General features: G+C 36.8%; 7 protein-coding genes, 2 long non-coding RNA genes and 16 other non-coding genes across 29 annotated transcripts; 4 read left to right on the plus strand and 21 right to left on the minus strand.

The window, feature by feature from the left end:
- Positions 1 to 3,302: 3,302 nt before the first annotated feature.
- On the plus strand, positions 3,303 to 6,888 carry LOC124182742 (carbohydrate sulfotransferase 5-like). The gene is made up of 6 exons (XM_046570367.1): positions 3,303 to 3,541; positions 4,656 to 4,792; positions 4,916 to 5,151; positions 5,563 to 5,761; positions 5,837 to 6,016; positions 6,342 to 6,888. The coding sequence occupies exons 1-6, from the start codon at positions 3,371 to 3,373 to the stop codon at positions 6,661 to 6,663; spliced, it is 1,245 nt and encodes a 414-aa protein (XP_046426323.1). The 5' UTR covers positions 3,303 to 3,370; the 3' UTR covers positions 6,664 to 6,888.
- Positions 6,889 to 11,159: 4,271 nt separating this feature from the next.
- On the minus strand, positions 11,160 to 12,186 carry LOC124181992 (putative uncharacterized protein DDB_G0290521). Its single transcript, XM_046568768.1, has 2 exons — positions 12,081 to 12,186; positions 11,160 to 11,581 (listed from the first exon to the last, which is right to left on the minus strand). Exons 1-2 carry the CDS (start codon positions 12,184 to 12,186, stop codon positions 11,160 to 11,162), a joined length of 528 nt encoding a protein of 175 aa, XP_046424724.1.
- Positions 12,187 to 27,212: 15,026 nt separating this feature from the next.
- On the minus strand, positions 27,213 to 28,157 carry LOC124181965. The gene is made up of 3 exons (XR_006870670.1): positions 28,082 to 28,157; positions 27,513 to 27,914; positions 27,213 to 27,272 (listed from the first exon to the last, which is right to left on the minus strand). It is a non-coding gene; the product is annotated as an uncharacterized LOC124181965 (long non-coding RNA).
- Positions 28,158 to 29,167: 1,010 nt separating this feature from the next.
- LOC124181963 (snRNA-activating protein complex subunit 3) lies at positions 29,168 to 35,926 on the plus strand. 3 transcript variants are annotated; one of them, XM_046568736.1, is made up of 6 exons: positions 29,168 to 29,530; positions 30,984 to 31,182; positions 31,298 to 31,525; positions 31,797 to 32,038; positions 32,749 to 33,048; positions 34,962 to 35,926. In XM_046568736.1, the coding sequence occupies exons 1-5, from the start codon at positions 29,328 to 29,330 to the stop codon at positions 33,002 to 33,004; spliced, it is 1,128 nt and encodes a 375-aa protein (XP_046424692.1). In that variant the 5' UTR covers positions 29,168 to 29,327; the 3' UTR covers positions 33,005 to 33,048; positions 34,962 to 35,926. The 3 variants fall into 3 exon arrangements, with proteins under 3 accessions (XP_046424692.1, XP_046424691.1, XP_046424690.1); XM_046568735.1 differs by having other exon boundaries at positions 29,169 to 29,530; positions 31,298 to 31,570; positions 34,857 to 35,926; XM_046568734.1 differs by having other exon boundaries at positions 29,171 to 29,530; positions 31,298 to 31,570.
- LOC124181959 (protein O-mannosyl-transferase TMTC4) lies at positions 33,341 to 38,553 on the minus strand. 2 transcript variants are annotated; one of them, XM_046568728.1, is made up of 12 exons: positions 38,282 to 38,553; positions 37,889 to 38,114; positions 37,271 to 37,454; positions 36,773 to 36,952; positions 36,239 to 36,499; positions 35,956 to 36,155; positions 34,829 to 35,215; positions 34,536 to 34,643; positions 34,319 to 34,460; positions 33,905 to 34,019; positions 33,605 to 33,787; positions 33,341 to 33,517 (listed from the first exon to the last, which is right to left on the minus strand). In XM_046568728.1, the coding sequence occupies exons 1-12, from the start codon at positions 38,316 to 38,318 to the stop codon at positions 33,396 to 33,398; spliced, it is 2,145 nt and encodes a 714-aa protein (XP_046424684.1). In that variant the 5' UTR covers positions 38,319 to 38,553; the 3' UTR covers positions 33,341 to 33,395. The 2 variants fall into 2 exon arrangements, with proteins under 2 accessions (XP_046424684.1, XP_046424685.1); XM_046568729.1 differs by lacking the exon at positions 33,341 to 33,517 and having other exon boundaries at positions 33,649 to 33,787; positions 33,886 to 34,019.
- A 79-nt stretch (positions 38,554 to 38,632) lies between these two features.
- Positions 38,633 to 42,528, plus strand: LOC124181962 (jerky protein homolog-like). The gene is made up of 4 exons (XM_046568732.1): positions 38,633 to 38,712; positions 40,222 to 40,550; positions 40,865 to 41,956; positions 42,044 to 42,528. The coding sequence occupies exons 2-4, from the start codon at positions 40,232 to 40,234 to the stop codon at positions 42,211 to 42,213; spliced, it is 1,581 nt and encodes a 526-aa protein (XP_046424688.1). The 5' UTR covers positions 38,633 to 38,712; positions 40,222 to 40,231; the 3' UTR covers positions 42,214 to 42,528.
- Positions 41,663 to 46,015, minus strand: LOC124181964 (isoaspartyl peptidase/L-asparaginase-like). Its single transcript, XM_046568737.1, has 3 exons — positions 45,276 to 46,015; positions 42,857 to 43,536; positions 41,663 to 41,724 (listed from the first exon to the last, which is right to left on the minus strand). Exons 1-2 carry the CDS (start codon positions 45,537 to 45,539, stop codon positions 42,859 to 42,861), a joined length of 942 nt encoding a protein of 313 aa, XP_046424693.1. The 5' UTR covers positions 45,540 to 46,015; the 3' UTR covers positions 41,663 to 41,724; positions 42,857 to 42,858.
- LOC124181966 lies at positions 45,996 to 46,530 on the plus strand. Its single transcript, XR_006870671.1, has 2 exons — positions 45,996 to 46,114; positions 46,339 to 46,530. It is a non-coding gene; the product is annotated as an uncharacterized LOC124181966 (long non-coding RNA).
- Positions 46,531 to 46,788: 258 nt separating this feature from the next.
- LOC124181961 (LDL receptor repeat-containing protein egg-2) lies at positions 46,789 to 101,201 on the minus strand. Of its 2 annotated transcripts, none has more exons than XM_046568731.1 (9): positions 100,858 to 101,201; positions 67,847 to 68,740; positions 58,382 to 58,625; positions 55,343 to 55,606; positions 54,032 to 54,209; positions 52,551 to 52,678; positions 50,676 to 50,795; positions 49,869 to 50,016; positions 46,789 to 47,114 (listed from the first exon to the last, which is right to left on the minus strand). In XM_046568731.1, exons 2-9 carry the CDS (start codon positions 68,738 to 68,740, stop codon positions 47,015 to 47,017), a joined length of 2,076 nt encoding a protein of 691 aa, XP_046424687.1. In that variant the 5' UTR covers positions 100,858 to 101,201; the 3' UTR covers positions 46,789 to 47,014. The 2 variants fall into 2 exon arrangements, with proteins under 2 accessions (XP_046424687.1, XP_046424686.1); XM_046568730.1 differs by lacking the exon at positions 100,858 to 101,201 and adding an exon at positions 73,110 to 73,410.
- Positions 64,285 to 64,446, minus strand: LOC124184100. The gene has a single exon (XR_006871128.1). It is a non-coding gene; the product is annotated as a U1 spliceosomal RNA (small nuclear RNA).
- Trnaa-ugc lies at positions 88,036 to 88,107 on the minus strand. The gene has a single exon. It is a non-coding gene; the product is annotated as a tRNA-Ala (tRNA).
- Trnaa-cgc lies at positions 88,191 to 88,262 on the minus strand. Its single transcript has one exon. It is a non-coding gene; the product is annotated as a tRNA-Ala (tRNA).
- Positions 88,346 to 88,417, minus strand: Trnaa-cgc. The gene has a single exon. It is a non-coding gene; the product is annotated as a tRNA-Ala (tRNA).
- On the minus strand, positions 88,501 to 88,572 carry Trnaa-ugc. Its single transcript has one exon. It is a non-coding gene; the product is annotated as a tRNA-Ala (tRNA).
- Positions 88,656 to 88,727, minus strand: Trnaa-ugc. Its single transcript has one exon. It is a non-coding gene; the product is annotated as a tRNA-Ala (tRNA).
- Trnaa-cgc lies at positions 88,811 to 88,882 on the minus strand. The gene has a single exon. It is a non-coding gene; the product is annotated as a tRNA-Ala (tRNA).
- Trnaa-ugc lies at positions 88,968 to 89,039 on the minus strand. Its single transcript has one exon. It is a non-coding gene; the product is annotated as a tRNA-Ala (tRNA).
- Positions 89,123 to 89,194, minus strand: Trnaa-ugc. Its single transcript has one exon. It is a non-coding gene; the product is annotated as a tRNA-Ala (tRNA).
- On the minus strand, positions 89,278 to 89,349 carry Trnaa-ugc. Its single transcript has one exon. It is a non-coding gene; the product is annotated as a tRNA-Ala (tRNA).
- Trnaa-ugc lies at positions 89,433 to 89,504 on the minus strand. Its single transcript has one exon. It is a non-coding gene; the product is annotated as a tRNA-Ala (tRNA).
- Trnaa-ugc lies at positions 89,588 to 89,659 on the minus strand. Its single transcript has one exon. It is a non-coding gene; the product is annotated as a tRNA-Ala (tRNA).
- On the minus strand, positions 89,743 to 89,814 carry Trnaa-cgc. The gene has a single exon. It is a non-coding gene; the product is annotated as a tRNA-Ala (tRNA).
- Positions 89,900 to 89,971, minus strand: Trnaa-ugc. Its single transcript has one exon. It is a non-coding gene; the product is annotated as a tRNA-Ala (tRNA).
- On the minus strand, positions 90,055 to 90,126 carry Trnaa-ugc. Its single transcript has one exon. It is a non-coding gene; the product is annotated as a tRNA-Ala (tRNA).
- On the minus strand, positions 90,210 to 90,281 carry Trnaa-ugc. The gene has a single exon. It is a non-coding gene; the product is annotated as a tRNA-Ala (tRNA).
- Positions 101,202 to 109,900: the final 8,699 nt, after the last annotated feature.

A 109,900-nucleotide genomic window follows, 5' to 3' on the forward strand; every position in this document is an offset into this window, starting at 1 on the left:
TATGTTTAATACTTTTATCGATTTGCAAATATACATGTCATTTTGCAAATTCATTATAATTGTAATATCGTAATGACGACTGTGAACTTTAAATACTATATCAAGCTACAAAGTTACCGAACAATAAATTCTTGAGCTATTGAAAGAATAACCATTTCACAATGATTTTCTGGTAAATGTGACGAAATAAAATTTCTCTCAGTGTCGCTGACGAGAAATGAAAATCGGTTTCATGCAGATGAGAAATTACGAACATTTCCAGCAGCAGCCATCTTGAGTTTGTATTTAAACTTGATCTATCATACGAACATCTTGAATGAAATTAATTTTACTTATTCAGCATCGAATATTTTTGCTTAAATAGAAGTTTTGTATAAAAGGTGTAATGAATTATTCTCAAAACACTTTCTCAATTTCATTTAATCGTTTAGTTAAATTATCCATACCTGTAATCAAATAGTAGACACGGTAATTTCACTGCAATAGAAGATTTCTTCATCATTTTGAAAAACAATTCAAGATATGAAATGACTAGCTCGGAAATTTTTTTTTTATCTCGATCCTTGTAATCTTACAGGTATGGAAAACGTGATTTATTAGCTATTTTTCTTTTCAACTTTTCAGTGAAACTAACTGTTGCATCTGATTTTGTATTTTTGTATCTGATTTACGTTTGTGCATACAATTATTGCTGAAAAATACCAAAACTGACGAGGGAATTGATCGTTGAAGAGACGGAGGACTATTCATTCCCAGATAGAAAATATAACATTATTGCCGGGTGAGAAGATTGTTTTTTTCTTCTTTTTTTTTTACACGTTTCTCACGATTTTCACTCGATACATTCTGCGTTAAAGGAAAAGTTTTCGGACGCTGCTACAGCGAACAAGATATTGAATTTATGGAGAAGGTGTATCGACTTGCAGTAAACTGAAAGATTTGGTGATCGAAAAAACGGGATACCAATTAGAACTATAATCGTAGAAATTCTCAACGCGCATCCGGCAAATTATTACAACTATGAACCGCTGATCGCTTTCGATGTCGCTAGAATTTAAGATCCTCCCTTGGCTATGGAAAATTAAATGACTCCTCTATGGATTTGGGAATGTATGCCCCGAAAGCCTATGATTGAATTTCATTGGGGTTCGTTTGATTCGAAAGTACGTGGATCAATTATCACTAACATCTTTTCTTCGTCGAAAACAATTCATAGAAATCATTATTCTTGACAAGATTCCGATACGTGAAGACACGACATTGACGTCACTTATCAATTCATTTGGCACGCGAATTGCCGTGAGATCGGAGACCAACTCAAGAATCAGGATATGATAAATTAGTTAGGTAACGTAATATCTCAATCACTTACGCAGTCAATACAATTTACGTACACATTATCAACAGAACAACGTCATGATTAACCATGGCAATCCCGAATTTTAGGTGCATACCTGAGCTATGCCAGAAAGAAACTGTGGGCTTTTACTTTTTAATCCGTATTTGTGGAAGCAGTGCAAAGCTCACGAAAAGATCTGCTTTAACCAAGAATTCCACAGCTCGTTGCGCAAGCTTTTCCCATTTCAATTGACGAAACTCGTACGATTCAGGACACAAATTGCACAGAAGCTTCTTGCCGATGAAAAGTTGGTATATTATGACTGATATATCATGCAAGTTCATTCAGAGTTTGAGATCCTTTACTTTTTGACGATTATTGTTTTTTTTCACATTAGCTGTACGGATGGTTCTATTAGTAAGAATTTCAGTCGAGAAAACATCGCGACTTCTGTCCGCCAAATTCGGATTTTTTCGAGCCAGCTTTGACACGTGTCGATTTGGTCTCAGATTACAAAGTTGCTGTGGAACCGCTGAAGAAATACCCAAACAGATTCAAGCATGCTGTTGTCTGACATCGCGATTGAAAACTGTTTGCACTTTCGTGACATTTTTATTCACAATTTTCCAAGATGTCTGCCGAGAATCTTTAAGACAGAGCAATCAGTTTTGGATGAGAAACTGAATGCGTTAACTTTTAAAATGACGGAACAATAATTGATTTCCGTTTAATTCATATACTTATCAAGTATATCCCAGACTTGGAGTTAATTTAGTTTCTTGAACTCCAAATTCTGCTGTATCGGTCGATGTGTATCAAGAAAGAGACGAAATTCTAATACTCACCGTTTATGGTAACAATGAAACAATCGATTGACAGATATTGTAAGTATTCATAATCAAGTCGTCAATATTTAATTCAAAAGAATTATATTTCAGCCGTCGAAACGAAACCAGATTTGGAACAATTATCTTCAATATTGAATGATAAAAATGCTAACGCTATTCACGTATTCACGTCAATTCGAGTCGTTTTAGTTTTTAAACAGAAACATGTATTGATAAAAATTGAATTGTGCAAAACGTGTTGAATTTTATCACAGCCGTATATTTAAATTTTTACAATCTAATCGAATCATACGTTGTACAAATTTCATAGAATTATAACGAGTTACATTTGTGACTATGAAATAAAAGAAGCAAGAAAAAAAATTAATATCGACGTATACAGATTAAAAATAATACAAGACGATCGTGATTCGGATTGATTTTCGTTTATCACACGCAACTGGTTTTCTTGTAAAGTTTCGTACCGACGCGACGGTTCCGTTTCAGCATGTTTATATTTTTCCGATCACTGCAATCAGAGGAAATGAGTGTTTCAAAAGCGCGTGCAGATACGGTCGGCAGCAGCGAGTCGCAGCCCCGCGTCGAACGAACACTGACATGGTCCCCTCCACCTGTAAAGATTCGAAACATCGTTATGATTGAATGCTTTGCCTCAGCGTACAATAATAGTAGTTAGACGTGATCAAAAGTATCGGTTGATATTGTCAACTTAGTGTGGTTGGAAACTATAAATATTAGTTTTCATCAAATTTTACTAATTCATAATCAATTCACAGTCAAATTTAATTGTGCACTGTATTTTCAAGAAGTTAATATAAACTTTTTCGCGCTACATATTGTATAAAATTTGTTCGGTGAAACTTGACTCCCTGTGCAATTTCATGAAAAAAAAAACCTGATTATGTGACGAAGTGTTTGATTCCGAAGAGAAAGAAACTCATTGTAAAAGAAAATAAAAGATTTCTAAACGGAGTACACAATACTTCATGTAATTCATTGAACGGATAGTTACAAGAAAAAAACACATGATTAGGGTACATATTAAATGATCGAATGATCAGAAATTCCGAGCTTCTGTGTCTCGCGTTTTTCCAACGATTCAATTTTCTTTTTTACACCGTGTAATAATATAGTCACCAAAAACAAAACTTTCAAAATCGACGTGTTGAGAATTTCGACAAGTATGACCGGTGTTGAACTGAGCCACTGGATAATGTCGAAGAAAACAAACTTTTGCGGCTTGTTGGTAATGGGATGTTTCTTCTCGGTGTTTTTATTCTTCGATGGGAAATACGGCAACCCTTCAATGTACGAAATGCAACCGTCTGCAGCCCTTCTCGAGTCAAAGAAAAATGTAAGTTAGGTCAGAAATCCTGACTGCGAATTAATTAGGTATAAGCTTTCTTGTTATCAAACACCAGTCGATCAGATACGTAAAGTATAACGACAAAATTTTATTATCCGGAAGTATTGATATGTTTACCAATTGATATGAGAATCAAACTGTCGAATCAGATTATATCTTAGAGCAATTGGTCGCTCGATAAGATATTTTGTAATTAACATGTACAGGTCTATACACATACATACGTATATATACAACAATTACATAAGCCAGAGTAATACAGAAATTAGTAACCATCTAATGCTACCAAATTATAAACAATTTTTCACTGATCTTGTCTGTACTTGAATTCCTGAATGTTCGTTTTTCCCCCAAAAAGTAAATGTCAGTGGAAAATAAATATAGCGTTTTTTCTTGTTTCAACTATTTCCAAACAGTTGATAATATTGAATTGATAAATCTTATTATTACGTTATTCTATGTACTGGCACCGTATCGATTAGTTAACCAAAAGGTTTTCCTCATAATCGTATAAATTTTACTTATTATTGATTAAATCCTTTTTAACGTTTTCGACAGTACTGCTGATCGGTTGGACTTGACAAAATAAATTATTCATTTCCGTGTACCCAGTGATCACCTGTTTAAATATCGTGTCGTTAAAATAAATCATTCGCCAGAGTTATGAAAGCTTCCATTGAAGTGAAAATGATAAATATTTGAGATTCAATAAAAGTGGACGTAAAATAGATGGTGATTATTTTTCAATCATTTCAATTTCAAATTGTTGTTGGGTGCTTTTGACTTTAAAAAAATGATTCTGTTGATTTACTTTCTTTTAGGCGGCGAAAACAGCAAAAACAATTATCATTATCATTGTTGTAAATTTGATCATTCAAAAATTGATCATTTTCATTTAATATTGAATATTATACTGATGTTACTGATGTACTGATTTCAATAAGTTGAAATTAATTACAAGCAGAAGTAGGGTATTATTATTAGAAAAAAAAATACCCCTGTATAAGAATATGGTATCTTCCGAATTGATTGTTTTGATTTCAGCCTTTCCGTGAGCATTTATTCTTATATTTATTCCAAGTGCCGCACATTATTATTTCAGAATACCACAGCTGATAAGAAACAACCTGATTCTGAGTCAAAGGATATCGAAAAAATCCTTAATATGCAGAGAGAATTGATCATAAAAGATATGCAGGGCTACGAATATCCCAATGGAAAATATAATATCAGTGCCAGGTGAGGAAGTTGTTTTCAACGACTGAATGTTTTCATATTTTTCACACGCTGCACTCTGTCATCCAAGAGCTTCCAAACCTTCCCAAGATTTTTAATTTGTAGAAAAGTAATATTACGTTGCAGCAAACTTGAGGATTTGGTGATGGAAAATAACGGAACACCGATCAGAAGTATAATTGTAACAACGTGGCGAAGCGGAAGCACATTTTTCGGCGATATTCTCAACGCACATCCGGCAGACTTTTATCACTTCGAGCCGCTGCTGGCTTTCGATGAAATTAAAATTCGCGGTCCTCCGTTAGCCGAAAAGGCTTTGAAATTGACCAAGGATCTGCTCAACTGTGAATATGGAGATCTAGGTAATTTTTATTTTAATGTTACATTCTTCAATATTCTTAGTATTTCTGAATCAGTACAGTATTTCTGAATGGGGCTATTGCGCCCATTTTTGTTGGAATTTTCTTTTTTCGTCATGCAGATCCAAAATAATTTATATAGTAATTCTAGAAGGCTAAGCAAACTTTCATTCTCAACTGCCTGATGACTGATTACTGCTTCGAGTCCTCGTAACAACTTAATTTCAATTCTCCGCTTGACGGCGAAAAGTTTGAAATCTCGTGACGCGTTTCAAGCAATTGGCCCCCCCTGTCTTGCCGACAAAAATATCGTCGCGGTATGATTTCTTCGACCAATAGGGATCAATTGTCTTGCGTATGCGCCGTATGTTTCTTATTCGCATGGGGAATGTTCGTTCCGATTCTGTATTTCAGATGAATATATTGAATACGGAAAAACGCATTCTTTGGTTTTTCATCACAACACGCATTTGTGGAAACAATGCCAAGCTCACAAAGGCCTGTGCTATAACCACAAATTCCTCAGCGCAATGTGTAAGCTCTTTCCATTCCAATCGATGAAATTTGTACGACTCAGGTTACAAGTTGCACAGGAACTTCTCGCGGAAGAAAAGTTCGTATATGGTTATTGGCAACCACGGTCTGACATTCTTCACTTCAATTTGTGCTGAACACGGCCGTTTTTCAGATTAGCCGTACGGATTGTGCTGTTGGTAAGAGATCCTCGCGGGATTTTTCAATCGAGAAGACATCACTACTGGTGTCAACCACATCCTGACTGTTCCGATCCAGCTTTGACGTGCGCGGATCTGATCTCAGATTACAAAGTTGCTGTTGAACTGCTGAAGAAATACCCAACTAGATTCAAGTATGCTGTTTTCTTGCATTGCAAAGATTTTTTTGTAAACGCAGAATGGTAACTGTACAAAAACATGTTTCAGTCCCCACATGCATCTAATGTAATACTATCGTATTGGAGTATCGAAACACGGCGTTGAACAAGCTTGCAATAACCGCTCACCAATTGATACTCATCGAATCTCATAAACGGACACCAAAATTTCCACATGATTGACGAAACTGCGAATCTTCTTATCATTCTTTCGATATTTCGTGAAATTATACTGCGATGACTTGTCTCTAGCTGTGTTCTATAAGTGAGTTTGGTGATAAAGTAACGTTATGTTTCGCAGGGTGATACGATACGAAGATCTTTCCCTGGATCCGTACAAACACGTTGAAGAACTTTATAAATTTTACGGACTCGATCTTCATCCGAGCACAAAGCAGTTTCTCGATTCTCATACGAAGGTCAAAAAGGGTAACACCATGAGTACTTTTCGAAATTCAGCAGCAACTCCGTTTCATTGGAAAACGGAATTAACGTTTGAGGAAGTGGAGGAAGTTCAGCAATCCTGCGCGACTGCAATGAAATACTGGGGTTACGTTCCGGCAATGAACGCTACTCATCAGAAGGAATTCAACCCCGTGAAAGAATATTTGCTCAAATTATGAAAGATTCGGTGAAATATATAGGGCTGTGATATTCGTTGCTCTTTGTACTCTATAATCGTGACAGACTGTTGCATCTCAGAGACTGACAAAATGAAATGGTTTCTTGTACTGTATCGAGGTTTCACCTCGTCGCATACACGGAGCATCTTTTTTGTATGACACGAAAAAAATTATTTGTGAAAATTACAACATTACAACACGCAACGAAGATTCTTTGTTCAATAACACGAACTATGCGTGTGAATGAGAACCAATTTTAGAAAACAAACCCAGTGCAGACAAAGCGGTGGTTTTTGCAAATTAGTTACTCACGTTAACTCAACCGTAACCACATTTTAGTTCACTACAACGGTGCCATAATTAAATTACTTACGAAAAGGAAAAGGTTGTTCACGTTTTCTACTGAGGAATCTTTTTAGATATTAAGCATTTATTTAGAAATCCCACGGTTTAAGTGCATATTTTCCAATCAAATCCAAGCCAAAAAAAAAATTGAGAATAAAATTTCGAATAGTCACATGGAAATAACAATAGCATATTAAAAATTGATAGTTTACTGTGGTAGATTCAATTATTCTATTGCAATTAGTACATCACTTACTCTTATACTGCAGTATACCGGAGTCTTCTTACACATTCAATATATCTATTCGCTCATCATCGAAAATTTAAGATGATCATGAACAATGTATAAACTCTACGCGTCAACACTTTCACTTCATTATATTATAACAACGGGGCAATCAAGAATGAAATAGCACCTAAACAAATATACGGGTTCGTGAGCAGAAATAAAGTGATCAAACAGGCACGAAATGATGATACAGGAAAATTCGTGTATATCACGTGAGCATATTTGATACGTTATTCCATGCGTGTTTCCCGTATTAAAGTATCCGTTGCTATGACGATCGAGTCTTTTGATGTCTTTTCCACATTCCAGAGGGACCAATTACTGGAAAAAAAGTCCTACAAAACGATTCTGAGGTGGAATTATTTCAATATCAAAGAGGAAATTCAACTATTTTTGAAAATCGGCTAAATTTCGACTACGAAAATCGAAAAAAGCAAGGTGTGTTTCAACCCCTTTGTATTTTTTCAGTCGACATTCAGCCGATTTAAAAAAATAGTTGAATTGTTTATCTGCGGCACTATGTGTGAACTTTGGGAGACATGCGTATCATCATCGGTCTATATAGAAATACTGTAAGATTGAGATATTATGGGCAGCAGAAAGTAGCACCAGCAGCAGCAATTCACTGAAAGTTGCTAACTTTGTTGCGACTTTCATCTCAAATTTTTGCTGCGTGAAGTCCGTGAACTATGTATTCATCCGAAAAGCAAAGCAGCAAACCTGAGACACTTTGCTGTGTCAAATCACTAGACGGATGTTAGTAACATCTAGTAAGTTACTAAGCTGCTGCTGCTTTTTTCTGCCTATGAAATCCCAGCTTAACGACGCGACGTAGAGATCAATGGATCTAGGCGTTACAAAGTAAAACAAACCGCCTCGTGAGCTTATGATGTGAATTAACATGCAGCGAAATTAAAAGTTTGGGAATAATGTTCGTGTTTATACATCAAATGCAAACCAAAATGCATGAAAAAAAGCTTCAGATCCCCAGAAACGCAGATATCCCATCAAAAAGAGTATAGAACCAACAGCAGAGAAAACAGGATGGAAATCTATCATTTTTTGGCTGAAACTCTTGATCCGTTGCTCGCAGCGTATTCGGACTACGCGGAATTGATTCCTTTCGCAAAATGACGTCAATATGGTGCATGTAGATATTGATTTCAGCATTGTTCAAAACCGTCGACATTTTCAGAAAAAAATCCATAGCATTTGCCTTGCTTTTTACTTCATCTCGGGGCAAACGCTTTTTGCCTTTAACTCGATTCAAATGACCTTTTTCAAACAAATTGAACACCGAGAATCGCCAAAACGGGATACCAAAGATCGTAGCACCAACAGCTCACAAAATACGAAGAAAATACAAAGGAATCAATTAATTCATTGATTTACTTCACTTTAGGTTACATCAGATAGTAACAATGCAATATCGTTTCCTGCATAGGGCCATTGCACTTGCACGCAGACCGGAGCTTAAACTCTACTTACAAACTAGAATAGAAAATACCTCGCATGACAGTTTTCATATTCTGTCTAGGATTATGTACATTGCACTTCTTCTTCCTCATATAATTATTAAATTTTTTATGTGACATTATATTCAATACTATATGGGCACTTGTTAAAGTACTAGACACTGACACGAGAACACTTAGTTTGTTATCCAGCTTTACTCTCTGAAAAGTTGGTGCAATTTTCTTTCTTTTCGACGGTTACTTTTGATCCTCAGCAAGCAATCGTGAGCCCTCTCAAGCAAGCAGATATGCATACGCAGGTAAAGTATTAACATCACAAGCAATCCATCAGTCAATTCCTGTTTTCAAGCGACCTCATCGACTCGGATGTTCTTCTGATACCAGAAGAAGTTTTCCGCTAAAATTTCACTAATTCGCTTAATACTAAATCAATGTAGCATATATGAAAGCGATCACATGTCTTCTTGAGCAAGTAGGCATGCCTTGAGACACACAGCATTGACATCACAAGCAGTCAATCAGTCAGTCCCTGTTCTTGGTCGCCCTACTAGGCTGAGATGCTCTCGTGATATAAGGACTAATTTTGCGCTAGAATTTCTCCGATTCGCCGAATTCTTAATGGTAGTTGCATATGAGCAAGCTATCACATGCCCTCTAGACCAAGCAGACATGCCTTGAGACACAGCATCGACAGCACAAGCAGCCAGCTCTACGCATAAAAGACATGAAAAAGAGCGTAGGACCTGCAGTCGAGGAAATATGTAGATAACAATCAGAGATTTATTCAATAATTTATTCAGATTCAGTTGGGGTTGGCGCGTGAAGCGCGCAGGGGCGAAGCCCCTAGTCGTACATAATATTGAAGTTCGAAACCAAAGTTTGGATGTTCGGATGTTCGGATGTTCAGAAAGTGACGTCACCCAAAATTTTTTTTCTCTTGACGACATTGATCTATAGTAATCGTCGACGACGAAAATCAGCTAGCCGAATTCCTCAGTCTGGAAACAACCGCGCAGAGGAGAAGACGTACGAGAATCGCGTTACGCAGATTTCGAGTACCGGGTTTTCTACCTCCTGGATCTTGCGCTCCAGATACGATACCTGGTGAAACTCGACTTCCAGGACAAGCGCTCCATAGTTTCTGCGCTCAAGGTCCACTACTTGGTGAAACTCGACTTCCAGGACAAGCGCTCCATGATTCTTGCGCTCCCGGTCGGCTACCCGGTGAAACTCAACTTCCAGGACAAGCGCTCCATGGTTCTTACGCTCCAGGTCCACTACCTGGTGAAACTCGACTTCCAGGACGAGCGCTCCGTAGTTTTTGCACTCAAGGTCCACTATCTGGTGGAACTTTACTTCCAAGACCAGCGCTTCGTGATTCCTGCGGAGGAGGTACGCGACCTGGTAAAACTCAACTTCCAAGACAAGCGCTCCGTAGTTTCTACACTCAAGGTCTACTACCTGGTGAAACTCGACTTCCAGGACAAGCGGTCCGCAGTTCCTGTGCTCCAGGTCCGCTACCTGGTGAAACTCGACTTCCGGTACAAGCGCTCCATGGTTCCTGCGCTCCAGGTCCACTACCTGGTGAAACTCCTGATAGGTAGGAGGAGGACAAGTAAGACGAGGAAAACAAGGTGGACGAGGAGGACAAGGATTTGTGCACGGTGAGTGAAACATTTTTATAATATTTAATGGCGATTGTAATCATATTTATTCCAAAATCCTTTAAACTTGTCATGTTTACAATGAATTATTTCAATTCATTTTTCGCGCAAGCAGAAATTCAGCAGCTATAAACGTGCTAATGAAATTCATTATATTATTAATTGATTAATCGATTATATTAATCCTTACACAATATTTTTGATGTGTCCTTGTACTGAAAATATTTATTACTATTCAAGGTGTAACCGGAGGTGGGTATTGGTGGTTGTTGGAGGTGGTTGAAGGTGGACGAGGAGGAGGACGAGGAGGACGAGGATTTGTGCTCGGTAAGTGAAAAATTTTTATGATATTTAATGGCGATTGTAATTATATTTATTCCAAAATTCTTTAAACTTGTCACGTTTATGATGAATTATTTCAATCCATTTTTCGCGCAAGCCTGAATTCAGTAGCTCTCAGTGCGCTAATAAAATTTCTATAATTTTCTCATAATCTTCTTGCTAAAATGTGTCACTTACAAAATTATATAAATCCTTACACAATATTTTTGATGTGTTCTAAACCTGAGCATATCGATTAGTATTCGAGTTATAATCCCAGGTGGTTAGCAGTGGTCGTTGGAGGTGGTTGGTGGTGGTTGAAGGTGATCGAGGTGAACGAGGAAGAGGCCTAAGAAAAGAAGGACGAGAATGACGAGGATTTGTGCACTGTGAGTTTAAAATTTACATAATATTTAATAGAATAGGAGTAGTAGGATCAGGAGGAGGATCGGAAGTAGGAGTGGGAGTAGGATTAGGAGTAGGAACAGAAGTAGAAGTGGAAGTAGGATCAGATGTAGGAGTGGGAGTGGGATCAGGAGTAGGATCACGAGTAGGATCAGAAGTAGGATCAGGAGAAGGATCACGAGTAGGATCAGGAGTAGAATCAGAAGTCGGACTGGTAGTAGGATCGGGAGTAGGATCAGGAGTAGGATTAGGAGTAGGATCAGGGATGGGTGTAGAAATAGGAGTAGAAGTAGGAGTAGGATCAGGCGTAGGATCAGGGGAAGGATCACGAGTAGGATAAGGAGTAGGATCAGAAGTAGGAGTGGTACTAGGATCAGGAGTAGGAACACGAGTAGGATCAGGGTCAGGACCAGGGATGGCTGTAGAAATAGGAATAGAAGCAGAAGTAGTGGAAATCGTCGGAGTTGGAGTAGGAGAAGGAGTAGGAGTAGAATTAGGAGTAGGATCAGGAATAGGAGTAGGATCAAGAGCAGAAGTAGGAGTAGAATCAGGAGTAGGAGTAGGAGTAGAAGTAGTAGTGTCACGAGCGCCGCATATTTACACCAAATATCATAAATCATGTCAGTTATTAATATCTTTAGAGACAAGGAAGCACAGCTCAAATATATTAGTTAATCTATATAAAATATTCATTATAAAACAGTTCGTGGCATAACCGAGCGCAACGGCGTGGTTGACGGACAGCAACGTCAGCGTCTCCGTGGCCGCCAGATCACGGGTGTAATCAACACCGGGATGAGGCGGTCGCGAGATCACGCGCTTCGAGGATGACCGTCGCGAGGCGAGCCACGCTCCAAGGGGTGTCGGACGAGCGAGCGAAGTCAGTCCCCGTTAGAGACAGCTAAGAACGACATCTACGGAACCCGGGCTTCTTCAGAGCTGCTGTGTGAAGAGTATCGGACTTAGAATCACCGACGATTAGAGCGAGAACACCTCTAATTCTACAAGCGGTATTCCAAAGCATCTCGCGTCGCGGCGTCAGTTTTTGAAGCTAGTAATAAGTGTTGAACCTCGAGCCACGAACTCCTTAGAGAAGTGTAGTGATAAGCGTATGTGAGTGTTACTATTGAGTATAATCGTGTGAGAGCGTGAGCCATTCAGATTGTAACCACCGAAAAGTGAGTAGTTGAATGAGTGGAAACAACTAGATTAAGAACATATTGTAAGCTTTCTTGTCTGGAATTTTCTCTTGCTTTTCCTTCATTTTGAGGTTTATCATAAAGGTTTCTAAAACCATAAATATCAAATCCTCCAATCCTATTCCCGGGAACGCCCTGTAGAGGACGATCACCGCCCGACCCACCAAAAAAATATAAACCTCTACGAACACCTAGAGGGTTAAGTCGTTGCATGCGAGACCGCTCCGCACGTGACAGTAGAAGGAGACTACCCTACCCTACCCTACTCAACACCTACCCTACCCCCTACCCTACCCTCCCCTGCCGCTATCATACCCTACCATACCCTTCCCGCCCCTACCCGCCACCTATACTTCTACTCCTACTCCTACTCCTACTCCTGATCCTACTTCTACTACGATCTTACTCCAACGCCTGATCCTACTCCTATTCCTACTCTCACTCTTGAACCTACTCCTGATCCTACTTCTATTCCTACTCCTACTGCTGATCCCACTTTTATTCCTACTCCTGATTCTGAATATCAATGTTATGGAATATATAGACTGCGTGTCGAATTGAATCCCATATCGAAACGAACAATTCATTTATTGTCATGTTATAGCCGATTATAGTAGATAATCTAGGATGTTTCCTAGAAAATTATAAAATTTATAGTATGCATCACGTATTAATCATGAATGAATCATATATATCAATGTCGTACATGGACCACGTATACATTTATACTTTTTGGTCTCTGCATCTTTATTACACGTGATCTATTTTTATTCATGATCTATGTATACGTCCTTCTCTCGGGTACCTAACTTTCATTGAATCACTGTTTTGCTACGCATTTTAGAAGATATTTATTTTCATTATTGATTTCTTGTACCGCCGACAAGTCGGTAAGTACACTCAGGCCAAGTACTGGCTTGAGCTTATCATGGCAAGGACTGTGTTACTCAAAAGTTGAATGCAGCTAGCATCGTGTCGTAATCAGGAACTCTCTGATGTCCTGTAATAAGTTCTCAACTCTACCATATTCAATGATGAGGCTAACCCCTTTGTATTCTCAGTGGATATTTTCGCAATTTTAAAAAGTGTGGGAATAAATTGATTCATGCACTATTCCGACGTAATTTGCGGAAGGAATCGATGAGGCACAGTCCCAATACGCTGCGATCAACGCATATAAAGTTACAGCCAAAAAAAGAGATCCTGTATTTTCGACATTTTTCAGCAGGTGTATTTTTCTCCTCAATTTCTCCTTCGTTGATCCCACGCTCTTTTCACTGCGTTTTCTGAGTTCTTTGGGGTCCAAATGGTCGGAAAAGCGTCATACGAATCAATTCTGAGACGAAAAACTTTTTGGTAAGAAAAAAAGGTAGGTTTGTATTTTTGGCGAAAATTTTTGCGATTTCGAAAAGTGCTGGAATCAATTCTTCCAGGCGCTATTCCGACGTAATTTTGCGAGAGAAATTGATTGGGCGCAGTCTCAATACGCTGCGATCAACGCATCGAAAGTTACAGCCAAAAAACAAAAACCTGAATTTTCGACATTTTTCAGCAGGTGTATTTTTCTCCTCAATTTCTCTTATGTTGATCTCACGCTCCTTTTGCTGCGTTTTCTGAGTTCCTTGGATTCCAAATGGTCGGAAATGCGTCAAACGAATTAATTCTGAGACGAAAACTTTTTTGGTAAAAAAAAAAGGAAGGTTAACCCCCTTTGTATTTTTGGCGAAAATTTTCGCGATTCTGAAAAGTGCTGGAATCAATTATTTCAAGCACTATTCCGACGTAATTTTGCGAGAGAAATCGATTGGGCGCAGTCTCAATACGCTGCGATCAACGCATCAAAAGTTACAGCCAAAAAACGAAAACCTGAATTTTCGACATTTTTCAACAGGAGTATTTTTCTCCTCAATTTCTCTCCTGTTGATCTCACGCTCTTTTTGCTGCGTTTTCTGAGTTCCTTGGATTCCAAATGGTCGGAAATGCGTCAAACGAATCAATTCTGAGACGAAAACTTTTTTGGTAAAAAAAAAAGGAAGGTTAACCCCTTTGTATTTTTGGCGAAAATTTTTGCGATTCTCAAAAGTGCTGGAATCAATTCTTTCAAGCACTATTCCGACGTAATTTTGCGAGAGAAATCGATTGGGCGCAGTCTCAATACGCTGCGATCAACGCATCAAAAGTTACAGCCAAAAAACGAAAACCTGAATTTTCGACATTTTTCAGCAGGTTTATTTTTTTTTTCAATTTCTCTCCTGTTGATCTCACGCTCTTTTTGCTGCATTTTCTGAGTTCCTTGGGGTTCAAATGGTCGGCAAAGCGTCATACGAATCAATTCTGTGACGAAAAATTTTATGGTAAACAAAAAAGGAAGGTTAACCCCTTTGTATTTTTGGCGAAAATTTTTGCGATTCTCAAAAGTGCTGGAATCAATTCTTTCAAGCACTATTCCGACGTAATTTTGCGAGAGAAATCGATTGGGCGCAGTCTCAATACGCTGCGATCAACGCATCAAAAGTTACAGCCAAAAAACGAAAACCTGAATTTTCGACATTTTTCAGCAGGTTTATTTTTTTTTTCAATTTCTCTCCTGTTGATCTCACGCTCTTTTTGCTGCATTTTCTGAGTTCCTTGGGGTTCAAATGGTCGGCAAAGCGTCATACGAATCAATTCTGTGACGAAAAATTTTATGGTAAACAAAAAAGGAAGGTTAACCCCTTTGTATTTTTGGCGAAAATTTTTGCGATTCTCAAAAGTGCTGGAATCAATTCTTTCAAGCACTATTCCGACGTAATTTTGCGAGAGAAATCGATTGGGCGCAGTCCCAATACGCTGCGATCAACGCATCGAAATTTACAGCCAAAAAACAAAAACCTGAATTTTCGACATTTTTCAGCAGGTGTATTTTTCACCTCAATTCCTCTTCTGTTGATCTCACGCTCCTTTTGCTGCGTTTTCTGAGTTCCTGGGATTCCAAATGGTCGGAAACGCGTCAAACGAATTAATTCTGAGACGAAAACTTTTTTGGTAAAAAAAAAAGGAAGGTTAACCCCTTTGTATTTTTGGCGAAAATTTTTGCGATTCTCAAAAGTGCTGGAATCAATTCTTTCAAGCACTATTCCGACGTAATTTTGCGAGAGAAATCGATTGGGCGCAGTCTCAATACGCTGCGATCAACGCATCTGAAGTTACAGCCAAAAAACTAGAACCTTTGTTTTCAACATTTTTCAGCAGGTGCTTTTCCGCTCGCCGTTTCTCCCCTGTTGGTCCTACGTTTTTTTTGCTGCGTTTTCTGAGTTCCTGAGGGTCCAATTAGTCAGGTAAGGGTCATTCAAATCGAATCTGAGACCAAAAACTTTCGGCTCCAAAAATGGAGAAAAAGTAAGGCTGACCCCTTTGAATTTTTGGCGAAAATTTTCGCGATTTTAAATAGTGCTGGAATGAATTCCTTCATGCACTATTCCGACGTAATTTTGCGAGAGAAATCGATCGGGCGCAGTCCCAACACGCTGCGATCGACGCATCGAAAGTTACAGCCAAAAGACAAAACCTATGATTATATGAATCCTTACGTAATGTTTTTGATGTGTTCTCATACTGAAAATATTTATCGCTATTCCAGGTACAACCCGAGGTGGTTATCGGTGGTTGTTCGAGGTGGTTGGCGATTGTTGGAGGTGGTCGGAGGTGGACGAGGAGGAGGACGAACTGAACTGAGTCTCAAAGCCCTGTTGACATAAAAGCAGCTATTCGACAGAAATTATAGTTTATAGTTTACACAGCCCATTGCATGATATTTCGTTATAAATACATATGTTTCAATGTATTTAGGAATAATTTATCAAATATACAGAGGTCATGTGCAAATAATAAATGAATTGTTTCGACCGCAGTTTGATGTATTCATTAGAGCTTTGATAATAAATTTAAGCTTTGTTACTTCTTTTATTTTATTATGGATAATCAAAAACATTTCCGACTATTCGTGCTGTAGAAGCATGGGGATTCAACCAAATGTAGCAAAAGATTAGAAACAGTGTATGTAGAGTACGGGTATTTTTCTAATAATGCAAATAGAATAGAATACCACGCCTTGCGAATTAGCTTTCCAGACAGGGATGAATGATGAATTTTAAGGACTGCATTATCGTTGTTGAATACTCTATGGCTCATGGGAAAAGAAAATCTGTAACGATAAAATTGATGCACCGGATCATCGTCGATTTTAACTTTTGAAATGTCCTACCATTTTCGAACACCTCCTACCTCCTCCTGCCACCTCCGACCATCAATGGCCACTTTCGACCACCCCCTATCACCTTCTGCCAGCGCCGACCACCTCCTACCATTTCCGAACACCTCCAACCATCCTATTTACCTATATTACTAGATTAGCTATGATATGCAAAGAGAAGAATTATTCATTTCGAAATGGGATTCTATTCGACGCACGCTCGATGTATTCCATAACATCAGTATTCATAATTATTTCAACAACTTTTCATTTGCTCTCTCGATCTTAAATTTTCATAGGCATAGAATCGAAACGCTGTTTTAGCTGGTCGCAAGTGAAGCATCTGCGTTGGGTGGAGGAGCGGAATTGTTTTTCGAAAAGTATTCTGATGGAAAAAAATTCAGAGTAACTGCAATACATAACGGATGCGCTAATTCTGAACGAGATGAAACGGATGCTTCGTATATGAGACAGTATTTAACACTGCGTAGTGATTTAAAGACCTAGAAACATAATAGGGAGAGAAGGAACGACGCTTCTCAACACTTCGAGTGTATTTTAACACACATTTGAAAGATACGAGCGAAATTTTTCATCATCCAACTGTCGCAGAACGGCAGCGTTATTAGTCAACGGCTGACCATCGAAGGGCCTGGCCGCTTGAGTCTGGAATCGGCAGGAGAGATGAAGTGTGTATTTCTCGTATGAAACGTGAAAACTAAAAGCATTATACATCATATCATATCATCATACACCGTACACCATACATCATACATCGTACATCATACATCATACATCATCATACCTAGTATTACAGTTCGAAACCAAAGTTTGAATTTTCGGATGTTCGGAAAGTGACGTCACCAATCTAAAATCGGCTAGCCAAGTTCCTCAGTCGGGTAACAACCGCGCAGTAGAGCGGACCGTTGAGAGTCGCGCTCCGCAAATTTCGAGTACCGGGTTCTCAACCTCTCGGATCCAGCGCTTCGGGTCCGCTACGTATTTCGAGTACCGGGTTCTCAACCTCCCAGATCTCGCGCTTCGGGTCCGCTACGCGGTGAAACTCGACTTCCAGGATAAGCGCTCCGTGGTTCCTGGTTCACGTTTACAATAAATTATTTCAATTCGTTTTTCGCGCAACCCCAAATTCGGTAGCTGTCAGTCCGCTAATAAAATTTCTCGACTTCCAGGATAAGCGCTCCGTGGTTCCTCGTTCATGTTTACAATAAATTATTTCAATTCGTTTTTCGCGCAACCCCAAATTCGGTAGCTGTCAGTCCGCTAATAAAATTTCTCGACTTCCAGGATAAGCGCTCCGTGGTTCCTGGTTCACGTTTACAATAAATTATTTCAATTCGTTTTTCGCGCAACCCCAAATTCGGTAGCTGTCAGTCCGCTAATAAAATTTCTCGACTTCCAGGATAAGCGCTCCGTGGTTCCTCGTTCATGTTTACAATAAATTATTTCAATTCGTTTTTCGCGCAACCCCAAATTCGGTAGCTGTCAGTCCGCTAATAAAATTTCTCGACTTCCAGGATAAGCGCTCCGTGGTTCCTGGTTCACGTTTACAATAAATTATTTCAATTCGTTTTTCGCGCAACCCCAAATTCGGTAGCTGTCAGTCCGCTAATAAAATTTCTCGACTTCCAGGATAAGCGCTCCGTGGTTCCTCGTTCATGTTTACAATAAATTATTTCAATTCGTTTTTCGCGCAACCCCAAATTCGGTAGCTGTCAGTCCGCTAATAAAATTTCTATAACTTTATAATCTTCTCATAATCTTTTTGGTAAAATATGTCGATAAAAAAATTATATCAAACCTTACACATTATTTTTGATATGTTCTCACGCTGAAAATATTTATTAGTATTCGAGGTATAACTCGAGGTGGTTGGCGGTTTTCGTTGGAGGTAGTTAGGGGTGGATGCGGGTAATCTCGGTGATTCAGGAGGAGGGGGACGAGGATTTGTGCTCGGTGAGTAAAACACTTTCATAATATTTCACGGCAATTGTAATTATATTTCATCTGAAATATTACAAACTTGTCACGTTTACAATAAATTATTTCAATTCGTTTTTCGCGCAACCCCAAATTCGGTAGCTGTCAGTCCGCTAATAAAATTTCTCGACTTCCAGGATAAGCGCTCCGTGGTTCCTCGTTCATGTTTACAATAAATTATTTCAATTCGTTTTTCGCGCAACCCCAAATTCGGTAGCTGTCAGTCCGCTAATAAAATTTCTCGACTTCCAGGATAAGCGCTCCGTGGTTCCTGGTTCACGTTTACAATAAATTATTTCAATTCGTTTTTCGCGCAACCCCAAATTCGGTAGCTGTCAGTCCGCTAATAAAATTTCTCGACTTCCAGGATAAGCGCTCCGTGGTTCCTCGTTCATGTTTACAATAAATTATTTCAATTCGTTTTTCGCGCAACCCCAAATTCGGTAGCTGTCAGTCCGCTAATAAAATTTCTATAACTTTATAATCTTCTCATAATCTTTTTGGTAAAATATGTCGATAAAAAAATTATATCAAACCTTACACATTATTTTTGATATGTTCTCACGCTGAAAATATTTATTAGTATTCGAGGTATAACTCGAGGTGGTTGGCGGTTTTCGTTGGAGGTAGTTAGGGGTGGATGCGGGTAATCTCGGTGATTCAGGAGGAGGGGGACGAGGATTTGTGCTCGGTGAGTAAAACACTTTCATAATATTTCACGGCAATTGTAATTATATTTCATCTGAAATATTACAAACTTGTCACGTTTACAATAAATTATTTCAATTCGTTTTTCGTGCAAGCACATATTCAGTAGCTACGAATAATCTCATACAATTTATTATATTATTAATTAATTATTTAATCAATTACTCAATTATATTAATCCTTACACAATATTTTCAATGTGTTCTTATACTGAAAATATTTATTACTATTCAAGGTATAACCTGAGGTGGTTGAAGGTGGTCGGAGGTGGACGAGAAGGAGGACGAGGAGGACGAGGATTTGTGCTGGGTGAGTAAAACACTTTTATAATATTTGATGGCAATTGTAATTATATTTCATCTGAAATATTACAAACTTGTCACGTTTACAATAAATTATTTCAATTCATTTTTCGTGCAAGCACATATTCAGTAGCTATGAATAATCTTATACAATTTATTATATTATCAATTAATTAATTAATATTCTTATAATATTTGATGGCAATTGTAATCATATTTCATCTGAAATATTACAAATTTGTCACGTTTACAATAAATTATTTCAATTCATTTTTCGTGCAAGCACATATTCACTAGCTATGAATAATCTTGTACAATTTATCATATTATTAATTAATTGATTAATTACATTAATCCTTACACAATATTTTTGATGTGTTCCTATACTAAAAATATTCATTACTATTCCAGGTATCACCCGAGGTGGTCGGAGGTGGACGAGGAGGAGGACGAGCTGGACGAGGAGGAGGACCAGGCGGACGAGGAGGAGGCGGGGTGGGTCGTGGGAGAGGACCTCTCCTCTCCTCAGAGGAGGGGAGGGGGAGGGGCAGGGAAGGGGGAGAGGTGGGCGGGGAGGGGGAAGGGCCGGGAAGGGAAGGGGCGGGGAGGGGAGGGTGGCGGGAGGGGAGGGGGGAGGGCGGGCGGGTGGGTGGGAGGGAGGGAGGGAGGGAGGGAGGGAGGGAGGGCGGGAGGGCGGGAGGGAGAGAGTGGAGGACGGATGTCGATGCGAGCCCGTTAGAGTTAATGGAGCAGTACACACCCCCCCCCTCCCGCGCCCACCCTCCCTCCCTCCCGCCCGCCCTCCCTCCCCCCCTCCCCTCCCGCCGCCCACCCAGCCCTCCCCTTCCCTTCCCTTCCCTTCCCGTCCCGTCCCGTCCCTTCCCCCTCCCCGCCCACCTCTCCCCCTTCCCTGCCCCTCCCCCTCCCCTCCTCTGAGGAGAGGAGAGGTCCTCTCCCACGACCCACCCCGCCTCCTCCTCGTCCGCCTGGTCCTCCTCCTCGTCCAGCTCGTCCTCCTCCTCGTCCACCTCCGACCACCTCGGGTGATACCTGGAATAGTAATGAATATTTTTAGTATAGGAACACATCAAAAATATTGTGTAAGGATTAATGTAATTAATCAATTAATTAATAATATGATAAATTGTACAAGATTATTCATAGCTAGTGAATATGTGCTTGCACGAAAAATGAATTGAAATAATTTATTGTAAACGTGACAAATTTGTAATATTTCAGATGAAATATGATTACAATTGCCATCAAATATTATAAGAATATTAATTAATTAATTGATAATATAATAAATTGTATAAGATTATTCATAGCTACTGAATATGTGCTTGCACGAAAAATGAATTGAAATAATTTATTGTAAACGTGACAAGTTTGTAATATTTCGGATGAAATATAATTACAATTGCCATCAAATATTATAAAAGTGTTTTACTCACCCAGCACAAATCCTCGTCCTCCTCGTCCTCCTTCTCGTCCACCTCCGACCACCTTCAACCACCTCAGGTTATACCTTGAATAGTAATAAATATTTTCAGTATAAGAACACATTGAAAATATTGTGTAAGGATTAATATAATTGAGTAATTGATTAAATAATTAATTAATAATATAATAAATTGTATGAGATTATTCGTAGCTACTGAATATGTGCTTGCACGAAAAACGAATTGAAATAATTTATTGTAAACATGAACGAGGAACCACGGAGCGCTTATCCTGGAAGTCGAGAAATTTTATTAGCGGACTGACAGCTACCGAATTTGGGGTTGCGCGAAAAACGAATTGAAATAATTAATTGTAAACATGAACCAGGAACCACGGAGCGCTTATCCTGGAAGTCGAGAAATTTTATTAGCGGACTGACAGCTACCGAATTTGGGGTTGCGCGAAAAACGAATTGAAATAATTTATTGTAAACATGAACGAGGAACCACGGAGCGCTTATCCTGGAAGTCGAGAAATTTTATTAGCGGACTGACAGCTACCGAATTTGGGGTTGCGCGAAAAACGAATTGAAATAATTTATTGTAAACATGAACGAGGAACCACGGAGCGCTTATCCTGGAAGTCGAGAAATTTTATTAGCGGACTGACAGCTACCGAATTTGGGGTTGCGCGAAAAACGAATTGAAATAATTTATTGTAAACATGAACGAGGAACCACGGAGCGCTTATCCTGGAAGTCGAGAAATTTTATTAGCGGACTGACAGCTACCGAATTTGGGGTTGCGCGAAAAACGAATTGAAATAATTTATTGTAAACATGAACGAGGAACCACGGAGCGCTTATCCTGGAAGTCGAGAAATTTTATTAGCGGACTGACAGCTACCGAATTTGGGGTTGCGCGAAAAACGAATTGAAATAATTAATTGTAAACATGAACGAGGAACCACGGAGCGCTTATCCTGGAAGTCGAGAAATTTTATTAGCGGACTGACAGCTACCGAATTTGGGGTTGCGCGAAAAACGAATTGAAATAATTTATTGTAAACATGAACGAGGAACCACGGAGCGCTTATCCTGGAAGTCGAGAAATTTTATTAGCGGACTGACAGCTACCGAATTTGGGGTTGCGCGAAAAACGAATTGAAATAATTTATTGTAAACGTGAACCAGGAACCACGGAGCGCTTATCCTGGAAGTCGAGAAATTTTATTAGCGGACTGACAGCTACCGAATTTGGGGTTGCGCGAAAAACGAATTGAAATAATTTATTGTAAACGTGAACCAGGAACCACGGAGCGCTTATCCTGGAAGTCGAGAAATTTTATTAGCGGACTGACAGCTACCGAATTTGGGGTTGCGCGAAAAACGAATTGAAATAATTTATTGTAAACATGAACGAGGAACCACGGAGCGCTTATCCTGGAAGTCGAGAAATTTTATTAGCGGACTGACAGCTACCGAATTTGGGGTTGCGCGAAAAACGAATTGAAATAATTAATTGTAAACATGAACCAGGAACCACGGAGCGCTTATCCTGGAAGTCGAGAAATTTTATTAGCGGACTGACAGCTACCGAATTTGGGGTTGCGCGAAAAACGAATTGAAATAATTTATCGTAAACATGAACGAGGAACCACGGAGCGCTTATCCTGGAAGTCGAGAAATTTTATTAGCGGACTGACAGCTACCGAATTTGGGGTTGCGCGAAAAACGAATTGAAATAATTTATTGTAAACATGAACGAGGAACCACGGAGCGCTTATCCTGGAAGTCGAGAAATTTTATTAGCGGACTGACAGCTACCGAATTTGGGGTTGCGCGAAAAACGAATTGAAATAATTTATTGTAAACGTGAACCAGGAACCACGGAGCGCTTATCCTGGAAGTCGAGAAATTTTATTAGCGGACTGACAGCTACCGAATTTGGGGTTGCGCGAAAAACGAATTGAAATAATTTATTGTAAACATGAACGAGGAACCACGGAGCGCTTATCCTGGAAGTCGAGAAATTTTATTAGCGGACTGACAGCTACCGAATTTGGGGTTGCGCGAAAAACGAATTGAAATAATTTATTGTAAACGTGAACCAGGAACCACGGAGCGCTTATCCTGGAAGTCGAGTTTCACCGCGTAGCGGACCCGAAGCGCGAGATCTGGGAGGTTGAGAACCCGGTACTCGAAATACGTAGCGGACCCGAAGCGCTGGATCCGAGAGGTTGAGAACCCGGTACTCGAAATTTGCGGAGCGCGACTCTCAACGGTCCGCTCTACTGCGCGGTTGTTACCCGACTGAGGAACTTGGCTAGCCGATTTTAGATTGGTGACGTCACTTTCCGAACATCCGAAAATTCAAACTTTGGTTTCGAACTGTAATACTAGGTATGATGATGTATGATGTATGATGTACGATGTATGATGTATGGTGTACGGTGTATGATGATATGATATGATGTATAATGCTTTTAGTTTTCACGTTTCATACGAGAAATACACACTTCATCTCTCCTGCCGATTCCAGACTCAAGCGGCCAGGCCCTTCGATGGTCAGCCGTTGACTAATAACGCTGCCGTTCTGCGACAGTTGGATGATGAAAAATTTCGCTCGTATCTTTCAAATGTGTGTTAAAATACACTCGAAGTGTTGAGAAGCGTCGTTCCTTCTCTCCCTATTATGTTTCTAGGTCTTTAAATCACTACGCAGTGTTAAATACTGTCTCATATACGAAGCATCCGTTTCATCTCGTTCAGAATTAGCGCATCCGTTATGTATTGCAGTTACTCTGAATTTTTTTCCATCAGAATACTTTTCGAAAAACAATTCCGCTCCTCCACCCAACGCAGATGCTTCACTTGCGACCAGCTAAAACAGCGTTTCGATTCTATGCCTATGAAAATTTAAGATCGAGAGAGCAAATGAAAAGTTGTTGAAATAATTATGAATACTGATGTTATGGAATACATCGAGCGTGCGTCGAATAGAATCCCATTTCGAAATGAATAATTCTTCTCTTTGCATATCATAGCTAATCTAGTAATATAGGTAAATAGGATGGTTGGAGGTGTTCGGAAATGGTAGGAGGTGGTCGGCGCTGGCAGAAGGTGATAGGGGGTGGTCGAAAGTGGCCATTGATGGTCGGAGGTGGCAGGAGGAGGTAGGAGGTGTTCGAAAATGGTAGGACATTTCAAAAGTTAAAGTCGACGATGATCCGGTGCATCAATTTTATCGTTACAGATTTTCTTTTCCCATGAGCCATAGAGTATTCAACAACGATAATGCAGTCCTTAAAATTCATCATTCATCCCTGTCTGGAAAGCTAATTCGCAAGGCGTGGTATTCTATTCTATTTGCATTATTAGAAAAATACCCGTACTCTACATACACTGTTTCTAATCTTTTGCTACATTTGGTTGAATCCCCATGCTTCTACAGCACGAATAGTCGGAAATGTTTTTGATTATCCATAATAAAATAAAAGAAGTAACAAAGCTTAAATTTATTATCAAAGCTCTAATGAATACATCAAACTGCGGTCGAAACAATTCATTTATTATTTGCACATGACCTCTGTATATTTGATAAATTATTCCTAAATACATTGAAACATATGTATTTATAACGAAATATCATGCAATGCGCTGTGTAAACTATAAACTATAATTTCTGTCGAATAGCTGCTTTTATGTCAACAGGGCTTTGAGACTCAGTCAAGTTGGATCTCGATTTTTGCCATCGTATGTAGGACATTGGGTTACAAGAACAAATGCGAATCACGAAGAACTCTGTATTAAAGATAAGGATATTTTAGTTCAAGTATATCTATACACAGAAATCCGTATGAGAATATACTAAAACCTCTGTGTTTATTGTAAAAATCTAGTTTCAAACATGTGCATATATGTATATACACATGCATAAGTATATATATACATATATACACATACATGTACATAAATAATTGCCAAGAAATTAGAAACACTCGCAACTTGTCGCAAATAGAGTAAAACGTAAGGTTAATAATATACAAATTACACAAGCGCACTATAAAACATGGCAAGGGTAATCCTAGTACAGTGATTGTATAAACTGAAGAAATATACATTTACATATATATAATATAAATTAATAGTCTGGAAAAGAGTATTTAGAGAGCTTATCTAATTCCGATCTTGTCACAATAGATCATTAACATAATCATTATACGGTTAAAGCTGTATTAGCTACAGTCACTATTGGAGATAATATTTTTTATCCATTTTTATAGTTATTTAATTTCTTGTACAACAATTTTTGAAATTTCACCGCAAAATGCCCAACGAGTTCTCGTAGTGCAAATACGAGTCCAATCACCTTACAGATGGCATCACATTGATTTTTGCCTTCTCGCGTCGAGTTATAAATACAGAGAAATCTCAATGAGAGCTCATTTCTACAAGATTTATTGTAGTGCTGTATTCGTAGCTGTACCTGTTATTCTATATTATAAACTGTTCTATATTTTCAACATACAGCACAACAATGGCTGAAAGCACAATGGCAAGAAGAGAGGAGCAATTTGCATCTTAATAAATCTTTTCTTCTTTATACGTAGCACAGCGATGTCACGTCGGAGGATATGTACTAGTGGATCACTAGGTGGGGCACAGAACTGAAACATAATTATGTTGAAAATCTTTAACATCTCATACAGAAAGTTGGTACGTTGCCAGACCTTATATACCAACAATGAATATTCATGGAGGCTATATTCATAAATACTTACAAAAGTAAGCTAATATTAATAATAATAATACTCAGCCATTAAAGTTTCGCTGAGCGCTCCGACCAAGGATTCCATTTCACCGAGAAGCTCTGTTAATTGGCCAGTTGACAGCGGACGCAGTTCTGAAATCAATTGTCAACATGAAATTCCAACTTCAATCAAGACCGTGCAAACATAGATGTTTTGATACAAGTGAAGACAAGGTGATATTAGTATACAAGTTAAAAATTCTTGATCTTATTACTTTCTTCGTAGAATGGTGATCCTAGAACCCCCTTACTTCTTTCCAAAGTTTCATCCACATTCAGAAGAGATCCTTCGGAGTTAGCAGACCGTTCCATTGACGGACTTTCCTGCAATGCGGAATATTAAAAATTAGTTATATCTTGCAATTACAACGTTAAAGAAAAATGATTAAGATATAAGCGCCAGTTAAGAAAGTTCCTGACTAAAATTACTCTGAGTAAATAATATGATTTAAAAAGAGCAGAAAGAGGCGGCAGGGTGTGGTAGGAGGTGAACGGAGATGGTTGGCGGTGTTTGGTGGGGGCAGGAGGGGGTAGGAAGTGTTTGGCGGTGGTTGGAAGTGAGCGGTGGTGGTCGGGGAAGTCGAGAACGACGAGGACAACGAGGCGGCAGAGGAAGAAGAGGACAGGGACGAGGTGGACGAAGAGGACGAAGGTGGTCGGAGATGGGAGGAGGTGGTTGACTACTTCTGATACTAATTCTTCTCCTGATCCTACACCTACTCTTGATTCTTCTCCTATTTGTACTTCTACTGCTACTCCTACTCCTACTCCTGATCCCACTTCTCATCCTACTCCTACTCCTACTACCACTCCTGATCCTATTCCTGATCCTACTCCTACTCCTCCTTCTGATCCTACTCCTATTCCTACTCCTGATCCTACTCCTGATCCTGATCCTACTTCATCGAATATTCTAAAAATGTTGAACTCACCGAGCACAAATCCTTGTCTTCCTTGTCCACCTTGTTCTCCTAGTCTTCCTCGTCCATCTCCGACCACCGCCTACCACCTCCAACAACCACCGATAACCACCTCAGGTTATTCCTGGAATAGTGATAAATATTTTCAGTATAAGAACACGTCAAAAATATTGTGTAAGGATGAGTATAATAGATCAATTAATCAATAATATAATACATTTTATTATCGCATTTATAGCAACTGAATTTGTGCTTGCACGAGAAGTGAATCTAAATAATTTATTGTAAACGCGACAAGTTTGAAAAATTTCAGATGAAATATAATTACAATTGCCATTAAATATTGTAAAAATGATAAACTCACTGAGCACAAATCCTCGTCCTCCTGGTTCACCTTGTTCTCCTCATCTTCCTCGTCCTTCTCCTCGTCCACCTCCGACCACCTCCAACCACCGCCAACCACCTCCCATAACCACCGACAATCACCTCGGTTTATACCTTGAATGGTAATAAATATTTTCAGTATAAGAACACATCAAAAATATTATGTAAGGATGAGTATAGTTAATTAATTAATTAATAATATAATACATTTTATCAGCGCATTGATAGCTACTGAATTTGGACTTGCGCGAAAAATGAATTGAAATAATTCATTGAAAATATGAAAGGTTTGACAAATTTTATATAAAATGTAATTACAATTGCCATTAAATATTATAAAAATGTTTTACTCACCGTGCAGAAATCGTCGTTTTCCTAGTCCACCTTGATCTCCTCGTTTTCGTCGTTCTTCTCCTCCTTATCCACCTCTTGTCCCTGAAGTCGAGTGTCACCTGGTAGCGGACCTGGAGCGCAGCAACCACGGAGCATTTGTCCTAGAAGTCGAGTTTCGCCAGGTAGCGGATCTGGAGCGCCAAAGCTACGGAGCGCTCGTCTTAGAAGTCGAGTTTCGCCAGGTAGCGGACCTGGAGCGCCGAAACTACGGAGCGCTCGTCCTGGAACTCCAGGTGCACGAGGAAGCGGACCCGGAGCGCAGGATCCAGGAGGTAGAGAACCCGGCACTCAAAATCTGCAGAGCGCGATTTTCATACGCCCGCTCTACTGCGCGGTTGTTTCCAGACTGAGGAATTCGGCTAGCTGATTACCAGAAAAAAAAACTTTGGATGACGTCACTTTCTGAACATCCGAACATCCAAACTGTGGTTTCGAACATTAATACAATACATGATGTATGATGTACGATGTATGATATGAGAAGACGTATAATGATTTTAGTTTTCATATCACAGACAAGAAATACGCACGTTATTTTTCTAGCTGATTTAAGCGGCTAGGCCGTTCGATCAGCCTTTGACTCAAGATATATTCTTCAGTTAACGGGTCAGCTAATAACGCTGCCGTTCTGCGACAGTTAGATGATAACAATTTTTGCTCATACCTTTCAAATGTGTGTCAAAATACACTCGAAGTTTCAAGAAGCTTTGTTCTTTCTCTTCCTATCAAAAAAAAAGAATCGCCGACAATCACCTTTTTAGGTTTGCCAAATCAGGACACTGCATTAAATACTGTCTCAAATACGGAGCATCCGTTTCATCTTGATCAAAATTAGCGCATCCGTGATGTATCACAGTTACTCTGAATTTTTCTCCAAACGAACACATTTCGAAAAACAATTCTGCTTATCTACCCAACGTAGATACTTCACTTGCGACTAACTGAAATAGCGTTTCGATTCTATGCCTACGAAAATTCAAGATCGAGAGAGCAAATGAGAAGTTTTCGGAATAGTTATGAATAATAATGTTTTAGAATACATAGAGCAGCAGGGTGTCGAGGAGGGCGAAGAAGGACGAAGGTGTTCGGTGGTGGTCGGAGGTGGTTGGAGGTGTTCGGAAATGATAGGAGGTGGTCGGCTCTGGTAGGAGGTGGTAGGAGGTAGTAGAAGGTGGTCGGCGATGGCGGTAGGAGTCGGCAGGGGGTGGTAGGAGGTGTTTGTCGGTGGCAGGAGGTGGCTGGAAGGTTTGGAGGCGGCTGGAGGGGTAAGGAAGCGTTTGGTGGTGGTTGAAAATGATCGGTGGCGGTCAAGCAGGATGAGGACGACGTGGGATACGACGGCGGCGCGGCGGAGGCGGACGTGGACTAGGTGGACAAGGACGATGGTGGTTCGCGGCGCTCCGAGGTTATTACGGCGGTTGGCGGTGGACGCGGTTACGCGTCTTCTTACGGGGATGATTGAGCTGATCGACATTTCTAAGTAGCAGTCGACAAGTAGTCTTACGTACTAACTTTGTACTGACTCAATCTCAAGCTTCCATACCAACACTACTTTCGCTGCTACGAATGTTGGTGCGAGCCCGTTAGGTAGAGTCGATAGTGCAGAACCCTCCTACGTTCCCAGGCCCACTGGGCCCACTTGCCCGCCGTAAACTAGTCACAAAAATTTACCGAGGGATATCCGTCTTTATATTCTTCAGTCAACGGTAGTTATCAATCCTTTCGAAATAATAAGGAGAAAAATAATCAGCAAACAGCAACAGTGAGTTTTAAATAATGGATGAGGTTTACGGATTCTACAACAAGACCAGTTCTGAGACGCTGGACTTGGCAAAATACTTCAAAGAATACAACGATCTAACTAATCTCAAAAGTTTGGCAGAACTAAGGTCAAACAGAAATGAAAAAGCTGGGATTCTCGAAATAATGCAGATGGATGTAAACGATGAAGACTTCGCAGTTTTATCCGAATATTGCAGGTAATCAAATGCAATTTGAATGGTTAGAATCCTTAAATGTAACTTGCCCTAATCTTGTTCAAAATTTACTGCCAACACTAATCCACTGAAATTTCATAGAGTTCAGTGCACTAATCTAACCCAATGTAAGATCTAACTTGATTCTAACTTATCCCGATTCGAAAATTAACCCAATTCTAACCTAACGTGATACAACATCTTACTCCTATCTAACCTGAACTAATATTAAATTTAACTTCAGAGCAATTTAGTTTCCTAGATTAATCAAGAAATGATTGAATAGCTTGAATAAAATTGCAATGAAATTTTTCGATAGTAAACATCATTTAGTGACAACAATATTGTTTACATTGTCTCTGCTGTTGTACTGTAGAAAAAATTATAAATATTCAAGTTTCTGAGACGTGTGAAAACCTAATTGAATTATATTAAATTATCAAATAGTTCAAGTATTCATTACAAATTAAAATGCAATTCAACTAAATGAAACATGAATCCCGAGTCAAACTCATTTGTTTCTCAACTTTTTCACCTTTTAAAAAACTTCTCTAGAACAAATTGAACATGACCTGAAACTCTTGTCAATTTAAATATCTGCAGAGAATCAATAAAAGCTTTTTGGCAAGTTTTAACTTTACCAGTATTGCACATAAAAATTATACTCTATCCGGTGAGAGCTCATCATAGCCATGTGCAGGTTTGGGCGGAATGGGAGATAGCGGAGCTCGCTACTTAGTATCGTACCTATAATTTCGCATGTTTATGTCCTGCACCAAAGATCTATGCTCTATAACAATGATCTCATTGCACTTGAAATTTCACAAGTCCGAACTCAGTCGCTACTTTGTAACGACTGGCCCTCGACGGTTTGAAATAAACCATTCGGTTTGGAATTAATCATTGGGTTCGAGTAGCAGGGTTACCCTTGTCGGCTGTAGTCGCGTTTGGCCAGCTGAGACCGGTTCGGTAACCTGGAGTGGGTAAAATGAGCAGCGCATTGGGTGGGATCTGATCAAACTGGCTTTGAATTTGGCTTTGTAAGTGTGTTGATCTGTTACCGGACAGAGTATACAAGACTTGCGTACAGACTGAAATTTTGCATTACAATTTTCGAATTGATGTCTTAAGAACTCTAGATGTTCTGACAAGTTGAATACATGAAAATAATCACCTCGATCAACTTCAGAGCTATTGAACAGTTCTCTCACCTTCACACAATATTGTATTAAAAGCTTACTGTATGACCAATTTATTCCAAACACTCCTGAGAGCGTTTAAACGCTTGCTATAAGAAAATAAATTTTTCTATCAAGTCTTCCCGATAAACAGCATGATTTCTAAATTCTTAGAAATTGCATTTCGCACAACATTTTGTCAGTTTTAGATGAGAAGAGAATGTAAAATCGTAAGCTTTCGAATATGTGACCAAGATTTGAGCATGAATTTTTTGCAGCATTGAAAATTTGACAATACCTGGTGAAAGTTTTGAGAAATACGATGACACAAGGTTGGGCAATCGCAAAGGGACGTATGAAGTGAAAGAGATACCGAAAGATGTTAATCTCGAAACACTGACGAAACTCAAAGAGAGAATAGGATTGCCTCAGCGACCATTTGTCCACAATTTAAAATATAGAAGCGAGATATGCATAGTGAGTCAATCGATATCCTTTTATCGAAAATTCAAAATTCTTTTACTATAACTTAGAAAATGTTAAGTTTCTTGTTTGCTTTAAAATGCTCTTCTTGTAATACAATTATTTACAGGAACCAGAAAAGGTCGAGACATTCAAATGCAACTCTTTAATGGAGCCGGGAAACGAGATGCTTGTCTTTGTGCGAATTTATGCACCTTTCGTGCATCAGCATCGACTGAGCAGTGTCTATGTGTCCAAAATATTCACCACTCACATTGTAGCTATCCTTGGATCGCAAACGTTGGCTGAACTCAGGGACATCATATCGTGCACATCGGATTTATCCATAGCTAAAGAAGTTAGTGCTAACCCAGATGCTGGAGCAAGACAGCCACAGGCTAAAGTGAGCAGTTATTGCTTAACTATGAATCAAAACTTGGGAGATAAGAAAAAACGATTTGAGAAAATTATTTTACAATTAGCATCTTCAAAATGCATAATCTGGTATTTTTGATCCAATTCGAATGTTCCTTGTTCTCATTATATCCAACATAGACATCTTCAATGTAACATTCTCAAATCGATCGTTTTCTATCCATCGTACAATATTTTTGTACCTTTATTTCCAGGAAGTTTATAAATCCGGATTTTTCTACATCGAAAGCACATTTTACAACGATTTTCGTGACCCAAGTAACATGGACAACAGCGAAGTGATCAGAGAATGGGCGAAGAAACGGAATTTGGGACCGTTCAAAACTGCATCAATGGAAAGCGTCACCATCAATTCACTCTCTGTGAAATTTGGCTACCCTTGGGTCTACCAGCATCAAGGAACCTGTGAGCATTTGCTTGTGTTTTCTGACGCCAGGTGAATTGGAAATTGCAATTTTCATTAGCTCTGTGAATTCACTTTGATGTGGTTGAGAAAAAGAAGTATCGTCTACTTTTTTCTATGGCATTCGATGAATAGCACATCAATTTATTTTTGAAGATAATACTTGTTATTAACTTTATTACGAGATGATTGTAAATTAAATATTTATCAAATTATTGCATTAGTAAGGTGAGATCTGTTTATGATGTAAGAATGAAAAAAAAAATTACACATCAATGCTGCACTTCAAATCACTTCAATATTGTTAAAAATCTAGTAAATTCGTTCGATTTCACTTTACGATGGCTCGTTTTATTCAGAAGATTATTATTTTATACAAGTGACGAAAGTACTGTTTTTTTTTTTCATCTTGTAGGTATTGTTAAATATTGAATTATACGTTGATCAACAAATTGCAATATTTGAATCAACCGTTCAAAAAAAGAAAATCCAATCTGTTTCAGTGAATTTGAAGAAAATAATTTTCTGAATGAAAACAAGCCATCATGAAGTGAATTTGAACAAATTTACTACACTATTATCACTTTTAAAATATTGATTTTGGGCTTTCAGTTTTCCTCAATCACATTTAGTTACGCAAGTTCTGGTTTCTCCATTATTGCAAAGTTCTTTTCAAACAGCTTCGTTCTTTGAAACGTTCTCATCGAAAATCAATCTTTTCATTCCATTTTTGATATCCTTAGGCTGATCGGCCCATCGGACAATTTGACCATATCCAGCTACCCAAGGATCCACAGAATGCGAGCGAGTTCGACGAAGTATTGCATGGTCTGCGGAGTGTTCGCAGCATCCTGGATAACGACGCACAACGACAGGCTGCCGCACGATCCTTGTTACTTTTGCACAACTTGTTTTCACTCCTTCAATTACATCGACGGTAAAAAGATTGAAAATTTCTTGGCTTATCCTGTGCCTTTCGGCGAGGTTGCTCAGGACTGAAGAGAAATCCAGCTACCATGTTCTCGAAGTATATAACTATTTGGGTAAGCTTACATTCATTCATTTTTGCTCGAGGCAATCTTTGAGACAAAAAGCGAAGTTGAAGATCGTGAAATTTATATAACTAAGGATTTTTTAAAAAAAAATCAGTATTTCGAAACTATCATTAATCTGGAATTTATGAAACAGTGATATAGTGAGTCGTTCTCACAGTTTGGTAACTTGACTCCGTCAAATTAATTAAAAAATCTTTTAACAATCATTTCCATTTGACGTTTAGTTAGTAATTTCAGCCTTGTCAAAAATTGAGTTTTTAAATCAACACAACAACCTAAATCGCGTAAATTTGCTTTTATTTACGTCTAATACATCGTTTCAATAAATAAAAAAATCATCCGATTCTTAGCTTCTTCAAGTTATCTCTTGCGCTTTGCAAATTGGGATTTATTCCTAAGGCTTTTTTGTACATTCTTTCCGCTTTCCGGTGCTTGTTCCATCGGTGGTAAAGGACACCTGATTGAAAATTGAATCAGGCCTCATTATCTTTCTGTTTTTGGTAATTTTTCTGTTGTATTTATTTATTCCGCACAAATCACTCACCCAAATTTGTGTAGAAGTTTGGATTTGACGAATCCCGCGAAATTGCGTGATTAAATTGCTTCTCTGCTTCCTCGAACTTGCCCGCCTTACCAAGTATGTTACCGATATTGAAATATATCGAAGCCTCTTCTGGCAGATACTTCAACGCTTTATTACCAACTGATAACGCTTTATCTCCATATCCTGAGTAAGTAGAATATTGAAAGAAAATGTAATTTGTGACAAATATTTATACACAATATAATTCTGATTTTTTTTATCCATATCTCTTTTCTCTATACTTTTGTGTTCAATTCTTGCCTAAATCGTCCAGCAATAAAATCATGTTCGTCCATGCCCGTTTATGATTTGGTTTTTGTCTAGTCGCATTTTCCCAGGCCATCAAGGCCTTGTCATATTGTCTTTGTTCCAAATACTGAAAACAAACAATCATTTATCCAGATGATACATTGGATAACTTCATTGATTCGAGCGGTAATCAAATTAGTCCAATTTAAACAGAATTTTAAGTACAACTTTCGGCTAAATAAAATTATATATTTCGAATAATCGAAAACTGTTCAAATACTCCTGGGAAAAAAAAAATTGATTATGAATAGAGAAACAATCGTGTGTATAATAAAAGTGCGTAAATAATTTTCTTGAAATTTCGGTCACTCAAAGCTTTGAAGAGAAAAGGAAAAGAAGTTTGAACAATTGCTAAAACATTCTTACCAAGACCCCAAGATTGTAATAGCAATCTGGGTATTTCGATCTGTGAGAAAGAGCAGTTAAATAACTTTTCTCCGATTCCTCAGGTTTTTTTAACGCTGCCAATACGATTCCGTAATTCATCCAAGCCGCCGCGAAATCCGATCTGAAATTTATAATCAGTCAAAGACGTTAATTCCGTCGAAAGATTTCACTTCTGTTCTTTTTTTTTTTTTCTTACTGTATTTCTACGGCTCTCCTGAGTAGTTTTTCCGCTTCATAATATCTCTGTCGATCCTTGAGCAAATTACCCAAATTATTCATAGCTTGAGCATATTCAGGATGAAGTCTGAAAAACAAAAATTGCGCTGTCACGTAATCGGTTTAAGAGTTTTACAAAAAACTGGAATCATTGTAAGTATTCTTAAATGGGTCAAGACCCCGGGTTTAAAACAGTTTGAAGATCTTTGCTTTAAAATTTTTGAATTGCTCCTGTCTTTCGAATAGAATACTTCATAACAAATCGAATCACACCTTAGAGCCTCATTGTACTCAATTTCTGCATGAGCCGAATCGCCCTTGTCCGCGGCATTCTTGGCGACATTGTAGTGAACCTTTGCATTTAACGGACAGACGTTCAGAGCTGATCGGAATAACGTTTTTTCAGTTTTCCACTCGGCGCTTCTGATCCAGGAACGTGCAAAGAAGACTGCCAGCAGAACGAAATACAGCGACAAAAGTGTTCTGCTACAGCCATTGCATTGCTCTATCAGACGCTGAAAACCGATCGCAAATAGCAGGCAGAAACCTGCCGAAGGTATGTACAGCGTCCTTTCCGCAAGAACGAAACCCACCTTGAAAAACAAGTTTGTCGCTGGGAGGAACGGGATCATCAGTAAAGCTAGTCCCATTATAGTGGGGCTGAAAAACAAGAAGAGGATTGATCCTGTGAACTCTGACGTTGGGAGATAAATTTGTTTGTAATTGTTTACGCATTGCGAAGGATAGATTATTAAAAATCAGTGTTAATTAGTTTTTGGAGACAAATTTGCAATCAGTTCCTTTGTCATTCGCAGGTTATTTTGTCCTGAAAACGAATGAACCTTCATAATTGAGATGTGACAAATTGTTTTTAAGATATTTTAAACTATATTAGAAAGTCAACGTCTTTGAATCGGATATTCCGTAATTGTAATATGATGGTTTGATTCTGAAAGTCAATTTGATTTTGACTGTGTTGTTGAATTACATTGTATATTGTTTTTAAAAATGGCATTTTTTCGTGTCAAAAATAGAGTCTAAGCCTGCGTGATTATTCAACTAATCACCAAACGAACTGGTTTAAAAATACAATAAATCGGTTTATCGGAGAATTTAATTAACCGCAAGGTCGATTATCCAATCAAATGAAAAAACTCAATTAAAAGAGTCGATTAATTGAAAAGACCAATTAAACGATTAATCGAATGCACGAGTATTTGAAACGATCAATTAATTGAAAGAACGATCAATCGAAAAGGCTGATTAATCAATTACTTGAAAAAGAGTATCTTCCCAACTTTGCGAGTTGAGAAGGGAGAAAAAATTGTATCTGGCAAAAATTGTTATTCAATAAAGTCGTGAATACATTGAGTGAATGTAGAGGATAAAAACAAGTGTACCTTAACTGTCCGCTATGTTTTTCGGACGAAACATAGTAACAGAAAGATCCGAGAACGATCCACAAAGCAAAAACAGCAAGGATCCTCACGTCCAAACCATGAATTAGTGGAACGCAGCCCATCGCCCAGTCAAAAGAGAGCCATTCAGGACAGAGGAGTAACCATGCATTCAGGCTATATATATAATTGAAGTTAAGTACCTTTTGAAAAATTATCATAATGTTATTTTACGAGCATTTGCATCGTTATTATTGCAATAAAGTTGTGTGACGCAGATACTCACGCGCATTGGTAATGGTTCGACGAAAGATGCAGGGTTATCAACTAGCTGAAAACGCGGCGGGGAAAATCCCATTATACTGAATCTTAGTAAGAGCAGGAAAAATCCGGCTATCGATAGTGTCTTAATGCGCCCGACCAGAGCCCTGTAATTTACTGCCAAAGACTCTTTTGTCTCGTCTGAACACATCTGTCTCAGACACCTCACCATATCGATTGGTAATAACTTATTGACGACGACTAGATCGTAAACACAGCATATGCCCTTAAATCAGAAAACGAAGTTGGAAATTAAATGTTCTAAACCGTATTGTTGACAAACAGAAAAAGCAGTCTTTTAGTCTTTAAAAACGAATTTCTTCTACTGTTCAGCAAGAAACTAAACCACATCTCTACTATATGATCTCAACCATCATCGGCATGAATATCACTATTAGACAGTTTTTAAACAGTTTTTTTTATGTTCCTAAGTTTCGATTTAAACAAAATGACCAATTCATTCTTATTAAGGTATGGTAAAGAGTGCAATCACACTTACAATCGCAGTTATCCCAGTTTCTTTGCAAAGCATCGACGTCATTATACATAACATACTCAGAGTCATGTTCATCCATTTGGTGAACGACCCTGCAGCGAATATAGACTTGCGGTATAACAAAATTGATATCCACATGAACAGTGCGCAAAGCATGTCTGCTCTTCCGACGATACCTGCTACCTGAAAATATCTCAGCTGTGAGAAAAGCTTAGCGTAATTCAAAAAAGGAGCAAACCATACTTCATTTTTTAATCACACCTGCTGTGCTCTTATTTCAACTATTGCCATTAACTGAATATCATATTAATATCGAAGCTTGATCTCATTTAATTCTGGACTAATTTGAGATCGTGGATTAGGTAGAAAAACTTGATGAAATTTTGAGTGGATAGCTAGAAAAATCAGACATGTCAACTAAATGTGAATAGCACTTTTTGTTGCAATTTGTAGCACAATATTGTTTCGAAACACGGTGGAAAATATTGAGAAACGGCTTACCGCCTCTGCGTGAACAGGATGCACAGCAAACAACATCGCAGCATAGAAAGCTACATTTCCAGAACTCTCACCGAGCAATATGTTGTATAGGAATAAAGTGAGAACAGAAACCAGAATGTGGAGTATCACATTTACTGTATGAAAGTCTCTAGGATCTAAATATCCTCTGACGAGATAATGAAGCCTGAAAAATCAGAATTTAACAGTTTGATTTCAGCTCTTCTTGGTGTCTCGAATAGAAACATAATAGCGTACATTTTCGAATGTAAAAAAATAAGACAAAAATATAGACGTTTCATCAAATTGTGGGTAATATTAATTCAAACAAATTATTTGTTCTAATCCATCTACGCAATGATGTTTTTAAAAGTTTCTATGAAATTTCAATGTGTATTATTACTTCAAATAACACTTTTTTTAATAGGGATCATTGAATCTATCGTAACTGAAACACTCGTCATGAATTTCTTCATCCTCAATCTGTTGATTTTACATTAATATTTCATTGCCGAAAAATCAGCAGACTTTCTTACATCTTCTAATTTTAATTAAAAAACAAAAAAAACGCCGCGTAGAAAAGAGATAAAATTATGCAAGATTAAAATAATAAAAGCATGCCTAAATGTGAGTATCGTCAGAGGGCGATAGGATTTGTGACTCTGTTTGTGTGACAACTTTGTCCCCCAGAAATCATTCTCAAATATTTTGTACATCGGAGCATCCTTGACGTCTTCATTTGTCACTATGGCTTCAGAATCGTCGAATACAAATTCACCGTCGTATGAATTTGCAAAACACAGAGAAGCGGCGATCACCAGAATTATCGCAGTTGGAAGAGAAATGTCTAAAAGAATAAAGTACAATTTTGTAATGCATTTTTAATGAGTAATTGAATTATGGTTGGTGTTACTGTTATTTTTTGTTTGAAAAATTGATAATGTTACAAGTATAATACATTTAACATTATATGTAAGATCATTTTTGTATTATCTAGTAAGTTTATGGAATTACCTTGAAATCCTTTGAGATCCTTCTTCTGTTTTGTCATAATTCAAATCGTTTTTGTTCTTTCTTTTTTATCGACTATTTATTTCTCATTAAATTGCTACAGCTATTTTCATTTGCGTATTGATATTGAATCGGTGTGTTTAAATTTTTTTGCAATCAGCCAGTAGAACACGCTTACTGCTACAAGTGAGTAAATTATACTTCGTTTTATGTCGCATAGCGCTTGCCGATTGTCTTTTAAGGACTGTTTTGAATCTCTTTATTATACCATATATTTGACTCAATTTTCACTATTTTTTCGCGCACACATCTCACAGGTGCCTTTTACGTTACTCGGTTCAAAGATGTAAAGGAGATTCTGCTCCTACTATCGACATCTGTTATCGTGGCTCTTGCGCAGCTTTAGCAGTTTCAACTGTAATAAGAGATACAAGGTTAGATACCACATGCCAAAGCGCAAGTGCACGGATGCTATGGAATAGGTCTTTGATTCTGCATACGGCTTACGGAATATTCGGTGACATCCTTTTTTTTTTTTTTACTTTTATTGAAGATTCCAAGTCCCTTTCCAAAAACGTTAGTTCTTGAGATCTTTATTTAAGGGCATGGAATAGTTCTACTCTTATCCACCTGGTTATTTATTCTATTGCGCAAAAATGCGTATGAAAAAAATTAAAAATGAGCAATTGATAAAGTTCAAGACACTATTGCAAACTCTTAAGACAATGACCTCGCAACAATAGAATTCAAAACTCCGTCTTGACCATCCGAGGCTGTAATAATCATTGCAGTTCTTCAAATTATTTCTCAACTCATCTTACTTGTTTTAGATAGTTTTTAAAATGTAGAATAATTACGGAACGTCAAGATAATCCCACACATCGACACGACAAAACAATTCCTTCTGTCAAAATGCCTGCTTTTTAATTCTCCGAAGATTATTAACTAGCTTGCACATAATGCACATGTTAATTGTTTACGTCCGACGTTCTCGTCAGTCAAGTTCGGAAATTCCGAAGATTTCATAAGTCTTTGCACTTTATACAGAATAGAAAATAGGAGTTTGCTGTATAAATTTACGTAAAAATGTATATTGGCATTTATAAATGATTATTTTCTAGTGTTCACTGGGAAAAAGTTTTTAGTGCTTTGTTGTTTAGAATTGTGATTAATTCGCCCAACTTAATTTAGGCTTGAATACAACCGACAATTCAATTTTCAGATATGCTCATTCTTAAACATGTACGTAAATGGTAATGAAATTTGTGCTTTGTATTTTCTATTAGATGCTTAAAATTGCGAAAAACTGGGTTTTTCCTTCTGTTATTGTCACCAGGCTCAAAAATAAGCAAAATATATCAATTTTTATACAGACTATCAAAAGAATAGCCGCCTTGTTTCATCACAATTAAACACGAAAAAAATGTAATATAGATTTCACGTCCGCTGTGGTGCATATATGGACAGCACTTTTTTGGGATCAAATCTACATCAATTGTGGTAAATCTACCTAAGCATATTGTAACTCTTACTATTGGTTTGTAACTCTTATTATCAGATTTGTAGATCTTGTCATGATCGCTGTAGATTTAACTTCAAAACAATGATGTACATACATTTACCACGCATGTAAAATGAGCATACCCTCAATTTCACCAATTACCTCATCTGCATTCGGCACTGTTTTCATCTCTTGTAACTTTTGTCGGTCAAGAAGCAGTAGGACTGTAGAGACCAATGTTTTCATCTCAGAATATAGCTTTGGGCATTTAAAATGGCCACCACTGACCTTTGATATACCTGAACACAGTTAGCTTTCGCTAAGAGAGCTCTCGTTGTGGGAGCGGATATCGTCTACCATTTGTTTGCGGACATATATTGTGTAGTAATTTCGTTATTTACCTCTTACCATCAGATCTGATGATCTGAACCAAGCAGTATAGTGTTGCAGTGATGGACTGCGACGGTAATTCAACCAAACGAAAATTGAACAATTTTACACTGAAGCAGAAGATTGACATATTGAACAACATCAAATGTGGGAACAAATCGAGGTACGCCATTTGCCAAGAATATAATATCGGCGAAAGTACCTTGAGAAAATGGATACACGATGAAGACAAGTTGAGGGAATTTTGGAGCAAGAATAACACGTGTTCAAGCCATAAAAAAATACGCACCGAAGATAACCCGCATTTGGGAGAGGCATTATTCATTTGGTACAATGAAAATAGGATATTAGGAATTCCTATTACTGGGCCTGTTTTGAAAGGTGAACAGTTTCTTCCACGTATTTGATCTTTTATTTTTTTTTTTTATCTCCAGCACAATTGCGTGACACAAAATTCCCAAAAATCACTAAATAATATCGGTACAGCGACTTTTGTCTCCTCAAAACTAAGAAATCTGTTAGATTATTAACTTTCTATAAATCTCTTAATTTTTGTGCTTTTAGTATTTTTGTCTACATGGAAGTTTCAAAATTTCCAACTATCCATATAACCGAGAGTTTTACCGGATTTTTATTATTGTATTACTGTTATATTACTATATAATTATTATATTATTATATTATATTACATTCAGCAAAAGCCCGAATCGTGAACAGACTATTGGATGGTAAAAAGAAGTTTTCGGCGAGCAATGGATGGTTAAGTAAGTGGAAGAAAAGATACAACATTCGAGAGTTGTCGATAAGTGGAGAAAAGAAACCGTCAGACGCGAACGTAGTTGAACAATATATAACCGAACTATCGGAGATAATAAACAGAAAATCGTTATCAAGATGCCAGATATTCAACTGTGACGAGACCATTTTAAATTATAAAATGCTGCCGGATCGAATAATCGCAGAAAAAAATGAGGAACAGCAAAGATTGGAAAAAATCAACAATGAACATGTGACGGTTATGGCTTGCAGTAATTCTGACGGCAGTTTAAAACTGCCGCTGGCGGTGATTGGAAGATCGGAAAAACCGAGCTCTATCAAAAATATCCAGTCGAGTAATCTCCCGGTATTTTATGCAAGCCAGCAAAAGGCCAGGTTGAATCGTAAGATTTTCAACGAATGGTTCGAAAAAGAATTCGTCACTCGTGTAGCCGGATTTTTAACGGAAAGAAACTTACCGATGACAGCGATACTGATCGTCGATAACGCGTCTTCCCATTTGGCCATCAAAGCATCCTTCGGCGATATAAAAACACATTTTCTGCCGGTAAGTGCGGCTGCTACTTCACTCTTGCAGCCGATGGAACAGGGAATTTTTCAGACCCTAAGAATCCACTTCAAGCATGCACTGGTTACTTCCGTCCTCAATGCTCGGGAGGATGGAATAGATGTGATCAGATATTTGAGGTCAGTCAATTTACGCGAGGTCATTCACTGGGTCAATGACGCGTGGGAAGAAATCCGTCCAAGTAGCATCAGTAGGTGCTGGGAAAAACTCCTGCCGGTAATTCGGGAGAATCAAAATGTGCGGAACGCTTCATCCCAGACGATAACTTCATCCGAAATTCTCTGCGCTCTGCACCGAATCGATGAGTTCAAAAATTTGACTGAGAATCAAGTCGATGAATGGATTGCTTATGAGAATACGGAAGCTACATCGTCGACAATAATGACCGACGATGAAATCATTCAAATGGTTTTATGCCAGCGAAACGAGGATGAAACTAACGGTAATAAGCTCTTTTTTAAAACATTTTATGGAAAACTTTTAAAACTCAAAATACTTTAGATTTTTATATGTACTGTGCATTTTTTAGATGAGGAAATTAACTGTGAAGATGAAAACGAAGTCACGGGTACCGATGCAATCAACGCCATAAATCGAGTGATACACTACTTTAAGAAATCGAACTGTATGACCGGGCTAGAAATGTGCAATTTATACAGACTGAAGGGAAGAGCTCTGACAATAAAAATGAAATCGTAGTTCCGCGATGTGTATAATTTATTCTTTGTTTAAGTTATGTTGTTGATCATCATAAAGCTTTATACAGATTTGATAATTCAAAACCGAAAAGAAAACAGTAACAATAATTCATCGATTACATTCATTTATAGTCATTCCATATTTTTCGTACATTTATGGTCGTTGGAATTATTTAGAACTATAAAATTATTCAGAAACAATTTGGACCTTTTTTCAATTGGCATAGATGACAGTTGGTGAATAAAAATTAACGCAGTGATAAATTTTCTCAAATCCTGTTGTTCGATCAACGTCAAATCAAAGTTGAAATATTAATAAAAATATCATTAAAACTGCGTTTCTTACCAATCGATGTTTCCTATACATCTTATAATCAAGTTTAGATCTTCTGAAATATAAAAAAATGAGTTTGAAATTCATTTCGTTCGTCGTAACGATTTTACGATTTTTTCGTTTTCGTACAGACAAGCAATATGGCGTCGCACCGCATTATCAGCTGATCTCTTACGAGTAAATTATACATTTATAAAATCTAGTGCAAGTAGTTATCCTTCCATTTTGTAACATCAAGTCGATAAGTAGTACAAAATTAGACAGAAAATAACTTGAAAATGACTACGAATGATGAGTATTATATTTCTACCGTCAGATAACGTCTACCGATATGTTAGACCCCTCTGTCACATCTTTGACGTAATTTTCGCCGGATTCTGCACCGAATCGCAATTTCCCTCGGCGACAGTAGGCCCAAGGCATTCTGGGCGCAGAAAAAGCGACGCCAAATTCTCCGTCACAATCCAAGGCGACGATTCCAACTGATTTTTTGAATCGCCTGGTGGCGGCTTCGACGACATTCTTAACCGCCAGCATTGCCAACTGCCCGGATTTTGCCTGGAGCGACATTTGATCGACAAGATTGAAGCAGAGGCAGGACTGCATTATGGATTCTCCGTGTCCGGTAGCGACGCAGCCGCCAATCGACGAATCGGCGTAAAAACCGGCACCGGCTATCGCCGAGGAACCGACTCTTCCCGCCATCTTGCCACTTCCGCCACCGGAAGAAGATCCGGCGGTGCATCGTCCCTCGGCGTCGATAGCGACCACACCAACAGTGCAAGATTCCGGAGTTCCGGTATCCCATCTATCTCTTGATTGGAGGTGGAAATTCGCGAGGCTGCCGCGAAAAAGCTTCGGAACTTTTAATCCCGCTGCAAATTTTCGCGCCCCCTTGCCAACCAGTAACGAATGCTCGGTCAACTCCATCACGTACTTCGCAAGCGTTATCGGATGATCAACGTCCTTAATCGCACCGACGGAACCGACCTTAAATATTGTTTTTTGCAAATTTGCATGAATGATTACCGCATTGCAAGCAATTATTGTCATGGTGAGATGAATTTTGCAGTCCATGAAAACGAACGCGAAACGATCACCCTGCAGGTCGACACTAGATCGTAATAAAGATGGTTCATAAACCGTCAATAACATTGATATTTCAGTTTTTAGAATTTAGAATAAGAAATGAACATCTCGGATGTTCTACATTTTGAATGAAGAAAACGTAACTGTAAACAATATACTTGAAATAATTTTTCGGCGAAACAATCAATTGACGATTGACGCTTTTGTACGAAAAAATCCGTACAGAAAAAGTATATTTGAACAAGGCTAATTGATACTCATTTATTGTTTGAGTAAAAAAATTGCGAGTTTATTACGATTCTAATATGCCGTATGACTAGGTAGATGAAAATACATACGATGTATTGGTATTTGCTGTCGCAGAAACATAAATTGAATACTGACTATGGGACATACATTATTCAATATAATGCAGATCATTAGGATCCTATTTTGCCATTAGGATACCAAAGAACCGAAATGTAGCTATATAGCCAGCACGTCATTACAGGACCATCTTTTAACAGATGAGAAAATTGTTGCGTTTTTAGCTGCAATTATATCCGCCAATCGAAAGGTTCGCTTTCTAGCACTCGTTACTCGTGTAGTTGATTTTATTATTGTTGAAAATCAGTCACGATTCCGGTAAGAATGTGAAACGAGGTTTGCCTCAGCATCTTGAACCTTTTAGAGTCTAGAAACTTTTTGTCCTACAATCAATTTCAAAGTGCTTTGCACAAATAATTGGATGCCCAGGAGCTCAAAGACGTCATCCAGAACAATGGAGGATTGACTCCTGAATGACGACGGTAATATTTTCCATTTCGCAGCTGTACCAAATTGATTCTAACAATTTTACAGAAAGATTACATTTTTCTAGTGCTTGATTCGCCACGTATTGCAAAAATAAATTCACAAGAGGAGTTGGCCATCTTTTCCGCGATACTTGAAAGACAGTATGCATTTGTCTCCGAATCAATTTATAGGCGTTTCCTACTAGTTTGATCCTAAGAGAACAGGAAAAGATATCCAAAACATAATATATTAAAAATTGGGAAAGTACTAACGAATTTTACGTTCTTCGACGGTTACTTTTGATTCATTTTTTACAGCGACTTGAGTCTACGCACCTATCATCAAAACTGAGCAAACTCCGAATGACTACTATTGTGTTCCATCCCGTGAATCTCAAGGGAATGATTCAAATTTCTAGTAGTTCAACTTATTGAAGGGATAAAACTTCGAATTATTCTAACTAACAACGAAACATTTGTAACAGCAATTAAGATGGCGTGGTTCATTCTTTCCTGAAATTTCGACGTTGATAATCATTCGAAATTTTCACCACTTGGAAATTCAACAATTCAGATTTTCGATCCTTTGAGAATTGACAACTGAAACACAATACTAACCGGTTATATATGTACAGTAAACTATTAGCTTTACAGACACTTATTATTGTATCTTTCTAAATTAGTCAACTTCATTTTCCCGCAGTATAATGAGTCAAATATGAGTCAATTAGGCGTTCGTAATTGGAACGTTACTCCACAATTCATGATCACTTCATCGACGTCAAACCGCCGTCTTTTTTTCAAAATTGAACTTTCAATGAACGAATTACGCCACCGACAACATTCAGAGAGCTCACTCTGACTTACCTTCAGGGTTGTGCCGTTCATCATTCCCGCGTCAAGTTCGACCTCACCATCAGCGTTTAAAACTGATCCGTAGCCAGCATTGAAGTGTCGATCATCTTCCAGGATACTTATCGTCATTTCAACCGCCTCGACTGACGGTTTTCCGTTACAAATTGCGGCGTATCCCTGAACAACCGCGTTGTTTAGTGCGACTTGTTTACGGCTAGTCAATGATCCAGAATGCCGAAATTCTATTCCGCCATGCGCTATTATGACTGGATCCATTTTAACGCAACGCTTCAAAAACTAAGCATCAGCAGTCAGGTTAAATACTGCCGTTTTTCGGGTGTAATTTTTGTTAATCATAAATTTTAATCACCAACTGCCATATTGAGAGTTTAATTATCGCGAAGACTTTGAGGTACGGTGTGAATTTAGGCGATTAGAATCACTGGTACAGTTTGACTCAATTTTTAGTCTTTTGGTTATAGAGTGAATCGATCGAATGAATTTTATTTTACTTAGAAAAATGAAATCGTTAAAATGCGCGCTAAATATAATATTAATAAGTACATACATCTGCTCTGACAGTCGTGTTATTTTTATCTTAATCACATTGTTTTTTCAGTGAATTCGTTTACTGGAATTGCACTTGTGTCAACCCGATCAACGCATTCGAAGGTCGTGAAACGTGTATAAATTATACGGAATTCCCGATTTGAGCTAATCTTTGAGAAGTTTCTACGGATGTACTTTAACTTATTCTGAGATGAAATTCATCGTCGCCATAGTTTTTTCCTCAATGGTGTTTTGCCAACTCTACTCTGCCGTCCACTGTCAACATGAACCATATAATACAAGTGAGTGTCAAATTTTTACACCGAGAAAAAACATTTAGCTCTATATTTTGATACACTGAAACCAATTCAAATATGACCAAACATACAATTATGGATCCTGATGCTCCGGAAACCAACGCCAAACAGAATAACTGTAAGTGCGAGCAACTAATTTCGTCCGTAATTCTTTTTCCATTCTTTAATATCAACCCAATGCTCATTCCTCATACTTCGGTGCTTTTCAGTGCTTCGACGATATGGACTTTTACCAGTATGCACCTCACCAAGTAAAGAAGGCATCGTTTTTATCAAATGCGCCATCTTCATCCCGATTTAAAAGGCGTTTGACTTGCATCTGATACTATAAATATATTCAATCGTCAAATTAGTCACAGAAACAAGTGTAACTAGAGAAAATATTAAAGAAATCTTCTTAACACTCTCTGATTGTTTATAAATCAAATTCCGCAACAACCAATACTGACCAAATGTTTCTAGGCGAATTGATAATTAGAATTTTTCGATGTGGCCACAAATGCAGGCTTAACAAAAAAAAATTCGAAAAATGACTTTTGGTAAATGTATTCAGAGACGGGAATTGTTACAGAGAAGAAAAGAGTCTAGGATGATAAGTGAAATACACTTTTTTGAACAATTTGTTCACAGGGTTTCCATACTGTCTAATATATATAATATATGTATAATAATATATTAATAATACGTTTCTCTATATAATGCTGAATACAGTATAGTACAAATTCTCAACTAATTCTCAATTTTCTCGACATTCATTCTATCATCAATTGCCGCAATTGAACATGCAATGCACACATAATTATCGTATGTAATATATCTCGTAAGTTTTTCAGGTGTCCCATACGTATATGAGACATGTTTAATGGAAAAGAAATTTTGTTTTAATTAAGCAAATGATCGGTCCCTGCATCGCTTCTCATCCGTTCCGTCCCCGCAATCATCTATCCCGTTGCATTTCACACTTCTAGTGATGCATCTTCCGTTCCTATATAAATGCATTAAATATAAAAATCAGGTAATCGCGTACGAGTCTTACGGTAGTATAGTACGTCTCTGTTTCTCTTCAAACCCCATACCAAAATATGATGGAAATATAATGTACAGTTTCAATATCTTTGATAGACTCTCGAGCTCAAAAGAAATTTATAATCACACATACCGACGAGGTTACGTAGATATATTTTATTTTCAAGCGTGCATAAAAATTTTCGTAGAGCATGTCAAATAGAATATATTAGCCAAATACGAGCTCTCAATATTGATATTTAGAACTACTCGTTTTATTTTTCGCATTTTTCATTTAAATAACACGTAAAAAATCGGAAAATTTTTGAATTTCTTTGAATCATAAACGGCTTGACTTGTAAACTATTTAAATACAGATTCTTATAGGAAATTTCACGCTCTATGATAAAGTACTGAGAAAGAATTTTCCTAACTCTAACCGATTAAGAGATATTCGCCCATAAACGTTGAGACATCTTAAATCTTTTTTTGGCACACCGTAATGCTATTCAAGGTATCGTAAATATTATCACAGTGAAATAAAATATATACGCTGTCATTTTCAGTCATCTCGAAATCATAGCGACGACCACAAATACATGATATCGTCGGCTTGGAGAGCAAAAATGTTGTTTTTTGATTTTCAAGATTTTTTTTCATAATTTTTAGCTGGCAACACGGGCGGGAAATATGAATTATCAGTTTAATTACATGTAAAAATCGCGTTCAAATAAATATTTAACGTCATTTTGTGTATAAATTAAATTCTTACTCTTCGTCTAATTCATACGATGAAATCGTTGAAATATTCGTGTAATATCACGTACCATTTAGGATGTTGCAGCAAATTAGTTAACTTGATCTAATAAATATTATCATATACATATCATTAGTCATATACATGTTTATATATGTGTATATACACAGGGTGTCTCATTTAAATTGACACACCAGAATATTTTGTGAGCAACGTATTTGATAGAAAAATGTTTGAAATACAAGTTTCATGATCCGAAGAGGGCAATACATTGTGCCATTATACTTTTTATTCGGTGGACGTTTACGAGGTCATTTGAAGGTTGACGATACTTTTTTTTAATGGGAAAGTGTATTTTCTTTTTTTTTTTTTTTAAAGACTGATTCTGCACAGAAAAAAAATGGAAAACTTTTATTTCAAACTGTTTTTCCTACGATATCAAATTTTGAAGATATTTCGAAATTAGCAAAGGTACTCGGTGCAACAGTAAATTAAGAAAAAAAAGTTTCTCTCAAACGCGTAGCTCACGAGATATTCTGTTGCGTCAATTTAAATGGGACACCCTGTATATGACCAATGATACAAATAATAAGATAAACAAACCGAGTTAACTAATTTTCTATAACACCCCAAGTCGTATGTGATACGAACATTTCGATGATTCCACCGTATGAATTAGTCGTAGAATAAGAATTTATTAATACACAAAATAAAACTAAATAGTAATTTGAAAGCGATTCTTTCACACTGCGACAAATTTCATTTGTTACAGTAACTAGAAAAATTCAGTAAAACAGGTATCGTTAAAAAAAACTGCTTGATTATTGTTGGAATCACGAAAAACGAGGTACGCGTAAACATTTTGCGCTATCGTCGATCTTTTTTTGGTAATTGCAAAGCAAAATCAGTTTGTTCGGTTTACTATACTTTTTTATTTAAACAAGGCTTCAACGTCAATTTATTCTTGCACAAGCATTAAATTTTCGCAACAGTTACAAGAAAATATAGCAACGGTGATCGTAATGAGAAATAATAGTAACGGATACTAGACTTTCTATTAACAGGTAGAAAACTAATTTTCATTTTCTACCTAGAGGTATATTTTTCGATTGTGGTAAAAAATGAAAATAGTTAAGGACTAAGCGGCAACCGGAACTAAAATATTCTCTCGGTGCGTGTAATAAAACTAAGAAATTCAGGTTTCCCGCATGTGCTGCCAGCGTAAAATTATTTTAAAAAATTGCTCGTGAAACATCACCTTTTTCAAGCCGAAGCTGAAACAACAGCTTTTTCACGGCGAAGCTGAAATAACACTTTCTTCTCCCCAGCCGACGATATATTGGCTAAGTTCGTCCTCGAGCTATACTTGAATCTCGAACTACGAAACTTCGAGACTGACAGTTGACACATCTGTTTTTGAATATGCACCGCGCCCGGAAATACTTGGCACGGATCGCGTGCAACAGTGATGCAATATTGCGCACACCCAATTTCTAAATAAATGTACGCGATTTACAATCAGGTCGAAAAGTTGTTGGGTAAAAAAAAAAAAAACCTGATAACACAATGTCTCGAAAAGTGTAAGAGGAGCCAATCAAATCTGATGGGTTTGATTTAAATAAATAAAAACCTCGTGTAGATGAAAAACTGTCAAAGCATTGTGTTTTGTCTGTAAACAACATTATTATCGACAATATCGGAAGAATAACATTAGATGTAATGTTTCCGACGTGTTTATAAATGAAACAAACAATGAATTGTCGAATAATGGGATTTCTCTGATGTTGAGAACTCACTTAAAGGTTTTTAAAGTTGAGATTTAGCGTTTTAGATTTTTATGTTCAATCGCAAGGACGTGTTTGAACATTAATTGAACTTTTTAACCCTCAGTTTTCCTCTTACGTTTTTATCTCAGCACATTTTTGAAATGGCCATGTACGTCCCTAAAATGGAGAAAGCATGATGTCGTATATTTACCCGCAAGTGAATTCGTGTTTGTTGCATCGTCCCTGGCATCCATGAGGTTCGTCGGATCCGTCGTCACAGTCAGCGAGTCCGTCACAGAACCGCATCTTCGATATACACTGACCGTTGTTGCAGGTGAATTCGCTCTCCAGTGGACAAGCTGAAATAACCAATCCGTTTTGCTTACTCACAGAGTTCACGACACAGATGAATAAGTTTGGAATTATCAGAAATACACAAAGCGTCTCGCATTCATTTGGAACGAAACGGAACAGTGTGACGTTAAAAAAACGGCGAAATCATTTTTACAACAATACCCCGATTTTTATACCGATAGCCCCACTTTTCATCCACGACGCACGTGTGATAAGAACTTTTTTAATCCCAATTTCGTAAAATCACGGTTGAGTCAAAGCTTTTCTATTTCATTAAAAAATAATAATAATAATAATAATAATAATAATAATAATCTTTCATCGTCCAAACAATGAGAAACAAATCCGGACACAAAATCTAAAACGTCTGAAACGATTAAAAATTGTCTTATTTATCTCCCTCTGATGTTCGAACGATGTGACTCTTAAACCTTAATTTTTGTTTGTACCCTATTCCATTGAGTAATTGCATTTAAACGATCGTTCATGGTCAAGTTACTAATTAACTGAGACGGTCTGATAATTGAAGGGAATTATATAACTCCGCTTCTAAACATTGTCACGGAAACGAGCCTCTTATATGTGGCTGCGGTTCTCTGTACTTTTTGAATGTACTCATTTCACCGATTTCATTAAATCACGATCGCGCACCGATGCCTCTTACCTACGGTACAGTTGATTTCGTCTGAAGTATCCCAGCAGTTAATGACACCGTCACATCTTTTCTCGAGCGGCAAACACGACGTTTCATTTCCGCACCGGAAGTGCGTCTCGAGGTCGCAGGCTGAAAATAGATCATTCAAATACATAAGGAGCTGACTTGAAATAGGCTCTCTTACGTTAGAAAATAAATTGGCATCAAGGCAGTTCGGTCGGCGCTATATGTATAAACGACACGTTCAAAATAGTGTCACTTCTTTTTCCCTCATTTTTCTAGCAAGATCATATCGTTTCAAAATATACCGATTTTTCAATCATGACAGTGACATTAAACGAAACGTTAGCTCAACGACGCATCAAAATAATTGACATCGCGAGTCTTCGAACATGGCGTCGTGAAGTTCGAGTGAGAAAGCTTCTTTTGCATTTCAGAACCGTACGACTGTTACAAAGTAAAAATTATGAGTTGATTTCTCCTCTATCAGTAATCGGAAAAGTTGAGAAAACTGATATTTTAGAGAACTTGAAGGTTAGACGGCAGCAAACGTAACGCAAAGTTGCGAGGTGGAGCTGTGGACGCCATATTCAATTCAGACTATAGGCCTGCTACTGCATTTTCAACAACAATACAATGGATTTTGACAAGATTTCCGGCCGTTGCACTTCTTTTTTATTCGAACAAACAGTTTCTTTCGCGCTTTGAACAGTATTATTTGGTTCGATTAACTACATCAAAGGTTACTCTTCTCAGATAATTTCTGATATCTCGAAGCAACTTTAAATGATTTCTAACGCTTCAAACATCTATTAACAACAAAATTGACGCAATACCACAAGAATCGAATGGGAAGTCTTAATAATGACTTGACTGTGAAATGTTTTTGTGTGAAGTTTCCTTAGATTCTAACATCACATCTCAACCGTTGCGTAACGTTTCATGGAATGATAGTCGGAATACCTTGTTTCCGTAATGATTTTTTACCTAAATAAAACACTTTGAAGTTTCGAACTGGCACCGTAAAAATCCTAGGAACAAAGAGAACGAACAATACAATTCGACGACAAGAGGCGAAGCGAGCAGTTCTGTCAATTCAACTCAGGAACGTTCACGCGCCATGGACAAACACATCTATACACACAATTTAATGCGCATACCGGACCGAAGCCAAAGAAATCCGATAGTAAAGCGGAAAGCCAATAATAGAAAAATAACTCGGGCTCCTTGATCATGTGACTCGACACGTGTGCACGCGTTATTCTCGCTTTCTACAAATACTGAGCACACAGTGCGCTTTCCTTACACTGCACGGCACTGCATTATATCTTCGATGCATGCTTCATTTGTGCTTGTGAGTCGCACGGCTTCCCAGAACCCCGTATGAAAGGGTCGCAGTGTTCTCTTATAATCAAGCCTAGCTTCAACGAGCTGAAGAAAAATGTTCGGTAGACGATCACCCAAGATTCCGCGAAATATCCCAAATTCTTTTTCCACTCTATGGCCAACTGAATATTTATTTCACAATCCGCAGGGCCAATTTTTTGGCCAACTGACTTTTCATCGAACCAATGAAACCTTGAATATTTGGTCCTATGGATACATGGGTATTGAACATTCAAGTAATTCGGTTCAGTCAGTCGTTAGATTCTCAGTTGATTTGGATGTGTTATTTATATAAAATTTTATAATCATCCAATCATCATTTACCTACCTAATAGTGAATTTATGATGGTCAAAAAATGAATGGTACGTTTACGGGTATGATTTTGAACCAGTGAAGTAACTTTTTACTTTACTTTTCAGATGCGCATGACGGTAAATGAAATTGGAAAATAATTTGCCATCCCATTTGACAGCGTGAGATTTATTTTTGATGCTTACCGCATTCGTATTCGTCCGAATGATCGTAGCAATTCATGTGGCCGTCGCAGTGTTTTACTTCAGGTATGCACAAGCCGTTGGAACAAGTCCATTCGTCCACCAGACAATGATGATGGAGGTTTGTACACCTGAGGACGAGTCAAACGATGCTCAGAAAAATGTGTTTTGCAAGTTTATAGATCAAAAAATTTGACAACGCGTTGTCGAGTAAATTTACACGTCCATATATCAATGGGATTTTGAAAGATTTTACCGAATTTCGAGAGGTTTTTTCTTTCGTGAATTCCGATGATTTCTTGTAATTTCAGATGATTCGAAAAATTTCGTCAAGTTTATGAAACTTCAGAGTACTTTCGAAGATTTTATCGGATTTCAAAAGATATCACTAACAATAAGATCCAGAAAATTTTACGTGTCATTTTTAGCTTGTCTTTAAATAAAATTCTAAATATATTCTATTATAAATAATAGAATTTAGAGAATCTCTGAAAAATTATACGCGAATCTGAAGTATTATACCCGATTCGCTTCATCGAATTCCGAAAGATCCAAAATCGTTCTCTGGTATTTTGTAAAGAATTCACATAATTTGGAAATCCTTTAAAAGTAATTTACAAACACTTTGCACCATTTCAGAGTAATTTGAAACGATTTGGTTGGCTTGCACGGTATTTGAAACATGGTCAATCCCTCGTTACAGAGTTCTAATTAATGCTTTGAACCGAAGACCGGGAATTAGGAACCAAATTAATTGGGGCCAAAGACACTCGTTTATCGTTAAATAAATCTATAATTTCGGGACGATTTGTTATACTTTTACATTCTTTGTACAGGAATACAAAAAACTTCAGTTGAATAAAGTTTGTGTCAGCTGATAAGATTGTGTCAGTTTCATTAGTCCTAAAATAGAAGTGTACAACAAGCTTCTCGAGATTACGTGCCACCCTGTTTTACACGCTAATGAATATTAAACGCAGAGGTCTAAATTTGTCTCAAGTGGATCCAACTGCGAACGTAATTAACAACTCCAGCATTAAATTTCTCTGAATTAAATAATTCAAGTGGCAAAAGTAGTCAAGTTTAGACTAAAGCAGATAGTAACAATTCAACTCGTTCGAATAAACTGGAAACTTTAAAACCGTGAAAAACAAAGACTCGTGTATCTCATAACCAGAGAAAAAAATCCTTAGAAAATAAAAAGTGTTCTTAAACTCGCGATTTAAAAATCTTTGGTTTTTATATAATTCAGAAGTGAGATTTGTTCGGAAATTTGTTATCCGAAATACTCGTATTCATTTTTAATCCGTGCGTAATGCATGGAATTTTTTATTAATTTATTAAACATCAAAACTTCGTGACCTGCAGAGAAGCGTAATTAGTGACTTGAAAAATATCGGAAAAAATTACTCTTTTTTTCGCGAATTCGGGCCGAACGTTTATTAAATCTTGGAAGATCGGTAATTAAATTTCAAAAATCCAACCTGAAGGCATCGACGTCCAGCCGATGGCAGCGCTGCGTGTTTATGAGACAGAGACCAGCGCATCCCGTGGGATCCCGGGGATCGGGACCAGTCCTGCAAAACGGAACCTCATCGCCGACGAGAGCGACGCAAACCTCGCCGGCAAAACAGTCGTCGCAATATCTGGTCACGTTCGACGCTGGAAAAAAATGGTTGTCAGAAACTTTGCGAGAATCATTTGCCCAAAAGTTGATACTTTTTGTCAATCGCGTTACGACACAGTCGAACATTCGGTATTCATGAGATTGTCATATTCTTGAGTTACAAAGATCTGTAAAAAAAAAAAAAAAAAAAAAAAAAAATCGGAAAATTGAGCATACCAAAAATACACGTACAAAAAACCTTGGATATTCATGTGTCGTTTAAAATCGTTTCAAAATCGTTAAAAATCAAGCAGATTACTTCAATTTCAATCTACGATGGCCCATTTTATTGGCAAGAATATTTCAAATTCACTGGATTACTTCCTATTTCGCCAAGTTGGCATCGTTGAAGTTTTAATTTCGACACGTTGCATCGGTATTGATTATGATTTACAAATATGTAGCAATATTGACCGAGCGAAATCGTGTAAGTTCAACTTGCGTAAGTTGGAGTATAATTCTGCATATAAATACGTGTAAGTCATGTTTAATTCAGACCGCAGAGAGAGAGAGAGAGAAAAAAAACGAAACAATAATTTATGAGAAAAATGTGTAATGAAATCTTAGATAATACAAGAAATTATATTATTATGAATTGCAAAAACGTAAACCAAAGTTATTCTCTAGCAAAAATGTGCTGTTTGTTGGAGTAAATGTTTTCAAAAATTTTTCATTTTTCTATGTGTACAGAGATCTTTGTAACTTACGAACATAACAATTCGAAGTATCCTCAATTTACGACTGTCTTCTGATAAAATTAACAAATAGCGTCGATTTTCGGCCAACCAAATTTCTTAAAAACTCTAAGCTTTTCAAATTTACATTTAATTTTTGCTCTCGAACTCGGCTCGCTCAAAATTAATCGGAAGCTTGAACATTAGAACTTTTTCTCATTTAAATAGTAGGTAAACAAAGCCGCGAAACAGCGTGAAAATTTCTTTTTAGAAACTGTACAAGATTTATTGTAATCTCTCAGACATTATTGAGTGTATCGTAGTTCAAACTTTTCCGCGCCGAAGTGACATAGAATTTTTATCGAAACTTTCCGAAAACAACGAACTTGCTTACATTTCTGAGAAATAATTAATATAAAAACACAAACATTCGTGACAAATTTTCGAAGACTCACCAGGTGAAGGCGATTGACTCGTCGTCGACGTTGTGCTTTCTTTGATTGTTTCCGATTCCGGCACGATGATCGTGCTCGTTTCCGGATACCAGATGACACTCGGAGTTACCGTTGTCGTCTCCAAATGAACGCTGCTCGGGTTTGTCGTGTTGTTGAAATCGTCGAGACGAGTTCTCACCGTTGTGCACGTATCGCAAATTTCCGTGGTTCCGTTTGGTGCCGACGCCATCAAGTATTGCTGTATCACTTGCAGCTTCTGAGGTTCTAAAATGTTGTACAGAAATAAATGAACTGAAAACAGTGTTTGTTTTTTTTTTTTTTTTATTCATCAAAAATCAAACAAAAACTATATTTATTCTCCCGTTGTATCTCATTGTTCGAATAATCCGAGTTCGGAAAAAGTTCAGAAATAAAGTTCGAGAAAATTATCCGTAAGAACAAGTTTTGCTAATTCTTCAGCTGCAAAGGTGAATCTGAATCCTCGAAAGTGGAAAAATTTTCCAATACTTTTGCGCTTGCTGCTAATTATTATTTAAATAGTAAACTGTATTGACATTATTTTTTTAATACTGTACAGTGTATGATTATGAGATTGAAGTTCGAAGCGTTGAAGCAACAAAATATGAACATAAAAAATTCAGGGGAAAGATGGCGGTAAGAAAAAAAGGGAACAACGATGAATACGAATTTGATGTTTCTTATCCAACAACTTGGTTAAATTACAGCTGTTACACTGTTGGAAAAACAATGTGTAAACTTTTTTTTCCAACCAAAAATTCGGCAGACTGTTATTTCTGATCTTCTAGTTGGGTCTTGCAAAGTCAGTATTACTTTGAACGAATCTGAGCGATTCGTTTTTTAATTCCAATCTTCAAATTGAAGTAAAAAAATGTGAAGACATTTCAAGAGAAACTGTACAAATCCTAATTTACATTGTATTTAATATAAATTTTTTTTTTACATTCTTGAGTTCGGTTTCATTTGTGGAGAAGGTTACTGTTTTCAAAATATGTCACGAATTTTAGAATTGAATTTCTATAGTTTCTGAATTTTCATTTCGAAATCGCAGAAATAACTGTGATTCAAATAATTCGAGATGACGAGAAAAAAAAATGCTACAGATTTTTTTTTTTACATCGAATTATGAATAAAAAATATCTGATTCGATTCAATTACCGATATCCGTGTGTTCGCAGTATCGATCTAACGAACTTTCAAAGATAATGAAAGAATGAAATTTGAATCTTATTCGCAAATTTAGATAACCCTCAGAAACATAAGCTCGTAAGTCTCATGCACAGAATATTGAGAAAAAAAATCCGTACATTCTCACCGTTCCTTGGAGTCGAAAACGGCAATATTCCAACTACGGCTTAAACGAGAGTTGGAGAAAACCGATGAATTCGCAAACGCATTTTCACAACGATGAATGAATGGTGATAATGAGAAGAACAAACACAGAAGCATTAAAACTGGAGCACGCATCTTCCCACGCATCGTATATGCGCGGGGGTTTTATCGTCCATGAATCTCATGTACTCGCTGAAGAGATTTGATTAAAGAGAAGAAACGTACGTACGAGAACGTGCTTGCGGTTAAAGCCGTGAAACGAGCCGTTGTTGCTGAATCAATTGACATTTGGCACCGGACTTAATGAAATGGTTATTCAGTCAATCAAGAGTTAATTAACAGCCGTATCAAAATCCGCCCGCCTATTTCATTTCACTCTTTTTACTTCTTTTCATTTCACTTATGCATACAACGTGCTTCTCGAGCGCAGCTTCTTTCTTTCCTTCCTTTTTTCACTGTCATTGACAAGCTCTGTTTAACGCTAATTGAAACAGACGCAAATTGCAAGTGACACGTCTCCTCGTCAACAATTATTTTTAATAAAATCTTCGCCTATATCAATCTCTAGGGGCCTTCGATGTTTATTAGGCTACGCTTTTCACTCTGCGTATGTATTTAATGCTGCTATAATTATGGATCGTAGTTACGACACTTGAGAAATGGAGGGAAAAAAAAACTGTTTTAGCAAACAGTTTTCAAACTTTTTTTCAACGTACAGTTTTCGTTACTTGACACGTCACTTGAAAATTAATAATCTCATCATTTTTTACATTTCGGTATAATAGAAGTGTTGCAAAATTTCGTTTGTAATTCGATAGCACTTTGGAAAATCTAATCGTCATATTAATTTATCATCGAATCAATTTTCACGTATCTAGATAAATTTTATATAAAAAAAAACGAGCTCCTGTACGAGTCATTTTTTTTTCTCGAGCATTTGTTTCAAATAAGAAAATAAAAATATCAAGACTAACGCAATTCTAAGAACGTCATATTTATTTTTCATGCCATAGGAGAAAAATTGAACACTCGAGAAACAAAAACTTGTTATGGAGGTTTTTCATATGAAAGAGTAATGAGTTTTAGTTTCATCAGTCAAACATTGAGTATTTGTTATATTTATTATGCATTCCTAAGGTACGATGATTTTCCTAAAAATGCGAGAACAAAAGAAATAATGAAATTATGAACAGTGTCTCGAGATTGGAGAAGTATAGAATAGTTATTCGACTCTGGGATTAAGTGCATATTTTATTCAAAAAACTATTCCGCTCAATTCGAGATATTTTTTTTTTAATCATATTTATATCGCTATAAATACACATTCGATGTTCCAAAATTGTATTTACATCGATTCTGTTCAATAAAAAATAACATCGAATTTACTTTCATCAGACAGAAAACAATCTGTTCAACGATCCTTTATACTTTCTAGCAACTGTTGCGATAATTTCACGTTCTTACGACGCCCTAAATTGACGTCGACAGCCCTTATTTAACTTCAAAAAAAAAAAATAAAAAAAATATAGTAAACCGAAAAAACCTTAAATCGACTTTAAAAAATTAAATTCCCTTACCAAAGGAAATCATTTCTTTCGCTGTATTTGACTCCGATACTTGATGCAATTATTGTTTGTTTGTTTTTTTTCCTATTTTTCACGGAAAATGGGCCCAACGATGAATACTAACCGAAAAGAATGTAGAGAGCTGTGCAGCCGACTCCGAGAAGAAGTAGAATGACCGCAATCAGTACGACGATGGATTTGGTGCATCCTCCGCTGCGCAGCGGGCTCACAAAATGCAGCGTCCATCCTCTTCGGTGTTTGTCTAGTTTTGCCGGACGCGGAGGCGGCTCGCCTCTCACGCTTCGTCGCAGGTTGACACGATTCTGGGAGGAAGGTGTCTGACTCCGACTGGGCAGGGAATATGCCCTCTGAAACGCGAAACGACAGTGAATTATTATCGGAAGAGAAAAGGAAAGGAAATTAAACCGCGGAGAGATTCGTGTGATACTCGTACGGAAAACAAAGTATTTCAAATTGTTTTTCCGGCATTCTTTCACGCTGTCTTCGGTATCGGGACATTTGTTTATGCATTAACAAATATCAATCGGAACAAAAAAAAAAAACTGTCACGATCTTACGTGAGTAATTCGAATAATGTTGTAAACAACTGCGAAGAAATTCAATCGCACGCAATTTCGCGTAGTTCGTTACAGCGTTTCTGGAGTTGTTGTTGAAAAAAAAAACTATACATATATAATTAATAATTGCATTGCTAATTTCATTGTTTTATAATACCGAAAACTTTGTAGTCGTACATGGAATTCTGTGTTGAATTTTATTATATACGAATCAATTGCCTCGTGATAAATTTTTTCCGTATTGTTTCCTCGGTTGATTGCAATCAAAACGTTGTACACGAAATGATTCGGTAAGTTTAAGTGACAAATTATTGTGCTTCGTCGAGAAACATGTTTTAATTTTACTCAAAATTCATTTCAGATTGATTTTATGATTTGGCAGTAAGATTTTTACACAAGGAAGCAAAACATGCAAGAATAATATGTGCATGAGGATATTTTAGAATTATTTCTATCCTGTTAGATTTATTTATTAGCATCTGCAGTTTTTAACATTTTCTTGCATGGTAAGAAGAGATTCATCGGTATAAAACTTCGATTCTAGGTTTTTGCAATACGATTCAGTATAAATACTAAAAGCGATGAATTATAAACGTTCTTTATTCGATCTCGCAGGTATTCTAATTATTTTTTCAATACGAAGACGGTTTTTTTTTCAACAAAATTCAACTCAATAAATTTGAGCTCTATTTTTTAACCCTGATTGTGTTGTTTTAATAAAATTCAACAGATTGCTGACAAACCTGTAAATCAGCCATGGGTGTGTCATTATCTGTAGAAAAAAATTGAGCAAAAGTAAAAAAAAAAAAAAAATCACAGCACTGGTTTTTTTTCCTCTGAGGGTAAAATCAGCAAAATTATCCTAATTCACTCTGATTAACCTGCGCCCTCCATAAATGCTCGCAATAATTAATTCACGATACGTTTGCGTCATTCGGTGCACAATTATTTGCATCCACCACTAATTATTGTCACATCCGCACGTCGTTGAATTTGAAGAAAAAATATTTTAAAAAATTCACACCGAGCTGAACACTCGTTAACGTTCCGAAATTTGTAAAAATTCATCGGAATTAAAAGACGCTGGAATCACCGCACCCAGCGCTCGGCGTCTCACAGCTTAAAATAAAGTTTAGCTAGTCGGTGCGCGATGATAAGATAAGATATAAAATTGACGGTTATTTTCAGGGTTATCGCGTTTCGTTCGCGAGTGAAATGATTGAGCTTCGCGGCTCGTCGAGATCTCGCAATCGAGCTTTGCGGAGAAAATAAGCCGGGCGGACTGTTCGAAAGGTGGTAAACGATTGCGGCGAGAGGATGTCAGCTGGCGGTTTCCGAAGCTTGCGGAGCTTCCTCAATTGGCTAGAACCCGGATCCAACCGGCGACTTGGCACCGAGACAGGAACAGCTACCGATGATCTTAGTGCGCTTCTGCAACTTTAATACCTCAGACTGTTGCCCCAACAGAGAGCTTTCCTCTGCACGTGTTTCTACGTGACATAATTCCAACATTAGATATTGTACGCCGTGTTCCGTCGCCCGACTAATAACATAACACCGTCGACGAGCCAAGAAATCTTGGACATGATCTCTTAACTTGCCCTCGTAAAGGGATTTCTTTTTCTTTTTTTTTTTTTTTTTTTTTACACCGTTTTTGTCCGCACAACGAGATTAATTTCTACCTAGTTATGCAATTTGATATACTACAGGGTATTTAACTATCTGCATTTTTCAGCATACACAAAATATATAGTTTGGGACACAAAATGAACGTCAGTTTTTTTTACCTACGAACAAAAAAATTCTATTACGTTCAGTTACTATTTTTTTTTATAATTATTTCTTTCGAATATTCGAAAATTTCAGGTTGATATAGTTATAAATTTATGTTAAGGCCTTACTCGGTTGAAAAAATGTAGTATCGACGACAATAATTAGACCAAATAGTTGCAACTGGAAATCACACGATGCTAAATTTTTTAGTTTTTTTTTGTTAACGCTACAATCGGATAGAAAAGAAAATCAATAATTTTTGGGAAAGAGAAAATTTCGAGCTTGCGAATCAATCATTCATTCTCATCACTTTTGGATTAATTTTATCTGTATATACGATCCATTTTAATTTCTACGGTCATTCGAGAACGGATTGATCAGTTCAGATGAATATCTTCTAGTCAAGATTGAGTGAATTTTTGGCAAAATTGTTCGAACCGTTCTAAATTCAGTGGTAAAAATTAATACTCATTTCTGTCTGTTGAAAAGTCAAAAGCGAATGGACAAATTTAGATGAAACTCCGTCCACCGGTTGAACTTTTTCTGAACTCAAAAGCGATTTGCTTTTGAGCAAAATTTACCGAGAAATTCCGAAGTCCTTTACAAAAATGGAAATCTTTGGTCAGGCCCGTCGTCTATTCCTGCTTTAACATTGAAAGATAAACTCCGGGATGAACGATTTGTGAAAAAAATCACTTGTGAAAAAAATGGCTACGTACACTTCACAAAAAGTAGACAACCAACTCGTAAGAAATTGCGATCAAGTTTTGCGTTTACACTAAAATATTTTTGTGTCCGTCAAATACCCTCAACTTTATTGTTTCACATTTTTTTTGCCTCGACATTTTTTTGGTCCAATAAATCTACAGCATTGAGATGACTAGCGATCTTTTCTGCTCCGAAAATAAAACTTTCATTTTTGTTGCGTTATTCACCAGGTTTCACGTGTATCGAACCACGCGGTACAATATCGTTTATAAATAAAAAAGTAACTCGAAGTGGTGAGGGTGTAAAATATTATACGTGGCATTACAACTGCATAAAGATTGTCAAAATATTTTGTAAAAAACAATATCTTTCAAATATCTCGAGAAATTATCCATCTCTTGCAATGTTTTGAGATATTTTAGAAGCAGGTCGTCAACATCATGTAAATACTTTAACCGATATCCATTCGATGTTTGAAAAATATTTTTAATACATTGGGACAAATTTTTTAAGCATTTCGTAAGATAATTTCGATGTAAAAATATTTGAAACATCTAATTAGCTGCGTCAATTGATGGGAAAAAAATTTTCGGAAAATAAACAGAAGCCAGAGGTGAAAAAATATAACCGATCAAGCCTTCGACCGCAGGGGATAAATTATGCACTGGACGACTTTGAGAGCTTTATACGGTGTCTATAGCTATGTTATTATTTTCGTTGGTTAGTCGCGTCAAACGTATGGATGCCAGGTGGCAGAGGTTATAGCCGAGCATTCAGAATCGGCATCGGCGTCGTCGGCGTCTCCACAAGTTAGTCTCACGATCTATTTTTGCGTCAAAACGTTGTGGTTTCAACTTCTCAAGACTGTTTAGACAAATTATGGCAGGAAGTTTGTGTGTCGGTGCATTTCTTCATCGTTCTTTGGTAAATTTATAACATCTTTCGCCGTGCGGTGAGAATTTCTCTATTTAAGAAGAAAAAAAGGAAAAAACTTTGAAATCCAGTAATTGTTCTACGCTGTGAAATTTTTGGCCAATTCATTCATCGTATTTTCTCATTTTTATTCTCTGGCGATAGTCAATTTTCAAACAATATTTCGAGAATTATTTTTATCACTTCGAATAATAATTTATTCGATCAAATAATTGCTCAGAATACAATCAACTTCCGGAATTCGTTTTGGTCACTAAATTTTTTTTAATATTTGTCATCTAATTTTGAATCGAATCGAGAGAAATTAATTTTTTGGCAAAAACATGTATATTTCTATAGCCCTTACAGTTAGTGCGGATGATTAATTGATTGGAGAAAAAAAGCACTCGCTTGATGTACCGAAAAATAAGTTGATATTCAAGTAAATTCCTCCGACTGTAGTTGAATATATAATCATTTTGGATTATTTATAAAATTTAATTTACGACAGTTTTGTATACACGTTATCTTTTATAATATTATAAAAACTTGGGCGATGAGTGTTCCGAATAATTCACCCTCTCGGAAATTAATGCGGACGTTTGCGTGGCTGGAAGATTATGTATATAAATTCCGCTGAATATATACCATTCTCAAATATAATCTCAAGCGTTTTCTCATACGCATTAAAAATGACGAATGAGGTCGAAAAAGAGGTTTATAATACATGTCAAAATGAACGAACAACTATTCACGGCGCCCGTCTACATTCATACTTAAATATATACATACATGTATAATACATCAAATTGAAGATAAACAGGCATGCAGGTACAAGCGTGAAACGCATCATTCATAAACATGAAGGGGAAAACTATGTTTACGCGGAGAAAAACCAATTTTAGACACAAGAAAATGTCGCGTGGGGGAATCGAAAGAGAGCGCCAAGCAGAACGTTACGATACAATTTATTTGTAGTGATTATTGCTGAAACCCTACGAGGCGCAAGTTTCCCGGGATCACTAATTTGCCCCGGAATTAGAGCGTCGAGTAACATCGGTGCACTTGCCAGCCAAACAATTATTTCAGTTCCAAACCGTTGCGTTTTTTCAGAAATTACATAGGAAGAAATTTAAGAAATCCCATCCTGGGGCTTTTTATTTCTCTGATGCACTGCTGATTGTGACAACTATGAAATTAAGTATCGAATTATCGGCGGAAAATATCCAGAGAAAAATTATTAGAAGCGCAAAACTACGACTGGGAACTTTTGGAAAATAAATCGATATTAATTGTACAAATGTACAAAACTGAAATTGAAAATTTAGGTACTCAGCAATAATATTTGCCACAATAAAAAAGGATTGACGACTCTGTATTGAAATATTGAGCCAAAATGTTTTGTTGTGAATTTAATTTCTCGGTTGGCAAATTTGGGAGATTAATTTCTAGGCCAGAAAAATAGACGTTTTTTGGGCTGAACCTCGCACTAAATTGCCGATCCAATTTTTTTTTTATAATGTTTGGGGTCACTTACTGAGTATAAAAACACAAAATGCTGACAGATTAACGTGGAGCTTCAGGCGCAATCTCGAAAAATCGTTTTTGGTCGATATCTCGGAAACTATCCACTTTAGGGCAAAAGTCGTAGAGACCATTATTGTAGAGAGTAACATTTTGCATCTTTTGTTTCTTGGAAATTTTTTTGCAAAACTTGCCGTTTACGATTTATGGCTCGTTGAATGAACGAGTTTTTCTATCTCGGCCGATAACTCATATCATTATTGGTTAATAAAGTGCTATTTTTACTGGCCCATTCGTGTGTCCATTTGTTGGGTGCATTGCAAGGAGTTTCAAATGATGAAACTTAGGGGGGCAAACATCATCGTGATAACTATATGATAAGCCCTATGATCCCCTAACACTTGTTGGGGAACTACTTCATACTCAACCCGCCGTATTAGCTCAATACCTAAGGCAGATGTACTAGGTATTTTCCGTAGACTTGATTGGCACGTTTACTTACAGCATAAGTTGTTTTTCGGTTCCGATTACAAAGGGACAGCGCGAACGCAGTCCCTACTACCAAAAATAATACGCCCGAGATACCCACATTAGGGGTATTCGCAAGGTTCAGCCCGACCGAAGTGCAATGGAAGAGCCTCGTCTTGGAGGAACCGCCTTGTTGATCACGGTGTCCTCTGCGCCAGGTAAGTATGCTTAGGTCTGTGCGGCGCCTGGTTAAGAAGTAGAACCGCCGCATTATTGACGCGAGAAGCACTTCCGCTGAGCGCCGCGCATCGCCGGATCGCCGAACTAATTTTGAACGATTGGCCGAAGCCACCAAACGAAGCTGTTTGATTCTCGCGCGGCGTTTTCGGGTATGTATAACGGGTCTTGAGTGTCAGAGTTCGCCTATTCGATCCAGAATTCGCACGCTACGTAACTGTTATCGGGTAATTTCTAATTCTCTGTATTGTGCTTAAAATGTTAGGCTTGACTCCTGAATACATCTAAATAATCAATAGCAAAACCATATTTTTGGATACGAATTTACTACCTAGGAATTTCAAAATTGAAGTGTTATATAATTCCTTTACTACTTTTCGCAGTTTACCGTGAAGCCATATGCTCGAAAGAAAATTTAATCTTAAGAACTGTGCATTCAAACGCCATATTGAAATATATCAACTACAACTGCGCTATTCGAGTAGACATTAAAGTATTTAAAATGAGGGAAACACCAATTTACATGTTACATATTTTTAAGGATTTTCAAATACTGTAAAATTCATTAGTCATTTCGTGCAAAATTGATGCATAGAATTATTTTACTCACACAGCTCCTCGGGCTCCACATATTTACTAGGCAAACAAGCGTTGACGGTGTGAGTTTAAAGTATAAAACATAAGTTACGATCTAGTTTTGAATCGAAGGAAATCTATGTGTCACTATAATAACCGACGTTCCTCTTGAACTTAGCATTTTAGCATTTATAATTCTTAAAAAAGCTAATCAATCGGGCAATGAAAAAGGGGCGGAGAGGGCGAAAGTAGGGTGGTCCCTCCTTCCACGGCCATTCCCTAACTACCAAACGTCACTATATGCAAATTTTCACATCCGTAAAATGATAAAAAAAATAACGATGTAGTGAACAAACGAAAGAAAAAGGCTCCTCGAGCAAATGGTAGAATTCGGATATGGACATTAGAAGGTTTTGTGTGAGATTTCCCGTTCCGAGAGCAACATTCTAACCGTGTATATCTATATATATGTGTCGGTGGAAGTGAAGCTTGAACAAACGATAACACACCTCGCAGTCAGAGTTGACAATGGGAGAAAGTCTGTGCGGCGTATTCCGTACACGGGATGCGAACCTCAAAAACTTGGTTTTTTTTTTTTCATCTCTTTCTCTGAAAGCGAGGTGAATTTTTTTCAACAATACAGTCGAACAAATCAAGCAGCATTTTGATATCTTCACTCATTTGCTCGTCGGACGTATTTTTCACCGTATTGCGAGAATAATATTCACTTGAAACGATCTGTTTTTTATCATGGGAAATTCGTGAGAATTAGAAAAAAAATGAGGGGATCCAGTCTGAGTTGTGCAAGTTTCACAAGAAAGACGTGTTATTCGAATCTTTGAAACAGCGTTGAAAATCACGATGCATCTACAGTAGCGTTCAAAAGTATTTTTACACCATGAATTATCAAGTTATTACTTCGATCCACCATTTTTCTTAATTTGTTTTATCTTCACTCTATTTTTTAGCGAACGAGAGTTAATTTTCGACAATTTCAATAACAAATATTATCGATCTTTGTTTTTTATATTTGCTTGTAATTAATTCAATTACTGTCTTTTTCAAATACTTTAGAGCGCTACTGTACACGAAGTAATGAATATTAGGTAAACTTTTAATCGTGAAAACGCAAAATCTTGATCATCTGCGGATAAAATTATGACGATAATTTGATCGAATTATTGTTTTACTTGAAACGGTTAAAAATGTAGTGACTATAATTTTCATTGTATATATTTTTCATAATTTTTAAAAAATTTTCAAGTCATGTATTTTAAAATTAGACTCGAATGTATGTCAGAAACAAATTTCACATATTTCTAGGAGTAAAATTTTCCATGACTATGTGTTATGTATTGCGTAGCAGGTAAAATACCCTGAAATTGGTCCCGTTCTTTCTTATTCGTAACTATCTGATAGGAATAGAAACCGTTTACCTTACAAAGAAACAGCAAAGTACCTTGGAAACTTCTTTTACACGATATATATTTTACTAGCAGCAGTTGAACTGGCTACTAATGAGGAATAAGGAACGATCCATTAGTATTTCATTTTCCCCTTGGTCATTGCGCTTCTTTGTCATCAGGAATTTTGCAAGTCGTTTCTACTTTCTCTAAATTGAGTCAGTTTCGTAAATTGTTCGTTTTAACTAAAATACATGCGGCATTCCGAGAAGTTAGAGGATGTAAAGCCAAGTCAAACATGTTTCGAAACAAGAAAACGTCAAATCAGAGATTTAAAAGCTGCAACTTTAGTTGATCAAGGTATATCCAATTTAGAAAGTACCGCTGGTTTAATGAAAAAAATTTGAACGCTTAATTTTAAGTGTAAACATCTTCTCATCAACAAAGTTAGAGATTTCATACTGTTCCGTTTTATTTTTTCACCTAAAAATCCCTGCAATAAAATGCGTTCAATGAGAGTGAAAAATAACTCATTTCATTCGTAAACGAAATTGTCTACAAATCGCTTTACGGGACAAGACATTATCTTGAACTCGTCAGTTGGTAAAAATAATACACCTATATGTGAAATCGTCATAATTCACAGGTAACAAAATTTTTATGACTTAATGAGAAACGCATTATCGTTATCCACGAACAAAATGAGCTGTTTTTTATCAGAATGTGATAAGCTATGTGGTTTTTCCCGCGAACAAATAGTAAAGTTGGTAAATAAGGTGCAGTTGGAATTAGAATTTTTTTTTTGCTTAATTTACTGTCATCATCGAGACTTGCTCTGGTGAAATTTTTCAAATCTTTTTCCATAAAGATTTCGATACAAAAATGTTAACATCCAACTGGAGTACCCAATAATATCATAATCAATTCTTAATTATCGGTGAAATTCAATTGCCGTTATAAATCACTATTTTCGTTTTTGATGAAAAATAAATAATACCACCTCATTATTCAGTGTTTCCATGATTTCACACGCATACAAAAAATGTACTATTAGTTTTTTCCGCTCGTGTACCCAATTGTAGAATTCTCATTCGAAAGCTGAGAATTTTTTCGTAAACACCTCGGAAAATTTTTCGTTCGAATTTGTTGAAAACAGACAGATTCTTAATCAAATACGAACCTATTGAATAATAATTTACTTGGAGTAAGCAAGAAGAAAATTTGATTTGATCCGTTTGAAATATATTCCAACCTAATAAATTTTTGGTATCAAGCAACAAAAATTTTCTAATACATACAACATCGTATTCGAATGGATATTTTTTCTGGATAATGATTCCGCTGATTCAAGACAAAAACAAAAAAAAAAGAAATATTCAACCAAACTGAAATTAACGCTGAAGTACGAACCTGAAAATGCTCGTGTTCCTTGACGTCGGTAAAAAAAATCGGAGCCTCCTTAGCGGCCCACTGATCCTGGGAGTAAATTGAGTTGACTTTCATAGTGGCCCGATTTTTTTGCGGCGTGTTAATGAGCGCCTTGAAGTCGGTATGATCGTGTGAGCTTTCAACATGGCCGCCAAGTCTGTCTTGAATCTCGTTCTTGTCATAATTAAGGGATTTAATGGGGTTCGGGTGCCAAATCGCGGAATTGTTCGTCGGCGCGAAAACCGCCTGCGGACTTCCGGTCGCCGGTTGGAAGTTCGGGAGCCTTCCGACAGGCAGCGCTAAAATCGGCTCCGTACTCGCGGCGAGCTTCGACTCGGTCCCGCGGCTCTTGCAGCGCTTACAGTCCTTCTTCTTCCGCCTGTGTCGCGCCCGTCCGACTTCCGGTTCCTTCTCGCTTCCGGTCACGCGCACCGACCGGCTTACATCGCGATTCCGACCCTCCGGGAGCCGCTTCAAAGGCATCGTCAGGGTTCGCTGGAGCCTTGAGATCACGTCGCCCGGATTCGACACGCCGCCCTCCGATTTTTCCAAGGCTCCGGGTTTCCAAACGCTTCCCAGGCTCTCCGGGATCGCCGAGAAGCCCGGATTGTCCTTGCAGAACGATCCGATTTCTTCCTCTTCTTCTTCCTCTTCTTCGCCTTCTTCTGCCTCTTCCTCTTCCAGGAACATCGGACCGGGAATTATATCCTCGTAGACGTGCGGCAAGTCCTGAACCTTGTCTCGTGTATTCCTCGGTGATGATTCTCCACGCGGAATTTTTCCATTATCATCTGTCACCCTCGACGAGAAATTATCGGAGTCATCTCTGATTACCATCGATTTTCCAAAGTCCTCTTCGAATCCGCGGTTCTCCATCTGAAAGCAAATTATTCGAGACTTTAGATCTTTAACTCGAGTCAAAGAATTCTTCAGGACTATTTAAGATATCAATTTACTTGGGTGGAAAATTACAGATGAAACGTTTTCTTTTTTTTTTTGTATCATGCATGGTTCCGCTTTTTTTTTTTAAACGTATTTTCCCCTTCAAATCGGTGAACATTTTGTGGGAACCTAGATTGAATCGTTCAATGAGGCTCGAGTCAGTAACGTTAACGTAACGAAACGTCGGAGAAAAAATCATTACTACGCAATTTTAGAATGACTTTGGAAGAGTTGGCTTTTTAACATAGGAGTATATTTTTTTTTATTGTGGATTAATAAATTTCAGATATTCCTAAAAGTGCAAAGTAACGATTTTTCCATCGTTACAGTAACGTTACCAACTTCACCCTCATATCATTCTCCTAAACATTTCGAAAATGAGAAATTACTGTTAGATTTCTTCCCATCCCCACCTCTTCTTTTTTCTTGTTGTTGTTGTTGTAAGGTTTTGTTTTTTCCTATACTGTTACAGAAAAGCTGTGTTAATTGTAACCCCGAAAATATTTAATAAAAATTAAGTAAGACCATTTAATGCCGTGTTCAACGCTATTTGGTGTCAAGACTATCTCTTTTTTTTTTTTTGTTCAAAACGGTGAAAATTTATCGAATGTATAACCTAAATATTTGAAAATCCAATGATTAATAAATATTGTCGATAAATTCTCATAGAATTTGATACTTATAACCTTCTACATTACCACCGTCATTTTTGAACTTATTCTATGTCAACATATTCAGTGAAAATGTGCGATAAAAATCGTTCGAATTTTCAATAACTAAAGAGAGAATACGTGAAAATTCCATAGACTTTGCACGAGTCCATAGAATATAGTATTCAAAACTACTTTGTTGATATCTGAATTTGGTTCAGAATTTATCATCCACAAAACTGAAAATAGCGAAGAAATGAAAAGTTCAGAGAAAATTGCACAAGGATGTACATGAAAAAGACGAATACAGAATAATTTGCAAGAAAAAAAATATCATTGCCGTTTCATATTATGGATCAATGCTCGGAAAATTAGTGTTTTTAAGAGAAAACAAATGAGCCCATAGCAAAAAAATACTCAAAAATTTCGTAGTAATTGCTCCTGGGTTACATACTCATGCATGACATTGAATTCGTACGCTTTTTCCAAAAATAAAACACGCGTAAAAATTTCATAGAAAATTATTTGGACAGAGTTTATAACTCTTTACGGTTGCTTTCATCGATTTCATCGATAACAGATGTTAAAATGTAATGAAGTTACACTCATTGTACGAATACGCGACGATGCAGCGAAAAATTTGACTTCCGATTGGTCACAGTTCAGCTACACGAAATAAAAAAATTGAATAATAATAAATTAAAGATAGGAGCGAAAAAAGGATAACGAGAAAAAGTGGAACTCGATTAAATCGGCGTTAAAGATCGAGCGGCAACAAGATCGTCGAAGAATCGTTGAATGATCGTAGGAAATTCGATAAGCGTCAGGTGGGGTCAAGATAGCCGACTAAAAATGGATCGGTAGGCATGAATGAGTGAGAAACTTGGGAAACTTTACATTCAAAATGATTAAAAAAAAAAAAATTTCTTCCACCATTTCAATTGTGCTTAAATTCGATATCCATTGCAGTTAAATCGTGTTCATACAAATGTATATAATATGTATAACATTTGATTCACACGATAATTAAAATTACTCGACGTTTCAAAGAGATTTCATTCGGTTTTGTTATAACAATCATTTCAGGTGTATCGATAGAGATTTATTATTTGGTTGATTTCATTTTCGCAAATTTAATGTACGTTATAATTTATACATCTTACAATTATCAAATCAAACATAGAAAAAAAGAACTTTCTGTTTCGTTCACACAATTTTCGTACAATGGATTTCTCGCGATTTATTTGTGTACCCGTGAAAGGTGAAGAACATCTTCAATTTCAACACGAAGTGTAGAATTTTATTGCTGTGCTTTCACTTTATTTCGGTGTTTTCTTTCTTACAAATCTACCAGGATAATGATTTAAAGAAAGGAGAAAAAAACAATTACAAAACAATCAAGTTTTTATTGCATTTGAGCAGATCTGTAAAAAATTCTCAAGGTAATTCTGATGCAAATTAAAATAAAAGAAAAAAAAAGGAAGAATTTAATCAAATTTGCAATGTTTTCGAAAAAATTTGTCAGATTAAGTAAACTTTTTTATTTTCCCTGAGAAACATCGTGACTCACATCGGTATTTCACATTTCATAACTCTGCATGAAATAATTCATTCAAATGTATCTTGTAATATTTTGTAAATTTGTTGTAAAATGAAATAGATTTTTTTTTTCTGTACAAAATTCGCGTCACCTGCTGTAGTTTTTAAAATCAAACCGAAACAAGTCAGGCATCGATCGTGAAGATCAATTCGTTTGTGTGGGTAAAATTATACACATTGTGCAGTGATCATCGAGGCATGATGAAACCTGATCATCCAGCATTACATTACCAGCAGCGGCGGGAAGTTTCATTGAGCTTCTATATCTACCTGTCATTGTTCGATTTTCAAACCGATGATCAGTTGTGTGGATACACAATTTACCACTTGTCTCATTCAGTATTACCCGCTAAATTTATACGCCGTTTTCCACTTTATTCACTCGTTTGTCAGGTGAAAAAGAAAGTCAAAGATAAAATTTTAAAAACTGATTATTCTTTCTCCCTCTTTCTCTTTCTTCTTCGCAGCGTGTAAATTAAAGAGGGAAAAAACTGGGACGCAGCCAAGAAATTTATGCTCGGATTCGCCTATTTTTTTCATGCGAACTGTTACAATGCAGAGTTGCCTTCATGGCAGATGAGACTTGGAATTTTTTATCATCGAGATGCAAGTGACCGTGGGAAAATGATTCGGTGTTTAATCAACCGAAAAATCACCGTACAAGGTATGTTAAAAGATAATATTAGAAATGCCGTTACAGGAAAATGGGATGGGAAAAATTTGTAAACTTTTTATACATTATTTCAATGCTAAGAGTATTTTCATTCGTCTCTTCAAGCCACTCGCAAAATTATCGAATAAATTTTAATTCACGTACATTTTTTATATGATTTTCAAATGCACAATTTGGTCTACCGTTCTTTTTTCGATCTTATAATCGAATGAAGCCAATTTATCGAACATATTATCTTGTATCGTAAATGGAATATCGATATTTATGAAAATTTGTATAATTTTGGAACTGTTGTTCAATCCAAAATTTTTTCTACTCAAACATTTTTCAGAACACAGTCAAGTTTTTTTTTTTTTCTCTTGTGGCAGTTTCCAGAATCCAGATTTCCGTCTAGACTATCAAATTTCCAAAACTACTCCGTTGAAAAAATATCATCTCGACGACTTCGAAAACAATAAAGATTTCGTAAAAAAAAACAAGATGTGATCTTTCAACTATTGTTACATATCCTGCAAAAATTACATCACCAGTAAATCAATCGTTTTTTTTCGTGTTCCAGTTTTTGTTCTACCTCCAGGATATTCAGAAAACTTGACTTCTTCATGATTTTATGAATTCTATTGGCATTAATTAATGTTGAACGAAATGATATCATAAATTATAAAAATTAACTCCCATGCATTAGACAAATCGGTAAATTCACCAGCAATTGTCGTTGTGATTTTGCAATCTAACGTGAAACTTCGACGGTTATTTACTTTGTAATTCATACAGCTTTTAGTGAAAACTAAAATAATCAAATGAATTCTGGCAATATATTTTCAAAAACTGCTGAAATTTATACACTCTTTTTTCCCAAAATCCATTGTTTCCCTCATATTCCAAACAAATTAAAAAGTCTGTTGCCACTTTCACGGAAAACCCTGATATTCTTTCGAAATGAATATCGATAACGAAAGATATAAACCTGATTTGCGAGTTTTGTTTTTTTTTTCAAGACTTATTAGAAGGTATATCGATCAACAAATATCACAAAATAATGAGTGGGTTCAAGAACAAATCAATTTTCATCGTAATACATATTTGAATACGTTCAAAAAAAAAAAAAATAGTTAGGAGAAACAGGACTTCAAACGAATGAGAAGAAATTTTAAAAAAATCCAAAATTTAACTGAACCTCGATAATTGGCGCTCGAACGCAATTTCGACTATAAAAAAATCTTCTAATCAGTGGAAAATCCCCAGCTTCCAGACCCCTTCGAACTGCAGGGTCCCCAATTGGGTTACAGTTTATATATATATATATATATACACAATATATACGTTGCTTATGTCCATAGTTATACATAAGTGTATGCCTAGTTAAAATCTTGGAACGAACCTTCAATCGAACGTCAACGCTCGGGTCACGTCCTGCTCCAGATGACATCGTCACGTTTCAAAACAAAACGAGAAACCACGGCACAAAACTTTTTTTTTTATAGACGAAGCGAGAGGAAAAAAAAACACTCTAGAATACCTCGAAACTCAACGAGTCGAGGGAACTGCAGGAGTTTAAAATCAACAGACCGTTACTGTATAGTTTAATTTTACTTCCAATTAATACCGGCACAGTATTCACACAAGCACAAATATTTTCAAACGCATGTTTTGGCTGTGACAGAATTATTTACCGTGAAATGAAAAAAAAAAAAAAAAAAAAAAAAAAAACACCAAACGCCGACACACGGACCGCAGTAAAGAGAAGCACAAGAATATATATATTGTTATAATCCGGTGACTGCACGATGACACTTTTCAAATTACGTAAAATAAAACAATCCGTACGACGAAGCAAAAGTTTCGTAAATACGAAATATCTAATAACACATTTCAAACTAACCACGGTGGGAGAGTAAACTCTTTGCGCGGGTGTTTCGAACTCACTTTCAAATTCAAATTTGAATCGAGATTGTTTCCCGCCACTTTTCGTCCGTTATTCGTTTGTTCGAGGAAAAAGCTTCGCGTTCCGAGTTCAAACGGTCGAGGAAAATATCGAATTCGAATTTTCAAATTCTCAACAACCCTCGCCGCGTCGATTCGCCACCGAGGGGCGCTTCATTTCCGGAATGGCGAATCGTCGTCGCTCCGACTCATCTCATTCAACGCACGTTCGCAGGTTTCTGGTACAGCTCTGATTCCACCGCGCGTTTCAAACATCGACGTCCGCTCGGCGCTCCCGACGCCAACCGACTGTCACGTTCATGATTCCGAGACGTTTGACGACGCCGCTCGCCCGTCACGCCATTCGCAATGAGTGTTGCCGGGCCTCAGGAGCTCGAGTTTTACTCCGTGCGACTCTTGGATCTTTATGTTGCGCCTTTACTCGCTTACTCGTGGTGTACACTGTACACGTACCCATGAAAATCTGCATACACGATTGAACTTCCTTTGATTGGGAGGGGAGGAGGTATGTGCGTGTCGGTCACGTCGTGTGAGGGGAAATTTTGGGTGTAAGGCAATAATTGATTTATGTCTATATTTGTGTGTTGTAGAACCAACGCTGCTACTCTTGATTTTACATAAATATCCTTTCTTCGCATTTGTAACGCGTATTGATGTGTATTGAAATTTTTTTTTTTTCAATTAGGTGTATATTCACTCACCCTAAATCGAAGCCGAAAATATCAGTTGAACGGAGGCTGGAGTGGAAAATTTTTACAATGCAATTGGCCAGCTCTCTGTACCTCAATAGTGAGAATTTAATCACTTGCACCGTCAAACCTGATTAGTATTTTCGTAGTTCTTCTTTTTTTAGTATCCAAAGAGTTTTGATTTTCGTGTATTTGATTGCAAAAGAATAAAGAATAATAATAATAATTTTGCAATGGTAAATTATCAATTATTACGTAGTATTGATTGTTGATGTATTCAAATTTATACGTACTCAACATCGTTACCTTACAATTCGATACAAAATAGGCAATAACTACTTTTAACTGATTCTTTCTTTGTAAATTCTGTATTTCGCACTTCGGCGTACGCTAATAAGGTACTTGGTAGACAACGATCCCGACCGCCGAGGGATTGATAGCTACCGTTTTCAGCTCTCGACGACTTCATACTATACTGGCTACCCGGGTGCACTTGTCTTGCTACCGGGGTAGCATCCACCCGAACCTTCCGCATCGCCTCGACTGCCGGCGAACAGGGAGATAAAAATCCCCCCGACGGCCGAGGACACCGCTCCTCGAGGAGGAACCAGCCGCCCGCTTTATCGGACGCCGTAAGGATGGCACGAAGGGCAGACCGTAGCCTGCCGTCTTCCGACCCCAAACCACTACGTCCAGATTGATAAAGCCATCGTTCCGAGGATCGACGCAGCCTTCCTGTCGGCAAGAACTAATCACGCGAATCATGGTCCACGGTTTTGAATTGCGTTAAGCCGCCGTATGACTGCGTGATCTCCTTGAAGAAGTCCTCAATGATAGGCAACCTGGACAGTAAACTGAAGCAGCTATTAAATCGTACGAGTTGGCGTCAATGACGAAATCACGAGCAGCACATTACGCCACATCTAGCGGTAATCTTCGAAAACGCATGAGGTCAACCAACCAAGCAAAGGGAAGAAGAATTACCTCACGGCAGCAAATCCGAATTTCCGAATCCTCCCGATATAAGCTCTCGATACTTCACCTCTACCGCTACCGTTTATATCGTACTACCGTCTTTCATCCCGCTACCGTTTCATTATTACTATCGTTTTGCTCTACTGTTAGATTCTTCCTGTAAATTTAAGTTCTTTTCGTCCTTCCTGTTTTCCCTTGTTCAATATAATAAGTTTTATTTAAATTAGACTCAGTATTGTGTGCCTGAGATCGTCTGTTAAGGTAAGGTTTTTGCCTTTGTATTGCATCGTTACGAAGTTGCTCATAATTTCTATTCTTTTCCTATGGTATTTATCGACTGTGTGTGATTCATGGTCAACGGCTTTGAGTTGCGTTAAGCCGCCGTGTGACTGCATGATTTCAATAATTAATAATTTCCGTGTCTGAGCGACCTCGTAACTGCCGAATAATTAATTCTCTTGTATTTATGAATTTCTATTAGTCTGCTTCTGTAGTCTCTACCGTATTTTGAGCCCTGTTGGCTTTACCTTTCGTCTCATAATTATTTGTAACAGTAGTGTGCCTTACATTTTATTTCTGTTATCGCTTGTTATACTTTTATTTATTTTCGTGCCTATCGTATCGTATATCGAGTTCCTTGGAGTACAGCCGAGCGTAGAATCAGCCTCTAAATATTACCGCACCTTTTTCTATTGCTATTGGCAATTTTATATTATTTTTGCCTCTTATTCCTTTCTCTGTATCTTGTCAAGTTAAGTTCTGCGTATTATTCTTGATCCTTTTGTACTGCGGTGTATTCAGTGTATTTCTTTATTTTGTAAACTCTCCGAAATTCTCACTCTCTCATAATTCTGTACTTTGTATTGTCTCGAAAGTTATGTTTAGGAATTCATCGTTTAATTCCTCCGATCCGTAATTATTGTAAACTATTGATTCTATCGATTATGAATAACTCTACCGAAAATTATCTAATCGATCGTTTACGCTACCGATTGTGTAAATTGTTAACGAATGTCAATCTTTCGTACTGGTTATAATCTATGGTAAATTCGTCTTATTATCCACCGAGCTATCGTTACTTCGTTTTCTACCGATTAAGCGATTATAGTAAAGTTCTCACTCTCGTTTTTAATTGACAGAATAATAATTTCCCTAGCGTCGTTTGCAACTTGGGTAAGATCACGTCGCCCAGTGACGAGTAGTTTTAAGTAAATTCTTACATTGTATCGCTTCTCCCGACCTACGTTCATTTTTCTCTGTCAACTGCCGTCTCTCGTTTCAAAGCTACCGTTTAATTCTATTCTACCGAAATTATTGTGAACAACGATTGCTTGTTTTATTAACTACCGCTGTCGATACCATTTCATTTGCCTGTCTCAACCCTGTAACCTTATCGACGATATATGATCGACTGACCTGTTCATTTTTCCTGACTTGAGTTCATTCTTCATTTCATTATTTTCTTTAATTCTGTAATTATTGTTGTGGAATGCCGCCACTCTACCAGTTCGTGCGAGTACCTGAGCCTAGCCAGCCGTACAACGGGTTCTCTGTTTATTTTTCGTACGGTTTCGTGTTATTTTTATTGATTCGTATTATTATTTGAAAATCGACGCTAACGCGTCTGGCGCCCAACGTGATTGATTTTGTTATAGTTTAATGTTCTGAATAAGTGGAGAATCGCGCCAAAGTGTCAACGGTAAGTCCTGATCTGAGGGTAACAGAATTTAGCGTTACAACCTCCACAAAAACGTCGTCTAGGTTACTTGGTACGTAAAGCTTCCATTTCGTCAATTTCAATGTTCGTTTATTACTCCTTCTCACTTGAATTCGGTAATTATGATTTGGGGGACAGAATATTTACGTTTAATGTGGAAAAAGAACATTGAAAAAAGAAACTTTTCATACGCAAGAATTTAATTTACTCAAACATCTGACATGGTGCTCAAGTTTTGACAATTTGACGTTTCTTTCTGTACAATTATTTCTTTTATAAAAATTTGAATAATTATCAAATCGTATCAGCAGACTAATGGGTTATACAGTATTATTGTTTTTATATTCACCGCGAAAAATAAGACGAATTCAGATCAAATCGCATGAATCAACATGTCGAACATGTCGATAGAAGCCTCTCGACATTTCGACAGGATGAAGTTTCAGTCTTTTACATGTACGTTTCTTTTTTGCTTCTCTTTGCATTTTATTTACATGTTTACTTGATTGTCTTTTCTTTAAATATTACGACGGTGCGAAAATTCGTAAAAATTCCCTTTCAGCAATAACAGCATCAATTTGAACTGCAGAATTCCTGTCCAGGGATAAAATTTAATTCGTTAGTTTGTCGCATGTGCAGCAAAAGTGTCGCGGATGAGTCGCGGCGAACAAGTTATCATGAGAAATTATTGTTTTTCTTCAAGATCTCAAGGCCTCCGACAATCCTCCGTATACACATATTTACAATACGTAGCTGTCAACGGTGGATTATAGTATGTGGATTGTTGTAATGATTTCTTGCTGCGATTCCAGATCATCGTTTGTGTCTCGTGACTTACAACTGCACAATTTATTACCGGTATTGAAAGAATGTTGCGGAGCTCGATTTACAAAGAAAAACAAGTTTTCATTGAGCTCAATCAGCCTAATCAATGATCGTTTCGATTCGCGGCGGTATAGAATGTGATACTAATGAGTTTCCATTTCTGAGAAACCTGCCTTAGGTGTATGATCGTTAAAAACGCTACGAAGCTTTTCAGGCAGAAAGAAAATTTGTACCGATCTAATTGCCGGATTTTTTTAAGTAGAATTTTCATTCCTGTCAAGAGAATCTGCAACGGTAATCAGCTGAAAAGGTAGCAAGTAAATTTCGAAAAAATGTCCAGTTTTGTTCAATTTCACGAAAAATCTGACGTTACGCATCTTGTTTTATCTTAAAAAATACGAAAACGAAAATCTTTATTCGTTGCCAGTTTTTAACGATCACTTCCATATCACTTGACATAAACTTTGAAACTGCAGCCATGTTGACTCGTCATGGAAGACGGACTCGAAAAATTTACCCGATACAATGCCTACGCCCGAATCCCCGTTGAGTTACAAAAAAGGCTTCTCCTCAGGTGTGTCAAATATAATTTTCATCACCGCTGCAGGAGATGAGACAACCGTCTATTCACGCTAATTATAAACCAGTAAATACGTTGCTTGTATTTGCTTGGAATGAATAATGAAAGTTGATTCAGAATTTCTCTGCGGAATGTGAAACATGTTTGTTCAGTAAGCATTTTATTTTTATCCTACTATTAAACGCTAATTTAAAGCGGTTAACATACGTACGGCTTCAAGAGCATTTTTATCAAGCCGATTCACAGTTTGAGAAACTTGATGTCATTGTAATATTAATCTTGTTAATTTGGGATAAGATTTTCGTTTAATTTTTTTGTTTCAACCTTGCATTTCCGTCCAATATAAATAATAATCGAACTTCGGGTAGAATAGAAGAAATGTAGTTTCGTTGTTGTTTCGCTCCGAACGATTATACTTATTTTCAAGTATTTTCTTACTTATTTTATGAATTTAATTTGCGGCATCGATCCCCTTCACTAATTACGGTGCAAGTGTAATTGATCGCAAACGATCATTAAACGCGTTCAACATTTTACTCGGATTTTCGCAACAAACCTAATTATTTATATATTTATATTTATGTAACAGACTCGCGAGAGCAGAATTTTATACAGAGTAATCGCGATATTCAGGGGAAAAAACCATATTTCGTAATTCGCTGTAAACTCAAGGATATTTGATCCCATGGGAACCTCACGCATGCCAGCGGGATGCGCCATGATGTAAAAGTGAAACAAGAAAGTATAAAAATGCTCAACGCGCAGAGAAAAAAATGCGGTTGGAATGAAACCAAATTTGAACGAATAGATTCATTCGCCATGGGACACCGATTGCATGTTCGATCACAGAAAACGTCGGTTATTTTGATTGTCTTACCGCCGTTGACGCGGTTCACTGCGCCTTCAAAACAACCGCAGCCATTTAAGCTTAAGTGTGTTTTCTTGCGTGCACGTTTCTCTGTCTCCATTTTATTTTATATCGATTGAATTTTATCACCAGAAAAATCATTATCCGCAGATGGGTAGCTATAATTAAACGGATCAACGACCAGTCTTGAACTAACGGTGGATTTGAAACTAACCCATGATTAACACAGTAGAGAGAAAAAACCGCGCGAATGAAAAAAAAAATCTTTTCATATCAAATATTTGATGTAAAAAAATATTCGTCGAATTCGCTGGATAAATGTTGATTTTTCAGGCCTGCATTCATCGAAAGTGCAACACCAAAGCATACCAATGATTCTTGCCATCTTTTTCCGTCGGATAAAATCGTCTTCGACGAATTTTTAGTACGACAAACGATTCTGTTGACAAAATAAAATTGCAAGTGAGCCGCGCAACGGTTCTCACGCTGGTTTCGTTCCAGCGTTCCTAATTCAATTCCACCCTTCCAATGTTCTACTTTATTCAATTGTTTGCTCAATTTTCAACAAATCTACGTTATTTGAACAATCAAAATCCATAAATCGTTTCTGTTCAAGAAATTTCCCCCAATAATTTCACATTGGTGATTTTTCATTGAGTAAAGCTTGTTCGTGAAACTAAAAACAAAAAGTCTAGCAATATAAATAAGCGAATGAAAAATCGATCTATCGGTCGATTTCAAACCTGCACGTATTACGAATACCGGGAATTATAAAGAGGCGAATTTCGCACGGTTATCTTCAGTTACCTACCGACGCGATGAAAGATCAGCGCGGTGACTGATTCGGCAGATGGAACGGCTCGTTCTTTCCTCCTCCTGCTCCGCAGTTTTTGTTTTTTATCGTGTATCTTTTGTTACGCTCGGAGCACTGAAACGTATACGTATATATTGCAGAATGTAAAAACTATCCTCCGCTCTTACAGCCAATCATCGTTTCCCCGATTGTCATTCTTTCTTCATTCTCTCTTCGTATCCGTTTTTCTTGATACATTTCTTTCAATTTGTTAATTATTCCAATTTACATTTTCCGTTTTTTTCTTCGTTATAACGGAAATTAGGCGTCTCACTGTTCAGGTTAAAAACAAATTAAAAATTTAGAACACTCATAATTATAATATAATCAATCTATTTCAAAAACGAAATTAATATCCGCATATATAATCCATTCAAACTTTATGTAGCAAGAGAGGAAGAACTTTTCTTCATCTATTTTGTATCTCGTACAAGATGAATTAAAAAATTTCGAAGTCAGTAACTAGTCAAAGAAATATATTTTTAGCAAGATCGTGACAGCTGCAAAAAATAAGCAACACAAGTTTGACAATATTTCCCAGCTTTGAAAATGCCTATAGTCTTATAATAATAAAGAAATTATATTAATTAATCAAGAAATAAATGAAAGAAATGAAAGAATCGCTGATCATTGTCACCTGATTAATATAATAAATCATTTTCTTCAAACCAAACTTGAGAGAATGGAAAAATTGTCTCTTGGCAATTGTCGAAAATATGTTACAAACTTCGGTTCGAAACGAGCTAATGAACAACGAATTGGCATGACGTGATGTAAAACTTAAAACCCAAAAACACCAGCATCGAAAGAACAGTCTACGATCGTACGAAAAGTTTTTGTAAAACTTGGATTTTCCAAATAAATTATTCACCATACATTTTTAACTTAATTTCTACTTGAAAAACTATAAAAAATGCATCCTTTTTCCAAAGCGATTCCTCGTATGTTTCACATCCGTAAATTACATTTAGAAGATAGCCAGAGTGAAAAAATTAAATTCTATGTAATGTATTCTGATGAGCAATGGCCGGAAGTCCACGCGGCATACGTATACATATCCGCATACACATAGATACTTGTGAGAATTCAGTTCATTCATTTGGTTCACCATAAAAGTTCAATCGCCTTATTGTGAAAGGCCTCAGAACGTTGATAAACTCCCTAGGAATTGGTATGGCGCGCGTCTTAATCGAGACTCGTGATTGCGACAATTGCCGGGAGTTGACTCTGCGATTGAACTCAGCAGGAACGAAGTGACGTCACTGCGTGAACCGTATGCAAGAAGCAGGCGTGGCAAACGCGAACGGAATACGTCTGTATATAAAGAACTAGGAAATATACGAATGCGGCAAATAAATAAATATGCGAACGAAACCCTCAATTTTCACATTTGCTAAAATCGATTAAAATCATCAATACTCAGCTGAATGTGTTAATAATTCGTCTGTTCCATTTTTATAGGAATCAGTTTGTCAACTAGACCGTAATGTATTTCATCGGACATTTTTCATGGTCATGTATAATTATGCATCTCAGATTTACCTTGGTAAAATAGTACATATAATTGCATACATTTCAACATGTTTGTCCGACATCTTTTTACACATATGTCAATTGGAACTGGTGATGAAATCTGGTTTAAAGATACCGAAAAATTTATCAATAAATTTAACGAAACTGAAAATTCCTCGAATAAATAGCATTTAGATGTTAAATGGCGTGTCCGAAGTCTTTTTATACGTCTACTTCCGGTCACGAATCAGCCTGGAGTAAATAAGATATGGACGCGGAAGATAGTCCGTATTTGATTATACGGGGCTGGAAAGAGGCCGCGATACTAGGTGGAGTTAGTCAAGTGAACTGACATGAGCAACGAGTAATTAGCTCTTACTTTTTGAAGGGCTGCGTTGGTGTCTCCTTACGCGATGTCGAAGGTGTTTACCCATCGGAACGGTGAAAAGTCAATTTAACGACGAATTGAACGACGCGGGATGACCTCAAAAGCGACCAAAATAAGGTTTCCAGAAATTCAAAACGGCTCGTTGATCAAGCAAGTTGAAAAGATGGGTTGAATCACGCAACGCTAACAGCGAAGTACTCGAAGATTCTACGAAAGGTAGAAAGAATTTAAATTAATTGACATAGTTTCAAATTACGCAATTCTTTTGTTCACGATTACTTCGTTAGACTTCGAAAATTTGAAAAATCGACTCTGTGAGTCTAAAAAAAAATCAAATTTACTAGACAGATATTGAAAAAAAAAACGTCGAATATTACATTCAATTGCTTAAAGCAAATTGAAAGGGCTTCGAAAACCGTGAAGAAACTAATTTACTAGTTTCGAAAAAACTCCATGTTATTAAAGTCCAAACACGGTGAAGGATTTAAGACTACCTCTGGCGATTGGAAAAAACCACTTCAAGTAACTCGAAAAGAATCTGAAAGTTTGCAAGGAAATAGTAATAATCTCAATTTGTGATTCCAAAGACGTTCAAAAATTTTGAATACTCTCAAGCGACTTTGAAAAATCTCGAAAAGAGTTTCGAATCCTAAAAAAATTGTCATCAAATGCTCCAGTGTTCAATTCTGTTCAAAAATATCTGTTTTAAGTTGCATAAAATTCCGAGTACAGATTTACAACAAGAAACAATACAACTGTATTTTGGTAAAAGTGAAGGATAATTGCATGTCAGAATTTGTTTAAAAAAAAAAAAAATCACAAGGAATTTCAGCTGATTGTGAGTTTTACAAACAAACATTCTTACGGATTCCAAAAACTCTCTCTCTCTCTCTTCTCGCTAATTTTTGCCGTTCTACCATCGATGTACGAATCAATGTAGACGAGTGATTCGTAAAATACGGCAATAATCCCCATATCGGAAAGTGAATAGAACTTAAAATAAGAGAACGTTCGCGGTTGACCGCCGTCTTCTAAAATTGCGGTGAGTTAACAGCTGCTGTCTTTAGAGGCATTCGCGTCGCGTTCGTGAGTTTGACAATGCCGGGATTTATTTCTCATGAGCTGCGTTTGTTGGCAGGATAGAAATTCACCTACCCGCCATACCTGAACGTAGATTGCGGTATTTCTTGAAAATAAATTTGTGACCAGGCGGTTTAGAGTACCGATTTGCCCAATTGTACATTGACACTTCTTTGTCATCTGCAGAGCTAATTTTCTGGTTTGTGGAAACCTTGAATTCAGACGACGCCATCCGGTGGTACATATACTCAACACCAAATCGGGTGTACTTATAAACGCAATTTTCTATCCGATATTACACTTCAGATTTCACTAAAGTTTTCCGTGCCTTGATATTTATCAAATTGGACAGTTTAAGCGATCAGCTGTTACTATTTACGCCGCCATATTGTCGTAAGAATATCTGGGACGCACGGTTGGGTCAAAGTTGCTCAAAAACATGACGAAACAAAGAATTAAAAAAAGTAACTGTAGCTAGTCAAGTTAAATCTCGTTTAAAGAAGTTCATAATCTAATCCAGAAAAGATTTCAAAACACTGAATTCAATTATATAAACATCTTGCTATTAACATCGTTGGAGGAATCGTGCACTATTCTACTATTTTTTCATCAAAACGTTGATAGAGTTTGTCTGATTCTAATGAAAATTAGTAGCTTATTTTGTTAATAAACAATTCCTATACAAAACTCGACACAAGCAAATTTTTTTTTTTTTTTTTTGAACTGGTGAGTTGACAAATTGTTGGTTTTCGGTGCGAATATCACAGAATAACGTGATTTCCGTGATTTTTTCAATACAATCAAGTGTTCGCGTGTTATATTTTGTGTTTGAATATTTTTTGTCATGTCGCAAGGACTATTTTAGTCAGATAAAATTATACGCTACATCCATGCTAGTTTTTAAACCATTTTACACCTGTCACATATTTGTTCCAACACTTTTCCAACCCGCCTGATGTATTTTTCTATTTGCCTCGGATCTGACAAATCGTACAAAAAACTAGTAATAACAACAAAAATGTAAAAGGCGAACTAAAAAAGTGGCCAAAATTACACATTCAATACACAATATCATTTGAATCGCAGAGAACCGCGCCTATATTCTGCAAGCGGACTGGCAGTGAATACAAAACAGGCAAAATAGGCATTCTAGCCTCTCCTTATAACCTCACTTCTCAGTATCAGCTGCGAGCCGTTTCGGCACCGTGTATTATAATCGGTGTTTATTCTCCGTAGGCACTCACGTACTCAAGAGGCGTACCTATGCGGTTTGACGCGTCATTCTTGTACCCGCTGCATGTACGGTATGACTCGATAAAAGACGTGCAACTAGTCGCGAGTGAGTCTTGCCTTCTGGAACGCGACTGAATCACTGCTGAATTGCAGCTCCTTACGCAAATTGACCCCTTCTATTATCCGCACAATATTCACGCCGAGGAAAATTTCATCCGGCCTTCTTTTACGTACGCGATCTTGTATTTTTTATTTTACATATTACGTCACAACTCGTCTTAAACTTCCGCTGCGAAATGTCTTCGGTACTCTTCAATAATAATTCTTTTCTTTTCTTGTTCATAACTTTCTCATAGGTACCGTGTCTTCGGCTCTAAATTCCATCTTTTTTTTTTTTATCCCCTTTTGAAGGAATCGCAGGATGTCGAGAGCTTTTTAAGGGTCGAACCGTCAAAATACGGGATATTATGGTGTTGAGTGCAACGTTTCGTCACCGAATCCGGGCTCTGGATGGAATCGGAAAGGAGAAAAATTGCCTCAATTTCCGAGCACTCAGCTGCTGTAGTCGTATTGGGAAAGCTGTATAACTAATTAGTATTTGTCAGAAAAGCGGATGTAAACTTAGAGTGGAAAAACGTAATACGAAGACCGAATAATAACAAGACCCGGGCAGAGAAATTGTCTCGATATTCACCGCGGTTATTCCGTCTTCGGTTATCAGTATTGACTGAATTCGTTATTGAATTTCTTTTATCCTTGGTTTTTATTGCCATATTTGATCCTTCTTCGTTTATGCATTTTAATCTTTCTGCCATTGCGTCGTGAAATATTTTTTAAAAATGAATGATATTCCAAGCAAATTCCCGATACAGGATTTTCGTTTCTTTTTTATTTTCGCTTTCAACGTGTTGCTATAACGCTGCATATTATTAATAAATGTATTTTCAGAATCCTGGTTCGCGTTCGCGATTGCTGGTTATCTTAACTTGTGTATATACATATAGTACGCATTCGTATCCTAAGTACATGCAGCTTGACTGGATCATCTTAACTGCAGCTACTAAAAAAATACGCACACATATTTACTTGTGCATGGATGTATGTACTCGTATGAAGCACTTGTATACAGTAAATATGGGCGCATTCAACCGGGGAAAGAAATTTCTCCGAAATATAAAGAGCAAACGACACAAAAAGCTCGTTGTCCAAACTACTATATTCCATGCACTGAGGATAAATTATTCTTGATGTGAACACGGCATGTGAACGCTCATAGAAAAAAATCTCGACGCTATATCACAGTTTACTTCGCATGAAAATTGTACGTCAGGAATCTAACTTTCTTCTCATTACTAATCGGGTATTATTTTTTTTCATTAAAAATGACTTTTCTAACCTCCGATGAATCTCTATAGTTCGCTGAATTGTACATGAGAAATTTTCCAAACATATATATGTATATATATACTTTTTCGAATTTTTGCTGCAAACTTTAGTTGAATACTGGAAAACAGATCTAATGTTTGTACATTTTTCAAGGTTAACAAAACAAAGTTTTCACTGGTAGTAGTTTCAATAATGATCGGACCCAGATAGTTTTGTTTTCATTGGCATTTCATATTGTTGATCTGATTCTATACAGTGTTCTATAAAGTGATTAGCTGTATATGAAGACGGCAAAAATCGTGATTATTAAAATTACTACGTTTATCGGATTCGACAAAATTATTTTTGTACAATATTTACAGTACACGCCGCTTATCGAATAATCGACGCAAATATACCAAGAGTATAATATAAAGCTATTCCAATAAATTTTAGATTCGCAAGACTGTTTTTCAAAATACTTGTAAACAACATAATATAATACGTTATAGTCGATATTCTTCAAGTCGGAAATATAATAGTCAACCTGAATTTTTCTGTAACGTAACTTTAACGAAGAGTAGAATAATAATGGAGAATTTCATAACCTCAAAACGATGCAAGGAAAAACAGCTGAAACCGAAGTCATTCCGTCAGCTGACTTTTAGTCGACCCTGGCATCGAAATTAACCGGATGTAAAACTGGATGCGATGAATTAATTAATTATACCAACGAAGACAATGACGAGTGTCTGGGATCGGTATTTTTCATTCTTTTTTTTTCTCTAGCGGCAATCGGACGTCCGTGACTGACGCGATGAATCAATGCGGATGCAGCAGGGCGTGTAGCCTATGCTATAATATACACACTTTAACTCGGATGACATGGTCGTCAAGTCCATTACGAATTCCTGAAATTGATTTGTCAATTCGTCCGCACTCAACGTCAACGATCAAAGTCTCCGTCACTGTTCAATTTCCAAGGCGTTATAAATAGTTTCCGCAGTTCATTTATTGTATTGCAAAATCGGTTACCTGCTTTAAAAAAATATAATACCCCCTCATAGAAGAACGACTTTTTTTTCTTGTGCAACCGATCATCAGTCGTTGTTCCAATTTCCCGATTATTGATAGGTTAGGATATTCAACTATACGGAAGAAAAGCCTTAATAATTTTTTAATTACTAGTTCAAAGGACATCTAAACAATACACTTTTCCTCACTGTACGCGTTATTATCATATGATAATCGCATTCAAATTTCCTTGCAATGGAAGCTTTTTTTAGTGAAAAGTTGGACATCGTAACAACAAAAAAGCAGTCCGAAGATTAATTTGGAACTTTGCAGCTTCCGAAAAATTTTTTCCTGAAAAATTCTCATTTTTCATACTTATTTACACCACAGAGAGTTACAATAAACTTTGAAACTGACATATTTTACTGACTGCGTTCGACTTATTGTATTTGGGTGAATAAGGTGCAAAATATGACTGTGCAATTAGTTTGGTAATTAAATGCACAAAATTTTCTTTACATATTATATGGAACGTAAGATTCTGACAAGGAAAGTGAAACACAATTGCTTACTTATTGCGAAAATATAAATTTACTCGAGTTATCAACTGTTGCAGCGTTGTCTGAGAAGCAAATATTTACACAGCATATATTTGCGCGACAATCATACTTCTGTTATATACACTTCGAACATACATGATATGCAAATATACGTATAATGCTATTCTCTCTTGTTGTCTTGCTGTGGTATGTAAAAAAAATTGCTATTCATTTAGATATAAATTCTACAATTCGTGGAACAATATGTCTTATTGCATCTTTTTTTTTTAATGAAATTACAATCATACACGTAATATAAATATGAATATTTAAAAATTATCAACCTTCGACAATACGACCGACCAATCATAAGGATACAATCACGAAACAGCTGTTAAAACTACAATTCTCATAATCGTTCTCTTACAATTTTCATGAACACAATCAGAGCTATTTCAAAATGTTGACGCTGTCAACTATATATATTTGAAATCACGCTACCAATTATCTATTCTATCAGTTATACACGAAATTGTGATATTTGAAGGATTGAACATAAAAATCATCATCTTTTAAGACAAATTTTCAAAATGTTAATAGTGATTATTCCACGCATTTGTTTTCCGATGAAAAGGTTTCGCGAGCAGTGAATTTGTCAGTTCGAATATTGATGGCAGGATAAGTATATGTGTATGTAGGTATTTTCAAACTGAAGGAAAAAAGATTGGAGATGCCGGGGATCGAACCCGGGGCCTTTCACATGCAAAGCGAACGCTCTACCACTGAGCTACATCCCCGCACGTGATTACGATGCAAGCCTGTTGGGCATCGAATTTGTCGTTCCGAGAATTTCGAAAACTACATGGAAGACGAAAAAAGCTGGAGATGCCGGGGATTGAACCCGGGGCCTTTCACATGCGAAGCAAACGCTCTACCGCTGAGCTACATCCCCGCACGTGATAACGATGTAAGCCTGTTGGGCATCGATATTGTCGTTCTGAGAATTTCGAAAACTACACGGAAGAAGAAAAAAACTGGAGATGCCGGGGATCGAACCCGGGGCCTTTCACATGCGAAGCAAACGCTCTACCGCTGAGCTACATCCCCGCACGTGATAACGATGTAAGCCTGTTGGGCATCGATATTGTCGTTCTGAGAATTTCGAAAACTACACGGAAGAAGAAAAAAACTGGAGATGCCGGGGATCGAACCCGGGGCCTTTCACATGCAAAGCGAACGCTCTACCACTGAGCTACATCCCCGCACGTGATAACGATGTAAACCTGTTGGGCATCGATATTGTCGTTCTGAGAATTTCGAAAACTACACGGAAGAAGAAAAAAACTGGAGATGCCGGGGATCGAACCCGGGGCCTTTCACATGCAAAGCGAACGCTCTACCACTGAGCTACATCCCCGCACGTGATAACGATGTAAACCTGTTGGGCATCGAATTTGTCGTTCCGAGAATTTCGAAAACTACATGGAAGAAGAAAAAATCTGGAGATGCCGGGGATTGAACCCGGGGCCTTTCACATGCGAAGCAAACGCTCTACCGCTGAGCTACATCCCCGCACGTGATAACGATGTAAACCTGTTGGGCATCGATATTGTCGTTCTGAGAATTTCGAAAACTACACGGAGAAAGATAAAAAAACTGGAGATGCCGGGGATCGAACCCGGGGCCTTTCACATGCAAAGCGAACGCTCTACCACTGAGCTACATCCCCGCACGTGATAACGATGTAAACCTGTTGGGCATCGATATTGTCGTTCTGAGAATTTCGAAAACTACACGGAAGAAGAAAAAAACTGGAGATGCCGGGGATCGAACCCGGGGCCTTTCACATGCAAAGCGAACGCTCTACCACTGAGCTACATCCCCGCACGTGATAACGATGTAAACCTGTTGGGCATCGATATTGTCGTTCTGAGAATTTCGAAAACTACACGGAAGAAGAAAAAAACTGGAGATGCCGGGGATCGAACCCGGGGCCTTTCACATGCAAAGCGAACGCTCTACCACTGAGCTACATCCCCGCACGTGATAACGATGTAAACCTGTTGGGCATCGATATTGTCGTTCTGAGAATTTCGAAAACTACACGGAAGAAGAAAAAAACTGGAGATGCCGGGGATCGAACCCGGGGCCTTTCACATGCAAAGCGAACGCTCTACCACTGAGCTACATCCCCGCACGTGATAAAGATGCAAACGTGTTGGGCATCGATCTTATCGTTCAGAGAATATCGAAAACTACATAGAGAAAGAAAAAAACTGGAGATGCCGGGGATCGAACCCGGGGCCTTTCACATGCAAAGCGAACGCTCTACCACTGAGCTACATCCCCGCACGTGATAACGATGTAAACCTGTTGGGCATCGAATTTGTCGTTCCGAGAATTTCGAAAACTACATGGAAGAAGAAAAAATCTGGAGATGCCGGGGATTGAACCCGGGGCCTTTCACATGCGAAGCAAACGCTCTACCGCTGAGCTACATCCCCGCACGTGATAACGATGTAAACCTGTTGGGCATCGATATTGTCGTTCTGAGAATTTCGAAAACTACACGGAGAAAGATAAAAAAACTGGAGATGCCGGGGATCGAACCCGGGGCCTTTCACATGCAAAGCGAACGCTCTACCACTGAGCTACATCCCCGCACGTGATAAAGATGCAAACGTGTTGGGGATCGATCTTATCGTTCAGAGAATATCGAAAACTACATAGAGAAAGAAAAAAACTGGAGATGCCGGGGATCGAACCCGGGGCCTTTCACATGCAAAGCGAACGCTCTACCACTGAGCTACATCCCCGCACGTGATAAAGATGCAAATGTGTTGGGCATCGATCTTATCGTTCTGAGAATTTGGAAACTACACAGAGAAAGAAAAAAAACTGGAGATGCCGGGGATCGAACCCGGGGCCTTTCACATGCAAAGCGAACGCTCTACCACTGAGCTACATCCCCGCGCTTGATAACGGTGAAAAATGTTTCGAGTTCTCCATGAACCGATTTATGGATCCGTTTCAGCTTCGTAAAATCGACGCGACTGCATTCAGTTAGGGCTAAGAAGATACCAGGTTGGACAAAAATTGGTATTTTTGTTAGTTTTGTCACGAGATAGTCGTACATTGTGTGTTCATCAAATTATTAAATAATAAATTATTACACACAAAGTGCAAATAATACTCATATTTTGAAGAACAGCCTGGACATCGATACTACTTGATTTCGAATGGCTTCAAGATGGTTAAAAATTTATTAGGTGATCTGTTCGTCTGATTTCACTCTACGATGCCCCATTTTGCTCAGAAGACTATTTTCTACAAAATCACTGCAACACATTTTTTTCAGTCTCAAATTCAATATTTCCACTACGATTAGACATAATCAATATCAGTGCAATGTAAAGACTAAATATTTAACGATACAAATATGATTTTAAAAAAGTGGTTCAGCGCAGATTTTATGGGCTACAGTCTTTCGAATCAAACTAGACATCGTCAAGTAAAACAGACTAATCAAATAGAATTTTAACAATTTAACAAAGAGATTCGAAATGAAGCATCACTGTTTAAGCTTTGGTTTACAATTCAGTATTTCCGATTTCTGTAGTTTCAGAAAGATATTTACAGTTTGCTGATATAAACATTTGATAAATACTCAATGTACAACTATCTCATAATAAAATAGTTACAAGTATTCATTTTTGTTGAACCATAACTTCCTTAAGAATAATTTGGTCACACTATCGAATGAAAAATTAACAAAATAACTTCATATTTAAAACACACGATCAGTATTGAAAGTATGAAACTATGAAGTTGATTGATTTGTAGTTCGTGAAGAGAATCGATGTGGAATAAAACAAAAAAATCGTAAATCCGAACAAAGAATTTGAAGATGTTATCAACTTAAAAACACCTTCTAAAATGGATTCTCTATAACTGCAAGTAATGTATTCTTCAACAGTAAAATCGGTGTTTAGTTCTTTTTTCTCTATTAAAAACTTTCAATTGTTGAAAGTGTACTTAAAGAATTGGAACTTGCGCATTCCATCTCATCCATTCATGTGCGATCAAGAGCCGGTTGAATTAATTTAGTAAATTGTTCGTTGAAAAAGGAAGGTTTTTCGTTACTTCAAAATAAATTTTCACGAGTTGGGTGGCAAAAAATGAGAATATTTTCATTCCCGACAGTTTACTGAATTTCAGAGAATCTTATAAAGTTGAAAAATTAGGTCAATGGCGTTGTACACTAATTCAATGTTTTTGGTGACTCAGATGAATGAATATTTACTTTCGAAAGCGCGTGTTTTAGGTATTTTTGAGGCCGAGGAATCCGATTATGATCATAAAAAATTATTTTTTCCGCACATTCATACAGTTTTGAGCCGTCGAAATTCACGAATTTTACAATCATTTTCTCAAATGGTGTCATGGAACAAACATCCGGCTAACCAGCTAACTATTTTGACCGGCTAATTGTTTTAGCCAGCTAACTTTCAGCTAATTAGCCCAGTTAACCTTCTTGATCAGCCAATTGTAAGCCGGATAAATCGTACAGCACTAGTTTTATAATTCTTATTGTGTGGTGTGCATTTAACTTTTTGCAATACAGATATTCTGGTCAAAGAATCGAACCACACGTCTCAACTTCTTAGCTCTTTCTAACGACAGTCTTTCTTCTTGCAGTTTCATTATTATTACTGAACTATGCAATACCAACTCACGAGCAAGAAAAATACTAAAGTATAATTAGATTGACGTTACATTGCTACCAACATATCAACAATTCCAGTTTCAGTTTATCTAACCAGAACAAAATTCAAGCTTACAATACAATACATATGAAAAGTACTTGGTACTATTAAACTTGTAGATTCTACAGAGTCAAATATAGTTGACTGTCCATGGGGATGGCCATACCATAGAAACTAACAAACTAATACATGCAAAAGATACAAATAGTACAGTATATAAAGATTTCAGAACGATTTAACTAATATATGTAATAAAGTACTGCCGTATGGATCATTCTGTGTTATCCACTCTGCCAATTTTTTTTTTTTTTTTTGTGATTTTTTAAACTATCTTCTAGAGTTTTCCGTTCGAGAAATAATTGATCGAAGACCTTAGTAGCAATTATTCTACAAATTTTTTGTGTCAAGGTTTTTTTAATTATCGGAAAAACTATTTGGCTTGTTGTTTTACTAGTAGACGTCATAAACTCATCATTTAAAACGTTATAATTATCAAAAAGTGCTTCTGAGATATAAAATTGTTTAATTTTTAAATGGTGTGTCACGGTTTCAGATTTTCTGCGTATAATTTTCATCAACCTAACTTGAAGTTTTTGAATATGACACAATGTGTTATCGTAAGCTGTTTTCCAAGCAATGAAACCGTACGTTCCAATACTATGGAAAAAATCATAATGCATTCATGAATTTAGATAATTTTGCAAACAAGAAAATTAGGTATTTGGTTATTTTCTCTTACCTATTGGTTGACGTGTTCATTCTACTTTAATCTGCTGTTTAGTATTATGCCTACTGAATAATTACCGAATTCTGCTCTTTTTATTTGCTACCACTTACAATTATATTAAAATCTGTTTGGTACGCTATCTACATAGGAACCAAATGCAATAAAAACCATCGTAGAGATATTTAAAGACAATCGATTGACGATTAGCCATTTGTTAACTATTTCTAAATAATCATTAATTTATTCCGGTGCTAAGAATCATCTACCATCGGCACTCATGACTATTGCATCATCGGCATACGAAGAAACTACTCAGTACATTATGTACGTAAATAACAAATAGCAAGGGACCGAGAATATTACCTTGAGGAACTACCTTGTTGTCACAGAAATTGAGTTACTATACTGATTTTTAATTTTTGCCGTTTACTTTATATTCACTAAATAATTTTTAAATAATTTATGTGCCTTTCCTCCGATCCCATATCTGTACAATTTGTGTAACAAAACTTCGTGATTTACTATATCGAATACATTTTTCAGATCAATGAAAGTTTTAATTACTTTCATGTTTTTATCACTGTTATTTACCAAAATATTAATTTTTTCGACATGACATTACGTTTGATTAAAAAGTTATACAGTTTTATATGAATCAATTTTTGAAAAACTTTCGCAACATTAGAAGTAAGTCAAGACCTCTTACTTTACAGGCGTACAGGATTAAGAAACGTAGCTATGCAGGTTTCTAATTCTCAAAGCAGAGACAATAGTACAATTGAAACGAAGAAGTAGAAAACAACGGGTGGAGAGTAAAAAAATCGTGAGTATAGAAAAAAAGATATTATTAATGCAAACCTTAGCGACCTCGAACTCTCTCATCACGTGACCTTGCGCTTCGAGTTAAACAATATGTATGTACAATGTACATGCAATAATGAACGAGTGAAAGACACAGTTTTGCGGTGGGGAAAGAACACGATCATGCTGCAGCGGAAGTAGTCGAAATACCGATGTAAACGACCGTAACAGCTGTCAAGGCTTGTGAGGTAACACGCGTGTATTTTCTGCCGCAGGATCATTTCGACCAATAAATAACTGCAATTTCGCATCGAGACGAAATAATTCATCCATCGCCATTGTGTAATTGTTTGGTCCAGACAGAATTATTGCAGAAATTGCGTGATTCAATTTTAACGAAAGTCCAAAGGATACAACTGAAGCGAATCCTGTGGAATTTTGAATTAAAAAATGGTACACCTGCTTTTTTGAAATCACTAGTTGCGTTTTCTTTTCTCTTTGTTCTATCCCCTTGAAACAAAATTCAATTCATAAACTCATAGTTGCTCATTTCATTTGCATAAACAAATTTTTAATAAGTACCGTTTAATTAAGGCGACTTCCGCAGAAAACAAGAACATTTTATCCACCATCCAAGAATAGTGAAGGTTTCACTATTGACGACGAAATGAGCTACAATGTAAAGTTTTTGACTATTGGATGTATCCCATTCTATAAAAATTTTACAATATTAAAATTGAAATTATGGAATAAAAAATTGTTTTCATTTTCAAACGATCTCATATTGATCAAATCAACCTTAAAAATTTATTGCACTATCGAACATAAGATTTTTATTCACATTTTACCGTCTTGACAAGCTTTTCCTCAGACCATTCGCCGGAAATTTGTTCTTATTGTCCACCATAGGTACAAATTTTGTAAAATGATTCCCCGCTGGAATTCAAAACATACTAAGAAATTTTTAATTTTTTTTTTTTTATAGCTACTAGAAAATTCTAGGCAAATGAATGCTGTTACAATTTTTTTAGAATCAAAAGAACGTGTGGCACAAGTAACTATTTAGTAGTAATTATAGCTGTCGATACTATATTTTTTGGTTATTGCAACATTAGATCAGTTATTTTTTTTTTTTTTTTAGCTTACTACATTTTTTCAGTTACATGAGGTCTCGGTATAAATTTATTGTTTCACGACGGTCAAATCATCGCAATAGTCACAAGAAGATTTAACACAAGTGACTAAAATGTAAAAGCATTTCAATACGTACTAGATATCCCAGCCATAGACACAAAAATACTTTCCAGTTTGTACACGGAACTGTATTCTTCGATTACGGTAAAAAAAGAATATAACCAAGGACTGTGTAGTTGATCATCTTGCGGCAGTGTCCTGATTTAAAGGCCTAGCAAAAATGATTTTCGTACATTTTTTTTTTTTTTTTTTTTTTGACAGGGAGAAAAACAACGAATCTTCTTAAAATTTTGAGTATATTTTAAGACACATTTGAAAAGTTCAAGACAAAAGTTTTACATATAATTTCACTATCGGTGAACTAAAAGCATTGATAAAAAAGTCATTTTATACCATTTTTATTGCACGAATAAAGAAATTTCTTTTGTAAAAATCGTCACCTTTTCAGTCAGTATCGAAAATTAATATGATTTCACGATTTGTAATGTTCTTTTTTTCAGGTCATCGATAGTGAAAATATAAGTCAATTAAAAAAAATTTAAGTATACTTACGTTTCAGATAAAAATGGCGCACTCCGTCTTTCCCGCCAATTCGAGACTCCAGCGGCGATGCACCATACATATATAGTCAGTTAATAATCAGCAAAGTACACTCAAAACATTAAGAAGCTTCGTATTTTTTTTTCTATCAAAAAAAAAAAACAAAAACGCCAAAAAACTTCTTTTTTAGATTTCTAAATCAGGGCACTGCCTTAACTAGAAATTTTTCTCCGTGCAGTCGAATAGTCGGCGATATTTGTCTTCTACCAGAATTAGGCACCCCCAGCATCTGGATGCATGAAGGTAAAACGTAAATGTGTCCGTCTTACTGCACTTTAAGCGACTCCAGGCGCCGCCGCTGTTGTATTTTTGGCACTGAGCGTCTGGTCTTGAAGGGTTTTTTAAAGCTAGATAAGGAAACTTTACATGCCTCGGGATGCTGCACGCAAAGCTGAGCAAATGATCGCCGAAATTTTTTTTAAACTTACACAGCAATCATTCGTTTGAATGTCGCATCAGCAAAAAAAAAAAAAAGATACGGCGAAGGTTTACTTTACGATACTTATTTTTCCAAGCCAAATACGGCCATTAATATGGCGAAATAAATGTTTATTGTTTATTTGTGTTTTTCATTTCGTTCAGATCACTCACGTTTTGGAGAATGGTCATTATTTCAGATTCAGAGAATTTAACTGTAAGTAAGAATACTCGAGGAAAATAATTTCTGTAACTAAATGTTATGATGATTTAATTGGTACATTAATTTAATACACTGTGTGGTGAATATTCAACTTGTTTCATCTAAATTCCTATTTCCCCACCAAGAATAATGAAATCTGAGCCTCCAAATATATCTGAATAATAACTCTGCCTTCATCTTTATAATGCCACGTTTGAAATTCCACTATTAATGAATTATAAAATCTTATGCAATGATAGAATAATTTTACAATCAAATATGTAATCATATGCATGATATTTTATACAGTGGTAGCAAACTTGTATCACTCAATTCTTCGTTACAACTATTTGTACTGTTGTAATATTGTATCGAACTGCACGAGCATATAGAAGCTATCTTTCAAGATTATTCGAAATCCTGAGATTCCTGAATGACAATTTTGACAAAATCGTAAATGAAAAAGACGCATCTTCGATCAATATCTGAAATCTATGATAATCAATTATTTCCAATTTCCTTGCAATTCTCTTTTCTTTGAGGTCACATTTCTTATTCTTACAGCTATTCTCACTATTAGAATTAAATTGTGTATAGCTAGTTTTTTCATCGTCAAAGCCGAAGCCGAATAATTTTTTCGAAAATAAATGTGGGTATGCAATAAAGTTACAGATTTCCGAAAAGCTTCGATAAATCGATGAACCTCACGCTTTAAAAAAAGAAAAATCAGAGAATATATTTTTATAAAACGCGAGCATGTTTCATCCATTTTTCCATGTGTGTTTCCCGTGCACAAAGTACCCGTTTCTACGATGGACGAGTAAGTCTGCAAACACGCACGCGCAGAGTACTGAAAAGACCACTTTTAAGTCCCAGGAGTTGAAACTGGTAATTTCAGTACTCCGCGCATGCGCGTTGGCGAACAAATCTGACGTTACACGACCCTAACCTCAATTTCGTGCTTGGCGAAAAAACGCGTAACATATTCTAGTTACGTAAAGAATCGTGCGCAATATTCGTCTTCGACTACGATTCATGTTGCAAACTTACGCTCGGCGCGAAAAGACCGAGTTTAACCTCCTTGTTACGCAATATACTATTTTTCAAACAAAACTCACGTTTAAAAATTACATCTTTGAATTTCGGAATCAAAACGACAGATCGAAACAGATTGAAAAACTGTTTTTGTTTTTGTTTTTTTTTTTTTTAACACCATAACAATGTCTAACGCGTTGAATGAAAATTCGTCGATAGTTTTGAATAAAAAAAATTGAATTTTGGTGAGGCGGTTCGGGTTTCGCTCTTTCACCGACTCGTGAAACGGTTCGCAATGCTCGAGTGCGTTGGGCAGGTGCCCAACAGCCCAACGTCCGGTTCGTGTCACGTGTATGCCGGTACCTGGCGTTTGTTCCTCGTGGTTCTACACGTTTGGTGTTAGTATATAGGGCATTCCCTGCCAATTCCACGTCTCGCCTATCCGCGATCTGACCTTGCATATTATTCACACTCGTCTCGAAACTCGAATAAACGTACTGACAGTTTTTAAGATGGAATTATTTGAAATCACTTTACCTTGTTTACTTTTTTGTTTCGTTTTTTCTTAGTATCGCTAAAAAGCATTCATGTTGAAATAATTTCACTCTTAAGAAAGGCCCAAAAGTTTGTTTTTTTCGTTCGGTTTACCTGTATGGTTTCGAAAATTTGCACACCGGATCAAAGAATAGGGACGAGTTTTTTTTTTTTTTCTTCTATTTATCCAACCAATTTCGCGCAATTCCTTTTGTCACGGTATTATTAACGTATTGGTTAATTTAAATTAAAATATGCGTATTTATTAAAATTTGTCGGAGGGAAAAAAGGGGTTTGAGGTTTTCGTGAATCAAATTTTTCTTACTTCTCTGTCCACTTTTTTCGGCTGTTTCTTTCAAAACGAATTTATCCATTTCCGACGATTTTGAAAAACAAAAGTACAGTTGGAAGATTTCTCAGAATTGAAGAAAACGGAAACTGCAAGTTTGTATGTTTTTATTTTTTGGTAATCGTGAATCATAAAAACAGGGTTGCGCAAAGAAAAGAAAAAAAAAAGAAAAGAAAAAGAAAAACGCTCGATCAAGTCGGTACACGGAATGCTTCGTACGTAATGTCAAAATGCTGTGTAATTCTATCCCCTGCAGTATATACATATATATGTGTGTGTGTGTGTGTACAAATAGAAGGGAGCCTCGTTGAATATTATTTTATACGTGTGGGCGATATTTCTTCGATGTATAAATTATCACGCGTACGTAATTTGTGTGGCAATTCTACTCACAAGCGGATATAATATCTTCAAAAGAATGCAGCACACACGTAACGATCCACCGTTCTTGTATTGTATCGCGGCTTGCGGGTAAAACGAAATGACTAACTCTTTTGGCATCCACGTCGCCGCTCACGTGTATCAGCTAAGCCCGGCCCCTCGGGCCTAAAGAGTAATCTTGTGCGTAATAACGAAGAATGAACAGAAAAATAATGGAAAAACATAAAACCATAACAATAATGACCATGACAATTAACGGGGTGCAGGGATTCGGACGACGAGTCGTTCGTATTTATTTATTTACTTTATTTTTTTCTTTTCTTTTTTCAACATTTTGGAAGAAACCGAATTCTTTTTCGCGCTTATTCCGGGAATAGTAAAATTCGTGCAACTGATGTAAATAAATGTGGAATAAGAAAAAAGAACGAGATCTAACGATTTTCAAATTTTCAACGCACGTTGGGTAAAATTGAGTCAGGAATATTGCCTACAATGAGAATATTTTTATTTGTCACGGTTGCTTGATAATTCTGGTAAAATGGACATGATCGTTGCAATAACAAATTAAATATTATTAAAGTTGCACCGGAATGTGGTTCAGTTGGTAAATAATTATTGTAATCGTAATATTCTACGATATTTTCATGCAAAAGGTTCGGTTTCGTGCCGAATTCAAGGCTCGGATACGAAGTGAGATGATTTCGTTACGACGATTCTCTTGGGAGTAAAAAGATTTCTGAAAATCAGTGAGCATAATTGTACTCTTTCAGATTAACTGAAAAATCCAAAGACCAACGTAACAGTTAACGAATTTCAATTACGAGAAAAAATGTTCGTTTGAGGTTTCCCCATCTTCTTTATATAATAACATCACAGCTCCAAATTCATGTCAGATGAAAGCCTAATAGTTGAAATCGTAATATTGTGACTACTTTAAAAGCATGAACATAAAATCTCGAATACAAATTACAAATTGTAATTTTAACCGCTGCTATATTTATTCCGGTCTTATAGCTACAGCCACGCGATGTTGAGAGTCCTTTACCTAGTTTTCATGTTGTTTTATCAATAATACTGTACAACATGATAGTGTGTTGCACCCTAGGAAATGCACGCCATTAATCATCGCACGATAATTTTACAAGCTACAGCAATGTCGTCGATGTACGAAATTCTGATTACATATTTTTTTCGTGTTTTTTTTTTTTATCGATTCATTCACAAAGAAGAGCATCCAAGAATAATAGCGACGTATTGCACCTATTCAAAACGCAAAAAAGGAAACAGTTATAGAAAAACATCGTGAATGAAAAAATTAAACCAATGTCGGAAAGATTACAATGATTGTATTAAGTGAAAAGTCAAAAAATTTTGAATGCATAAATTATTCAACTGTCATGTGGAAACCAATACTTACACTTGTGAGAGAAATTTTTAGTTCCGGTTACCGTTCAGTCCTTAACTGTTTTCATTTTTTACCACAATCGAAAAATATAGTTCTAGGTAAAAAATGAAAATTAGTTTTCTAGCTGTTACCGGAAAGTCTAGTATCCGTTACTATTCTTTCTCATTACGATCGCTGTTGCTATATTTTCTTGTAATTGTTGCGAAAATTTAATACTTGTGCAAGAATAAATTGACGTTGAAGCCTTGTTTAAATAAAAAAGTATAGTAAACCGAACAAACTGATTTTGCGTTGCAATTACCAAAAAAAGATCGACGATAGCGCAAAATGGTTACGCGTACCTCGTTTTTCGTGATTCCAACAATAATCAAGCAGTTTTTTTTAACAATACCTGTTTTCCTGAATTTTTCGAGTTACTGTAACAAATGAAATTCTTCTCTGTACAAAAAATCTCCATTTGGATCAACTGAATAACGGAATTTATTCTGACGCAATATGCAATCACATTATCGGTAGGATAATTCTCAACTAATGACAAACCTTCAATTTTTTACAGTTTTCCGGAATTTTACTAAAAGTTTTCAGTTAAAACGTGCGCTTGGTACAGCTTTGATCAAATATTATTGTGAGTCCACAATAATAAGCCATAATAAGATAATTTTAACTACCAAACAATCGGTAACCGCTTACTTACAGTCATTGACAGGTTATATCACCTTTATCGAGTAGTGTTTTTTGTATTTTAACCAAAGCTTTCTGTCAAAATAAAAAGTCTGAGACTGGTAATTATTATCGCCCAAACACTTATATTAGTGCTTAATTAATGTAATTGGGAAATTCATAGTCCGCTAAACAGTCAATATCGATTTACTAATTGAGCGTGCAACTTCAGATTGCAGGTTTTCAAACACCGGTTTGGATCGTCGTCATACATTCCTTATTCCGTATGTATGGTAGAAATCGTAACTGATACTAGTAATAGTGGTCATAAAAACCAAAAAAAAAAAAAAAATAAAACAACGAAACGAAGATGAAGAATCGTTAAAGAAAAATTCGCACAACGATCGTTAATTATACGGTGATTAAAAATTCCAAACGCAACATTCACACAGTTAAAATATCATAATATAAATTACCTTGCGTTGCAGCTGCTTTCCATGGATCACCAGTGATCGTTTTATGTAATGAACTCGATTCGAGCGCGTATCATCGTCAATATTTGGATTCGCACTGTCGTATCTCTACACCTGACACTTCAAATTTGCACAGTACTAGATTTCTTGACCTGATCCATTCGAGTCGCCGTCGCGTTCGCGTGATCGGTTTACGAGCTTGTGATCGGAGCGAAAAAATGTGAGTTTACTCAAATATAAAAGCCCCGAAAAAGTTCCCCACCATTTTTCATCGATCTTCGCGACGCAGTTGTTCTTCTTTTGATTTTTTTTCACTATCTTGGACAAGTTACGAGTAAATAAAATAAACGAACAACCGAAGCGTAGGTTTATTGTAAGGGAACCTGGACCTGCTTGCCTCGTGTCACGCGCACTGCACACACCGGGTGGCTTCGGTCTTCACTTCCTTACGAGCCGTATTATACCGGCACCGTTGTCATGTAAACAACCCTTGGCGACCAATCGCGTGCTTTCACAACTAAACCTGATGTTAATACACGCCTACATCAGGCCAATTTATACGGGGCGGGAAAAAGCGTTTCATCCACGCAAGGTTGACTTACTATTTTCTGATAATCGTCATCCAGTATTTGAACGCGAAGAAAATTAGCAAATCAGTTATTAGTTACTCCAAAATTATCTTTTCCTTCATCAAATTCCGCTTCGTTAACTTCGATCACAGTTTTTGAACCTTCGTAAAATAATTCGTCCATTTTTTTTATTCGACAAACATTTTTTTTTTGAACACTCCTTGGTTTTCGAACACTTTTTGTCAGGGCATGTACGATCAGTTCATACATCAGGAGAAACAAATGATTGTGAATAATAAGTAGCGTATTACCGTAAGTCGGTAAGATACCGACAGTAAATACGTACCGGCGAACGGTAAGCGAGTCATCGTCAACAGTCGGTAAGTGACGGCTCTTACCTATAAAAATGAGCACGAGCGATAAACGTCGAGGTCTTATCCGACTCGCCAACGAGTCATTTGCGTCAAACAAAATTCATTTAAACTTAAAGTCAACTATCTTCACATCCAATCTGACATATAAATACTTTGAATTATATTAATTCGTATCTCCATCTCATTGTAGACAAATTCTCTTTCGCTGAATTCAATTAATGCAAACAGCAAAGAGCTAACAATGGAAAATTGTTTTCTTTAACAACAACCAGCTGCATTATCTCGACTCAACTAAACGAGTGTTTCGTTTAAGAAAAAAAGTTTACTTGAATCCGCCCAATTTATTGACATCAATGTATCGATAATTCTATTGGACATATTTTTATTTACCACGAGCTACAAATGTCTACAAATTATTAAAAAAATTTACGTTCTAGTACTCATTTGGTTACACTTGAATATACACTTGCAAATAAATCGAATCGAAAGCTGATCGTACGTGACACTCGGAAGTCAAATAAAGCTGTGTTAAAATGGTTAAATTATAATTTTATGTAACACTGCGATTGTACTTTAAACTATTATTTCGAAAAATTTTACAACCGTATATTTTAGTAATGAATTATCTACTCATATATTTACAAGTTGAACTGACTTTTTCGAGTACAACACATCGCTCCTCGATTCGCGCTTTTGAAGAATCTTTAAAAGCGATAATATATAAAAAAATTAAAAATGCGCGCTACTCAATGAATTGAAAGGAGCCGGAGAAATTGAACCGGGAAGCTCAACGAAGCTCGAGCAGCTCAAGCGCGTGTGGAATGAAAGCTGTACCTTTAAGAATTTATTATAGTCAGTGCGGTCTGAGCCGTCCACGTGGACAGTCGGGTACAAAGAGAACATCGCGACTCGCTCTCTTCTCTAAACGCGCTGCAGCTTATCGCGCCAGAAAAAAGCTCGCGATAGGATTTAGCAAACAAAAAGTTCTTTGTCATAATTATTCTGCGAATTAATTTTGTTTTTTTTCTACAGATACTTACGGTTAATTATTCTCTTCGTGATTAAAAAAATAATTAAATCCTACGACTAACGATTTTTAAGAAGTTTGACAATTTTTAATAATCACATTATTCCAACGCAATCTTTCAGTAACGAATCTCAATCGGTTGATGCATAATAGTTTAATAAAATAACAAATTCAAACAAGTAATTCGATTGTTTTTTCGTTTCTTCCGTGCGCATTTTGTACTGTGATCTACATTTTGAAATTGTCAGCACCTGCGGTTGTTGAAGTGAAAATCAAATATAAAAATTGACGTGTAATAAATTGGAGATTATAAAAAAAAAAAAAAATTCAACACGATTGAATAAAAAAATTTATAAAAAAGGAAACAGTGCTCGTGAAGTTTATTTTTAAACAAAGTTTCTGATCTACAAAAATATACACATGCAACACACATTTTACGTGACATAATATAAGTGAAAAAACAGTTTGGGCCAAGATTCTGTTCGTTATACACAGAATCGTTTTATAATTAGTGAGTATATATGATATACCATAATTTATACAGATAACAATTTTGTAACACATGGATGTGAAATACCAGAAAGAAAGAGCAAAACAAAATTTTTAAATTATTATCGCTGCGAAAGTTATCTCGCGTTGTATAATACGAGCTGTTTCAGAATGTGTTGAAGTTAGTAATGAATTAGGGAGCCTGTCACGTTCGAGACACGTTATATTAAATACGTTGATATTACTCGTTTTTTTTAATGAGCCGCGGTCACGCGCTTATGATTACGAAATTTTTGCAATAAAAATCAAAAACTTATCGTTCAACTGCAAAACACAAAAATGACATAATTTAATGGCATCGTTAAAACGATTAATTATACAATCTACCAATTGTTGACTCTGTAGCAATTGTCTAACGAGTAATAACGTCTCTGTCTAAGAAAATCTCTCGCTGTTGGTGATCTACACTACAAGCATGCGATCCTGGTGAATTTTCACGTAATTGCCATTGGAGTGCACCACGTGTTGCTAATTAAAATGTTATGCTATAATTGTTTCAATCGCCAATATTGCGAGGAGGAAAAAACGTCGAGAATCGGAAGGAAACAAAAATAATGACATACACATTGGCATAAGGAGGGTGAAGTTGGTAATGTTACTGGAAATCGATAGTTTGCACGTTTAGGAATTTATGAAATTTAGTAAACCATGATAAATAAAACATACTCTCATTTTGAAAAGCTAACTCTTTCAAAGTGATTCTAAAATTGGGAAATAATGATTTTTTCCTTGATGTTTCGTTACGTTAACGTTACTAACTTCAGCCTCATTTGACACAATCGTTGACAATCCATATTACAATTCATAACCTGTCGTTGCATATCAGTGGCTAACTATCATATTGACGGATCAATAATAAACTACCAAGATTTTTCTTTTTATTCAAATTTGAGCTTGAGTTTTAACGTAAACGGTAACGAATTTCGTAGATATATTTGTAAAACATTGCGTAGTTTTTTTCAACTAAACTTTTTTCTGACCTACTTGGATTTTTACCGTATCCGCATTTTGAGGCTAGCAGTTTGATCCATTTTTCGTATGACGATACCTGAAGAACTAATGAATGGTGAGGATTTTGGTCGCAGTCGATGCGATTATTTCTCAGAGTAAAACTGATTTTTGTTACGGTAGACCGAAAATCCCGTTTTACACCTACGTAACACTTTACAACCTTGGTATTAAAATAGCGATTATAGATTTCGAGTAAAATCAAATAAACGATCTCTGAATTATTTTTCAAAATAAATGATTCTTTCTGTGCCTTCAAGCCTCTTGATAAACTGAAGTTACATCTTTTTAACCTACGTTTTATTCATTTATTTATTATTTTTTTTTCATTATTGTTACGAATCTCATTTTTATGTTCCACATGTACCAAAATCCTGTTAAATGTACGGAATTTATCACCCTAATTACCTTCAGTTGTAAACAGTTACTTGTACGAAATTTTCTTATAATTCAAATAATATTTAAATCACTATAATTGTAAGGATGCCAATTTCACTAGAAATTCCTTGCAATTGCAGTGAGCGAAATTCTTTTTAGTCAAGATTTATAATTTGTTCACGACTCTGCGACTAATCGTAAAACGTCCAACCGCACGACCTGCAACCTGCATTCATCTTTTTGTGCCATCGTCCCAACTGTAAAACTTACTGATATTTTTTACCCAGAATCCCAATGTATTTATTCTCAATCCGTTATATCTACTTATGAGTCTCTTAATGAATTTTTATTAGCTGAAGAATCCACACCTCTTTGAAATTTTTCGCGGAATTCAAATCTCTGAAACTTCGACACTCATCGGTGACCACAACTTCTGAAGGCGTTTCTAAAAGTGGAATAAAATTTTTATTTTTTGCGAATAAAAAGCGAATTATTCAACTAGTTTAGTGACAGGCGTTTTTTTTGTGTAGTGTACAGACAAGTTCGAGTAATAAATGAAATTCGTAAAAATGTCGGCTTCTGTGGTTGGCAAAAAAAAAAAAAAACAGCATAGATACAATTTTCTGCGCGAAACATTCATCAGCAAATGAGAACAAACATTATTCGATGGCTTAGAAGTTCGTTGAAATATATTGTTTACCGACGATTCGTGTGAATTGAGAAAAATTTAAACAACACTACCCAAAATCGTTGAAACGATTTTAGTAAAGAAGATAGAAATATTTGTTCTAGTTTTGAAAATGGTAAAAATTATCGTCCAGCAATGAAGAATGGTCCGGACCTTGTACTATAATAAGAAAAAGTCATGACAAAGCGGAGATGATATTGTTAAAGGTGAGTTGAGAGAAATGTTTCACAGAATTTGATAGCGATTTTGACTTTGAATTAAAAAAACAGACAAAACGAAAAAATATATCTATCCTCCATGAACGCACCTCGTGTATGAAGTGTCAGTCATTGTTACGAAAATTTCACAAAACAACATGTAGGAAGACTGGATATTACGTGACTTCCGGTAGAGCGCAGGCTAGTTAAACTAATTATCGAAATGGTGGGATCGAATGAAACCGAATCAAAACAGGCTACACTTGCATTAGACACAATGTAAACAGTATGAAATGAAACATAACAATAAGAATAAGGAAACTTGAATTCGTTATAATTTGGATTTAATTAGTGTCAAGTTATTCGTTTATTTTTCTTAAAATGAATTTCTTTTTATTACGGTAATGATCATTTTTTGGGAGGTCATTTTTCAGAATTGCTTTTGGTTCTATGCCAGCGAATATTATCACACGATTCAAGATTAAATGCGCGTTTTTCAATCACTCTAATCGTTTCTTTATGTAAATTTAACTGAACTTCATATCATTACAGTTGAAGCTGTGCTTGAATTAGTGAATATTAAACTGTCTAACGTGCTTAATTTACATGTACAATGTCTTGTTCACTTTTTATGCTAGTATTATCACGTTGACCGATGAAATCTGCGCGTTTTATTGCGTCTGATGTGCAGGAGAAAATTTTCATTCACATCCAAAACTGGTGCGATTCGGGTCACGCCGTTATTCAACCTAGCCTGAGACGTTTAAGGTGCAAGTTATAGCACAAAAACAAAAAGTGTACAATATTTTTATTCAAGTCCTCTGAAGGAAGAAGCAAAAAACAAAATTATTGTCACAGCAATATCGGTTTGATAACATTAAGGAAAAACAAATGAAATTTCGAGCGTATAATATAATATTGTTTGTAATAATCAATAATCTTGAAACCACGTTTGTTGTTTTTTTTTGTTTTTTTTTTAGTGGAGTAAAGAGAATATATTTTTAATAAATTACACGTTGTTGAGAGGAAGTCATGGGATGTTAATTTTTTGGCATTCAAATGATTTTTGAGTGTGACGTTCACATGACTTGTACGAAGTACTGATTCAGAAAGAAAAGAAAATTCTTGTAGAAAATCGTGGATTTTGAAAAATCTTAAAAAAATGATAACGAATATCTTTTCAACTAGGAAAAAACGATTATGAAGAAAACAAAAAAAGATTAGGAGAAATTGCATTCCAATGATCGGAGCGAAATAAATGGCAAATTTGAAAAAAAAAAAACTCCCAAAAATACAACGTGCAGATTGTTTACATGGCGGGGAATCGAATGAATCACAACTTTTATTTTATCTACTGCTGGACCCGGACGATGAGTCAGCCACGTGCATCGCTCTTCAAATCTCACTTCCGTTCACATTGTGTGGAATATCCTGTACATGTGGTATTGCTAGCCGGTTTGAATTGACACGGAACAAGAATACGAGGTGGGTTTATTCGGAAAGTAGTTACGAAGTTTTCATGAGTTGAACGGGTAGTTTTGTCGTGATTTTTCATGTCGGTTAGAAAATGGTGATTTTCACTTATCCCAAAAGAACTGAAAAAGAAATGTCTTTGTCAGTTGTAAAATATTGCAAATAAATTTCTTCTGGCGTGATATCTCAATATTGTACCCTTCGTACTCTTCTTACGAAATAAAACAAGTTTCTCCGAGTTGCAACATGTTGTTAAATTATTTTCTCAAAACCAAAGTTCTTCTAAACTTCAACGTGTCCATAGAATAGTTTTCATAAAAATACATGTTCACCTTTTTTTTTCATCCAACATGTTTGTTTCAAAGTGAAATATAATTTTCTCAAGCGTAACATGTCCGGCAAAAATGTCCGATAAGAATTCAAAGTTTTCCCTGTTTCATTTGAACACTACTTTCAAAGTTGATATTTTTTTTTTGTTTCGAATCCAGCACATGGCAACAAGATTTCTCTCAAAGCGAAAAATGTTCTATTGAATTGCGACATGTTGCAACTGTACGTCCAATTTCCTTTCATGTTACACATTTCTTTCATATTGTAAAAAAAAATCTCATCGACTAAAACATGTTTCAACTATATTCCTTGTGAATTAATTCTCAACTTCCTGTACTTGACTGTAAAAATAGCCGATAAAAATAATTTTCGCGCTAGAACTTATTACGTAAAAGAAAGTGGTAAAATTCTGCAAATAGATGGATCGACCTTCACGATCCGAGCACATCGTCGGGAATTATCGCAAGGTGTAAACTCGGCTCAGTAACCGTGAGCACAAGTTCACCTCGGCGTAACTCGCGGTGGTTAATTGAGTAACGAAATTGCGATAACAGCGAACCTTGGGAAGGATAATTTAATCCATGTCCGGCACGACATGGCATTGGGTACGAAATAGCGTCGCTGATGCCTCCACAGGTTCTGTTCCTGGTCGAGTCAATGCCTGGCTACCGTAGTAGAGTTAGAATGATGACGTCAAGGAGAGAGCCACCTTGGCGGTGTAAGTAGGTTGAGAATTATTCGTTACATATAAATCGACAGAATACACGTAGATCCTTAGTAAGTTGTACTCGAAGATGTCATACCGTGAGTAATCTTCGACTGAGCAGGCCGAGAATATAACCGAAGAGAGAAAAGATTCTCGTTGAGAAAGGGAAAAAAAACTTTGGTTATAAGGTAAGTGTACCAGTTATTGACCCAATTATTGTGCCTTATATTTTTCAAAATTATAAATTCACGGCAAATATTATGAATTCCTTGATGACCAGAACCAACTGCTAGATGATTAGACACTGTGAATTTATTTTTCGGTAATTTTAGAACTAAATATCGAATAGATACGAACGAAAGAGATCAGTAATTGGAACAGGGTCAAGAACTGGGACACTTACTTTTAGCGACGCATCATTAACTGGATGGGGTTTTGAAGTAGCCAAGAACACAAGGAGAATATCGACTTTCTGAAGTTGAAAGCGGTATTTTATGGGCGAAAATACTTCGCCGAAGATAAAACACTCGTATAAAATATTACTCTGTAAAACAGGTATCGTTAAAAAAAACTGTTTGAATATTGTTGGAGTTACGAAAAACGAGGTACGCGTAAACATTTTGCGCTATCGTCGATCCTTTTTTGGTAGTTGCAACGCAAAATCAGTTTGTTCGGTTTACTCTACTTCTTTAGTTGAATAAGGCTTCAACGTCAATTTATTGTTGCACGAGCATTAAATTTTCGCAACAGTTACGAGAAAATCTAGTAACAGCGATCGTAATGAGAAAGAATAGTAACGGATACCAGACTTTCCGGTAACAGCTAGAAAACTAATTTTCATTTTCTATCTAGAACTATATTTTTCAATTATGGTAAAAAATGAAAATAGTTAAGAACTGAGCGGTAACCGGAACTAAAAATTTCTCTCATTGTCAGTGTACTGCTGCGGTATATTATGTTAACCGTATTATTGGTATTGAGTTCCCGAAATTATCGAGAGAAGGAAAAGAAATTTGGCAATGGTGCGAAGTCCGGGAACTGTGGATTTTCGCATCGTAAAATAGTTCTAGCGATAATAAGAAATCTGACGAAGAATCGAGAGTTGGACAGAATGAAACCGATTAGGAGTTAGCCAAATGGGCACATGAGGCCGTAGATTTGTCCTTTGGGATTTTCGACACTGATTTGTTTGCAGCAAACGTAAATGCAACATCTAGCAAATTTATCTCCTGGCAGACAACTTATTTATCACGAAAAACACAACTGTCACGGATGGCACAGAAGAACGTAATAACGTTTTTGGGTATCGACCTTGTCCCTAGGGATGAAGGCGCGTTTGGTTTAAAATTTTTGAAAATCTGTGGCGGATTGATCAACTGGCTTTACTACTCGTTGATGTGGAGAACAGGATGACTCGGCGTGGTTTATCATTCGCGTAATATTATTTCTTCGTTTGATTTCTGTAATGTGATGATAAAATTTGAGAACGAAAAAAGAAGAAGGAATAAAAATGCTTGGGAAATTGTATTTTACACTTTTTGAAAACTTCTAATCGTCAGACTTTTGCGAAAATTTTAAAATATCGTAGAAAAGTCAGAAGGAAAAAATATAGAAAAATACGTAACTCCATTTACGAATATAGCTGTGCAAAGAAATCAAAGCGTCATATTCACTACGGATATCGTACCGTAATTAATTTAGCTGCGGATGTATGTGTGCAATTCAAGTTGCGCGACCGTTTACGGTT

Source organism: Neodiprion fabricii, chromosome 5 (assembly GCF_021155785.1).
Source record: "Neodiprion fabricii isolate iyNeoFabr1 chromosome 5, iyNeoFabr1.1, whole genome shotgun sequence".
NCBI lineage: Eukaryota > Metazoa > Arthropoda > Insecta > Hymenoptera > Diprionidae > Neodiprion > Neodiprion fabricii.

Bases quoted from the DNA above. Each gene is read 5' to 3' on its own strand.
- LOC124182742 (XM_046570367.1), top strand. From the start codon at position 3,371: ATGACCGGTGTTGAACTGAGCCACTGGATAATGTCGAAGAAAACAAAC. The intron at 3,542-4,655 runs GTAAGTTAGGTC...TTATTATTTCAG, and splicing joins TTCTCGAGTCAAAGAAAAAT to AATACCACAGCTGATAAGAA. The intron at 4,793-4,915 runs GTGAGGAAGTTG...ATTACGTTGCAG, and splicing joins AAATATAATATCAGTGCCAG to CAAACTTGAGGATTTGGTGA.
- LOC124181992 (XM_046568768.1), bottom strand. From the start codon at position 12,186: ATGCTTTGGAATACCGCTTGTAGAATTAGAGGTGTTCTCGCTCTAATC. The intron at 11,582-12,080 runs GTAGATGTCGTT...CTATTTCTACAG, and splicing joins TCTGAAGAAGCCCGGGTTCC to CCATCCCTGGTCCTGACCCT.
- LOC124181963 (XM_046568735.1), top strand. From the start codon at position 29,328: ATGGATGAGGTTTACGGATTCTACAACAAGACCAGTTCTGAGACGCTG. The intron at 31,183-31,297 runs GTGAGTCAATCG...AATTATTTACAG, and splicing joins ATAGAAGCGAGATATGCATA to GAACCAGAAAAGGTCGAGAC. The intron at 31,571-31,796 runs GTGAGCAGTTAT...CTTTATTTCCAG, and splicing joins CAAGACAGCCACAGGCTAAA to GAAGTTTATAAATCCGGATT.
- LOC124181959 (XM_046568728.1), bottom strand. From the start codon at position 38,318: ATGACAAAACAGAAGAAGGATCTCAAAGGATTTCAAG. The intron at 38,115-38,281 runs GTAATTCCATAA...TTATTCTTTTAG, and splicing joins GGATCTCAAAGGATTTCAAG to ACATTTCTCTTCCAACTGCG. The intron at 33,518-33,604 runs GTGAGTGATTTG...ATTTTCAATCAG, and splicing joins AAACTTCTACACAAATTTGG to GTGTCCTTTACCACCGATGG.
- LOC124181962 (XM_046568732.1), top strand. From the start codon at position 40,232: ATGGACTGCGACGGTAATTCAACCAAACGAAAATTGAACAATTTTACA. The intron at 40,551-40,864 runs GTGAACAGTTTC...TATTACATTCAG, and splicing joins TACTGGGCCTGTTTTGAAAG to CAAAAGCCCGAATCGTGAAC. The intron at 41,957-42,043 runs GTAATAAGCTCT...TGCATTTTTTAG, and splicing joins AAACGAGGATGAAACTAACG to ATGAGGAAATTAACTGTGAA.
- LOC124181964 (XM_046568737.1), bottom strand. From the start codon at position 45,539: ATGGATCCAGTCATAATAGCGCATGGCGGAATAGAATTTCGGCATTCT. The intron at 43,537-45,275 runs GTAAGTCAGAGT...ACAATATTTAAG, and splicing joins TGAACGGCACAACCCTGAAG to GTCGGTTCCGTCGGTGCGAT.
- LOC124181961 (XM_046568730.1), bottom strand. From the start codon at position 73,157: ATGTCATCTGGAGCAGGACGTGACCCGAGCGTTGACGTTCGATTGAAG. The intron at 68,741-73,109 runs GTTCGTTCCAAG...ATTTGCTTTCAG, and splicing joins GCGTTGACGTTCGATTGAAG to ATGGAGAACCGCGGATTCGA. The intron at 50,017-50,675 runs GTAAGAGGCATC...TGGTTATTTCAG, and splicing joins CGAAATCAACTGTACCGTAG to CTTGTCCACTGGAGAGCGAA.